This window comes from Macaca mulatta, chromosome 4 (assembly GCF_049350105.2).
Source record: "Macaca mulatta isolate MMU2019108-1 chromosome 4, T2T-MMU8v2.0, whole genome shotgun sequence".
Taxonomy (NCBI): domain Eukaryota; kingdom Metazoa; phylum Chordata; class Mammalia; order Primates; family Cercopithecidae; genus Macaca; species Macaca mulatta.
This window is the reverse complement of record NC_133409.1, coordinates 129812052-129956230: the sequence shown is the minus strand read 5'-3', so window position 1 is coordinate 129956230 and position 144179 is coordinate 129812052. Positions and strand designations below refer to the sequence as shown.

The following is a 144179-nucleotide window of genomic DNA, read 5'->3' as shown; positions in this document are numbered from 1 at the left end:
TGTATCTATCAGGCAGCGTGCTTTGTCCTGGGAGCTTAGCTGTGAACAGGATTCACATGGTTTTAGCTGTCATGGAGAAGACTTTAATAAGAAATTCCAACATAGATGAAAAACTACAATATGGAAAATATGGAAAGCTATATGAATGCACAGCATAGAATCCAGCTTCCTACCTATAATTAGCCACCAAATGCTACTGACTTTGCCTTTAATTATAAATACCTCTTGGATCTGGTGTTTCCTCTTCAGCCACAATAACCTTGCCTTTCTTCAAGCTCTTAGCATCTCGCACCTACAGCTGCTTTCTAACCAGTGTCCTTGTCCCAGTTTCTCATGCCTGGAGCCTTGCTAAGTCTCAGATCCTTCTCCCACACTGCTGCCAGCAAGATTTTTCAAAAACAAAATATCTCTTCATGTGAATTCCGTGCTTATAATTTTTTTTTTTTTGAGACGGAGTCTCGCTCTGTCGCCCAGGCTGGAGTGCAGTGGCGCGATCTCAGCTCACTGCAAGCTCCGCCTCCCGGGTTCATGCCATTCTCCTGCCTCAGCCTCCTGAGTAGCTGGGAGTGCAGGCGCCCGCCACTGCGCCTGGCTTATTTTTTGTATTTTTAGTAGAGACAGGGTTTTTACCGTGTTAGCCAGGGTGGTTTCGATGTCCTGACCTCATGATCCACCCGCCTCAGCCTCCCAAAGTGCTGGGATTACAGGCGTGAACCACCGTTTCTGGCCCCCTGCTCATAATTTTTTATCTCCTATAGCAAGCAACCCAGCACCTTGGGCTATAATTTGCTGCCATCAGAGCAGAGGTCCACATCAATAGAGCTTGAGGACATGAAGGGGGTTTACCCTTCTTCCCCCGCTCTGGTGGAGAATCATTGTGTAGTTCAAGTTCCTTCTCAGGATATGCAAAGCCCTTCAAAATGTGATCCCTGCTTACTTCTCCAGTCTCATACCTTGCGATGGTTCCTCCCATTCGGTAGGATAGATTTTCTTTGTCTTTAACCTTTCCCAGGATCCATGGTTTGCACATCACCAAGCTGAGAATGCTCTCTAAGGCAGAGAAGTTTATGGATTTTCTAATATCGTAAGTTATCAGGTGGCTAACCTAGACCACATGAAAGTCCTGATGATCTTTTTCAGATATTTGAGCCTAAGGCCAGTTCATGGGCTCTATCTCCCCACCTACTTGATTTGAAACTCCTGACCCAGTCCAGTAGCAGCAGCGGATGAAATTGAGTGACTTAAAATGTACCTAAGACTGAACATAAGAAGAGGCCAGGTGCAGTGGTTCACACTTATAATCCCAGCACTTTAGGAGGCTTGTTTGAGGCCAGGAGTTTTAGCCCAGCCTGGGCAACATATGGTGACTCCATTTGTACAAAAAGTTAACCAGATGTGCTAGTATGTGCCTGTAGTCCTAGCTACTTGGGAGACTGAGGCAGGAGGACTGCTTGAGCCCAGGAGTTCAAGGCTGTAGTGAGCTATGATCGTACCACTGCACCCCAGCCTGGGCAACAGAAAGAGACCCTATCTCTAAACAAAACAAAACAAAACAAAACAAAAAAGAGAGAGAAGAGAAGAGAAGGAAGGGGAAAGGGAAGGACAAGAGGACGAAGAGGAAGAAAGAAGGAGGAGGAGGAGGAGGAGGAGGGGGAGGACAGCGACAACACTGGGCAGAGCAGGGAGTGGAGGGAACAAAGAAATGGGGAAGGAGAGAGGAAGCAGAGAGCCCAGAGGAGAGATGACTCTCCTGCCCTTGCTTACACAAGGTGCTGACCACATAGCCACTGCGAAAGTTGATACTAAATCTTGGTGCTAGTTAGAGGAACTGGTAGGGTGAGTGAACTAGGAAGAGGAGCTGCTCCTGAATATCTATTCCCCTGAGGATTTTATATGAGTCAAAGCATGCCATGGGAACCCAAAGTAAAGAACTGTGTTTACTTTCTTTTATACTCCATGTGTGTGATGAAGTGACTAACAGTCAAACTGTTTGGTCACGGACTATATATCTCTCTCTTCCATGCTGAGGGGTATAAGCGGGGGTTGCACCCATATTTTTTTTTCCTGCAAGTGTCATGCTGCTGTATGCCTCCGTGCATTTGCACCTGCTATTCCTTAGCCTGGAATGCTTTCCTTCCCTCCTGTCTGCTTATTAGTCTCAGCCTTCATGACTCATCCTAACTTTTGCTGACCCTCCCAACACTAAAAAGCTTAGTAACTAGAGAGCTAGGTACCACTCTTCTGGTTTTTTTTTTTTTTTTTCATAGCATCTAGTGTACCTTTCTTGTAGCCCTTGTAACACTGCATTGTCATCAGTTCTTTAAATATGTCTTCTCGGCCGGGTGCGGTGGCTCAAGCCTGTAATCCCAGCATTTTGGGAGGCCGAGACGGGCGGATCACGAGGTCAGGAGATCGAGACCATCCTGGTTAACATGGTGAAACCCCGTCTCTACTAAAAAAAAAATACAAAAAACTAGCCGGGCGAGGTGGCGGACGCCTGTAGTCCCAGCTACTTGGGAGGCTGAGGCAGGAGAATGGCGTGAACCTGGGAGGCGGAGCTTGCAGTGAGCTGAGATCCGGCCACTGCACTCCAGCCTGGGTGACAGCGCGAGACTCCTTCTCAAAAATAAATAAATAAATAAATAAATAATAAATAAATAAATAAATATGTCTTCTCCACTAGATCAGAAAGTGAAGATTGCATCATGTTCATTTCTTTGTCCTGAGATCTTAGCAAAGTGCTTTTAGCACCTAGGTGGTTTTCAATAAATATATTCTGAATAGATGAAATAATTAATAACAGAACATTGCATATCGAGCGATAGCCATGTGTCCCCTTTGTCCCCAGACTCAATTTTATTTAGTGTCTTCATGGCATTGTAATAAGGTGCTTCCCTTCTGACCTAAACAATTTTTTGACCCCTTGTCAGAAATGTGGAGTGATCAGGGCTAATTGGATTTGTCCAAAGAGAAAGAGAGAGAGATTTAAAGCAGCCAGGTCTCATCCTGCTGCAGCATTGGCTGGACTCAATCTCAATAGAATTGGATCTGTGGGCACAATTCTTTTCCAGTCCTGATTTAATAGAGGGGACAAGAGATGTCAAATGCACCATTAAAGAGACGCATAGGTGGAAGGCAGACTGCTCAGATCCAACGTTGCTAGTCAAAGGACCAGATGTGTCCATTAGTGGCTGTTAAAAGGGGGCTTATTGCCTATTACATTTAGTGTCCCCTCCAAGAATCTCAGGTTCCTGGAAGTCTGAGCACGCCAAGACTGACCTCCCTGCCACCCATGCCTGCTGTACCACAGATGATGAACTGACTCTGACAGTTTTTGGTTGCCTGTAGCAGGTTACCTCTTTTAACATCTAATTTAAAAGAGAATAAATATTATATCTGTTGTTGTTATGAGCTTAGAAGCACAGGGTGCTCACAAAGCACCCCACACATCACCATCACAATTGCTATAATTAACTTTGCTGTATTTTTGTTCTATAATAATCTACAACTAATTATAGCCCATTAGAATTGTATGTACATACAGAGCAATTAGTGACAGCCATTTATGTATGTATTTATTTTATAAAGAATATTTGGAAAATATTGAAAAAATTTTTAAATGTTCTCCTGGAAATATTATAAATGTAGCTTCTTTCTCTTTTCTTTATTTTTTTCTTTTTTTGCAGTGCATGTACAGTGTATCTTCTTAAAAAAAAAAAAAAAGGATCACTTGGCTGGGCATGGTGGCTCACACCTCTAATCCCAGCACTATGGGAGGCCAAGGCAGGTGGATCACCTGAGGTCAGGAGTTCAAGAACAGCCTGGCTAACATGGTGAAACTCCGTCTCTACTAAAAATACAAAAATTAGCCAGGCATAGTGGCACACTCCTGTAATTCTAGCTACTTAGGAGGCTGGGGCAGGTGAATCGCTTGAACCCAAGAGGTGGAGACTGCAGTGAACTGAGATCGTGCCACTGCACTCCAGCCTGTGCGACAGAGTGAGACTGTCTCAAAGGAAAAAAAAAAATAGGATCACACTGCACTATAATCTGCTCTGTTTTCCTAAACCAAAGAACCACAGACTGCGTATTTCTTTGTGCCATACAGTCTATGTTAGTTTTGAAGACTGCACAGTATTCCACATCATGCATAGACCCTAGTTAATTTAGTCAGTCCTCAGTCATCATTCCTTATTGCAGGGAATACTTGCTTTGTAAGCCTCCTGCTGGAACTTCCCGTTGACATTGCCAGGATTTGAAGTCTCTGGTCAAAATCCCCAGGCTATCAGATGATTTTTGGAGGCTACAAGGAACGTTGAGGGAGAAAGACCCAATAAACCTGGCTTTCACACTCAGAGTAGCTTCCAGGGTTCTTCCCAGATGTCCTCAGGGCTGGAGGATCCCAGGCTAGTGGGAAGGATAATCAGATTAATTTAATTGAGAGAGAGAACAAAGGAGAATTTTACTTTAGTTTGAACTATTCAGGATACTTCTTCAGTATGTCAAATTCTTGCAACTCAGTTTACTTCAGTTTTTTGTTTGTTTTTTGAGACAGAGTCTCACTCTGTTGCCCAGGCTGGAGTGCAGTGGTGCGGTCTCGGCTTGCTTCAACCTCCGCCTCCTGGGTTCAAGTGATTCTCCTGCCTCAGCCTCCTGAGGAGCTGGAATTACAGGTGTGCCCCACCACACCAGGCTAATTTTTTGTGTTTTTAGTAGAGACGAGGTTTCACCATGTTGGTCAGGCTGGTCTCGAACTCCTGACCTTGTGCTCCACCCGCCTTGGCCTCTCAAAGTGCTGGGATTACAGGCGTGAGCCACCATGCCTGGCCAGTTTACTTCAGTTTAATTCAATTTGACAATTTAAAAAACTGAGCAGTCCATTACTGTAGCACCGCCTGCTGGGACAAGAATTAACTCCTGCTCATTCATTTCCTTTCTCTCTCCCTTCCTTTCAAATTGGAATACAAGCTTCTTAACTGCTTCTTCTTGTCCTCCTTGTTTCCACCCCCGGGGCATGTTTTCCTCTTCTGGTACATTTGTAGGTCATTCTAGCCTTCTCTAAGGGTTCTACAGTAAATGATGATAGACTCCTGGACTAAGTGGATTCTCAATGTGCCAACAATTTACATTATTTGGTTCATACACTTAACAAATATATGTTGAACACATACTGTTTGCTATGTCATATGGGTAGGACAATGATTATCATGTATACAAACCTCTCTCCGTAGGAGCTTACAGTCTAGCAGAGGAGCCAAAGAAGTAAAAAGAGATTTGCAAAATGAAAGTATCACAAGAGAGGTCAGCTCAAGATGCTATTTCCATCAGACCAGAAGTCACCCTTGACTCAAATCACAACTTTAAACTTGGCCCAACATCCAGTGGCCTGTCCCCAGGGGTACAAATATGGACTGGAAAGGACCCCAATTTATCTGCCCTGCCCTGCAGTCTGGGCTGAGATATAGCCCAGGTCTCATCTATCCTGAGGCCTTCCAGATGGACACATGGACAGCGAGTTCTGGCCCCCTGACTTACTCCTCTGTAGTGAAAACAGACTCAGTAAACACAAGCTGAATTAAACTGGTTAATTGTTGCATTGATTTTTTTTTTTCTTTTTAGATCATTAAACCCTGAAACCAAGCCAGATTCAAGCGTGAATAATGCAGTTGCTACTCATCTTGTCCAATACTGCCATTTTCACCGTGCCATCCTATTTAAAGAGAGAGCCAAGATAAGTATCCCTGAGAAAGGCTTCAGCTAAAGAGCTGTGGACAGGCCGGGCGCGGTGGCTCACGCCTGTAATCCCAGCACTTTGGGAGGCCGAGGCGGGCGGATCACAAGGTCAGGAGATTGAGACCACGGTGAAACCCCGTCTCTACTAAAAATACAAAAAATTAGCCGGGCGCGGTTGTGGGCGCCTGTAGTCCCAGCTACTTGGGAGGCTGAGGCAGGAGAATGGCGTGAATCCGGGAGGCGGAGCTTGCAGTGAGCCGAGATCGCGCCACTGCACTCCAGCCTGGGCGACAGAGCGAGACTCCGTCCCCAAAAAAAAAAAAAAAAAAAAAAAAGAGCTGTGGACAGGACACTCTGTCACTTCCTGGGATTTTGACCCCCAGCTGTCCAACAGAGGAGGGTCTGTGCCTTTGCTCATTAGCCTAACTTAGATGATAGGTGAGAGACTGAAATGAGCTATAGGGAGTTGTCCACTTCCAGGCTGCTATGAGTATACCAACTGGGGTGTGGCAAAGTCCAGAGGTTCAAGCCTCAGTTTTTCATCCTGGGTGAGTTCACATGGCTTTCCTTTTCTAGTCCTAAGCCTGAGAAATTTCTCTCCAAAATCTTTTAGAACACAGTCCAAACTGAATTGAAGTTGGGCAGAGTGAAAGGTGTTTACTTCTGGCTGGGCACAGTGGCTCACGCCTGTAATCCCAGCACTATGAGAGGCCGAGGTGGGTGGATCATTTGAGGTCAGGAGTTCAAGACCAGCCTGGCCAACATGGTGAAACCTCGTCTCTACTAAAAATACAAAAATTAGCTGGGTATGGTGGCGGGTGCCTGTAATCCCAGCTGCTTGGGAGGCCGAGGCAGGAGAATTACTTGAGCCTGGGAGGCAGAGGTTGTAGTGAGCTGAGATTGCACCACTGCACATCAGCCTGGTGACAGAGTGAAACCCTGTCTCAAAAAAAAAAAAAAAAAAAAAAGAAAAAAAAGAAAAGAAAAGAAAAGAAAAAATGTTTACTTCTCGAAACTTTTGGTATCAGTCTGAAATTCAATCTTTCTGATTTTCCCAGTGCTCAGGAATTGCCCATCTCCCTCTCTGCCCCAGGATAAAATGACTGAGAATCAGAAGCAAAGCGGATGGAAGAAACAAAATTGTCAGACCTTTTAAAGAGGAGGGAAACCAAGTCCATTTACCCTAAGGCTTTTTAGTTGCAAATTTCTGCTGGAGAATAAGGAAAGGCCTCATGCTTTGATATCCAAACTTTTATTTGCTGTTAAATTACCACAATCCAATTATACACTGTATTTCCTAAATCAGGGTTTTATTTAGGAACAGGTGTTAAAACAAACATTTACACACATCAAATGTTGTTGGACTTTAGGAATTCATATTATTTTATTAATACTATTCAGCCATAAAAAATGAAATCCTTTGTACCAACATAGATGGAACTAGAGGTCATTATGTTAAGTATAATAAACCAGGCACAGAAAGACAAATACCATATGATCTCACTCATGTGTGGGAACTTAAAAAGTTGATTTCATGGAGGTACAGAGTAGAATAATGGTTACCAGGGGCTGGAAAGGGAAGGGGAATTGAAGAGAGGTTGGTTAATAAGCACAAACATACAGTTAGGTAGAAGGAGTGAGTTCCAGTGTTCAATAGTACAGTAGAGTGACTATAATTAACAACAATTTATTATATATTTCAAAACAGCTGTAAGAGAATATTTGAAGTGTTCCCAACACCAATAAGTGATAATGGTGGCTCACACCTATAATCCCAGCATTGTGGGAGGCCACAGCAGGAGGATCGCTTGAGCCTGAGAGTTTGAGACCAGCCTGGGCAACATCATGAAACCCGGTCTCTACAAAAATATACAAAAAATTAGTCAGGCGTGGTGGTGTGCACCTGTAGTCCCAGCTACTTGAGAGGCTGAGGTGGGGGGATCACCTGAGCCCAGGAGGTTGAGGCTGCAGTGAGCTATGATCGTGCCACTGCACTCCAGCCCTGGAGACAGCGTGAGACCCTGTCTCAAAAAAATAAAAACAAAAAGTAAATTGAAATTAAAAATTAATTTAAAAATATTTTTAAAAAAATAGATGTTTGAGGTGATGGGTACCCTAAATACCCTGATTTGATCATTACATTACATATTGTATGCATATGTCAAAATTTACATGTACCTCATAAATACCTACAATTATTAGTATCGATTAAAAATTTAAAAATAAATATATTAGATAAGACTTTTAAAATAATAATAATATTAAAGCTTCCTGCTCAGTCCTTTTATCATTTATTGTTATAGTTTGCCATCTGAAACTCTTCAACTAGGAACTAGTTACCTTAGAGAATGAGAGATCATATAAGGCCTCAAAATCTCACATGTACCCAGGGCTTACTGAAGGCCCAGGAGCAATTTCTACATCTTCTTCTTTTTGTCTGCATGGGTTAATTTATTTGCTCCCTGAATTGTTATTATTATAAACAAACAAAAGGAAAAAATGACATGAGCAATTCCTAATGAAAATCAAATTAGCTTTAGTGAGCCCCTACCATTCCACCATTAAATGAGATAAAATAGACAGACAGTACAAGAAAATCACGATTTTTATTTTTAATCTGACTCAATCGCAGTTCTTTAGCATCCTGTGTGTGAAATTAGTATCGTGGTTACTTTTCCCAGTTGGCCATTTGGCAGGGGATCTAAATAGAAACACTAAGTATGGATGGCTATCTGATCATGGAATGTCAAGGAATGATGGATTTGACTTTAGGGTAAAAAAATACAGATATTCAAGTTTTCCCAAATTCTTCCTGTGTAGTCCACTGGGATAGTATATCTTTGCTGCAAGTAGAAAATATTGAAACAAAGATTCCATAAACAACCACTTAAGCTGGGCACGGTGGCTCACGCCTGTAATCCCAGCACTTTGGGAGGCTGAAGAGGGCGGATCACCTGAGGTCAGGAGTTCAAGACCAGCCTGCCCAACATGGTGAAACCCCGTCTCTACTAAAAATCCAAAAAAAAAAAAACCAAAAAACAGTGAGGCATGGTGGCGGGCGCCTGTAATCCCAGCTACTCAGGAGGTTAAGGCAGGAGAATTGCTTGAACCCGGGAGGTGGAGGTTGTAGTGAGTCGAGATCGTGCCATTGTACTCCAGCCTGGGCAACAAGAGCAAAACTCCATCTCAAAAAAACCCCCACTTAAATGAAGTCATTGTCTTTTCACCCATTTAATCAGGCCTTCATTGTATGATATGTGGGTACAATTATTATTTTTGTGTTAGAGATAAGGATCCTGAAGCATAGAAAAGTTAAGTTACCAGTCAGGCATGGTGGCTCATGCCTGTAATCCCAGCACTTTGGGACCAACACGGCAAAACCGCATCTCTACCAAAAATACAAAAAATTAGCCGGGCGTGGTGGTGTGTGCCTGTAATTCCAGATACTCGGGAGGCTGAGGTACCTAGAGGCCAAGGCTGCAGTGAGCCGAGATCATGCCACTGCACTCCAGCCTGGGGCACAGAGTGAGACTGTCTCAAAAAAAAAAAAAAAAAAGAAGGAAGAAGAAAAGTTAAGTTACCTACTGAAGAAGGCTCTCACTCCCAAGGCCACACTTTTAACCACTGTGCAAAGTGCCTCTTCTTTTCTCTGCCAAGATAGTGAAGAAATTAATAGTCCTCAGTCCTTTCATAAGATGTAAAAAGAAAACAAAAATAGTAGAGCTTTTAAATAATTCTCCACTGTAGCAGTTTTCACAAATAGGTCTACTTTTAATATAAACTGGTATGTATACCAGAATGTTCCAGGCAAGTGGTTTTAACTATTTCATGCTTCCATTTCTCCGTGTTACAATAAGACTACCAGTTTTTACCCCTTTCCTACTTCATATAAATGTATGAAGTTGAGTAATATGATGTCATCAAACGTACTTTGAGCTCCTTGGAAAAGTGATACTATGTAAACACAAAGTGGAAGGTTTATAAAAACAGTGTCAGTGTGGTATGTATCCAATGTAAAATAGATCAAATTATTTTATAGAGATTGGGACAAAAATAGCTCTTTAATCTTATCTATTTCTTTCATCATTTTGCATATTGCCTGTCTCTGCGGCTTTCAAGGGCAATCTGAAAGGGAATTAGGTCTGATACATGTTGACTGGATTAGCAGTTTAGCATTCTCCTTGTTAAGGAAATACTGCAATATCCAAGATCTTGGCTGTTTCCAGGTTTTGGAAAAATCTCAGGTCAAAATTTTGTTGCCAGATGGGATTATTACATAGAGGACAGTTGGCTGTGAATTTCCATATACCACAGGGCATCCTAACTGTCTTTTATGAGGGACCCAACAGACTTTTATTATAATTCAAAAATAGCCAGGTCACCCTAGGACTTTTTTCAGTGTTACCAAAACATCACTTTTACTGCCCAAATGGAAGTAGGCCATTACCTCACAGTAGAAAATAAAAGAAGCTAGCTAGCATGAGACCAAGGTAGTTTTAAAAGGCATGAAGGATGAGAACCACCATTCTTTTTTTTTTTTTTTTTTTGAGACGGAGTCTTGCTCTGTAGCCCGGGCTGGAGTACAGTGGCCGGATCTCAGCTCACTGCAAGCTCCGCCTCCCGGGTTTATGCCATTCTCCTGCCTCAGCCTCCGGAGTAGCTGGGACTACAGGCGCCCGCCACCTCGCCCGGCTAGTTTTTTGTATTTTTAGTAGAGACGGGGTTTCACGGTGTTAGCCAGGATGGTCTCGATCTCCTGACCTCGTGATCCACCCATCTCGGCCTCCCAAAGTGCTGGGATTACAGGCTTGAGCCACCGCGCCCGGCTGAGAACCACCATTCTTATCTAGTGACTCTGGACAGCGTCACTTGCAAACAGAACTGCCTCATGCACAGATAACAATGACTGACACCCATTACACTTTACATGCACGTTCACATCTGCCTTTTGGATAAAGGGCAAGAAAGCAACATTTACCACTGAGAAAGAATTAGAAGACTTGTTAGTCTTCTTTTAAAACTTCTTCACATTCCACATGGAGTAACTCTTAGGGAGAAAAACACTGCCAAAACAATCAGCAAAGCATTTTGGAGGCTCATCAGCTCCTGGCTGACAGCTCACATTAGTTGGATGAAGGCTGTGGATAGGCTTTTAGATTTGCTAACCTGTAATTTTGTTTCTAGAGTGGCCCAAAGTGGAAGGAGTTTTCACCCCCTCTCAATAAGCCCTGTTATACAGCTGTGACCTCTGGCCTATTATAGGTTTTTGAGGATAAGGAGAGTTCCCTGACATCTTTGGGGTGAAGAAGAGATGGAGGGAGCAAAGCTGCCAAAGACCTCTTGTGACATTTCCACTAGTATCCACCTATAAGTAAGGGCTGGACTATGATTCCCTCGGGAGAGCAGTGGCTCTGAAGACAGGCCCCTAGGCTCTTTCCTGGCTCTGACTCAGCTTCCAACCTGCCATGTAACTGCTCACAGTCTAAATGTCTTCATTTATGGAACTGAAATAATCCTGCTGAGATTACCTACTTTCTTTGCTTCATAATGTTTGCCTAAGAATAAGAAGCTGGGACTACAGGCGTGTGCCACCACACCCATCTGATTTTTGTATTTTTTGCAAAGAAAGGGTCTCACCTTTTTGCCCAGGCTGGTCTCGAACTCCTGGACTTAAGCAATCTGCCCACTTTGGCTTCCCAAAGTGCTGGGATTACAGGTGTGAACCATCACACGGCTAAAATGTTTTGAAAAAGAGAAACATTGTACAAATGCGAGATGTTGTGCGACATGTCACTGAAACACGGTGGTATAAGAGAAGTTTTGGGAACCAGCAGACCAGAGTTAGGCCTGAGAAAATCTTACAGTAAGCAGACCAGAATTAGGCCATCTGAGAAAATCTTACAGTAAGCAGACCAGAGAATCTTACAGTAAGCAGGCCATCTTCCCAGGCCTTTTCTCCAGATAGTGAAGAAGGCTTTTTAAAAGCAAAGCCAACTTGATTTGTTAATTGATCATCCAACTTCTTAACTATCTTTTTCTCATGGTAAAATACAGAGAAGGTTGTGGGTGAGGAGCAAGTCGGGAGGTGGAATCCACGACCCCCCCATTCCACCCCCAATAGATTGCGTGTGTGGGTCGCTATTGCTAGGACTCATGAGGGCTGGGGATTGAGGGCACAGGGTAGAAGACGGATCCTCTGCAGGGCAGTGTCAGATGTGTCTGTGTGATGTAGTCATGGGAGAGGCACGAGTCTTGGGCGGGTGTATCTTAGGGGTGTGGAAGTGTCTGCAAGGGCCTCCGTAGTATGTCATCACATTATTTATATCATGGGCATGACCCTGAACGTTCACCCGAGAGTGGTGAGAGAGAAGGCCAGGATTTAAATCAGTCTTGACAGCGCAGATGAAGTTTGTTATTGTTTTCCGCCCTTCCCGAGGGACTTTGGAAATGGCCCCCTGGGAGGTGAATTCTTGGAAAGAATACGAGGGCGGTTAAGGCGTCCCTGTCTCAAAGTCCGCTTTTTTTGCAGCTACCAGGGACTGCGAGGGTCTGCGTCCTGGGTGGAAGGAAGCGGCGTCAGTCAACTTCCTCGCAGCGGCGGCAGCGGCGCGGGCAGCGGCGGAGCGCGCGGGTCTGCGCATCCCGCCCCCGGGTTGGGAAGGGGCGGAGCCGGGCGTCACCCGCCCCCGGCGGTCTCCTCCTCCCGGCCGCTCCCCCAAGTCGAGCCCGCCGCGGTCGCAGCCGCCTGCGGGAAGCTAGTGGCCGGGAACCCGAGGCGGGAGTGCGGGCTGGGCCGGGCTGGGCTGCGCGCACGGTCTCGGCCGCCGCCCCTGCCGGTGAGTCCCGCCGCGGGAGGCGCGGAGCGGGTTCAGTTGGGTATCGGGACCGCGAGGTCGGGGAGCCCCGGGGCCCGAGCTCGGGAGGCGGGGACGTCAGGATCGCGGCTTTGGGGAGTCCTCGCACCCCGAGCTCGGAGGGGAGGTCCAGAGCCGCAGCGTTGGGAACCTGAGGCCAGGGGCCGGAGTTTAGGGCCCCTATGTTGAGTCTCAGAATCCAAGCCCGGAAGAGGGGGGACGACGGGTTAGGATGTTGGGGAGCCCTGGAGCTCTGAACGGCTGTAGGGGGGTGGCCAGGACTACGATGCTGGGGAGTCATGGAGCCCGAGCCTGGAGAGCTGGCGGGGGTGTGGGGACCGCGATGTTGGGAAGCCTGAGCCCATAGGGCGGGAGATTCAGGACCGCGACATGGGGGAGTCCGACAGGGCGGAACGAGGGGCGCCCTGTCCGCATTTTTGGGGCGCCCTCCGCAGGGCGGAGGGGAACGGAACCTGGGAGGGGAGTGCGAAGGGGAGGAAGCTCGGGGTGGGAGGGGGAGCCCGAGGATGGGGAGCCCGAGGTAGGGGAACCCCGGAAAGAGTAGGGTGGGGCTAGGCATGTGCTTTCGCCCGGGAAAGATGGAGGGGGCTTCTCTGAGAGGGTGAGAGGGTTGGCGCGAGGAGCGGAGTTGTGATGAGAACCGCCGGCAGCTGGCTAATGGGCAGATGCTGGGGCTTGGCGGGATGGGAACGCCGCGGTGGGGTGTCGGAGGTGGCTGGTGGGGCTGGAACGCTGGAAGCGTCTGTCTCGGCTATGGGAACGAAGCGCCCTCGGTGGAACAGGGTCGTAGACAGCTCGAAAGGGAATCTACTCTAGGCAGCAACACCGGGCATATCGGGGCGGGTGGGGACCTCGCACTCAACGCGCTTGGGTCATATTCGGAGCCTGGGTTTGGGGGGCTGCTGCACCTCGCCGACCCGGTGCGGGGACCTGGAGGCAGCCGGGCACCGCAGCTTCCTGTGCAGCTGTAGGTGCGCCCGGCACTGGCAGACTAGCGGGAGGTACAGGGGCCTTGGCAGACTCATTGTCTTGACCTAAGTTGCATCCCATATTTCTTAGCTGGGTTAGAAATGATTTTGTCCACAAACCCGATGAGAAGAGCCTAGGCTAAAAAGAATAGTTATGGAGTGAGATTTCAAATGTACAGGTAATATCTACCTGTGTGTGTGTGCGCCTTAGGGATAACTCATATAACACACCGTATATGTGATTTTTAGACCCACGTGTGTACTACTTGTTCCAGTACTCTGTGAGAAGCTGTTTCTGCTTCTCACAAAACGAGGAAAATCCACAACCCATACACACACCAAACAATGCCCACAAACGCACTGCATTCCAGTCGAGTTAAACATGAGAGTATTGTGCAGTTTGGGAGTATTTGCTTGTCAGTGAAGACTCCTGTTAGTGAAGTTAATAGGTGTTTCCTGCATGGAAGGTGGACTGCCCTTGACTGCCCTGTTAAGATCATCCACAGCGTGTACCCAGCCCTGAGCTGCTGCACCCTTGACCAGGTCAACTGGAAGGGAGCCAGACTGCTTAGGACCTCAGTGGATGAGTATCCAAGTGTGTATCTAAAAACAAAGGACCAAAGCATAGCTTTTTTTTTTTTTTTTTTTTTTTTTTTTTTTTTTTTTTTGAGACGGAGTCTCGCTCTGTCGCCCAAGCTGGAGTGCAGTGGCCGGATCTCAGCTCACTGCAAGCTCCGCCGCCCGAGTTTACACCATTCTCCTGCCTCAGCCTCCCGAGTAGCTGGGACTACAGGTGCCTGCCACCTCGCCCGGCTAGTTTTTTGTATTTTTTAGTAGAGAAGGGGTTTCACCGTGTTAGCCAGGATGGTCTTGATCTCCTGACCTCGTGATCCGCCCGTCTCGGCCTCCCAAAGTGCTGGGATTACAGGCTTGAGCCACCGCGCCCGGCCTGTTTTTTGTTTCTGTTTTTTATTTCTGTTGTTTGTCCTTGGGTGCATGTCCTTCAATTATTAGTTAAATGTTGACTATCTTACATTAACCCATCTTGTATTAATTATGTATGGTAATTAGTTCAGTTATTTGGCGTAACAACCAATTCTAGAAGACCCAGGGTAGAGGAATCTTATTAAGTGGATATATCCATTGAAAGATACCTGGGTTTTTCTTTTCTTTGCGGGTGTGTGTGCACCAGATTTCCTTCTGGTGCATATAGGTCCATCTTCTGACACACACTGAGATTTGAGCTTCATTGGAGAAACAAGGATTATTTTGGCAACTAGCATTTGTTGGGTCTGTTTTTCAATTCATGAAAAGGAAATATTTAATAGTTATGCAAGTTAACAGGATAGAAAGCGATTTATTCATTTTACAAGAATCATTTCAGGACAAGCATGTTTCCATTAAGGGTGTGTGTATACCTTACTGAGTGGTCAGGACCTTGCATCAAAATCTGCATTATCATTCCTGCAGCAGTGTACTTATTCACTTGGACGTAACACTTGCTGATGCTTCCAGTTCTTTATCCAAATGTTAAAATAAATATGCCAGTATTTATACATTCAAATCAGTATTTCTCCCCTTCAAAAGCCTGCTCTTGGCAAGCTGTGTACTAATTCTAGTGATGCTGTCACTACTGAGAATAATTTTGGAGCTCCTGCTTTGGAGTTGCCTTCAGAGTTTGCAACACATTTCCTGATTGCCTCAGCGATGGCAAACCTTCTTCAGCTGGGAAACAGCCAGGCACTGTGCAGGGCCAACTTGGGCTTCCGAGGTGGGGAATCGAGGTTGTCAATAAGAAGTATGCTCATTAAAATAATGAAAATTCTCTTGAAGGACCAGCAGTTCTAAAAGGGGCATTCAGTAATGGCATGGAGTGTGTATTTAGGATTGGAAGGAATTACAGTCGGTCCCTGAACAACACCGGGGTTAGGGGCTCCCATCATCTCCACAGTGGAAATTTTGAGTATAACATTTAACTCCTCAAAAACTTAACTACTTTGAAGCACAACCTTCATTTTGGTGTTTATGCTCTGGTATGTGTGTAAAGTAATTGGTCCTGTCACTTTATTGTTATAGCTTATGGCATATTGGGCTAGAAAAAGTAAGCCTTTCTTTTCCCCTCCTGATATTTGTTACTAGGCAGTCTCCGTCATTGTGGATTTTTACAGAAAGCAAAACAGAAATACAAAAGACTTGTTGTCTCACCAAAAGAAGAGGTACCCAGAAAGCCATTTGCCCCAGCTGTAGGTAATGCCTGGTGCTTGATTTTTGATGTGAAAGGATCTACAGAAGTAAAGGGAAGAGAATGATTTCTGAAAATTAATTTCAACTTTGAGATTTCATGGCACACTGTATAAAAAATGAACTGAACATATCCCTTTTTAAAATCCGCATTTTTTTTTTCAGGTTGTATAGCATAAAGCTTCACACAACCACAGCTTGAATCTTGATCTAGCTGTGGTTTGGGGGCAAGTTTTATCTCTTTTGGCCTCAGTTTTCTTACCTTAAAATGAAGATATCAATGAGCATGTACCTCATGGGGCTGTGATGAAGATGAAATAGCATTGATGCATGTAGAACACTTGAGTTCGGTGCCCAACACATGAGTACTCAATAGAGTCTAGCTATTCTTGTTAGGAATATTATTTATTGATAGTCTTATGTTAAAATTCCTTTGAAGCCATGTGGAAATTTATCATTTCCCAGGTAATGATATTCCCTTCAGTTAGGTTTTGCAACTAACTACAAATAGAACATTTTGGTTTTTGCCCTCCTGTTCTTTTAAGAGTTTTTAAAGGGTGGTCTTTTAAGAATTTTTAAAGGGTGGTCTTTTAAGAATTTTTAAAGGGTAACCTTTAAAAGCAACCACAACTACTTACTTTTTATTTATTCAGAAATGAGGAAATACAGACTCCAAATAAATGGGGTCAGTGCTCCCAGTTACTTTCTTTTGAATTCAGATTTTTTAAAATGAGCATTCCTGTTATGATTGTATATTAGGTATAACAGTTTGGCGTGGTAAGGCAAATCTCAAAAAAGTTTAAAAGCCTCTCCTCTAATTTTTTTTCCTTCATCCAATGAAAATATTATTCTAACAAAACAGCTACAGTTCTCTTGGCATGTATTGAAAGAGATGATTCTGGTAAACATTCCCTTCATTCCAAATGTGAGTTTTGCTCTGCTGTGTTTTTTAAACAATAGGAAAGAATAGCCTGGCACTGAAATCTCAGCTCTTCTGTAAATGTCAACACTAGTTTTTTTTTTTCAAGTTTATAAGTGTTATTTAATATACATACATCCATATATTAGAAAGATGGGAAAGTTTCATCTTAATTTTAATCAGACGATTAGGGGCTGCTATGAAATAGTTAATGTTTCATGAAATGTTGACCATTTAGTAAGAATTCTCTGTTTTAGGCAAGCAAGTGCTGGAGATGGAGAGGCTTGAGACACAGGCTTTGCCCTTCAGAAGTTCTTTCACATCATGTGCTCTCTTACAATGATGCATGAACAAAAGTTTCTTCTCCTAATGGCCTGTGGAGCTAAGAATTAATATGGATTTTACTACATGATCTTTTCCCTCCATTTCTCAAAGACAGGTAAATAGGTGGATCTCTCAATAGTGTTCATATTTTTGAGGTGGATTAACTCTTTCAAAATTAGATCCTGATATGCACTCAGAGGCCATAAAAGGAGATAATAGCTATAATTAGTGAATTACAAAGTTATATATCTGTAGGATAGGGTGGTATTATTGCTTTACCACACTTTCCTGGAATGTTGTGTTTGGTTCTTGCTCTGTCTTCTGAGTAGCGGTTTATGTACTTGTAAAGGACAAGGAAACAACATACATTGTGGCTTAGACTGGAGCTGTGATGATGATGATTATTTTGAGACAGAGTCTTGCTGCGTCACCCAGGCTGGAGTGCAATGGCGCGATCTCGGCTCACTGCAACCTCCATCTCCCGGGTTCAAGCAATTCTCCTGCCTCAGCCTCCTGAGTAGCTGGGATTGCAGGCACGTACCACCAGCCCAGCTAATTTTTGTATTTTTGGTAGAGATGGGGTTTCACCATGTTGGTCAGGCTAGTCTTGAGCTCCTGACCTTGTGATCTGCCCGTCTTGGCCTCCCAAAGTGCTGGGATTACAGGCGTAAGCCACCGCGCCCGGCCTGGAGCTGTGATTCTTAATGGGGAGAAGGGGGTGGTGAATTTGCCCCTCTTTCCCCCAGAGGATGAAATTTGGTGATGTCTGGAGACATTTTTGATTGTCATAACTGGAGGGGGAGGGATGTTACTGGCATCTAATGAGTGGAGTCCAGAGATGCTGCTAACCATACTATAATGCACAGGACAGCTCCTCACAACAAATAATTATCTGGTTCAAAATATCAGTAGTGCTGAGAAGTCCTTGGCTAGAGCATGGGATTTGGAGTAAAAATAAACCTGCATTAGCACCCTGACATCACCATTTCTTAACTGTGCCACCCTGGGTGTGTTACTTAATCTGAGTATCCATCGAATGCATATCTGAAGAGATGTGAATTAGAGTGTGTATGAAATGCTTAGCATATGGCCAGGCACGGTGGCTCAAGCCTGTAATCCCAGCACTTTGGGAGGCCGAGACGGGCGGATCACGAGGTCAGGAGATCGAGACCATCTTGGCTAACACGGTGAAACCCCGTCTCTACTAAAAAAACGTACAAAAAACTAGCTGGGCAAGGTGGCGGGCGCCTGTAGTCCCAGCTACTCAGGAGGCTGAGGCAGGAGAATGGCGTAAACCCGGAAGGCGGAGCTTGGAGTGAGCTGAGATCCGGCCACTGCACTCCAGCCTGGGCGACAGAGCCAGACTCCGTCTCAAAAAAAAAAAAAAAAAAAGAAATGCTTAGCACACAGAAGGATCGCAATAAGTGTCAACTCTTAGTATCATGACTGGTTAGTAGATCTAGGTCAAAATCCAAAGACTGTGCTTTTTTTTTTTTTTTTTTTTTTTTTTGAGAAGGAGTCTCACTCTGTCGCCCAGGCTGGAGTGCAGTGGCCGGATCTCAGCTCACTGCAAGCTCCGCCTCCCGGGTTTACACCATTCTCCTGCCTCAGCCTCCCGAGTAGCTGGGACTACAGGCGCCCGCCACCGCGCCCGGCTAGTTTTTTGTATTTTTTAGTAGAGACGGGGGTTTCACCGGGTTAGCCAGGATGGTCTCGATCTCCTGACCTCGTGATCCGCCCGTCTCGGCCTCCCAAAGTGCTGGGATTACAGGCTTGAGCCACCGCGCCCGGCCAAGACTGTGCTTTAAACAGACACAGATTTTGTTTCTTAACCTATTATGTACAGAAAGAATTCAGGTTTCTTGTTTCCATTTGTGTGCCCAAGGATAGGGCAGGGGCACAGATGTAGGGCCTCCAGCGTCCCTGGTACCTTCTGCATTCTGGCCTAGGTTCTGCCAGACAGCTAAGTGTAGTCTGCAGATCAACCAAGCAAACAGGACAGTCCCCCAGACTTGTGTAGAGGAAAGATGAGGATGGAGGAGCTTTCTCTTCCCTCTGGGCTACACTTGGAAGGAGGAGATAGCCAGGCCAGGAAGCTCCTTCTGATTGAACTTATCTCCCAGGCTTCTGAAGGCTCTTCTCAGACTCTTGTCTAGGCATGATCAGAGAGTTACCTTTGCTGTGTGAGCAGGTGAGGAGTTCTGGCCATTTCCCCTTCCCTTTGCTTTTCTTTAGCTGCGTATGGTGGTTTATGCCTGTAATCCCAGCACTTTGGGAAGCTGTGACAGGAAGATCGCTTGAGCCCCAGGAGTTCAAGACCAGCCTGGGCAATATAGCAAGACCCCATCTCTACAAAAAATACAAAAATTAGCCAGGCGTGGTGGCACGTGCCTGTAGTCCCAGCTACTTGGGACGTGCACACACACACACACCCGAGCCACATGAGTAATCAACTCAGTAACAAGCAGATCTTCAGCAAAATGGGTTGGGGGATGGGCATGGTGGAGCAAACTCTGGGCACAGAGAATGTTTAGCAGACAAGGATGTAAATAAGTAACAGTGTTTTTTTAGCTGTGATCTAGAAACCATTGGTACTGTGGTTCTCAGTCCTGGCTGTAGAATAGAATCACCTGGGGCTGTCTAAGAATATTGTTGCCCGAGCCCCACCCCAGGCCATTGTTTGTGAGTCAAGGTGAGTAGCTCCTGGGTATCAAATTTTTTTAATTCTCAGATGATTCTGATGCCCATTGTGAGTTGAGGGTCAAGGACTACTGCCTTGTGAAATGCATGACTTGCATTTAAAAAAAAAAAAAAAAAAGAAGAAGAAAAGGGAATAAAAATATCTAAGTAACGTAAGTATTGTTTTCTAAACTTTTGTTTAGTCTTGGGTGTATGCTGACTTCTAATTGGTTGTGTCAAAGTTTGAAAAACATTGTTTTTGAACCTTAGGGGTGTTTAATTAATATTGATAAATTTACATCATTCAGTATTTCTGCATGCACATCTGCTGGACAGTTTTCAAATGCTTTTATATATCTTCTCAAATATGACTTTTGCTACCATCCCATGAGGCATAAAGAGCAAATATACCGATTTTTTTTTTTTAACAGATGAAGAGTGATGTGGTTTAGCTCTGTGTCCCCCCACCCAAATCTCATCTTGAATTGTAATAATGCCCACGTGTCAAGGGCAGGACCAGGTGGAAATAATTGAATCATGGGAGCAGTTTTCCTCTTGCTATTATGGTGATAGTGAGTTAGTTCTCTCCAGATCTGATGGTTTTATAAGGGGCTTCTCCCATTGCTCAGCACTCATTCTCTCTCCTGAGGGATAGATTTTTCTTTTCTCAATATCTTGGAGGGTATAGGCTTCCAAACCATCTAGGTGGCAAATAAACTTCATATTTTCTTATGTGAAGGATATGCAATGCCATATCAGAGCAATATTTGTTGAATGAGTAAATTAATAATTATGATGAATGTTAATATACAATGGAGGTAATAGGGGACTTCAAAATTTCAAGACAAGTACACCTAGGGAAGACCCAAGGCTGGTTCACCTCTCTTTCCAGGGTGACCTGGTTCCTGACCTCAGTTCCTAGGGCTGTAAGAATTTGAGAAAGACCAGAGCTAAGGTTATTGATTTAAGAGCTTTTTGTTGATTTTGAGACACAGCTAACAGTAGAGGTGGTGACATTTATCCTTTTAGGGTCCAAGATTAAAAGGAGCAAAGAAGAATAAAAAAATCTCTATTCTCAAAGAATGGAGAATTGGGTACTTTCCGACAATATTGTGAAACTCTGTATTTGCCCTGTCCTTAACACCTACTCTTTTGAGTCCAAGAAAATACCAAAAGATTCAAAATAAATCCATAATCAGGAAACTGGGGGTGAGCTACACTTACCCAAACCAGGTGAAGATGGAAATAAAATATACATACTCTGCTGAATAATGTCTGTGGATCATAATTTTGGGAGAAATGACTTTTTTGTTGGTGAAAACTATAAAGAGAATTTGGTAAATCTGTATAAAATATGGACGAAAAGAGCAGATAGTATATAGTCAGTGGTGGAGTTTAATGGCTCTCACATTAGAACATTTATATTTTCCATAGTGAATTCATTCCAGAAATCCCATCTTAGCTTTTTGATTCCTGCACTTAAGCAAGATAAAGGCATTACTATTATTCCCTTGAGTTGTCAGAGACCCTGAGCACTTTAGAAAGTGGAATTAGTTTCATGCGCTAATACTCAATTGCCTGCAGTACTAAAATGTTACCCAGATAGGTTCAAGAATGTCATTGAAACTGGGTGGCATTTCAAGAAAGTAGAAACTGATTCCTCAAATCTTGGTTTGATGAAAAGGTTCAGGTTAATTCATGAAGTGCTATAGGTGTTTCTTGGATTGCATGGCTTTTTTTTTTTTTCCTCTTTAAAACATACTGAATAATGACTTGTTTATGACTTACATCTCTGGAACTATTGCCACCTTCTGAGAAACTTCTGGTCTGAGGGTCTCAGACAATGTCTTTGTCTCATCTGGGATGTCAATATTTCAGATATTTGTAGCTCTCAAGAATCAGTCTAACTCAGAGGGACACTAGGGAAGGAGGGGGAGAAAAAGGCAATAGATGTTGTTGGGACATAAATGAAATAAGGCTGGAGCAGCAGAGGTGGGGTTCAAATAGGAAATTTGTCAGTTCATTTATAGGGATATTTTTGGCCACTTAGTAAGTACCCAACACTGTTAGATTCCTTGAGAGATGTAAGAGAAGTGTAAAGCATGTCTTTCTGCGCTTAAGGAGCCTAATACATTTGAAGGGTCTGCTATTTTTTTTTTTCCATGAAGGAGAAAACTTTAGAATGTTTATAATTGTGTGTAGGACTCTGAGGCACTGGTAGTATGTGCAGTACCGCTCAGTGTGAGACAGGGTAAAGTCAATGGGAGCTCTTGTAGTTTGAGTGTAATTCAGGAGAAACAACCTGAGTGAGATCTTGAAAGAAGAATAATATCCAGAGAGGGAGGCATTTATGATGGGAGACATACCTTCTGCAATGGCACAGAGGCAAAAATCAGAATAGTATACAGTATGTAAGGCCCTGAGGAAATCACTTTATTTGGCTTCATTTTTCTTCATATCACTTGGCACCACTTCACTCTGTGTGTGTGTGTGTGTGTGTGTGTGTGTGTTCCCTATCTTCTGCACTGGATTGTAGTGGTCAGCTACATAAGGAATACATAGAGCAGGACCTCAGATATAGATACCCTTTTGCAATTGGGTGTTTGCAGAAAGGAAAAAAATTAAATCATTCATTAAAAAACATTTTTCAAGGGTCTACTTTACTATGTGCTTGGTTGGCACAGTTCTAGGTACAGGAGATACAGAAATGAACAAAGTCCCTGCCTTCATGCAACATATATTCTCTTGGGGGAGGCAGACAATAAACAAGTAAATCAGGAAATGTATGATTTTAGGTAGTGAAAAATGCTATGAAGAAGAATAAATCAGGATAAGGGGAAAGAGAGTGCCTGTTTTAGCTAAGGGTAAGGTAAGGGTAAAATTTTAGATTAGCTCGCTCTTAGCTTCCCTAGAGAAGCCAAAGACCGCTAAAGTCTTTGCTAATGGAGTTCCAGCTTTATTATATGCTCATCTTGTCCATTGACCCTCTCAACAATATATATACAGTGGACATTCAGCAAGTATTTCATAATAGTAATAACAGTGGTCTTGCTAGACTTGAATTGGAGCACTTTTTTCTCCTTTTTACTTTCTATAAAATGTTTTTAAGTTTAAAATGTATTGTCACAAGACATTTACAGAAGCAGCATGAATTGCATAGGAGAGGTCACATAGGTACTGTTGACAATAACACAGTGATCCATACATCATCTCTGTGGAAGAGAAGATTGAATGCAGTTGCAACAAAATTCCGTTACATGAAAAAGAAAGAAAATATTAAACTGTTTATAATTATGTGGCTGATACATCTCATGGCCTGGAGAACCACTGGTTAACCAAATTTCAAAGGAGGTAATAATATATCCATACATACATAAAAGCATACAAAGACATAAAATAGCTACCATGTATTGAGCAATCACTGTGTGCTGGGCATTGTGCAATGTACTTTACTTGCATTACCTTTGGTCCCTGCAACAACCTTAGGAGGGAGATATCCCAGTACAAATGAGGAAACAGAGATGAAGTGGCTAGTGCAAGGCTATTACAGTTAGTGTCAGAGCAAGGATGGCAGATTCCTTGTTTGTGTGGGGGCATGGAATCGAGTTTGGAAATGCTAGTTTGATTAAGGGATTCCTTGGAGTGCATATCTAGCCTGGCATTACTCCAGGGTGGAGTTCCCTGTCTGTGCAGCTCAGCACCCTATCTTAGAAATCCTAGAAGCTGGGAATTTCTGGGGCTGGCTCTTCTGAATTGATGTTAGTGGTTCCCTGAACCCATTGGAGGCATGGAGTGCATTGAACATTTTTTCACTATTTCGTATGTCTGTGAAACCACATACATGTCTGTCAAGCAGCTGCATGTGCCATTAAAACTTGGAAGTGCTTAGCTTTTGGCTGAGGATGACAGCAGCTCAGTTTGGAGCCACCAACAGCTCAACTAAAGCTGACTTGGAAGTCTAACTTGGGATTCTGTGTATCTGTAAAAGATCTAGGTAATAAATATTGGAAGGATGTGAGATTTAGTAAACTTCCAAAGCATAGAGAACCAACAGTAATCAACTTATTATTGTTACTGATAGTGAAAAGTTTGGGCAGTAGTGGATGATCTAGAGTGACAGTGAAGTTCTCTATGTGTTTAACTCCCTCATGTTGGCCCCAGAGCTCACCCACATTTCTAGAGAGGCAGGCTGGTCTCTTGGCATCTCTAACCTGGAAACAATGCCCTGAAAACCTCTGATCTACAACAGATTACATTTAATGAGCACATGTTGTGTGCTAAGAGTTTTACATGTATTTCTCTCTCTGTTTCTCTCTCTCTCTTAAACTTTCTATTATTGAAATTTCAAACAGGCAGAGGTAGACAATATGGTATAATAAATCCCCATGTGCCCATCAACCAATTTCAGTAAATATTAACTCATGGCCAACTCCATATATATCTTCAGATTATTTTGAAGCAAATCCCAGGCGTCATATTATTTGTGAACATTCCAAAATGTGTTTCCAAAAGATAAGGACCCTTTTATTATAATTCTTTAAACTTCACAATAACCCTGTTAGATATCACTATATCCCTATTTGACAGATGAAGGCTCTGAGACACAAGGAGTTTAAATTACTTGCCCCTGGTCACCCAACTTGTAACTGACTGAGTCAGGATTCAAATCGAAGTTGCCTAACTCCAAAGCCCATCTTGTTTACCACCATGCTATATGGTTGCTGCCAGACCTCACTGTTGTAGCTAATCCTTGCATTACAGAATTGGATCCTGGGATTAACAAACTCCCGCAGACATGACTATTGATTTCTATGAATTCAACCATTTTCCCATTGCTGCAAATTGGGTTCATTTAGGTACACAGGGACAGAATAGCTGTGAAAGGCCTGCCTGAAAGAAAGAAAGGACCAGCCTGAAATATTAATGGATTCTATTAGGGCAACAAAACTGATAAAGCAGTCAAACCCTTCTTGTGATAGTGTTTTAAATCTTGGAGAAATCCACAATGAAAAAGGACTTAGTAGAAAATATGACTGTCATTGGGCCATAGCTGCCAAGGGAACTAAAAGGTTTCTTTTAAATGAATTATCCTTTGGTTTTCTCTTGGCGGAAGGAATCAGCCATCCCACTGAGTCTTTTCAGTTTGTTTCTAGCACAGCTAATTGTGTTTATTTGTCTCTGGAATCACATGCCTCTCTCCTCTCCCTTGCCCTTTCTTAGGGTCTTTTGCCTGCTGTGTACTGCTTTTACTGCCAGAAATGTTCTCACCTGGGAGCCAGTTGGCTGCCAACACTGAATGGATGCTGGGAGGCTGATTCTGCCTCTCTAGAGATCTGACCTGGCCTGGGTGTCCAAGGTTGCCTTAGGGTAGAGGGAGAGATTGGATAAGCTGGCTACAAAAGGATCTGTTTTTTTGCCTCAGATGTGTCCACATGGTCCATAACAGCATTAAGAACAGAGCAGACAGCAAGAAATAGTATTGATTAATTGATCAAGATAGCTTTGCTAGTTGATAGGGTTTAGATCTGTGTCCCCACCCAAATCTCATGTTCAGTTATAATCCCCAGTGTCGGAGGTGGGGCCTGGCGACTGGATCATGGGGGCAGTTTCTCATGGCTTCACATCATCCTCATTGAAGCTGTCATCCTGATAGTTCTCATGAGATCTGGTTGTCTAAAAGTATGTGGCACCTCCCCCTTCCCTCTCTTACTCCTGTTCCAGTGTTGTGAAGTACTTGCTCCCCCTTTGCCTTCTGCCATGATTGTAAGCTTCCTGAGGCCTCCCCAAGAGCTGCGCAGATGCCAGCATCATGCTTCCTGTACAGGCTGCAGAACCATGGCCAATTAAACCTCTTTGCTCTGTAAATTACCCAGTGTCCAGTATTTCTTTATAGAAGTCCGAGAATGGGCTAATACACTAGTCAAGTTCAAGAAATTGGTTCTCCATTTTTCCTATCAAAACATCACATCGACTGCTTAATAGTTTCCTTTGTCATTGGGATCACTGCACCGATATTTACTTGATTCTTTCCTTCTTTCCTCCTTTCTTCCTTTCCCCTTCCCTCCCTCCCTCCCTGCCTCTCCTTTTCTTTTCTTTTCTTCTTTCGACAGGGTCTTACTCTGTTGCCCAGGCTGTAGTACATAGCTCATTGTCGCCTTGAGCACCTGGGCCCAAGTGATCCTCTTGTTTCAGCCTTCTCATTAGGTGGGATTACTGTCACATACAACCATGCCCAGCTAATTTTTTGTAGGGTCTTGCTGTATGGGTGCCCAGGTTGATCTTGAACTTCTGGACTCAAGCAGTTCTCCTGCCTTGGCTTCCTAAAGTGCTGGGATTATAGGTATGAACCTGTAGGTATTTTCTTGATTCCTAAACTTCTCTTTCTTTTCCTTCCCCCTTACCTGTCCTGTCCCATCACAGAAGCCATATAACTGCTGGAGAACTTCTTAGCTCTTTTTTAACCATCTTACTCATGGAGTTCTAGAAGATGGTAGTTGTCAGGATGCAATTGAAGAAAAGCCTACAAATTCCACCTTTGGCTCCCTATTGCACATGCCAAAGAGGACCTCATTATTATTAGAGATAATAATTATAATATTTAATTATAATAATTATATTGTTTATATATATAATATATAATGTAATGTAATATATATAATATAATAATTCTATTAGAGATAATGAGGGGAATACATTTTCAGGGAAAATATTTAAATATGTTATTGCAAATATTTTGAAATAGTTTTTTATTATTGATATGATCACTACTTTTTAAAAAAGTTTTAGAGGGAAAACAGTAGACCACAAGTCACTTAGCTGTCTATAGTAGAGTCAGCTCAGGGGTGGCAAATATATGGGTCTGTGCCACTTCTCCCTCCTGAGCCCCACCTCCCTCAAGAGCTTGTGACAAACATTGTAAATCCATAACACCTTGCCTTCTAAGCTCCAGTCCAGGCCTGGAATGCCACTCAACACATGACTCCAGGAAGCCATTACCAAGCAGTAGAGGTTGGCATGATGAGTGAAATCTATTTGCCGTCTCCTAAATAAGTAGTCTATAAAGCCCTTCCCACACTAAAATTCAGTGAGCTTTTTAGCCTGTGGTCATATTAGGTCCCTAACAGCTAGGGAGCACATCTCCTCATTCATTGATTTTACCACATAGATGCCAAACCCTCTCTGGAAAACAGATGAGAAAGGAAAATTTTTTTAATTAATTTTTTTTGTTTGTTTTTAAGATGCAGGGTCTTGCTCTGTCACCTAGGTTGAAGTGCAATGGTGTGATCATAGCTTACTACAGCCTCCTTTCCTGGGCTCAAATGATCCTCCCTCCTCAGCCTCCCAAGTACTTGGGACTATAGGTGCATGGCACCACTCCTGGCTAATTTTTATTTATTTATTTATTCTTTTGTAGAGACAGGGTCTGTGTTGCCCAAGCTGGTCTTGAACTCCTGAGCTCAAGTGATCCTACTGCCTTGGCCTTCCAAAGCACTAGGATTACAGGTGTCAGCCACCATGCCTGGTTGGGATGCTTTAAACACTGATGATTCATGGAAGATTTGGAAGTCACAACTCTCCCTTTGCAACTGATAGTAGGTCCTTCAGTGGTTTGTCAGTAAGACTAAATCAAATCATTCCTATGGAAGAAACAGAATGCTAATGCATTGCTGAAGGGGAAGAAGAGGAATTGAAACCCAGAGCCTGTCCTGCAGGAGTTCCTACTCTGGTATAGCAGTTGTGTTAAACTGAATCTAGATTATGTGTAGTTTAATGAGATGGGAAAGCAAAAAACTCAGTGCCTGGTTACAACTAACTTGCTATCACCTAATAATTCTCTTTACTTTTGAAGAAATTTGGACAGTATTAAGATAATACCTATGAAGCATCAAGACTTCCTTGATGAGGTTTTAAGTGTTCATGACCATATTATAGACAATGTGTTGGACAGCAGTAATGGCTTAGGCCAGTCAGTAGTCACCAAAATTACGAGCTGGTAGGCTGTGCAGGCAGAAGCTGTGTGGGCTGCTCCAGGCCTGCCTGTCTCTAGGAGGCTTGACAGAGGATGCCAGGCTGCTTTCTGGGTGGTTAAGATCAGGCTGTGTATGCACTGGTGTGGTCTTCTCTTGTTTTAATCAACAGTACATTCTTTTGCAAGGAAAAGTCAAACTGAGGCTCATTTTGGAATGCTTTGGATTTCAGAGCAAGGACAGGCAGAGATACTTTTCCACTTTGGAAGTCTCAACTGAATACTGGGTATGGGGTGAGGAAAAGCAGGAAGGAAAACCCATATAGGTTAGATAAAACATTAGATTAGCCAAATATTTTAAAAGTATTTTCTAAAAATTCTAAGATTTAGAGCTTATCCCCACCCCATTAATTGGATACTTTTATCTAGTAATGCGTATGTAACAATCATACTTAAGCTGAAATCACTTCTGGCTTACTGTTGTTCTTTATTTTCTGCATCTTTTTGGATGTCATATAAAAAGAGGTCCCCCCCAAACATCATTTGCTTGTTATTTGGGAATGCAAAAGTAATTGAATTCTCTGGAGGGGTGAGTGGTGGGTGACGCGGAAATAGCGAGTTGGGAATGAATGCAACTTTTCAGTAGATACTAAAATCCTTTGTCAAAGGGAGTACTGGGGTGATGGAAATGAAGCTACAAGTGCTGACCTTGAATTTCTGGTAACATTGAGTGCTTGTCTCTTCCTAGCCTATATGATCTATGGACTTGCCCAAATAGCTTCTTGCTGGTACTGTATCCTCTGTTTTCTAAAGGCATCTTAGGGACTTCAAAATGCATATTTTTGCTTTAAAGTGCATTGTATTTGAATGTTAACTCAATGGCAAACTTATATAATATGGGGTGTTAGACACTGAATAAGCTTAAAATGCAAAAGTGACACTTTCTTGACCTGCATTCATCTTACTGCTTGTAATTGCATTCCTTTTTTTTTTTTTTTAACTTTAATTCAGAAATCTTAAGTTGTTGGCCTTTATTATTCTTTTCAGTTTACAGATGGCATTACTGGTACCAGAAGGATTGTGGTTTATTTTAAGTATGTGATTCATTTAATCTGATGGGACTCAGGCTTGGGCTGTCTGCTTTCCAGCCCACTTTGCCTCCAAGATCAATGCAGCCTCAAAGAAGGAAAGTTGTCAGTTTTTTTTAATGGTGTTTATGATTGATGTACCTTGTTGATATTAATAACTGTATCTGCTACATTATAACTTTGATTAATCACAGTCTTCAAGTAAACTGACTTGCTGACATACTCCACTTTGGAGAAAAAAATACCGAAACACAGGAAAATCAAATGCTATTAGAACTTTTGTTTAAGAGCAATTTCCCAGGGAGAACATCCTTGGGAATTGTTTAAGAAGCAACTTCCCAAAACCCTAGGAAGTTTTGTTTAAGAACAAAACTTAAAAGGGAAACTTAGTTTTGGTTAAGAGCAAAACTTAAAGGGGAAACTTAACTTCCCCTTTAAGTTTAGCGCTGAAATGAAACTTCCTAGGCTTACCGCAGACACAGTCCTGTCTTCTTCGCATTGGTATCTCCATTAGCCAGACTGCATGTGGAAAGAAATAAAGGACCTGGACAAAATTATGTTCACTTACACATTTAGGAAAGTGGACTAATACATTGATAGAATGATTTCCAATAAATGAGGTTGAAACAGAAAGCATTTCCTGAATAGCATAAAAGTTTAGGGCATGGACTCTGGAGCCAGACTACCTGGGCACGGATGCTGGCTCTACCACTTCCTGTCTGGATTTTGGGCAAGGGACTTCACCTGTTTCCTCATCTGTACAATAGCTAAAAATAGTAGATTCCATTTCATAGAATTAAGAGGAATAAATGTTTTATTTAAGTCACATGCAGTGAACTTAGAACCATATGTAGCAAAGAGTAAGTGCTCAATATATGTGAGTCATCTTAGTAATTATCACTGGCAACTGGGTAAAGAACGGTAACAGTGAAGAAGGAATGCTATATATCTGGTTTCTGGCTTGAGCACCTGGGTGCAGCTATTTACTGAGATAGGAACAAGAAGCACAGGACAGAAGTAGGGTTACTGGGAGAAGCTTGATTCTCATTTGAGGTATCTTTGTTACAGCTGAGTAGAGCTATCAAGTGGGCATCAAATATACCCCATTCCAGATACAACAACATTTTGTGGAATATTATTCAACCTTAAAAAGGAAGAAAATTGGCCAGGCATGGTGGCTCACACCTGTAATCCCAGCACTTTGGGAGGCTGAGGTGGGTGGATCACCTGAGGTCAGGAGTTCAAGACCAGCCTGACCCATATGGTGAAACCCCCTTTCTACTAAAAATACAATGTGGTGGTGGGTGCCTATAGTCCCAGCTACTCAGGAAACTGAGACAGGAGAATTGCTTGTACCCGGGAGGCAAAGGTTGCAGTGAGCTGAGATTGCGCCATTGCACTCCAGTCTGTGTGACAGAGCAAGACTCTTTCTCCAAAAAAAAAAGGTAAGCCAGCCACAAAAGGAAAGCACTGTATGATTCCACTTATATGAGGGACCTAAAGTAGTGTTCTCTAAATTCATAGAGACCGAAAGTAGGATGGTGGTTGCCAGGGGATTGGGAAGAGGGAGCAATGGGGAGTTGTTTAATGGGTACAGAGTTTCAGTTTTGCAAGATGAAAAGAGTTCTGGAGATTGGTTGCACAACACTGTGAATGGATTCAACACTACTGAACTGTACACTTAAAATGGTAAGATGGTAAATTTTATGTTATGTGTATTTTACTTGTATTTTTTTTTTTTCAGACAGAGTATCACTCTGTTGCCCAGGCTGGAGTGCAGTGGCGCAATCTTGGCTCACTGCAACCTCCGCCTCCTGGGTTCAAGCGATTCTCATGCCTCAACCTCCCGAGTAACTGGGATTACAGGCATGCACCGCCATGCCCAGCTATTTTGTATTTTTAGTAGAGATGGGGTTTCACCATGTTGGCCAGGCTGGTCTTGAACTCCTGATCTCTTGAGATCTACCTGCCTTGGCCTCCCAAAGTGCTGGGATTACAAGCATGAGGCACCCTGCCTGGCCCGGATTTTTTTAAAAAGTGTGAGCAAGAAAATAACATGTTAAGTCACAAGGTGATAAGTAGTGCTATGGAAAACAAAGAAAAAGTAGAGCAGAGTTGGGTGTTATGGAGTGCCAGGGAGAGTAGAAATGCAGTATTAAATCAATAGGGTGGTTGGGAAGCCTCCTTGAAGAGGTGAGATTTGAGCAAAGACTGGAAGAAGTTGTTTGTCTCTTGGCTGCTGTTAAAATCTGTGTCTAAATCTGCCAGGGTCCACTTGTGATATGGCAATGCTAAGTCAATAATCTAGCGGTATATATCTGTTCAAGTACATATTGGTGGGCAGCTGTGGACGTGGACATTTCAACTCATTTGGAAAAACAGTCCAGGCACTCAGGTAGCACTTCACAGATTGTAATCAGATGTCATCTGAGACTTGAGGTTATGTTACAGTAAAGACAAATGGTTATTCTTATATGTGACCTTTTCTAAAATCAACCTATAACCTAGAAACAAACACCAAGGGTTTGATTTCTTTAGTTATTCCAAAATTTGCATGTTGTTGTTTGCCCTGAGAAGTGGTGCCTTGGGAACTGAGAAAACATACATTTTTCAATATGAGTGTTAAACGCCTTCATAAGACTAGGATTTTCCAGGCTTCAACTGACCTTCCTGTCTAAGACAGCAGCTTAAAAATCCTTATTTCATGTATTCTTTATTTGATGGATCATATGGCATGGAATGGTGAGCTGCTTATAAAAATCCTGTGACCCGGACATGTTTTATTATAAATTTATAAGGCTGGTACAAACAGGTATCAACTTGCTATCATTTAAGCCAATACTTTATACTCACAAACAAACTGAAAGAGGTTTGCATCCTTGGATACTTGGACTGATTTTTCCACATATAATTTCTTAATCTCATTTTTCTAGATCTAATAAAAAGACGTATACTGAGCATAAATCTCGACTTTGGAATCAGCAAGAAATCTCCCCCACCCTCCTCCTCCCACTGAACTTTGTGGGTAAATTAATATCTATGGATGGACAGGCCCCTTTGCTTCTCCCCAATCCTGCTTCTCCCCAATCCTGTCTTCTGGTCAAGAATTCTAAAGCCACACACTAGCAGCCATTCAGAACACACATGGCTGTTTGTAACTCTCTTGCCAGGCCACATTTATAGAATAATTGCTAAGGTGACAGGTAGGTGGGGGGAAAGGAAACGGATTCTCTCTATAGATCCTTTCTACACTAATGGCAACAAGCATTGGTGGATTTAAAAAGCACAGCAACGACTGGGTGTGGTGGCTTAGGCCTGTAGGCCCTATACTTTGGGAGGCCAGGGTGGGTGGAATGATTGAGCCCAGGAGTTCAAGATCAGCCTGGTCAACATGGTGAAACCCAGCTCTACAAAAAGTAAAAATATTAGTCAGGTGTGGTGGTATGTGCCTGTAGTCTGCACTACTCAGGAGGCTGAGGTGGGAGAATAGCTTGAGCCCAGAGGTTGAGGCTGCAGTGAGCTGTGACTGCACCACTGCACTCCAGCCTGGGTGACAGAGAGAGATCTTACCTCAAAAGAAAAGAAAAAAAAACTCAGCACCAATCTTAGAAATTGCCCCCTTCTCCAAATTTTGGTAACATTCTTATCCCCCAATGTTTGATTTCTTTTAGTTCTGAACACAATTCTTATAAAATTACTGGCATAAAAATGTAGTATTTTGGGTGATTTAACAATAAAGGAGGAGAAATATTTTTTCTTTATCTTTATGCATACACAGCTCTATATGGGCATTTAGCCCCAGCTGGTCGATGAGCTCAGGGTATACCCTAAATATTTAGTTTCTCCCAACATACAGTGTTGATGGAGACCCCCATGAGAGTACAGAAACAATAACACATGAGAATGTAGCAGCCATTAGGTGTATATTATTGTCGTGATATATATATCATTAGATAATGACAGCAGTACTTAGTAGCAAAAGGAGAGTTTAGTGGATTCAACAGATGTTCACTGAGGGGCCACTCTGCTAAACATCTGTGCTAGGGTCTAAGCAGGGAGGTGAGGGAAGTTAGTACCATACAACATAGTACTTGCCCATAAGAAACTTATGGCCTACTTGCAAATACCCAGATAACTACAGAACAAGGTTGTATATGGTGGCATCATTTAAGTGATACAAACTGGAGGATGCAGGAGAACGGATGGAAGAAGATACTACTTTGACGGGGTGAGTTGGAAGGCATGGAAGAATTGGCATGTGAGAATTGGCATGTCTTCAGGGACAGATAAGGTTTTCTGAGATAGGAAGCCATTCCAGGTAAAGGGAACAGCTTGGGCAAAAGTCTGTAAAGGAATTCCCTTCTAGTCACATACATATCCAAGAAGACATGGGCAAACTAGACCGCAGCCTAGTGTGTCAGAGCAAATCACTAGAAACAACCTCCATGTCCATCCACAGGAGGATGAACTAAAGAATTGTGGTATATTCACACAGTGGAAGTAGTCAGCAAAGAAAACGACTCAACTAGAGAATCATGTAGCAACTAATGTGGAAAAACACAAAACATAGATTAAATGAAAGGCAGAAGAATGTTAGGTACAAACTTTGAGGTTTTATTATATCGTTATATGTAGATATAACTTTAATTTCATAATGTTTTCATGTAGGAAGATGTAGGGAATGAGTAGATGTACGAAGCTACATTTCAGTTGAATCCACTTTTTTTTAAGACAGGGTCTCACTCTGTCACCCAGGCTAGAATGCAGTGTCACTATCACGGCTCACTGCAGCCTCAATCCCCCAGGAGCAAGCAGTCCTCCCCCTTAGCTGGGGCCACAGGCACATACTACCATGCTCAGCTAATTTTCTTTTTTCTTTTCTTTTCTTTTTTTTTTTTTTTTTTTATGAGATGGTGTCTGGCTGTGTCGCCCAGGCTGGAGTGCAGTGGCGTGATCTCAGCTCACTGCCAGCTCCGCCTCCCGGGTTCACGCCATTCTCCTGCCTCAGCCTCCGGAGTAGCTGGGACTACAGGTGCCCGCAACCACGCCCGGCTAATATTTTGTATTTTTAGTAGAGACGGGGTTTCACCGTGCTAGCCAGGATGGTCTGGATCTCCTGACCTCGTGCTCCGCCCGCCTCGGCCTCCCAAAGTGCTGGGATTACAGGCTTGAGCCACAGTGCCTGGCCATGCTCAGCTAATTTTCTAAAAGTCTTTTGTAGAAACAGAATCTCCCTATGTTGCCCAGACTGGTCTCAAACTCCTGGGTTCAAGTGATCAGCCTCCCAAAGTGTTGGGATTACTGGTGGGAGCCACTATGCCCAGGTAATTGTATCTATTTTAGAGGGAAGAGGATAAACAGATAGATACACTAATATATTTTATACACATATAAACACATATACTATGTACATATATATTTTAAGATCTAAAGTAAACATCACATGTTAACGTGATAAATATTACATTATCCTCTCTTCTTTACACTTGAAATATTTCATAATACAAAAATGAAGGAGTAAGTCACAGTTCAGGTTTAGGAACAGTAAACGCTATAGAACAGTGATTCTCAAACTTTAACCTGACCCTTGGCAAGAAATACATTTTATTTTAGAAACCAGAAATTCCATGACAGGACTTACCCTTAACACACTGGATGTACTCTAACATGTTCTATTTGCTCTTTTATTCTGCGTGATATCAAGCAGTGGGTGATGCCTACAGATACAGATAAAGGCTAGGTCCTGGAAGGCTTTGACGGTCAGGCTCAAGAATGTAAGCTTTAGTTGGCAAAGAGGGAAGGCCCACTGGTGGCTTTGGGGCATGTTATGTGAGCTAAACTTTAGCTAAATCAAAAAAAGATGGAACAGGCCAGAGCTTGGAAGATCCAAAATCATTCAGGAGGTTGTCACCATTAATGTAACTGGAACAGGATATGGGTCTGCAGGGGAAGTGAAAAAAAGGGACAGGTTTAGCATTTGCTATGATTAAAAATAATACGGATAATAGGGATTTGATGACTGGGGTTTCAGGGGAGCCAGAGGGAAATGAGATAAATTTCACTCTTGATTTCAAGGCTTGATGCCTGGGAGATTGGTTACATCAATAACAACTATGTATATCAGGAGAAATTTGGTTTTAAACACAATATTTAAGGTGCTGATGGGGGACATCTACACATATGTAGTGAAGCCATGGCTGAGGTTAAAAGGAATGCATAATGGTTTCACAATGTATTATGGCTTTCTATAGCAGTACATAGTACCTGGTGAGGGAAAAAATGAAAGGTGTAATCAAGGTGGGGCAAGGCAGGCAGACCTAGCAAAGGTGTGGCGGGTGGAGGGTGAGGAGTGCTGGCTAGGGCAGAGTGAAATGGCTAGCACTGGGTTGGGTTTGTGTTGGGATGGCAGTGAGTCCAAATGCAATGGGTGCACTGAGAGAAGAAGGGTTGGAAGACTGGAGGTTATGAGACACCCAAAAAGTATCTTTTGCAGGTGTGATGAAATATTACAGGTGGAATTTAGGAGTGTTTTAATCAAGGAGGAGGAATTTCAAACCTGAAATCTTGGAGCTAAAATAATTCTGAGTTAGAAAAAAAATATTCTGAAATTCATATGGAAACAAAGAGCCTAAATAGTGAAAGCAATCCTAAGCACAAGGAACAAAGCCAGAGGCATCACATTACCCAACTTCGAAATACTACAAGGCTATAGTAACCTAAAGGCTACAGTAGCATGGTACTGGTACAAAAAAAGACACACAGACCACTGGAATAGAGAACCCAGAAATAAAGCTGCACACCTACAATCAACTGATCTTCGATAAAGTTGACAAAAATAATGGGGAAAGGATATCCTATTCAATAAATGGTGCTGGGAAAACTGGCCAACCATATGTAGAAGAATGAAACTGGTCTCCTACCTATCACCATATACAAAAATTAACTCACAATGGATTAAAGACTTAAATGTATGATGTGGTTTGGCTGTGTCCCCACCCAAATCTCATCTTGAATTGCAGCTCCTATAATGCCTAGGTGTTGGGGGAGGGAGCCAGTGGGAGATAATTGGATCATGGGGGCAGTTTCCCCCATACTATTCTCGTGATAGTGAATAAGTCTCACAAGATCTGATGGTTTAATAGGGGAAATCCCTTTCACTTGGTTCTCATTCTGTCTCTGCTGGCTGCCATTTAGGACATCCCTTTGCTCTTCCATCGTCTTCTGCCATGATTGTGAGGCCTCCCCAGCCATGTGGAACTGTGAGTCAGTTAAACCTCTTTACTTTATAAATTATCTAGTCTCGGGTATGTCTTTGTCAGCAACATAAAAACGGACTAATACAATGTAAGACCTCAAACTATAAACATCCTTCAAGAAAATCTAGGAAGTACCCTTCTCGACATAGGCTTTGGGGAAGATTTATAACTAAGTCCTTAAAAGCATCTGCAACAAAAACAAAAAATTGACAACTGAGACCTAATTAAACTAAAGAACTTCTGCACAGCAAAAGAAAACTATTGGCCATGCACCATGGCGTATGCCTGGAATTCTAGCACTTTGGGGGCCAAGGTGGGTAGATTGCCTGAGCCCAGGAGTTTGAGGCCAGCCTGGGCAACATGGTGAAACCCCCTCTCTACAAAAACATACAAAAATTAGCTGGGCATGTGGCGTGCACCGGTAGTCCCAGCTACTCGAGAGGCTAAAGTGGGAGGATCACGTGAGCCCAGAAAGGTTGAAGCTACAGTGAGCCATGATTACACCACTGCACTCCAGTCTAGGTGACAGAGTGAGACCCTGTCTCAAAGAAAACAAAAAAGAAAATTTCAACAGAGGAAACAGACAACCTACAGAATGGGAGAAAATATTCATACATTATGCAAAAGTCTAATATCCAGCATCTATAAGGAACTTTAAATCAACAAGCAAAAAACAGCTCAATTAAAAAGTGGGCAAAGGAAATGAGCAGACACGTCTCAAAAGAAGACAGACAAGTGGCCAACAACATATGAAAAAATGCTTAACATCACTAATCATTAGAGAAATGCAAATCAAAACTACAATGAGATACCATCTCACACCAGTCAGAATGGCTATTATTTAAAGTCAAAAAGTAACAGGTGTTGGTGAGGCTTCACAGAAAAGGGAACATTTATACACTGTTGGTGGGAATGTAAATTAATTTCAGTCACTGTAGAAAGCAGTTTGGAGATTTCTCAGAGAACCAAACACAACTGCCGTTTGACCTAGCAACCACATTACTGGGTATGTACTCAAAGGAAAACAAATTGTTCTACCAAAAAGACACATGGATGCATATGTTCATCACAGCACTATTCACAATAGCAAAGATCAACCTAGGAATCAACTTCAGTGCCCATCAACAGTGAGTTGGATAAAGAAAATGTGGTATATATACATAATGGAATACTATGGAGCTATAAAACGGAATTTGCAGCAATATTAGTGAATTAGTGCAGAAACAGAAAACCAAATACCACATGTTTTTACTTATAAGTAAGAGCTAAACCTTGGATATACATGGACATAGAGACGGGAAAAATAGACACGGGACTACAAGAAGGGAGGAGGGACTGGGGCAAGGTTGAAAAACTACCTGTTGGGTACTATGCTCACTACCTGGATGATGGACTCAGTCGTACCCCAAACCTCAGCATCATGCAATATACTCTTGTAACAAACCTGCACATATATCTACTGAATAGAAAATAAAAGTTGAAATTTTTTAAAAATGAAGTAATTCTGAGTGATAAATAATCACTACCTTCATAGATACTACAGGTTAGGCGGGTAGGTAATTGTAATATGGAGCTGAAAGCTGTAGCTGTGTGATAGTTTACAATTACTGATCTGAACTGAGTAGACTGACTTTTCAAATGAAACTCTTCTATGGAATAATTAATGATTTTTAACCAGATCTGCTACTGATTATGAGTTACTACTTCTAATTACAGAAAAGCCCACACTGGGAAGTGGAGCAAGGTCTTCAGGGGTGCCCTTAGAGAAGAGTCCTGATGGGATGTCTTGGGAGAGGAGGCTCTGGATAGTGCTCCTGGGTCACTACAGTGAGCCGGGGTTCCGAGTGCATCAGCGGCTCAGAGATGGACAAACACTATCTTCTCATCTAATACTTCCTTTTCATTCACAGCTGATAGACCTTCTTCTCCAAAGACACAGTCAGTTGGCTGGACTCTTGGGACACGGGTCAGAATTATTGGGGTCTGCCCATACATTATTGCTGCTTTGGTTTAGGGCTTTGAATAGGGTCACTTAAATTCACTGTACCTCAGTTATTCTCACAATCAAATAACACAAGCTAAAATCTTTGAAAAAATATTTTGAATAACTTATGCAACCCAACGAATTTCACAATTTAAAGGAAGACATATGTACAGCCAGTTATAGCATAATGCTAAGAGGATGCTATAGACTGAAGTGTCTCCCCAAATTAATATGTTGAAATCCTAACCCCTAATGTAAGGATATTAGAATGTATGGCCGTCAGGAGGTAATCACCTAGATCAGGGATCCCCCAAACCCCAGTACCCGTCTGTGGCCTGTTAGGAACTGAGCTGCACAGCAGGAGGTGATCAGCGGGCAAGCAAGCAAAGCTTCATCAGTATTTACAGCTGCTCTGCTTTGCTGGCTTTACTGCCTCCTGTCAGATCAGCAGCAGCATTAGATTTTCTTTTCTTTTTTTTTTTTTTTTTGAGACAGAGTCTCGCTCTGTCGCCCAGGCTGGAGTGCAGTGGCCGGATCTCAGCTCACTGCAAGCTCCGCCTCCCAGGTTTACGCCATTCTCCTGCCTCAGCCTCCCGAGTAGCTGGGACTACAGGCGCCCGCCACCTCGCCCGGCTAGTTTTTTGTATTTTTTAGCAAAGACGGAGTTTCACTGGGTTAGCCAGGATGGTCTCGATCTGCTGACCTCGTGATCCGCCTGTCTCGGCCTCCCAAAGTGCTGGGATTACAGGCTTGAGCCACCGCGCCCGGCCTAGCAGCATTAGATTTTCATAGGAGTACCAATCCTATTGTGAACTGCACATGCAAAGGATCTAGGTTGTACTCTCCTTATGAGAATCTAATGCCTGATGATCTGTTACTGTCTGCCATCACCCCAGATGGGACCATCTAGTTGCAGGAAAACAAGCTGAGGGCTCCCACTGATTCTACATTATGGTGAGTTGTATAATTATTTCTTTATATATTATAATGTAAAAATAATAGAAATAGGCTGGATCCAGTGGCTCATGCCTGTAATCCCAGCACTTTGGGAAGCCAAGGTGGATGGATCACTTGAGGTCAGGAGTTTGAGACCAGCCTGGCCAACATGGCGAAACCCCATCTCTACTAACAATACAAAAATCAGCCAGGCATGGTGGCGCATGCCTATAATCCCAGCTACTTTGGTGGCTGAGGCATGAGAATGGCTTGAGCCTGGGAGATGGAGGTTGTAGTGAGCTGAGATGGCATCACTGCACTCCAGCCTGGGCAACAGAGCGAGATCCTGTGTCAGGAAAAAAAAAAAAAGCAATAAATGTAATGGACTTGAATCATCCTAAAACCATACTCCTCAACGCCCAGCCCTCGTACATGGAAAAATTGTCTTCCATGAAATTGGTCCCTGGTGCAGAAAAGGTTGGGGACCACTGACCTAGATGAAGGGCATTACTGCCTTTATAAAAGAAACTCAGGAGAGCTCCCTTGGCTCTTCTGCCATGTAAGGACATAGCAAGAAGACAGTTGTGTTTGAACCAGAAGGGGGCCCTCACTGGACACCGAAACTGCTGGTGCCTTGATCTTGGACTTTTGCAGCCTCTAGAAACTGAAAAATAGATTTCTGTTGTTTATAAGCCCACCTAGTCTGATACTTCCTTACAGCACCAGTGAATGGACAAAGACAGAGGGTTTAATAAGACATGATGAATTCTACTTCAGGCTGTCGCTAAGCTTCACAGGGGAGGGGTTATATCTGAGCCTGAATTTGAGAGAGAAGTGGGTTTTGCCAGGCACAGCAGGCTACAATAACATTGGTGATGTCAAGTGTGTGGCTTGTTCAGGCAATCAGGACAGTCTGTTCTGCCCTTTTGTATGCAACAAGAATAAAAACGAGTTCTAACAGTGCTCCAGTGTTATTTTACATTATGTTTCTCTGCCTGACCCCTCCTTTTCCTAAATCTTTGCTTAGGCATTCTTGGTCATAAAAGTGACAAATGGTAGGAGATCATAGACCAAAAACAAGCTGATGGTTAGAAATTCGGCCAGCAATTTAAATATTGGTGTGGATACCTCTCAAGTGGATGAACCACATACATAAATAAGATCCAATTCAAATGGTGTTTTCTTTTGAAAACTCACATTTTCGTTATCTTAGATCTCACTGGTTTTTACCTTTAGAAGCAGGCAAAGGATAGTCATTTCACTTTTATTTTGAACAATGATCTATTGACACATTCTGGGGCATCTTTCCTCTGACTGTTTGCTGATAGAAATAAAGCATAGGTAAGCCAGTGTTCCTGTCTCCAGAGGCTTGCAATTCAATAAGCAGAAGAGAGAAGGCTCTGTACACACACAGTAGTGAAGTAATGGGCAAGCCCGATGTTCTACTTACGAAAATATGTGGAATAGATAGATAAGCGTTGGGGGTGGGGGGGGAATCAAGATGGCCTGGAGAAGGCTTTGTGGTGATTTGGAATTGAACTAAGGCCTTGGGGATATCTAAGGAGAAATGGAGAATAAAGTGACTTGCTTGACTCTTTATAGCAAATAAAAATGCTGGGTCTTAGAACCACCAGGAGTGTACTGTTGTCACTGCAGAAGAGTTAATGTTTAATTGCTAGGGAACACAGCTTTCTTTATATGGTGCTCCAAACCCTAGCTCGACTTGTTATCTGATTTTTCTGCTATGGAAAGGACATTTCCAAGATTGATTTCCTGCCAGTGGAAATGAGCAGCTCTCTTCATGTTCACCCGGGCTGGCCTAGGTCCCAGCTGGTTTGCAGATCATGATGAAGCTTCCTGCCGGTGAGAAGCTAGATCTAGTTGAGAGGTTGCCTGACTGAAGCCAAACCACACCTAACGAAGCCGATGGTTACACTCATGTAGAAAGTCCAGGGAGACACCTGTCCCTAGGCTTTAATTAGTGGGAGTTTCAGACAGCAGAGTTTACCTTTACTCAAACAAGAAGTCTCAGAGGAACATGATCCTCACACCTGAACTGTTGATTGGCCGGAGACTGCTTAGTGTGTTCTAGTAAATTGTTCCCAGCTCCTCTGACTTCTCCCACTTGACAGATTAAACACAGATACTATTTATTCCATGTGGCAGGTGCATTCTGTGTCTGTAATGATGCATTTTGAAACCAGCACTTTCTCAAGTGAGATTAGCTGAGATGTGGAAAGTATAGGAAGTGATAGAACAGCGAGAAATTCTAGCTTAGAGGGTTCTAGTTGGACCAAGAGAAAAAGGCGCTCAGAGGAAATATGCTCTGCTCATCTTCCCCAGGCCACAGCAACAAATTAAGGCTGTCTTTTCTTTCTCCTCTTAGGAATAGTATAGGACACCACAGAGGAAAAGATTCATAAGTGGAGAGGTCACTGAGCCCAGAAGGACATATCTTGCTGCCACATCTGTGGCAAAAAGGTGTACCTTACTTGTTTTTTATAGGCATGGTTCAGCCGTACCACAAACCTACATGGTCAGGAAGTGACTCATTTACTAATGCCGTTTGAGCTTGTGTGTTGTGGGAAAAGTCTTTTGACAATATCGTGTATACTGGCTTTTCCAATCTAAGAGAATATCTTTGCTGCATTAACAGTAGATGTTACATATTTTTTTCCCTTTAAACCCCCCATGACCAATGGCTTACACTATGGCAAGTATAGTTAGGTTACTCCTAATAATTAATATGGTATGCTAACTAGTTGAACTCACAGAATAATGCAAGTATGTATGTATTCCTTTATAATGCTGGGGTGTTTATTGGGGAGGGTCTTAATATTTTACCAACTTATGTTTTGCCAATTTTTGCATATTTATGTCAAATATTCCTGTTTGCAGAGTAGTACTAACATTTGCTTTCCAATTACAAAAGTCGTAAAATGTTTGTTAAAAAGTACTATAATGATAGTATTTCCAGAAGAAAAGTAAAATTCCCCACAATCCTCTCATGTTAATAGCTGTATTGTTTTGATTATATGCACTTCCATACTTCATCTGTACCATGTTTGTATATTTACAAAAATAGGGCTGGGTGGGACACATACTTTAAGTCTGTTTTTTCCTTTACATGTCTTTGACTCATTTATTCATTCAAGAAATCTTTTTTGAGAATGTACAATGTGCTAGTCCATCACTTTTCTAAGTGCAGTGGAGACTACAGTGAAAAACCAATGGAGCACACATATCATGTATCTTTGTATAACAATGAATGTCAATATGCTAGTTATTTTAATAAGTGTAGAGTATTGTATAGATTTATCTTAATTTACTCAATCAAATACTCCATTTTTGGATGTCGAGATTCTGTTTGTTAGGTTTTGTTAAATATAGGGGGGAAATATGCACTGACCATTGGTGAATCTGAACCAATGTTCCAATGATCTCTGCTAATAATAGGATTGCACTGGTAGTGCCCCTCTTTCAAATGTGACTTTACAAATAGTGATATGCTCCTTGGAAGATGTGGCTGTAAAGATCAGTATGAGCCCAGAGGTCTCTCACTTAATGACTGTGGAGATCCTGAGGCATGTGAGGCTGTTTCCAACTCTACCTCTGGCTCAAAGGCTGCTTAAAGCACAGTTCCAGTCCTTATAAATGGACACCAGGTTGTCATTTTGGCTGCTATTCCTTTGCAGCCATTTATAGTTATGCAGTGATGTGTGAAGCTGGGCTTCTGTGAATTCTGGAAGCATTTCTTCTGCCTTTGATAGGAACTGCTGCTTGTTTGTCCTCTATCCAACAACCAGCAGGTCACTTTCCTGCCATCTGTGTGAGTCCCACACACAGTGACATGAAGTGATGTCACAGGATCTGTTTGTTGGTGATTTCAGCATGCTGCTTGATGTTCAATACAAAGCAAAACATAGCCCAGGTGAATTGTGAAATTTTACATTATTAGAGGTTATATAGATTACACCCCCATCTTATGGACAAGGGCACCAAGACATAGAGAGGTTGAGTAATTTGCTTAAAAGTCACTTAGAGCACTTTGGGAGGCCTAGGCGGGCAGATTGCCTGAGCTCAGGAGTTCGAGACCAACCTGGGCAACACGGTGAAACCTCGTCTCTACTAAAATACAAAAATAATGTAGCTGGGTGTGGTGGTGTGCACCTGTAGTCCCAACTACTCGGGAGGCTGAGGCGGGAGAATTGTTTGAACCCAGGAGGTGGAGGTTGCAGTGAAGCGAGATCGCGCCACCGTACTCCAGCCTGGGTGACAGAGCGAGACTCTGTCTCAAAAAAAAAAAAAAAAAAAAAAAAAAAGTCACATAGTGGTAGAGCTAGAACTGAACATTGGGACTTCTAATTTCTTGCCCAGTGTTCTTTTCAGGGAATCAGCTATTCCAAGTTTGTGGTAGATTCACATAGCATCCTTGTAATAGGTCAGGAAACACTATTGCTTTGGAGTGCTTCTATTTGGCATCCAGATAAAATGTCTTCAGTACCAGACAATGCCAGGTTCCCAAATATGGAGCTTTTCTTTAATTCCCCCACTTTGTTAATTTGGGAGAGGCTTTTTAGGTAGCTTGCTGTATGCATAGCAGATTTAGTGATCTCATTGCCATTGTGCGTTCCACCAGTAGGCTGATAAATGACCTCAGGTTTATGATTGGAATGTCTCACCCCACCAGTTCTGTAAAGCTAGCCACAATGAACCATGTGTCTCTTTAATATGAAAGAGGCCCATCAGATTTATGATCATATTTATCTGGGCTAACAGACCTATTTGGATTATTTGATAGATTCCACTCAGATTTTGTGGAAGTCACATTTTATTCTCTTAGGGAGCATTGGAATCTGATTTACAAGTAAACTCTATCAAAGCACTGAGAAACTTTGCAATACTGACTGTTTTTGTAAGGCCAACTGCAAGTTATCTTTGTTAATGAAGCAAAGCAGTATTGCAGCAGCATATTTGAAGTTGTATTTCAAAAAATATTGGGGTTTAGTCATAGAGTGCATTTTTTGAGGCATAGTGGTTAAGAACCCAGACTTTAGAGTCCACTGCTTAGTTACCTCCTGGATCTATCACATACTGTGTAGCCTCGGACAAGTTACACAATCTCTCTGTAACTCTGTTTCCTTATCTGTGAAATGGGAATGATAATAGTACCGGTGTCAGGTAGTTGATGGGAAGTTTAAATAAGTTAATATTTTCAAAGCACCCAAAACACTGTCTGGTATGTGCGAGACATAATGTAAGTGTTTCATACTATTATTCTGACACTTTCTCTCTCTCTCTTTTTTTGTTTTTGACACGGGGTCTTGCTCTGTTGTCCAGGTTATGCAGTGGCATAACCATGGCTCACTGTAGCCTCAACCTCCTGGGCTCAAGTGATCCTCCCACCTCAGCATCCTGAGTAACTGGGACTACAGGTGTGTACCACCATGCCTGGCTAATTTTTAAATTTGTTGTAGAGATAGAGTCTTGCTGTGTTGCCAAGGCTGGTCTTGAACTCCTGGGCTCAAGCTATACTCGCTACTCAGCTTCCCAAAGTGCTGGGATTACAGGTGTGAGCCACTGTACCTGGTCGATTTGGACACTTTCATTCCATCCATTCTTCATTCATTCATTCATTCAACAGTGATTTCTTGGAATATCGATGTGCTAGGCACAATGCTAATGATAAAAATATTCTCAGCCCTCAAAGGATCTTGCAGTTTAGTGGTCACAGAGACATATGCAAACCATGTAGGCATACAGTAAGGAAAGTCCTATAATGAAGGACTATAAGTGCAGTGGCAGTTAGGTGAAGGAGCACCTGAGGGGAAGGCTTCACAGGGGCCATTTGAGATGGGACATGAAGCATGAGTAGGAGTTGGCCGGTGGACATCAGTGGTGTGTGCATTCCTGGCATGCACAGAAGGACAGAGTCCTGAGAGGATGGCAGAATAACTGGAACACAAAGTGGCAGAGTGGGAGATGCTTTGGGGACAGTTAAAGAGACACACAGGTAGGGACCAGGAAGGCCTCCTGTATCTTACAGAGGTTCCTGTGAGAGACAGTAAGGACTCAAATTCAGACAGGGGCCAATGAGAGGGAATCCAGCAGATGGAGGAGATGGCCAGAAGCAGTGAGTGCAGTGGGCATACCTGTTAGACACGGTTACACCTGTTTCTCAGGTGATAGGAGATGTGCCCAGGTGCTGTTCTGCTTATTCATAAAGTTCCTCTCTGGAAGTTAAATGGTCTCTTATGGGTACTTGACATATTTTGCTGTGTTTTCAGGGGATAACAACTATCACCAAAAACGTGTCATTTCATTGTTTTATTGAAAGTTACTGAAAAGGAAATGCATTTTAGGTAGTTTCCATCAGTCAGAACTAGGAAAACAAAACCAAACCTTAAGAATACAGATGATCCCCAACTTCGGATGGTGTGAAAGTGATACGCATTCAATAGAAACCATACTTTGCGTTTGGGGTTTTGATTTTTTCCAAGGCTAGTGATAGGCAGTGAAATACTCTAGCAATTCTGGGGAGCAGCAGTAACCTGCAGCTCCCAGTCAGCCATGTGATCTCAAAACAACCAATACCCTACAGTGTCCTCTTGCCAGATGACTTTCCCCACCTGTAGGCTAATGTGTGTGTTCTGAGCACATTTAAGGTAGGCTAGGCTGAGTGGTTAGGTTCAGTAGATTAGGCGCATTAAATGCATTTTCAACTTAACAATGAGTTTACTGGGTTATATAACCCATCATATGTCAATGAACATCTGTATTTAGCTTAGTTCTGTGATTTTCTTTTAAAAAGAACACCTAAATGCACAATTTTTGGTTAAAATGTCAAATTATTACCATGAACTTGGGATTTTTACCCCATTTTTTTCTTTCCATTAAAAAAAAAAAAATTTGCAAGGCTCTTCTAAGATAAATCTTTAAGATTAGATCCTGGCCAGGCACAGTGACTCACACCTATAATCCCAACACTTTGGGAGGCTGAGGTGGGTGGATCACCTGAGGTCAGGAGTTTGAGACCAGCCTGACCAATATGGTGAAACCCTGTCTCTACTAAAAATTCAAAAAATTAGCTGGGCATAGTGGCATGTGCCTGTAGTTTAGTCCCAGCTACTCGGGAGGCTGAGACAGGAGAATTGCTTGAACCCGGGAGGCGGAGGTTGCAGTGAGCCAAGATCGTGCCATTGCACTCCAGCCTGGGCAACAGATTGAGACTTTGTCTCAAAAAAGAAAAAAAAAAAAAAAAAAGATTAGATCCCTACATAACGCAAGGCATTATTCAACATTTTCTAACACTTTCTTATAAACATTAAGTGAATTCATGGTACATATACTCAGTAAATAGAACTTTTAATTCCAATTCCATTGTAATCTGAATCTAATTAAAAATCCTTAAAGGAGATAGGGCAGTTCAAATGTCCCACTGCTCCAGATGTGTCCAAATGAATGTCCCCCATGGGCACTTCACACTCAACATTTTTTCAAACATGTCATTCAGCCCTGACTTGACCCAGGGAGGCAGTATTATGACGATTCCCAGAAGTGTTACAAAAAAAAAAAATACTCCTTTTTGATTTAAAAAAATTACATTAAAATCAATTATAAGGTAGAAAATATGTGTGGATAGATTTATTTTTACTAAGTTATATCCTTCAGTGGGCTCTTTATTTGAAATATTACTAGGACTTTATGTGCATGTTTTGCCTCTTGAAAGTACTATTCCATGACTGACCATTTTGTTATTATTCATTCTGTTTTCTTCCTTAAAAGTGGATAGACAGGAAATCACCTCCTCCCACCCACCCTTTTTTATGAGGACAATGACTCTGAGTAATTGATTGTCTTAGGCATAGTCACACACCTGAGTAGAGCAAATACTAATAGCCAGACTTCCTGACTCCCAATCCATTACTTCTTTTTTTCTTCACCTTTGCAGAAGTATAGGAAATTGGTGCCATGAGCCTGGGCCTAAAGAACTGTTCATTCAGTAAATAATTGTAAGGTGTCTTCTATATGCCAGATATTATTTTCAACATGGGGACTTCTGCACCTAACAGTTCCTGCCTTTAAGGAGCTTATGGCTAATGGGAAAGTAAGTGGAGTAAATGAATGAACCCAGCTCCATGAATGAAGCAAACTGGGAGTCTAATGAGGGCTGGAGAGAACCCTAAGCCAGTCTGGGAGTTAAGAAAAACTTCCTGGTGAAGCCGACTTCCAGGTAGAGTGTTGAAAATGAGCCAGAGTTGCTGGGCTAGAGCGTACTGAGTTTGCATGCATGGGAGATACAGTGTCAAGAACTCCCAGTATTCAGATTATTAAGATCTGGGCCAACAAAGTGGCCTTAGAGGTATGGGCTCTGGGAGAGGAGGCTGGAATAGGAAGGTCAACAGAGAAAGGATCTGTTTGAATAATTAGGGCTTAGAATTTGTATTGTAAACAAACAATGGTGAGCTGTTGAAGAATTTTGAGGAGGGAATGATAATCAGATTTCCATTTTTAAACTGTTGCCCTGAATGAAATGAGGGTTGGGGATGTGAGTTAGGAGAGCCATTGTTGATGAAGAAAGGTCAGTTATGAGACTGCTATTGTCATCATTAACATAAGTTAATTTTGAAGGCCTAAATTAAGGGAAAGTAGTAGAAATGGAAAAGGCAAATGGATTCCAGAAATGTTGAGATAAAATCAGCAAACCTTGATTCTGATTAGATGTAGGGAATGAGTCAAGTCTGGGTTGAAGGAAATGTCTGAAGATGAGTTTGAAGTGCCCATGGGAGACATTCTTTTGAACACATCTAGAGCAGTTGGATATTTGAATTCAAACCTCAGGAAAGATCTGGCTGGAGGCAAATTTGGAAATCAGCGGATACAGATGCTGGCTGAAGCTAAGGGCCTGGCAGAAGTGCCCATCTGAGAGACACTGTGGATGGTGAAAAGGGGGCAGATACCACAATTGACAGGGATGGTGGGAGAAGAAAGCCAAGGTGGGGCCAGAGAAGGTGGTGTCATTGTCACTTAAGCCAAGAGAGGAGGCATTGGTTAGCATTGGGAATCCTTGCAGAGCTCAGGGGAGATCAGCATTGAAACAGGGTAATAGTTTCAGGGGAGAGAAATGACTCCCATTTCCTCTGTAACATCAAACCTAAACTTTCACTAATTCCACTGCACCTAGCCCACTCCCTTGCTCATTACTCCCCAATAGCCCCTCTGCTCATAGACCTACCAGGAAGTCATACCATTCCTATGCTCTTATTTTGCCTCTTTGCCAGAATGCCCCAATTCTCACTTGTCTGAGCTCTATCCAGCCTTCTAGGGCTAACACAAGCCCACTTTCCCCCAAGGCTGCCCCAGCATACTCTGAGTGTGTTCTCTTCTATAGATCTATTTGTATTTCGCTCTACTTTACACTTGATTATGTGTGTCATCTGGTGTTGGCTATTGATTCATGAAGTTTGACTCTTCCAAGCTTCTTGAGGTAAAGGGTCTTATTGTATTCTTCTTCTGCGGCCTTTGTAGCCTGGAATAGTGTTGAACAGATAATCCTTGCTCTGAAAAAGATTTCTGGTTGATCAAAATTACAAGATTTGAAATTATCCATTTCATAAAAATTCTTGAGGAAGATTTAAATTTCAGCTGTCCAGGAGTTGGAGTGAACCCTGTACAAAGGAGATTGTTCTAAGGTAGAATCTTGGTCAGCTGATAGTCACATCAGGTTAGGGAGGAGGGCGTGGGAACAGAGGTCAGAAGTGAGGGAGGGGCTCTTTACTCAGTGCAGCCACATGGAAGGCTGGGATGATTCAACATCATGATGACAGTATGTGGTTTCCTCCAAAATGGGCTCAAACTTTACAGCTGGTCCTTTGAATCATGGAAACATTGCCCATTCCTGCTTGGTGAAAGTGAGGCCTAAGAGGGAGGGGGCCAGACCACACTTCACAGTGGTTTCTGAAGTTAATGAGGATAAAAGAATTATAACTCATGGTACCATTTTTGTAGCTGTGTTAGCTGCTCTCAAAGGGAGAATTTCATGGCAGGGGAAGAGGTGGTTGCTAAGGAAATGACAAAGAGAGGGAAAAAAGAAAACCCAAACCCTCTTTCTGACCACAAGTTTAGAATTTTTCTTTCCTTTTTTTTTTTTTTTTTTTGAGGCCGAGTTTCGCTTTTGTTGCCCAGGCTGGCGTGCAATGGCGTGATCTTGGCTCACTGCAACCTCCACCTCCTGGGTTCAAGTGATTCTCCTGAGTAGTTGGGATTACAGGAGCCTGCCAACACACCCAGCTAATTTTTTGTATTTTTAGCAGAGACAGGGTTTCATTATATTGGCCAGGCTGGTCTCAAACTCCTGACCTCAGGTGATCCGCCCACCTCGGCCTCCCAAAGTGCTGGGATTACAGGTGTGAGCCACCGTGCCCGACCTTAGAATTTTTCACGACCTTGCACTACCAAAGGGAAATTTAAGTCCTTTGTTGCTGTTCTTGTTTTTGAGACGAAGTCTCACTTTGTCACCTAGGCTGCAGTGCAGTGGCACGATCTCGGCTCACTGCAACCTCCTCCTCCTCAGTTCAAGTGATTCTCTTGCCTCAGCCTTCCTAGTAGCTGGGATTACACACACCGGCCACCATGCCCAGCTAATTTTTGTATTTTTAGTAGAGATGGTGTTTCAACATGTTGGTCAGGCTGGTCCCGAACTCCTGACCTCAAGCAGTCCACCCACCTCAGCCTCCCAAAGGGCTGGGATTACAGGCGTGAGCCACTGCCCTTGGCTGGGAAATTTAAGTCCTTTTTACCCTCAGATGACAGATCTTTGCGACCCTCTCATTCCTGAGAGAGGTAAGGAATCATATTCTGAGTTAGAGGCCACGGTGTTTGTATACCTGGACTCAGATTCCTTTGTGGGTATTGGGTTACACACTCCAGGGGGTGGAGCTGTTAAGAAGACCCTGAGATCTCGGTGGCTGCATTTTAAATATCTCATTTGTAAGGGAAATGATGATTCTGCCAATTTATTTCCCCTTGTACACATTTTCTTTTGAAGTTAAAGTTAATATCCTTTTGGACTTGTACCTCTCTGCTTCTTAGTTCTACAAATCTCTTCCTAGTTTTATTTTCTGTAAGAGTGAAGTAGAAATAATTTCCAGAAAAGAACTTGTCAACATCAAGTCATGAGGGAGGCTGGTGATATGAGAACTAGAAGGAACTGTCAGAGCTCTGCAGTCATGGCCTTCTGCAGACCAACAATAAGGCAGTATCATGTTCTGTCCTTTCTCCCTCAGAACAGACAGATATGCCAGTTAGTTCTCCAATCTGAATTGTGCTCTCTTCCAATCACTAAACTACTAAAACCCTAAGTTTTAGTCTTTAGAAATTCAGTTGAGTCGTCAGTTTATAAGAACCTGCTATGTGATGGATATGCTATTTTAAGGATATGAAAATAAGTAGGAATTGTGTGGTTATATATTATTTAACTCTGGATGCAGGAATCGTCTGATTGGTTTGGGTTCCCAAAGATGAGAGAAATAGCCTTGACTTTAGACAGCATGCAGACAGGGCCACTGGGAGCATCTTTGGGGATTCCTTCTTCTACAGCTTTATAACCCCAGTGACTCACCTTGATTTCTCCCAGCCATAAAATCAGACTGGTGATTTCATCTGGTTTGCTCTCTACTTCACAAGAGGGTAGTAGAAGATTGTATCTAAACAATAGAGCACTTTAATTCCCCAGAACTCCAACAAGCCCAGCACCTCCAGATTATATGTTGCTAACAGCAACAGGACAACTTGAGAAGTTATCCCACGTCCTGGGCCCATTCCTGTAGTTCGTCCACCAAGGTCAGTTGGAGAAACCTCCATCCAGAACTGAACTCTCAGGCACTCGGATCCCTCTGCTGGCTGATAGCAGAAGCACTGCTTAGCTTTTTCTTTTCTTTTTGTTTTTAAATGAATTCAGGTATTCTAATTAGCATTTTCTTTCTCTCTCCCACACTCCGTCTTTCTGTGTTTCTCTTTCTGGCCGACTCTGTAATCCTTAATACGTTTCTCTTGGTGTCTTTAATTCCTACACTGAGCATGAGTTCATAGCCCATTCCTGGTAGAAGACCACTGTCTGATGGGTGCTGGCTAAATGAATGCCTCAATACAGGGTTATAGGGGCTACCATAGAAATAGGTTCAAGGTATGGAGGGGACATTAGGCCCTGACCTCATGCATGATTCCTGCATCTCATATCAGTGATGGTCATAATAATGGCAAGTACTTATGCAGACTTGGAACCAAGCACTTTGTTAAACACTTTACAGGCATTATGTCATATAGTTCTTTTTCAGCCCTGTAAGGTAGCTTCTCTGTTGTTTACTCCACAGATAACAAAGCTCAGGCTGGATTCACGCAGCTTGTTGATGGTGGGGCTCAGGATGTGCGCTCAGGTCTCTCTGGCAACAATGTCATAACTGCAAACTACAGTGACCTCAGATGCTCCAGGCTTTCCAAGCCCGTATCTTGGCAGAAGTTCTTTGACCTTGCTCTCTGCCTACAAGTCTCTTCCGCCTTTATCTTTTCTCAGGAATTCTGATTTTTCTTCAAGATTCAGTTCAGGGTCACTTCGAGAGGGCTATACCCCCATCCTTTCCCTGTTTTGGTTGTTTGCTGAGACCCCTGTGAACCAGTACTTGTCTCTAATGGAGCACTTATTGCACATTTTTGTGTTGATTCCCCTACATGTCTGTTTCCCCAGTAAACTTTGATCTCTTTGAAGGCAGGAAGTGTATCTTACCAGTCTTTGTATCCCTAGTACCTAGTACAGAGCCCAGCTCATAGCAATAAAAATGACAGCAATACTTCACATTTACTACGTACTTATCTTGGGCTGGGCAGAGTGCTAAGCACTTCATTTTTTAGACCCTCTCATTTAACTATCATACAACCCATATAATATATAGAATTATGAAGAAACTGAGGCTGACAGAATTCTATAACTTGCCCAAGGTCACCCCAGTAAGTGGCAAAACTGGAGCTTGACTGCAGGTCTCCCTGAACTTCTTTACATTTTATTAATTTTCACGCCCTACACTTTTTTACCTGATTAGGTATTTTTTCTTTTTCAATATTGATTGAGATGTATGGTAGGAATTACATTTTCTTTGCTAAAATTAGTAAGCACCTTGAACAGTACTTGCTGTATGTGCTCCAGTTGAGAGTCTTTGAAAGAAGGGGTGCATTTAGATAAATCAGATATTGAATTTTTCTGAAGAAAAAAGCTTGGGAAACATAATTACATAAGGTAACTAGAAATGCTTAAAATCTATTTCTTTACCTAGCAACTTCACATGAAATTTTGCAGCAGTTTTATGAAATATTTTATGAAATAATTGCTGTATTCATCTGTCACCGAGAAATACAAGTGTAAGTTAAGCATTTCTGAAGCCTGAAATCACCGAGTACAGTTTTAATTACCCAAGAGAGGCAAATCTAAAACTACTTGCTTTTCAGATATAATTTTAAAAAATGAACAACAGTCTTTGCAATTAGATTTTATGTTAAATTTAGGTCACATGTTAATTTTAACTGTTAGGATATCCTAGAATGTGCATTGTTCTTTACCAACCTAACTGATAAGTCAATTTGCCTGTCTTAAATATGAGGCTTAGTCAGTTGCTCACCTCATATTTTCAAAGTACCAGTGAAATTAGCGGATAGTTTAAGATTAGGTAGGTGCTAAAGAAATAGTCTATCATTAGCGATATCAAGATTTGTAATTCTTATATTTCAATACGATATTTCATGCTATTAAAGCCTATTACATTTTAATATTGAGAAAATCCCATATCCTTTAAAGGCTACCTTACTTATAGATATAATTAAATCTTGATAATCATTAAGTCATTGATATCACTAAATTATGTTAGGGTAGCTAACATTTCCATTTTACAAGATGTAACTTTGCCTCACACTAAGTGTAGTAAACATAGAATATTGGGACAGGCCAGGCATGGTGGCTTACGTCTGTAATTCCAGCACTTTTAGAGGCTGAGGCGGGCAGATAATTTGAGGTGAGAAGTTCGAGACCAGCCTGGCCAACATGGTGAAACCCCATCTCTACTAAAAATACAAAAATTAGCTGGGCATGGTGGTGTACACCTGTAATACCAGCTACTTGGGAGGCTGAGGCAGGAGAATTGCTTGAAGCCCGGGAGACGGAAGTTGCAGTGAACCAAGATTGCGCCACTGCATTCCAGCTGGGCGACAGAGCCAGACTCTGTTTCAAAAAAAAAAAAAAAAAAGCTTTGGGAGGCCGAGGTGGGCAGATCACCTGAGGTCGGAAGTTTGAGACCAGCCTGACCAACATGGAGAAACCCCATCCCTACTACAAATACAAAATTAGCAAGCGTGGTGGCACATGCCTGTAATCCCAGCTACTTGGGAGGCTGAGGCAGGAGAATCGCTTGAACTCGGAAGGCGGAGGTTGTGGTGAGCCGAGATGGCGCCATTGCATTCCAGCCTGGGCAACAAGAGTGAAAACTCCATCTCAAAAAAAAAAAAAAAAAAAAGAAAGAAAGAAAGAAAAAATATATATTGGGACAGTAAGAGATCTTGGTCCAACTCCATTATTCTACAGATGAAGAAAAGGAGGCTCAAAGAAACTGTCTGCAGCTCCTTGCTTCCTCTACTGTACCAGAAAGCCACGTTCCATTAAAATAACCACAGATCCTAGCCGGCCTGGTGGCTCACGCCTGTACTAACACTTGGGGAGGCTGAGGAGGGAGGACTGCTTGAGCCCAGGAGTTTGGACCCAGTCCAAACGCTGTACATAGCGACACCCCCGTCTCTACAACAACAGCAGCAACAAAAAATTATCCGGGCGTGTTGGCGAGCATCTGTGGTCCTAGCTACTCTGGAGGATTACTTGAGCCCAAGAATTAGAGGTTGCAGTGAGCTGTGATCGTGTCACTGCACTCTAGCCTGGGCGATAGAATGAGATCCCGTCTCAAAAGAAAAGAAAATAGCCATAGTACCTTGTCTATCTTAGCTGCATTCGTGTCTCACTGCCGCTTTGCCAATTTTCCTTTCTTTTCTGCAGGTTGCATCCCCTGTCCTGAGTGCGTGGCACGGAGCGCAAGCGGGCCACGGCCATGACGACCGCCATCTTGGAGCGCCTGAGCACCCTGTCGGTCAGCGGGCAGCAGCTGCGCCGCCTGCCCAAGATCCTGGAGGATGGGCTTCCCAAGATGCCTTGCACTGTCCTGGAAACAGATGTGCCCCAGCTCTTCCGGGAGCCTTACATCCGCACCGGCTACCGCCCCACGGGTCACGAGTGGCGCTACTACTTCTTCAGCCTCTTTCAGAAACACAATGAGGTGGTCAACGTCTGGACCCATTTACTGGCAGCCCTGGCGGTCCTCTTGCGATTCTGGGCCTTTGCCGAGGCTGAGGCCTTGCCATGGGCGTCTACCCACTCCCTGCCCCTGCTCCTTTTCATCCTGTCGTCAATCACTTACCTCACCTGCAGCCTTCTGGCCCACCTGCTGCAGTCCAAGTCAGAGCTCTCCCACTACACCTTCTACTTTGTGGACTATGTTGGCGTGAGCGTTTACCAATATGGCAGTGCTTTGGCTCATTTCTTCTACAGCTCTGACCAGGCCTGGTATGAGCGGTTCTGGCTTTTCTTCTTGCCAGCAGCTGCCTTCTGTGGCTGGTTATCTTGTGCTGGCTGTTGCTATGCCAAATATCGTTACCGGAGGCCTTACCCAGTCATGAGGAAGATCTGTCAAGTGGTGCCGGCAGGGCTGGCCTTCATCCTAGACATCAGCCCTGTGGCACACCGTGTGGCGCTCTGCCACCTGGCTGGCTGCCAGGAGCAAGCAGCCTGGTACCACACCCTCCAGATCCTCTTCTTCCTGGTTAGCGCTTATTTCTTCTCCTGCCCGGTGCCTGAGAAGTACTTCCCGGGTTCCTGTGACATCGTAGGCCATGGGCATCAGATCTTCCATGCCTTTCTGTCCATCTGCACACTCTCTCAGCTGGAGGCCATCCTCCTGGACTACCAGGGGCGGCAGGAGATCTTCCTGCAGCGCCATGGACCCCTGTCTGTCCACATGGCCTGCCTCTCCTTCTTCTTTCTGGCTGCCTGCAGTGCTGCCACCGCAGCCCTTCTGAGGCACAAAGTCAAGGCCAGACTGACCAAGAAAGATTCCTGAGGCTGGCAAGTGGGGCAACGTGTGGAGGAAGCCCCTCATAATTTGGAGAAAACTTGATACAATAGAAGTTGACTTTGAAAGGATTGCCTTTTAAATTAATACATATATCCAAGGGTATGTTATAGCTGCAGTGTTTGAAAGCCAAAGGATTTAAGAGTTTTGTTGTTAATGAAAGGAATACTCCTTTTCCTTTTGGATCATAGCTTAACAAGGCACAGGAAGGGAAGGGATCTCTCATAAGATTCATGAGACATTGAAAATAAGGAGAATCGTCTTCATGCCTGAAAATTTAGCAAAATTCTGACTATGGCCTCCAGGGGCAATTCCTAAAAGCTGAATGGATAATAAAATCGGACTGGAAAGTAAGTAGGTGGCTGGTCCTCACCCTGTTGGAATGGCTATCCTACTATGCTGTTCTTTGGTAATGGAATAAATTGACCCAAGGACCCAATTTCATTTGGATTTCAAATTGTCCAGAGTGGAAAAGCCTTCAAGATGACATAATGAATTACTCAGTTCATCTGATTTCTGGTCTCTCCTTTCTCGACAACTATAATACTAACCCTTTTCTCAGGATAACTGTCTAACTGGCAGTTTTCTCTGAAGTGCTGTTCACTCCCATCCCTACCTTGCATGGTGATATAAAGGACTAGGAAGCAGTCATACTTCCAGGAAATGCTTGGATTCATGTGGACATTCAGAAAGCTTATTCTCATATAGTTCTAATGTAAACAGTACTAGAAATTACAGTGCCAAGAGCCACCAGGAGGCCCAGCCAATAAGCGTAGATACTACATGGTGTCATGGGACCCGTTCTATTTTACACCGGTGGACAACAGGATTACTTGAGAGTTATCAGGGCTGCCTAACAGACCAGGAGATCTGGGAGTTGCACCAGGGAATCTCCATATTTGACCAGCATGTTTTAAAAGCTCTTGGTAGGATTAGTTGGTTCTAAGGATCCCTCTAGGGACCTCATTATTTCAAGAGGAACCCAAGGTCCAGTCTCCTACATAGATGCTGTCCCACAAAGGACCCACATAACTAACCCAGTTCAGGGTTCTCAGGCAGGCAGTTCTGCATCAGCTTAGAGCAGAGCCCTTAAAATACTCAAGTACTGGGATAGGCAAGCATGTGTGTTTACTGTGGGTTTGTCTTTGGGTGAGAACATGTGAACCAGGCACCCTGGTTTGTTTGGAGCATTGCTGCCCAGAAGCTTCTATGGGATAGGTGGTGCTTGGGATTGATGTGTTCTGGCCCTGCAGCCCTCCCTGAGGATTGACTTCTGCACTAATCCAGTGAAGGAGGCTGTGTCAAAAGAAGGGCTCAGAAGCCCTCTTTTCAGAGGCAATGATTTCTGTCAGTATGAGGTCCCTTATTTACTAAAAAGGGACATGATTTAACTCCAGTTTGATGAACCTCCTCTGAGTTTACTTTGTTGTCTTCAAATCTTTTGTTTTCTTCCTTTCTCTGAGATTTGTGGGTTTTGTGCCTTATAAATGGAAATGTATGAACACTTAATATATGCCCATGTAGAATTTTCTGTTTTGGGTTATTGGGATAAGAAAAAATATATATTGCTCTTCAACTAGTGAATGAAAGAAACTTCAGAAAGCTAGAATTGCTTATCAATCAAAAGACTTTCTCAACCTGTATTTCGGCCACAAACAAAAAAAGATATTCAACTGAAGCTTTCCAATAATCTTTATATCAAGAAAGCATGCTTCTTATCAGCTACGTTGTTTTCTTAGATGGATTTCTCCTGTTAATCCTCAAATATCTGAACTTCTGTGTTACCCAAGTGTCTTATACAAGCTTCTGGTGTCTAGGACAAATTTATGGCAAATAAAATTAGCAAAACTGAACTGGGTTGAACTGAACAAGAGGATGGGGGAATTGTGCAAATACGTTGTTAGTAGAGGGTCAATTTAAAATAGGGACTAGAAATTGTTTGAAGTTTTCTTTATTACAGATTCAAAGACTGTATTATTTTGAAAGTTGGAAGGAGAAGGGAGGGAAGAGAGCAGAAGGGAAGAGGGTGTAAGTCAAACTCTTTAATATAACTGGTGGTATTGTGGGCAGAGATCTTTAGTTCAAATCCACATATTTTTAAAAAGAGAGAACCGGATGTAGAGCAGTGATCAGATGGGTGCACAGACCAGTGCCAATCTGAACATTGTTAATGGCCTATGACATGAAGAGCACAGGAAGAGGCATTAAGATATTGCCATACAGTTTTAATTTATACAAGTATTGGCCCCTCAACTGGTTGGAAATTTTTTTTTTAAATCTCTTTTTCTGAGACAGGGTCTTACTCTGTCGCCCAGGCTAGAGTGCAGTGGTGCAATCACGGCTCACTGCAGTCTCGACCTCCCCAGCTCAAGCAATCCTCCCACCTCAGCCTCCTAAGTACCTGGTACTACAGGTGCATGCCACCACACCTGGCTAATTTTTGCATTTTTTATAGAGACAGGGTTTTGTCATGTTGCTTAGGCTGGTCTTGAACTCCTGAACTCAAGTGATCTGCCCACCTCAGCCTCCCAAAGTGTTGGGATTACAGACATTAGCCATCACGCCCGCCCTAGAAACAGTTTTTTAATAGGAGATATTTGAGAGGCATTGAGGTAGGAGACTTTATGACATGCCCTCAGAATATCAGAATCTTCTAAGAAATAAACTAGGAAATGCAGATGTTTCTAACTACTCAGACTTTTGAGGAATTACTCCTTTTAAAACATTTTTGTTAAAGTTTAGCGTATCAGTAAGAAAACAGACCTAGTTTAAAAGGAATAATTAACAATTTTATAAAGGAGATGGCTATCTTATTCCACCATAGCCCCTCCAACATATCTACTGGAAATTCTGCTAGTTAACTTTCTCTCTCTCTGTTAATTTAGACTTTCAACCTATGAAAATGTAAATACCTTTGAAAAAACTAAACTATCAGTCATATACATCTTCTCATGAATGAAATACAGTATAGGGAGAGGAGATGGCAGGACACACTAAACTGGGGACACATTTGCCTGCTTCTCTTTTGCCTAATTCTTCCTGACCTGTATTTACTGATGAGCTAATAATATTTGTAAGACTCTAGGGGTTCATTTCCCATTTCAGCGGAAAGTACTTCACTCAATAACAATATTCTCAAGAGTCTTCTACTGGAAGCTAGAAAGAAATAGGAGTTTAAGTCCATAGAATGAAGGTAGTTATTCCTGCCTCTGTTGCCCACCTGTTCACAAAAAGTACCTTTATGCTTGAAAACATTAGGTTCTTTGGTTACTGCACTGTAGTTTCAAATGGATCCTCCAGATGGCATTCATGTCTTAGAAAGGGCACAGCCATTGTCCACAAGGCTTCTGCCTACTAATTCTAGTGGTCTTGTGTTTTTCTTGATTGCTTGGCAAAGTAAAAATGGAGCTATTTTCTGTCTATATAAATCTTCTTATATGAATAACCATTAAAGTGATTTTGTATATGCATTGTTGTAGTGTCAGCAGTTTAAAGCAACAGCCACCTTGTTTCTTTGACAAGGTCTTAACAAGGACTACCTTGAAGAGGCCCCCTCTAAAAGGTTCTGTTTATACAAACATTGCCAGGAAAAGGAGGTCAGGACACTTTACCTCCACCAAGAAGCAGGAAAGTATAAAAACTTAAAAAAAACTCTATATCCCATCCCCCATACACATATACACACACACCCTAATACCTACTCGTGAGTAGAACAAATTGCTTCCCCACAAAATGCTATGAAGTTGATTTCTCTGAAGATTTCAGTGTAATTAAATAAATACTCCTAGTTTCATAGATAATAGTGTAAAAGATTTCAAAATTTTTAAGTGATTGGCTACAATTTTATAAATGTAAAAACGATGAATTATACTATGATTCAACTATAGCAGGTACTACAATGTACGAGTTGTGAAATGTGGCATTAACTAATTTTGTAGCCTTCACAGATTGAAAGAGCTGTGTAAAAGGTGATTCTCTAAGCAACTGCAGCTTCAGGCTATAGTACCATCACAATCACAAAGAAAACAGCATTTCTATGGCTGGAGGCTCCACTGGTTGAATTATGGTTGTCATTCTTGCCCAAACCCTTTTTTGTCACCAGCAGGGGCCCTAGGCAGTTTGAAAATGCTTCTGTTGTTACTGTTACTAGTTTAACCACTCTTCAGTTATTAATTTAGCAAGAATTTATTGAGCACCTATTGGTGAAAGGTACCACATTGGCTCTGGAGACACCACAGTGTGGAAAAGACCCTGTGGGCAGAGAGTCTGCCGTCTGCTAAATGAGTGCTGGCATCTTTTCCTTGGGCCATGAGGGTCCCTCTCTCCAGATCATGGTTCCAATCACAGCCTGAGGGCCAAGAAGCTGGGACCTGTTTTGGGCTAGAACCTCTTCATGAGGATTAAGCTCTCTCTCCCCTTTACCTCCAGAGGTTGGAAACCTCTTCCCCTGTAGCAAGACAGTCACCTTATAGCTGCCTCTACTTCCCGTTACTCCTGCTACTTCTCCAACCCTTCTCACTGCCCTCTACTTGTTTTAACTCAGTCCTGGGGATCCTTGACACATCCAGACAGAGAGAGGAGCCCTAAATTTCCACAAGCAGTAGAGACTTCCCAGGTACATAGTCCCATCCTTCAAGGAAGGGGATGTGTGGTTCCAACCTGAGTACAGGTTCCTGACTTGGTAAGTTGAAAGCAGCATGCTGCACTCTGGCTACCTCCTTTAAAAAGTAACAACCATATCCTTTGTGGAATTATTATAGAAGTAATTTAATATGGAAGGAAAATCATTGCATTAAAAAGATAATTCATTTAAATATTAACTTTGGGAGCATATCTATCTATGGTAAGGGCTTTTGTTACATAACAGGATTCTCACTGGAAAAGGTATTCACTATATTTTAAGATTGCAGGAGGTCCAGACCATATGGAAGGCTACAGAATAACAGCTCAAATTTTATTATGATTTCTAAAATATTTCCACATCTATATGAGCTGCTAAACTACGAGGTAAGTAAGGCCAAACAGGTCTCCATTGAACTAGGAAACACTAGAAAGGTAGAGTGACTGGTTTGAAGCCACACAACTAGTTATAACGTTTAAACTCATTTTTCCTTCAGATAAATTCACGGTCCAGCCAATCAGAAACATCAGCACCAAATACTTGCAGAGCTTTTTACGGCAAATGAAGCACTTTTATGCATTATGTACACTTTGACATAATCTTTTAACTTTTGATCCTAATATCTCATGCATAGCCAGGGTTGCATCATTTCTTTTTGAGTTAAAGCGATTTCACTCCACTCACATCCTTGGATGCAAAATAAAGCATTCATTGCATCACAGAGGCTTCTCAGAACCCCAAAGTTCATTGTCCATGGACCCTTGGTGGCTGGATTATAAAGTTAAGTCCTACTCTCCAGTCAGTTTCCTGAAAATATGTTTGGATCCTTGGATGAGAAAGTCCTGCCAAATCTCAAATCCTCCCTTTTATCTTTTGATGGGATTGTCAGTGCTTTAAACAGTCAGCTTTCCCAGGGATTTTGACAAGAGATATGAACTTGAACATGGGATTTTAAAAATGTTTCTCTGCCATATGAAAGAGTTTTGCAGACTTAATAGAAAGCACAAAAAAATCGTTAATTATTTCTTAAAGCAATATATGCTTGCTTATTAAAGAAACTAGAAAAGTAGGAAGAAAAGATAATCCTCGGACCCATCAGTAAACTAAAATCCCTGTTAGGGAAAAATAAGACTTATGTCAAAATATTGTCAATGGTAAAAGGTATAGCAGTGTCATGCAAAGATTCCTGAAAAAAACAGATACTGTAAATTAGAATTTTTTTTTTTTTTTTTTTTTTTTTTTTTTTTTTGAGAGGGTGTCTTGCTCTGTAGCCCAGGCTGGAGTGCAGTGGCACGATCTCGGCTCACTGCAAGCTCCGTCTCCCGGGTTCACGCCATTCTCCTGCCTCTGCCTCCTGAGTAGCTGGGACTACAGGTGCCTGCCACCACGCCCGGCTGATTTTTTGTATTTTTAGTAGAGACGGGGTTTCACCGTGTTAGCTAGGATGGTCTCGATATCCTGACCTCGTGATTCGCCTGCCGCAGCCTCCCAAAGTGCTGGGAATACAGGCGTGAGCCACTGCGCCCTGCCGTAAACTAGAAATTTTAAGCAGCCTAGTTAGTACTTTATTCTCTAAGTTACAAAATCAACCGTCTGGCTCAGTTTACAGGAGTACCGAGACAGTGACATTACACTCCCTTCTGACATTACATTATATAGGTAATTTGATGTTGTTGTGGCTGATACTGTCTCATTAATCCAAGCCAATGATACATTATCTCTCATGTTGAAAGAATTGTGTGAAATGTTTCTCCTGAATCAAGCTCTCAGAGAGGACTGTGCTAGAAATACCTTAACTGGAGGTAAGGACTGGCCTGTTGAACCAATGAGTATTCACTGACAGCCCTTCCACAGTGAGCACTACTAGGTATCAGCCTCTGTTCTAGGCACCCGGGATACAGGAATGAACAAAACACTAATTCCTGCCCTTGTGGAGAAACAGTGAACCAAATCAATAAATTATATATTAGAAGGTGATGGTGCCAAGGAGAAACAGCAAGGAAGAGAGAGAGACTGGAGGAGTGGGTAAGTGCGCCATTTTAAACAGGATCGGGGAAGAATACCAAGAAAGGTGATGGAGCCAGCTGTTTCTCACCCAGGCAAAGGGAAGAAGTACAAGGGCTCTGAGCCCAGGGCATGCCAGGAATGGCCAGGAGGCCATTGTGAACAGAGAGGGAGAGTACAGCAGAAGAAGAGAACAGGTTGTAGAGGTCTTGTGAAGACTTTTGCTTTTACTGTGACTTTGGGAATGGGGTATGTGGGGAAGAATTCTGTCCAAGGAAATTCAGGGTAGCTATCTATCTATATGTATTAGTTACTAATTGCACATTACTTTGCCTTTAGAAAACAGAGTAAATTCTATTTCCTGCAATATGCACAAAACCAGATTGGCATCAAGTTATTCCATGTGTAGGCCTGCCCCAGCAAATTGTTCCTGTGGCCACACTCTCATGCTTGCAGAATTCTTCCCAGATTCCTCCCAGAGCCTTTTTAAAGTGCCCAGAATGTTGACCTCTGCTTCCAACATAGTCTTTGAATGTTTTCTCATTCTTTGGACACTAGTTTGTACTCTGGATAATCCTCTGGGCAGAAATGGAATGACATGTCTAGGGCAGAGCCTGTAAATTGGGGATAATAACAGTTTACATTATCTAGTACTCACCACTTGCCAAGAACTGAGCCGAGCTGTTTTCCTAGATTCTTTCATTTAACCTTCACAGTAGCCCTGTGAGGTAGGCACTAATATTGCCTCCATTTTGTAAATGAGGAAACTGAGGCATAAAGTAAATTTGCCCACAACTACCTGGCTCTTAAGTAATGGAATCATCTCACAGACACTCAGGCCTTTGAATCCAGAGTCTATATTCTTAGCCACCAAAATTAAGTGAGTGTAGAAGATTCTTTTGTCTAACTTCTCACATTTTCACTTGTGCGAACCAGACAAAGTTTAAGAGGGAAGTGTAACGTAGATTTCCATCTCCCCACCCCTGATAAATGAAGTAAACCTAAGGATGCAGTTCTCATTTTATTTTTAGACACTTTAGCCAAGCAAAAGTCCTTATACTGTTATTGTTGAATGGTAGCAAGGCTGAGATTCCTAAGTGTATTTTGTGCTAGAATACAACATGGAGCTACTCACGTTACGAACAGTCTCAGAAGCCCTCTGTAATGACCTGAAGGATCTGAAGGACAGAAACTCACTTTGAGAACCACTGACTTCAAATTATTTTCACATGCTTCTCTAATGTTTATAAAATGACTCTAGTGAATACTTTCTCATCTTTAGGACCTTTTAATGTATCTTATTCCTCATTAAAATAAATTTGAGCATGATTCCAGGCTAAACCAATTTCTTAAAGACAACAATGGCAACATGCAAAATATCTCCATCTAGTGTTTTTTCTTTTCTAAACAAGGACAAATTATCTTAGAATCTGACTGATTTTACTCCAGGAAAAATACCTTTGCACACAGGACCCGGCACAAAATTTGTATTCAGAAAGTGCTAGTGGTAATCACACAGTCATTATTTCTTTTTCTTTTCTTTTCTTTCTTTTCTTTTCTTTTTTTTTTTTGAGACGGAGTTTTGCTCTTGTTGCCCAGGGTAGAGTCCAACGGCGCAACCTCAGCTCACCACAACCTCCACCTGCCAGATTCAGGCAATTCTCCTGCCTCAGCCTCCCCGAGTAGCTGGGATTACAGGCATGTGCCACCATGCCCGGCTAATTTCGTATTTTTAGTAGAGACCAGGTTTCTCCATGTTGGTCAGGCTAGCCTCGAACTCCTGACCTCAGGTGATCCACCCGCCTCAGCCTCCCAAAGTGGTGGGATTACAGGCATGAGCCACTGCACCCAGCCCACAGTCATTATTTCTATCACTTCACGCTGAGCAGGGTGTTGTGAGTCCTGCACAAATTCATCCACACTCTCCACGGGCTCCCAGACTTCTCACCAGATCAGGAGCTCTATATCCTTGAGAGGGATTTTTCTCCACCCACAACAGAATAAGAGGTAATTCATCTTCCCCCGGGAAATGGGGGATTTCTTGCTTTCCTCCACATTCCTTCCCTGACATTCAGTCTCCATGATCACAGACTCTCCCAGGCATTAGGAAGAACCTTGCATTGGTACACACACATACCACCCAGACATTCTGGCAGCACCGCCCTTTCTCACTATGGCCCCAAGTGTTCTCAGACTACAGAAGAAACCCTACTGGTCCACGTACTCATTTTTTCTACCTCTTGATTCCCATCTATTATGTGTTTGTGTCCCTTCGATATATTGAAATCCTAAACCCTGCTACCTCAATTAGTGCCCTTATTTGGAGACAGGGTAGTTGTACATGTAAGCAGTTAAGATGAGGTCATACTGGACTATCTCTTAATTCAATATGATTGGTGTCCTTATAAGAAGAGGAGAAGACACAGAGGAAAGACAGCCATGTGAAGACACAGAGACACATACAGGGGAGAGCACCATGTGACAATGGAGGCAGAAATGGGAGTTATGTATCTGCAAGCTAAAGAGTGCCAAGGATTGTTGGTAATAAGCAGAAGCTGTGGGATGGGGTGTGTGGGTTAGGGTGGTGGGGCAGGCAGAGAGAGAGAATGGCCTTGCCAGCACCCTGATTTCAGACTTCTAGCCTTTGGAACTGTGACAGAAAAAAATTCTGTTTTAAGCCACCCAGCTTTTGGTACCTTGTCATGATGACCCTAGAAAACTTAATACAGCATCCAGGGCCAACCTCAGTTTTTACCTCCCTGTGAAATTGACACAGCTTTTCCTAACGAGTGGCTCTTGGTCTCTCAACTCCTTCCCCCCCATCTATACCCTATTAAAGGGAGAAATGGGATTTGCAGATCTCGGAAGAGATACAGATGGGAAGCTTATCACATGTAGGAATACAATAGAACCTCTGTGGTAGGGAATTAAGTACAGAGAAAACGTTGTGAACAGCCAGTTTCAGTGTGGCTATGTTTCCCATCTGAGTCTACCCTGTGTAAGCAGGTGCTCCTGGGTTGCACCTTGGCAACTTCCCACCTGGGTCTTTGCCTCTACTCTTGGTACTCACAACCAACTCATCTACCTGCAAGCACCTTCATCTTTGGGTGCAAAGGTTTTATATTCACCGTCTGCCTCGCATTCTAGTGGTGATTTTTTAAAAAATAGTAAACCAAACAAATAGGGAAAAGACCATGGCTCCGCGGAAAGCTGCAGCCGTCTAGCCTCCTCTGTGGCCCACCAGAAAGCCGTTGTGCTCTTTTCATAAACTCTGTCTTGAAAAGAGATTACATGCCCTCCTACCCTCTAAAAGGATCTGGGGGGTGTGTGTGTGTATGTGAGAGATGTTTATTCAGAGTTGGTGGGTAGGGGGCGTGCATAAAAAGGAAAGAAAGACTTAAGTCACACAAACCAAACCCTTCTACATGTTGCATTCTCTAAAGTACCCAACATATTTCCCCCCTTTATCCTTTCTTTTTACCTTAATCTGTCTAATTTTCCATGATTTTTCCAATTCCCAGTCACTGACCAAACTGTCCATTTATCATGCTCCACCAGACAACGGTAATAGCAAACAGTCAGTGAGCGCTTACTACATGCCAGGCACTGCAGTAAGTGCTAACATATATGAACTAATTTAATGCTCACAACAACCTTTTGAATTGGGAATAACAATTATTATTCGTGTTTGTGGCTATTAAAATGTTAAGAAACTTCTGCAGGGTCACAGAGCTGGTAAGTGATAGGATTTGTACCTCTGCAGTCTGACTCTGCAGTCCATACTTTTTTAAAAATATTTTTTATTATGAAAAACCTTGAACATATACAAAAGTAGATAGAATTGTATGATGAATTCCCATGTAATCACATACACAATTATCAAATCATGGGGAATCTAGTTTCATCTATATCCCTACTCACTTGCTTCTGTCCATATTATTTTGAAGCAAATCCCAGATATAATTTTTTCTACAACACATGCTTTTTATGTATCCTTAAAAGATGAAGAGTCTTTAAACAAGAATATGATATCATTATCATGTCTAAAAAACTGAAGAACAATTCCTTACCATCAAATATCCTGTGTTTGAATTCCCAATGGTCTCATGTCATAATTATTTTAAAGTATTTAGTTTAAATGAGGATCCCAGTAGGACCCACACATTGCAATTGGTTGACTTTTTACTTACATCTCTTTTTAATCTATAGGTTTCCCTTCTACCTCAGTCTTTTTACTCCTTTCCAATTCAGTTGTTGGCAAAACAGAATCATTTGTCCTGAAGAGTTTCCTACAGTCCACACACTTTACCACTATATCATTCTGCCTTTGGGGTACTATATTGTAGACTTTTCATTCCATAGATTTTAGAGAGGGGAAAACTCAATGGAGTGATTTCTAGTCTCACTGGAGCTTTCATGAACTACATGAAATTATAAGTACATGTGAATATGTGCATTTTAGGGAACCATAGTCTAAAACTTTTACAAGATTTTAAAAATGATCCCATGACCCTCAATCAATCAATGATCATTAGCTCTGGTCCTGGCTTTTCATTTTAGAGATGAAAAGCAGGAGACTTGGGTAAGTAAATTGTCCAAACTCACACAAATATTCTTAACAGGACAGGAATGTGGCTCTCAGGACCTAACCTGCTCCACTTTCTGTTTCATGCTGCATATGTGAAAGGGGAAAAGGAAAAGTGGTTTGAGGTGCTCAATAGAAGGTGTCAGTTTCACCACTGATTCAAAGTTGTCATTTACCTGAATTAATGAATTCACTTCTTGTCCACATTTGGAATCTAAAACTGTAGTCAATATTACTACCACAACATTCTCACACTTCTCTTTCTCCCTATTATTGAGAGTTTTATTATGCCAGAGATGTCTCACAACCAGGATGCCAAGATCAATGATCTGTCTTGAGCTAAATGAGGACTATCTTTCCTAGATGTGAGAGGATTGAGGTGGAGTGTAAGAATACTCAATTGGGAACCAGTCATTGATTGATAGTTCCTTGATCTCTTTTGGTCTGGAGATTTCTCATTAGTAAAATGAGCTAACTGGATTGTATCAATTACTTTTCAAGCATTTTGGCTGTGACCACAATATACTCTCACTATGAATGTATACGTATGTATATATCTTGAAAAAACTTTCACTGAATTATTCTTACAAACAAAATGGAATGCATCCGGATAATTTCTATTCTATTCTTTTTTAAAAATAATTCTGGTTGTGGTCACAACCTATTAAGTTGATTGTAAGAACTGCTAAAGGAAATCTGCAGCAGTTTGAAAAATACTTTCCCAGGTGACCTCTGAGTCATTCATTCATTAACTGTAGTAGGTCAGTCATTTTACAGCTATTTAATGGGCATCTATGTAGTGCTAAGCACTGTGATGAGAGTTAGGAAAATGGCAATGAAAAAACGAAGACCCTCTTATGACGGTTATATGCTGTGAAGTATGTTTGATCAACTTTGACAAGGAAAGAGAATTCCAACGGAATCAGCTAAAGTTATTGAATAGGTTGGACTTAAGGGAGGAAAAAGCAGAAATACAGGTTTTTCCAAACCCCAAGCAGGAGCCCACATCAAGACTAAAATAGTCTAAACCCAAATGATGTAATTTTTGTGTCAAATGAAGATCTCCTGTGGATCCTAAATCTAATTACTGGATGTGTCTCCTTTTCCCATACTTTGCAAAGATCGAAGTGGTTGACGGGGCCCTCTTTTTAGATAAACTATTTCAGAGGCCATGGAGTGTTGGAAAAGAATGCTAGAGAGCACTCTGACTGAGGGACACCCCCTGGCCATCTTATCCCCATATTCACGTGCTCACCACACCCACACCCCCAGTACCTGCAAAACCTGCTGGTATGTAATTGGTTGTTTTCTTTTCCAGAAATTTTGCTGTACCATTTTTATCCAGCAGAGGGAAGCAGAACACCAAAATCACTGCAGAAATAGTCCAGGACACACGCACACACAGCCCTTTGGTATTTTTTGTCCTGTGAATTTAGGTACTATAAAAATAAGAATGTCACAGTTTTGAAAACAAATTCTGGGTAAATCCAGCTATGGGCAAAATGCTGAAAGAGGAGAGGTTTATTTTAGCTGACTACTTATGGCCTATCCCATCAGGATTGCCTGGAAGACATCACCCAGCTCACAAGGCCCTCTTTCAGGCTTGGCTCCTGGCAGTCTGACCTTTCAATTTTTTTCCATTCCCCAAGTTTTGGAACACCTGCTAAAATCATGCAATATTTCTGTGGTCTTCTGAGTCAGGCTTTATGCAATGGCCTTTCAATCACGGCATTTCCTACTTTAACTGCCAGGAATGGTCAGTTTCTTGTCCTCTTTTATATATTCCACAAACTGGGAAATGGCGGGTACAAACTGAAATGCAATGTATGGTAAGTGGTCATGTAGACTGGAGTGCAGTGGCACGATCTCTGTTCACTGCAACCTCTGCCTCCCCAGTTCAAGCGATTCTCCTGCCTCAGCCTCTTGAGTAGCTGGGACTACAGGCATGCGCCACCACGCCCAGCTAATTTTTTTATTTTGAGTAGAGACAGGTTTTCGCCAGGCTGGTCTCAAAATCCTGACCTCATGTGATTGGCCCACCTCGGCCTCCCAAAATGCTGGGGTTGCAGGCATGAGCCACTGCAGCCGACTGGGATACAAACTCTTAATCATAGCAGACCTTCTGAAGATCCAGGTACCTTTCTGAATCCCTACCTTTCCTCCCACCCCACTTCTTTACAGACTTGTCCCTGTGCCTTTTAACACTGATGCAGTACTGTCTGACTTCCCCTCCTCAGAGATGATAGCATTTTTAGGAGGCCATAGACCAACAGAAGTTGTTTTCATGCATTTCTGGGGTCCGAAAGTAGTTAAAACAAACCCCTTAGCCATTTAACTGGTGTGCTTTTCTGGAGAGAAAGGCATGAGCAGAGAGCACTCCTCAAATAGAAACAGATGCGATAATGGACAATAGGCTTGGGCATGACTCAGCCTTTCCAGTTCCACACGCTCTTTCCCTACCCAACCCAGGAATATAGATCCAAGTGCAACCATGCACTTAGTCAAGAAGGGCTCTTCAAAGTGTGTCCTAATGCCATGAAATTTACTTTTATTAAGAGAGTGGGTAGGGAGGGATCATGGAACTTGTAACAGTTTAAGGTTATCATGAAGAGTCAGCAAGAATTACAGTAACGCGTGATTCTGGGTAATCAGCACCAATGAGGTGGAGAGAAGTGGGAGAGGTGCCTTATCTTTGAAAGTTTAAACTTGCCATCTTTTTTTTTTTTTCTTCTTTTTTTGAGATGGAGTTTCACTCTTGTTGCCCAGGCTGGAGTGCAATAGCGCAACCTTGGCTCACTGCAACCTCTGCCTCCTGGGTTCAAGCGATTCTCATGCCTCAGCCTCCCAAGTAGCTGGGATTACAGGCGCCCACCACCACGCCCGGCTAATTTTGTATTTTTAGTAGAGGTGGGGTTTCACTATGTTGTTCAGGCTGGTCTTGAACCCCTGACCTGAAGTTATCCACCCGCCTTGGCCTCCCAAAGTGCTGGGATTACAGGCGTGAGCCACTGCACCCAGCAAACTTGCCATCTTGACATATTCCTCCAGTGACTGGCATCCATCCTCGGTTGGTGTCTAAGGTATAATACAACAGACAGGTACTTTAAACGTTTTCAGTAACTTCCACAATGCTAACCAATGTTTTAGGGAAAGGATTACATTTCTTTTTAAAAAAATAATTTAAGCAAGTTTTGTAAAAAGCACCAAAGGCAAAAAAACTTCATTGAAGTTTTTTAAAAATGTATTCAACTGCTGCATTAAGGTACTGTACTTACAGAAAAAGAAAAAAAGGTTTAAAAAAGGACAAGAACAGGAAACAGATGCAGTAAGGGGAGAAGAGTTAGAAAAGAAACTCTGTGGGCAGGGTATGGTAAGCAGCCATCAATAACTGCCTCAGGTGCCACTTAATGCATTAATGTCCTGGGCCTCCTGAGCATCATGCAAATTAGTGAAACCCAACAGGGGGATTTGCTCTGACAAGCAGCAATAAAAGTAAAGCTGCTGTCTGTATTGGCAGTAAACTACCTGTGACACTGAGATATGCCTTCTGTGTCTGGCTTATTACTCCATCATGTCCCTACAATGGCTTGTCACAAACACCTGTTACAAAAATCAGATTCCTGGCCTCCACGTCAGACCTAATGAATCCAAATCTCTTGGCACCTGGGTTTGGATTACTTTTTAAGTTCCTCAGCAATGATGGATAGCTTTCTTTTTTCCCCCCTAAAAATGTTTCAGGAATAGGATTACGTTTGAGAAAAAATAATTTAAGCAAGTTTTGTAAAAAGCTATACCTATGATGCTGACAATATTTCACCTCACTTATCTGCTTCTTTCCCAAGACTTAGTCTTTCTCTTTGAAGGAGCTGTGTTTCTCCTAGTGGTTCTGATCTTTCCATTGAAGCTGCAGGTACAAACGATGGATTGAAGTGACCACCCTTCAATCTCCAGTTCTTCAGTCAACAAATATCAAATACCTATCAGAGTGCACCCTGTCCTGCAGCAGATATTCAAGGCTCTCCCTACAAGAATGAAGAAGGTGTTTAACTGAAGGGATTGGTGGTAGAATAAAGAGAGCTGGGCGCGGTGGCTCACGCCTCTAATCCCAGAATTTTGGGAGGCGAGTTGGGAGGATTGCTTTAGCCCAGGAATTCGAGACCAGCTCGGGCAACATAGTGGGACATCATCTCTAAGGAAAGAGGGAGAGAAGGAGCGAACGAGGGAGGGAGGGAGGAAGGAAGGAAAGGAGGAAACAAGGAAACAGAGAAAGATTTTAAAAAAGAGTTAAAAGGGGAAAAATACAATGTGGCAGTGGGAGAATTAAGGATGAGATGATTGCATTAGTTCATTGACCATCCCTAAGCAACAGAAACACAATCATGAGTAATCCTCGGCCCCTGCCTACAAGAAGCACGAGTCTAGGTTAGTAGCACTGCCAACCGGACCAACCATTTACACTTCTGTGTGAAATGGGGCAGAGCGGGGAGAAAAGAGCGCCTGAGCTCACAGCGTTGGCGGGGCGCAGTGAGGTCCGCCGGGACTTGGTGGAAGGAGAGAAGGAACGTCCCTCTCTGCAATTCATCTAAGGGCCTGCTCGGACCCCGGATCTCACAGCGAGAACTACCGCCTCACTACACTCGCCTTTCCCCGCGCCACCCAACAGCTCTCACGTCTCATTCTCAGGGAGCGGGGCGGGTCGAAGCGGAAGGGGAGGGACCGACACAACCACGCCCACTAGCCGCGCTCCAAGGCCGCGGCCCCCTTGCCGCGAGAACGCGGAATCTCGCGGGCAGCGCACGCGCAAACCTCCTGTGTCGCCTGCGCCTCCTGGCTCCGCCCTCCGCTCGTGGGAGTTCCGGATGTTTAGCGTTACCATGGAGCCTGCAGGTGCCCGCGAACGCTGCTTGTCGCCTGGGCAACTGGAGAGGACGAAGCAGGACCTAGGTGGCGGCGGTGGTACCGGCTGCAATGGTGTCCAATCCCGTGCATGGCCTGCCCTTTCTTCCAGGCACGTCCTTTAAGGACTCTACGGTGAGAAGTTATCTGCCAGACTCCAACCTGTCCCCACCTTCCAGCAGCCCAGGAGGGTTCCCCGCTCAGTGCACCTCCATTCCCCTCCACTCAAGTCTGCTCTCCAATCACGTCTTCTGTCCTGACTTTGTTCTTTCTTCTCGGCCGAACTTCTGCCGTTCTTCCCTAGCCAGCTTCATCCTTCCTCTCCAGTCCTTTGCCCTCCGCCACATCCCTTTCTAGTTTTTTCCCCACTCCATCTTGGCAGTGTGTTGGCGCCTTCATTCTCATCCCGTTAGCCGCGTTCTTTCTTACAGCTCTGTTCCTCCAACCCGCTGCCTCTTTTCCCTTTAGATCACTGTTTCCCCCACCCTACTCCTAAGCTATCTGGGCCCTCTCCCTAGCTCATTCTCTCACATCATAACCTGTCTCCGTCTGCCTCCACCTTTAAAACCCTCCGCCACTATGCACCTTCATCCTCATTCCCACAGGTCCATCATTCCCGCCCCACCTGCTTCCTCTTCTGAATCCTGTACCCGATAGTCTCTCCCACTCCCAGCTCCATTTCCTGTTTTGTATGTATATCGATTCCGCTCCTCTTCTTTCCGCCAGGTCTTTTTCCTTTCTTCTTTATGCTTGCTTCCAACCCCATTCTTTTCTCTCCATCTTCTACCTTTTTCATAATTTAGTCCCACCCTCTCCCCATTCTTTTCTTTCTCCATTCGGTTTTTCCCCCAAAGCTTGCTCACCTTCCTCCCAAACCATCTTTCCCTGCTTTGTAAGAGATATTCCTTTCCAGTTCCCTCAAGAATTGATTAATTGCTGTTTATTCTTCCCCGGCTCTATTCTTTTTATTCTAACGTTTTTGTAAAAAGATTCCTGTTTAGATTTTGTTTTGCTCATCCCCCCAACCTTGTGTTTTTATTTGCATTTTCTAGACAAAATTTTTTAAAAAGCAGCAGCAGCTTGGATTCTTTTTTTTTTTTTTTTTTTTTTAACTCTTGCCACAGTTTAGCTCTTAAAATTATTTAGTATTTGTTTTAATCCTAACAGGGCTACTGAAATATGTGCTGAAAAATCAATAATGAGATTCAGTAGACTGATCATCACAGATGACCTAACAGTAGTTTATGTTTATATAGTTTAATACTTTAAACTCTTACCTTCCTCTCCAGCTTCACAAAGTTAAGATAAAATATTTTGTCAATTTATTTTCTTTGGAAGAATAAATTTAGAATGAAATCGAAAGTTTGGTGAGAGAATTTGTATTCTGAATCTCTTTGTAATTATCCCTGCATTAAGACAAAATATCATAGATTTTTAGTTTCAGTGGATTTTTCAGTTTTATGTCATTTAGAAAATGTTGTAGGCACTTGCCTGCCCTATACAGGATGAGCTTAAGCTTTTGGTGTTGGTGAGTATAGACAGGGCTGAGTTGATACAGGGAATTACGGAGGCGTGGATGGAAGTGCAAAGCTCTAAAAACATATTGCTGTATTACAAGTAAGATGAACTGTGCATTGGACATATTTCAGATTTTAAATACACTGACCAAGTGTCAACCAATTTGCCCTGTTTGAAATTTGAAAAGCATCATCAGTATATCTTCAACAGTGAAGGACTGAATATATATGAATGTAATTCTAAAGACATGCAGATAAGAAGTTAAAAACTTTTTAAAGGGGAATGGGAAAATGATTAAAAAAAAAAAGAGACACACAGAAGGTGAACCATAATGGACAAGTGGGGTGGAAAGGGCCGAGGTTGCCTTTCCTGGTGTGTCTGTGAGTTATGGCTGAATGATGGTAGAGACATTTATCTAAAACAAATAAATAAACTGAAGTTATTGATGTTGCTTCTGTCTTTGGTGGTGGAAGAAGAGCTTGAAGTTCCATAAATTACCCAATGAGGATGTCAACTCAGCGCATTTTGTTCTGTATCATGTTTACTATGTACCTGGAGCAGTCCCTGTCAACTGACTTGTGACTCTGAATACATGACCTTTAAAAACAAATGTCCGAGTTTATAACCCTTTTAGCAAAAGAAGTTTATTCTGTTGTACCTTTCATGTTAGTACAGTTCTTGAAAGATGGTAGGCTGGGCTCTAAAGCAATTAGGATGTAGAAAGTTTTTTTTCATAAAAATATATTTTATGATTAATCCTACATTGTATCTATGTAACTTTATATATTTGAATGTTATATATAAAATTTTGAAAGCATCCTCACAACAGAAAAAGGAAAACCATTAACATAACCTCTAATTTGCCTTTCTACTCTTTTTTATGTAATCTTTTAAATAAAAATGTGTTCATTGTAAAAAATCAACATAATTTAGAAATGTATAATACAGAGGACCAAACCAGTCTCTTCATGCACATATTTCTATGCTTATAACTGTAGTATACATATAATTTTATATGTTGCTTTTTCAGGCTTATTAAATCATAAATATTTTCACTAGGTTGCCACATAATCTTTAAAATCAATATTTTAATGACAGCACCATAATCCATTGAGTGAGTTTTCGATCATTTACTCATGTCTTCATGTGATTGTGTTTTAGATTGTCTTCAACATTTACCATTGTAATAGGCAGCTTCAGGCATATAGCTCTTTCTCATAATTCTGGATCATATTCTTAAATAAATGGTCAGGGGTAGAATTGAGTTCAAGACTTTAAATATATACCATCCAGTTGCTTTCCAAAGAGTTGTAAGAATGTATCCCTGTCATTGTGACAAGGGGAACATGTAAAAATAAATTTATTGCATGTAAAAATAAAATTCACAGAACCATATCTTCTAGGTTCTACAGTTTTTATGGCCACCAGATATCAGATGAAAAACATGAGAAGACTAGTGAAAAACTTAAGAGTATAGATGAGATACTCTTTTAATTTCTCGTGCAAGATGAATTGATAGTTAAATTGGGCATTACAGAGCAGGGCTTTAAATTTTACTTTAAGCTCAGGCGGCTAGTTTGCTCCTTGTTCTTGTTCAAGTGTTATAACTTAAAATACAGAATCTTTTAAGGTAGGTAAGCTTTTTTTTTTTTTTTTTTTTTGAGACAGAGTCTCACTGTTGCCCAGGCTGGAGTGCAGTGGTTCAATCATAGCTTATTGCAGCTTGGACCTCCCCGGCTCAAGTGATCCTTCCGCCTCAGCCTCCCAAGTAGCTGGGACTATAATAGGCACAAGCCACCACACCCAGCTAATTTATTTATTTTTTTTAGTTTTAGTAAAGACAGGGTCTTGTTGCCCAGGCTGGTCTTGAACTCCTGGGCTGAAGTGATTCTCCCTCTTCAGCCTCCTAGAGTGCTGGGATTATAGGCATGAGCCAGCATGCCCAGCCTTAATATTGGTAAGCTTCTTGGTGTAAGTTTCATGATGCTTATAAGCAAATATTTAAGTTATATTTTTAAAAGTTAATTTTTTTAACCTAAAAAATATTTGTCTAATGTTATTAATGACACACTTCTTTTCTTCAGAAAACAGCCTTCCATAGAAGCCAGACGCTGGGCTACAGGAACGGCTATGCAATTGTTCGACGTCCAACAGTTGGGATAGGCGGAGACCGGCTCCAGTTCAACCAGCTGTCCCAGGCTGAGCTGGATGAGTTGGCCAGTAAGGCACCAGTCTTAACTTATGGCCAGCCTAAACAAGCCCCACCTGCGGATTTTATTCCTGCACATGTGGCTTTTGACAAAAAGGTATCATCTGGAATTTTAGGGTACCCCTTGAATTAGGGTCTGAGAGCCAACTGCTTGCAGAAAAGTTAAAACAGTAAACCACAGAATTTCCAAAGTGCTCTGAGGAGAAAATTGTTCAAATGCCTTAACCCTTAGTCATGGACAGCTGAACTCAGGCTAAAAAGAGGCTTTCTTTAGTCAGGAAGCCGATTATAGGGAGTAAAGTAATTCCCTGTAGACTTCACCGGACTATTTTCCAAATGCAGTTAAAGAAGAGTTGGCTATAATTTTGAATTCCTGAATTTATATTCTACGTTTATCAGCCATGTGTTTTCCACTTTTTAAAGGTACTGTATTCTGTAATGGGGACATATCTAATCTCCACGAGATGCAGAATATCATAATGAAAACAATGACTCCATCTATTGTCAGTTTTTTGCAGGCAGTCTCCATAAGTTGTTTTTCAGGGAACATTTCATGTTTGATATTACATAACCAATGGGTGGTATAACATTTTTGTTTGTTTCTCATTTATCTTTATGTTTTTGCAATGTGAGTTTCCTCATTTCCATCTGTTGACATTACCACATCATTCTTGTTTTTCCTTATCAATGAGCCTCCTCTTTTCACTAAAGTGACCTAGCCCTGACCATGTAGCAGAATCACTGGCGAGATTTTTAAGAAAATTACATGTTATTCCAACCCTCATCAATTCTAATTTCCAGATGAGCTTTATGTGTAACTGGTTCTGAGAACTACTGATCAGTTTTGATAAGTTAGCTTTCCTAATTTACTCTTAGTCTGTTTCTTTTCTTGTCTTAATTGTTATGCTATCATTCCTGTTAAATGCCAGTAACATTTTCATCCAGCTAACCAACTTTTATTGAGTACCTGTTGTAAGCTAGAGGCTGGGGAGGAGCTATGCCATTTACATTGATAATCACTTATTTTTAAACAATTTTAATCTCTCAACTAGAATCCATATCATTTCCTCTTTCCCACTTAACTCATTTATAGGGACATATTCACATATGCATTCATAGGCCGAACCTAAACATCCATGAAACAGTATGATTTATATAATTGGATATATCTTTTCCTTTTGCTTGTTTCTTTTGTTTATTTGTGGCTCTGACAGGCACTGCAAAATCAGCAGAGAAGGGAGAGGGCTGAAAATATAAGAGAGAAGTGGGATAGGCACTAAATAATTACCAAGATATGAATCCTGGTATGTTTAATTTTTACCGAAAAGAATAGTAAGTAACTGTAATAAAGTAGAAGGTGATAAAGTGATACCTGTCGTAAGAAAGTATTAGTAAAATTCAGCGGAGAAATTGTGCTTGAGTAGGAAATAGGCTTCCTATGTTTTGTTTTTCTATGTTATTTTACACTAATTGTTGTTACTTACTTTGTACTTATTTAATATTCATAATTCATTTCTTTAAGGATAGTGCACATAAAATACTATTTTTATTTTCCAATTCATTTTACTTGGATTATCACAATTTCTAGATAAATGAGCCTTAGCGTAGATAATGGGGTAGAGAGAAGCTAAATGCATGACTTTAAAACTAAGTGTGTTTGTTTATAATAAGGGAATTATGGTTTCTCTGAATTAAATGAAGGTTCTAATTTTTTTAGGAATACCTGGAGGTCCACATAATAGCCAACATATTTGTTTATATTTTGGAAATTCTTAGGACTGTTCCTCATAAACAGAATATAACTTCATTTCTTACTTAGGTAATAAAGACCAGGACATCTATTCCAAGTGCCCTCATCTTTTCCCCTTGCTCCCATATAATTCCGGCATCACCCACTATATTCTGTTTCCCAGACTGACCTCTAGCTCTTTATTTCTGATGTTCTTCTTTCATCTTTTTCATCTTGAAGTTTCATATTATTTCTATTTCAGACGCTCTAGTGACTACTTCTCTAGCAAGAGTCATATCATCCTGTCCTCTTTCTATAGTATCTTGTGACTCCTTTAAGCAAGAGAACTTTGTTTCTCACTTGACTGCCAAATCACTTACAATCTGACTTCTCCCTACCCACAGCCCCAACATACTTTTTCCTAGGCAGCCAGTGCTTTTACCAGATCTGGAGAGGTTTACTTTGCCAGCATTCTCTTTGGCCTGTTTGTGCCACCTGACACTGTTGACCCTCCCTCCCTTCTTGAAACTGCTCTTCTGTTGCCTCCATGACTCTCGTTTTCCTCCTCCTTTCTATGTGATTGCTTATTCTTTAGCCTCCCTTCCTTTTTTCAATTCTTAACTTACAAGTATTTTCAAGGTTCTGTCTCATTCTTTATATAATTTTCTTGAGATCTCACCCACTTTCATGTTTTCAGCCATCACCTCGCTGTAGACAATGTCACTATTTAGTTCCAACTCTGACATCATTGAGACTCAAGACCTATATCCCCCTGGCCCATGGGATATCTTCACCTGGATTAACTGTTGGTACCTCAAGTTCTGTATGTCTCTAACTTATCTCTATCCCTCACCTTTTCCCATAGATCTACTTTCCCTTTGTGATTCCACTAGGTAATCCAAGCTTGAAACCTGAGCCATCTTTGGCTTTTTTTGTCCTCTATTCTCCACACTTAATGAGTTGCCAAGTCAAATGTCTCTCACTTTCATTTCCTTTGCCACTATAGTAGTTCAAACAAGCCAAATGACTACCTAACTGTTGTTTTAGTCTCATTCCTAGTCCTTATGCTTATAACAGGTATGCTGCCTGGTTTATTCTCTAGAGTTCAGCTCTGATTATGTCATTTTTCTGGGAAAATGCCATCAGGCTTTCTTAACCAATACAGTAAACATTACCACTATTCACCTTGCTGTTCTAGCCCCCAACTTGAAAGTCATCTTTCATTCTTCTTTCCCCTCACAATCCACATCTAATCTACTAGCAAGCTCTATTGTTTCTGTTTCTAAAATGTGTAACTAATTCATTTACTTATTTTCATCTTCACTATTACCATAAATTTATTTTCCACAGAGCCGCCAAGCTTATTTTTTGAAAATCCGATTATGTCAAATACTGACTGAAACACTTCCATGGCTTCCCCATCATCTATAAAGATCCAACCCTACAGGTTCCTCACAGCCCTACTGGAGCTGACCCTCCCTGCTATCTCCCCAACCTCATCTTGGGTCCTTTTTCTCACCTACCATGTTTCAATACATTGGGTTTATTTTTGCTGATTTCCTTGAAATGGCAGCATTTGAAAATTCCAACTCGGGACCTTTTTGTACATGGCGTTTCTCCTATCTGAAATAGCTTCCCCACCATCCTTAAGTGGCTGACTCCATCTTTCCTTTCAGTGAGGCTTTTCCTGACCACTCTACTATGGCGGTTCCTCCTCATTTTTCTATATCACTTCCCTCTCTTTTTTTTTCCTTCGCAGCACTGTAATTTGTGTTGCTGATTTGTTTAGTGTTTGTCTGTCCCACCTGAGTGTATACTTCATGAAGGTAAGGACTTATCTAGTTTACTATATATTTAGTGCTCAATAAATGTTAGTTCTAAAATGACATGAATAATTAACAAATAAAATTTATTTCTTGTCTGTGTCACTGCTGAAAATTGGCAAGCCGAACACGTAACATATATGCATATAATAATGTAAAATTAAAAATGTGACTTGGCTTTTTATAGTTGTGTGTGATATGAAAATATTTATGCAGCATTTCCCCCCTTCATCTTGAAGTAAATAGAAATATTTTTATGTTTATTGTGGCAGTCTGAGAACTTCCTGGGAGTTAGGAGACCTGTATTATAATTCTGGGTCTCCTACCAGCTAGCATTGTGACTTTGTAGAGTCACAATCTCTAATTTCCTCATCTGTAAACTCAGAAGGTTAGACTACATGATAACCAGGAGCCCATCCTGCTATAAAATTCCATGAAAAGTATATATTTTAAACACAGTATTTAAATATAATTTTTCTTTTCTTTCTACATAATAATCAAGTTCTTATTCTACCTGGGAAAGGTGATATTATCCCACTACTTAAAAAAATGTTTTTTTTATTTCCATAGGTTATTGGGGAACAGGTGGTGTTTGGTTACATGAGTAAGTTCTTTAGTGGTGATTTGTGAGATTTTGGTGTACCCATCACCCAAGCAGTATAGAGTGCCCCCAATTTGTAATCTTTTATCCCTTACCCCCTTCCCACCCTTTACCCGGGTCCCCAATGTTCATTGTGTCATTCTCATACCTTTGCATCCTCATACCTTAGCTACCACTTATGAGTGAGAACATACAATGTTTGGTTTTCCGTTCCTGAGTTACTTCACTTAGAATAATAGTCTCCAATCTCATCCAAGTCACTGTGAATGCAATTAATTCATTCCTTTTTATGGCTGAATAGTATTCCATCATATATATCACACTTTCTTTATCCACTCATTGATTGATGAGTATTTAGATTGGTTCCACATTTTTGCAGTTGCAAATTGTGCTGCTATAAACATGCATGTGCAAGTATCTTTTTTGTATGATGACTTCTTTTCCTCTGGGTAGATACCCAGGAGTGGGATTGCTGGATCGAATGGTAGTTCTACTTTTAGTTCTTTAAGGAATCTCCACACTGTTTTCTGTAGTGGTTGTACTAGTTTACATTCCCACCAGCAGTACAGAAGTGTTCCCAGTTCGCTGCATCCATACCAACATCTAATAATTTATTATGTTTTGATTATGGCCATTCTTGCAGGAGTAAGATGATAGCACATTGTGGTTTTGATTTGCATTTCTCTGATCATTAGTGATGCTGAAGATTTTTTTCATATGTTTGTTGGCCATTTGTATATCTTCTTTTGAGAATTGTCTGTTCGTGTCCTTAGCCCACTTTTTGATGGGCTTGTTTTCCTTGCTAATTTGTTTGAGTTCATTGTAGATTCTGGATGTTAATCTTTTGTCAGCTGTATAGATTGTAAACATTTTTTCCCACTCCGTGTATTTACTCCGTCTGTTTACTCTGCTGACTGTTCCTTTTGCCGTGCAAAAGCTCTTTAGGTTAATTAAGTCCCACCTATTTATCTTTGTTTTTATTGCATTTGCTTTTGGGTTCTTGGTCATGAAATCCTTGCCTAAGCCAATGTCTAGAAGGGGTTTTCCAATGTTATTTTCTAGAATTTTAATAGTTTCAGGTCTTAGATTTAAGTCCTTGATCCATCTCGAGTTGATTTTTGTATAAAATGAGAGATGAGGATCCAGTTTTATTCTCCTACGTGTGGCTTGCCAATTATCCCAGCACAATTTGTTGAATAGGGTGTCCTTTCCTCACTTTATGTTTTTGTTTGCTTTGTCGAAGATCAGTTGGCTGTAAGTATTTGGCTTTATTTCTGGGCTCTCTGTTCTGTTCCATTGGTCTATGTGCCTATTTTCATACCACTACCTTGCTGTTTTGGTAACTATGGCCTTATAAGTATAGTTTGAAATCAGGTAGTGTGATGCCTCCAGCTTTATTCTTTTTGCTTAGTCTTGCTTCGGCTATGCGGGCTCTTTTTTGGTTCCATATGAAGTTTAGGATTGTTTTTTCTAATTCTCTGAAGAATGATAGTGGTACTTTGACGGGAATTGCATTGAATTTGTAGATTGCTTTTGGCAGTGTGGTCATTTTCACAACATTGATTCCCATCCCATCGGCATGGAATGTATTTCCATTATTTGTGTCATTTATGACTTCTTTCAGCAGTGTTTTGTAGTTTTCCTTGTAGAGGTCTTTCATCTCCTTGGCTAGGTATATTTCTAAGTTTTTGTTTGTTTGTTTGTTTTTCAGCTATTGTAAAAGGGGTTGAGTTCTTGATTTGATTCTCAGCTTGGTCGCTTTTGGTGTAAAGAAGAGCTACTGATTGTGTATATTAATTTTTATCCAGAAACTTTGCTGAATTCTTTTATCAGTTCCAGGAACTTTCTGGAAGAGTCTTTAGGATTTTCCATGTAAACAATCATATCATTAGTGAACAGTGACAGTTTGACTTCTTTACCTATTTGGATGACCTTTATTTCTTTCTGTTGTCTGATTGCTCTGCCTGGGACTTCTAGTACTGTGCTGAAGAGAGTGTGCTGTGAGTGGACAGAGTGGGCATCCTTGTCTTGTCCCAGTTCTCAGAGGGAATGCTTTCAACTTTTCCCCATTCAGCATTATGTTGGCTGTGGGTTTGTCATAGATGGCTTTTATTAGGTTGAGGTATGTCCCTTGTATCGATTTTGCTGAGAGTTTTAAACAGAAAGGGGTCCTAGATTTTGTCGAATGCTTTTTCTGCATCTATTGAGATGATCACGTGATTTTTGGTTTTAATTGTGTTTATGTAGTGTATCACATTTATTGACTTGCATATGTTAAACCATCCCTGCATCTCTGGTATGAAACCCACTTAATCATGGTGGATTATCTTTTCGATATGTTGTTGAATTCGGTTAGCTAGTATTTTGTTAAGGATTTTAGCATCTATGTTCATCAGGGATATCAGTCTACAGTTTTATTTTTTGGTTATGTCCTTTCCTGGTTTTGGTATTAGGGCGATACTACCTCCATAGAATGATTTAGGGAGAATTCCCTCTTTCTTTATCTTGTAGAATAGTGCCAATAGGATTGGTACCAGTTTTTCTTCAAATGTCTGGTAGAATTCTTCTGTGAATCTGTCTGGTCCTGGACTTTTTTTTGCTGGTAATTTTTAAATTATTTCAATCTCGCTGCTTGTTATTGGTCTGTTAAGGGTATCTAATTCTACCTGAATTAAGCTAGCAGGGTTTTCTCTTTCAGGAATTTATCTGTCTACTATAGGTTTTCTGGTTTATGTGCATAAAGGTGTTCATAGTAGCCTTTTGTATTTCTGTGGTGTCAGTTGTAATATCTTCCATTTTGTTTCTAATTGAGCTTATTTGGATTTTCTCTCTTCTTTTCTTGGTTAATCTTGCTAATGGTCCATGAATTTTATTTATCTTTTCAAAGAACCAGCTTTTTGTTTCATTTATCTTTTGTATTTTGTTTGTTTGTTTGTTTCAATTTCATTTGTTTCTGCTTTGGTCTTGGTTATTTTCTTTCTTCTGCTAGGTTTTGGTTTCGTTTGTTCTTGTTTTTCTAGTTCCTTGAGGGAGGTGTGACCTTAGATTGTCTCTTAGTGCTCTTTCAGACTTTTTGATGTATGCGTTAAGGGTTTGAACTTTTCTCTTAGCACTGCTTTTGCTGTATCCCAGAGGTTTTGATAGATTGTATCATTATTATCATTCAGTTCGAATAATTGTTTAATTTCCATCTTGATTTTTTTTTTACCCAAAACTCATTTAGGAGCAGGTAATTTCCATGTATTTGGATGGTTTTGAAGGTTCCTTCTGGAATTGACTTCCAATTTTATTCCACTGTGGTCTGAGAGACTGCTTGATATAATTTCAATTTTCTTAAATTTATTGAGGCTAATTTTGTGGCCTATCATATGGTATATCTTGGAGAAAGTTCCATGCGCTGTTGAATAGAATGTATATTCTGTGGTTGTTGGGTAGAATGTTCTATAAATATATTAAGTCCATTTGTTCCAGGGTATAGTTTAAATCCATTGTTTCTTTGTTGACTTTCTGTCTTGATGGCCTGTCTAGTGCTGTCAGTGCAGTATTGAAGTCCTCCCCTCCTCATTATTGTGTTGCTGTCTATCTCATTTCTTAGGTCTATTTGTAATTGTTTTTTCAGTTGGGTGGTCCAGTGTTATGTGCATATATATTTAGGATTATGATGTTTTCCTATTGGACAGGCTTTTATTATTTAATGTCCCTCTTTGTCTTTTTCAATTGCTGTTGCTTTAAAGTTTGTTTTGTCTGATATAAGAATAGCTATCCTGCTCGCTTTTGGTGTCCATTTGCATGGAGTTTCTTTATCCACCCCTTTACCTTAAGTTTGTATGAGTCCTTATGTATTAGGTGAGTATCTTGAAGGCAGCAGATGGTTGGTGAATTCTTATCCATTCTGCGGTTCTGTATCTTTTAAGTGGAGCATTTAGACTATTTACATTCAACATTAGTATTGAGATGTGAGATATCATTCCATTCATCGTAGTATTTGTTGCTTGTATACCTGGATTTTTTGGTTTTTGTTTTTAATTGTATTTTTGTTTTATAGGTCCTGTGAGATTTATGCTTTACAGAGGTTCTGTTTTGATGTGTTTTGATTTGTTTCAAGATTTTAGAGCTCTTTTTAGCAGTTCTTGTAGTGGTAGCTTGGTAGTGGCAAATTCTCTCAGAATTTGTTTTTCTGAAAAAGACTGTATCTTTCCTTCATTTATGAAGCTTAGTTTCACTGAATACAAAATTCTTGGCGATAATTCTTTTCTTTTAAGAGGCTGAAGATAGGGCCCCAATCCCTTCTAGCTTGTAGGGTTTTTGCTGAGAAACTGCTGTTAATCTGATAGGTTTTCCTTTATAGGTTACCTGGTGCATTTGCTTCACAGCTCTTAAGATTCTTTCCTTCATCTTAACTTTAAATAACCTGAGGAAAGTGTGCCTAGGTGATGATCGTTTTGTAGTGAATTTCCCAGGTATTCTTTGAGCTTCTTGTATTTGGTTGTCTACGTCTCTAGCAAGGCTGGGGACATTTTCCTTGATTATTCCCCCAAATATGTTTTCCAAACTTTTAGATTTTTCTTCTTCAGGAATGCTGATTATTTTTAGGTTTGGTTATTTAACGTAATCCCAAACTTTTTAGAGGCTTTGTTCATATTTTCCTATTCTGTTTTCTTTGTTTTTGTTGGATTGGGTTAATTAGAAAACCTTGTCTTTGAGCTCTGAAGTTCTTCCTTCTGCTTGTTTGATTCTATTACTGAGACTTTCCAGAGCAGTTTGCATTTCTATAAGCACATCCATTGTTTTGTCCTGAAGTTTTGATTGTTTTTTATTTATGCCATTTCATTGAAAATTTTTCCCTTTACTTCTTGTATCATCTTTTTGATTTCCTTAAATTGGGCTTTGCCTTTCTCTGGTGCCTCCCTGATTAGCTTAATAACTAACTTTCTAAATTATTAGGTAAATTAGGGATTTCTTCTTGGTTTCAATCTATTGTTGATGAGCTAGTGTGATTTTTGGGAAGCATTAAAGAACCTTATTTTGTCATGTTACCAGAGTTGGTTTTCTGGTTTCTTCTCATTTGGGTAGACTCTGTCAGAGGGAAGGTCTAGGGCTCAAGGCTGTTGTTCAGCTTCTTTTGTTCCATGGGATGTTCCCTTGATGTAGCACTCTCTCCCTTTTCCTATGGGGATGTGGCTTTCTGGGAGCTGAGCTGTAGTGATTATTATCTCTCTTCTGGATCTAGCCATCCAGCAAGTCTACCAGGCTCCAGGTTGGTACTGGGGGTTGTCTGCAGAGTCCTGTGCTGTGAGCCATCTGTGAATCTCTCAGCCATGGATACCAGCACCTGCTCCAGTGGAGGTGGCAGGGGGGTGAAGCGGACTCTGTGAGGGTCCTTAGCCTTGGTTGTTTAACGTACTATTTTTGTTTTGGTTGATCTCCTGCCAGGAGGTGGTGTTTTCAATATAGCATTAGCTGTGGTAGTATGCGGGGGAACAGGCAGTGGGTGGGCCCCTAGAACTCCCAAGAGTGTATGCCCTTTGTCTTCAGTTACCAGGGTGGGTAGGGAAGGACCATTAAGTTGGGGCAGGGCAAGATGTGTTTGAGTTCAGACTCTCCTTGGGCAGGTCTTGCTGCGGCTGCTGTGGGGGCTAGGGGTGAGGGTCTGAGGTCAGTGGAGTTGTGTTCCTAGGAAGATTATGGCTGCCTCTACTGTGTACTTAAGGTTGTCAGGGAAGGGGGCGAAAGCCAGCAGTCACAGACCTCACCCAGCCCCCATGCAATTCAAAGGTCCAGTCTCACTCCCACTGTCCCGCCCCTCTCCAACAGCACCAAGTCTGTTTCCAGGCAGTGGGTGAGCAGGGCTGAGAACTTGCCCCAGGCTACCTGCCTCCCGGCTTTGAAAGCAAGTGGGGCTTTCCTTCTTCCCCAACCTGTGGAATCTACACACTGGATTCACACCCTCTCCCGAGTTCTGGCCAGGAGACTTCTTGATTGGTTCAAATTGTTACAGAGTTCAGCTTGAGGTTCCCTTCTTCCTGTGGCCTTTTCCCAGTGCCTCTGGCTGCCCTCCCCAAGTATCCCTATGAAGCAAGGCAGAAATGGCTTGGTAGGGGACCCCAGCAAGACCACAAGACTTTTCCCGCTGCTTCCTCTACCCCTGTATTTCACTCGGCTCTCTGAATTGACCCAGCTCCAGGTAAGGTCAGAATCTTCTCCTGTAATCTAGACCTTCAGGTTCCTCAGTGGGGGTGTGTGTTTGGGGTCAGTTGATCTCCCTTTCCCACTTCCATGGTTTGGGCACTCACAGTATTTGGGGTGTCTCCTGGGTTCTGCAGGAGCAATCTGCTTCTTTCAGAGGGCCTATGGATTCTCTCCGCTTTCCTAATTTACTCCTGCAGTCATCCTGGAGCAAAAGTTCACAATGTGAGCCTTCACACGCTGCTCTGCCTGTCTGAGTGGGAGCTGCAATCTAGTCCTTCCTTCCATCTGCCATGATTCCAGGGAAACTTTCCAAAGAGCTTTTCTTCGTTAACTCTTCTCCCCAAGTCATTCTTTGTGGGAGGAGCACAGAACTCTTAATTCTGTTCTTAATAAATAGATAAGTGCCTTTTAAAAATTAACAATCAATTAAGTAATTCTTTTCGGTTAGCATATTCTTTACCTGAGACCTTACACACGCACACAAACACACATATACATATATATATATCAAGGAGATATATAGATATATATATCAAGGAGATATAGATATAGATATCAAGGAGATATTGCCTCCCATTCTGAGGCCAACTTCCTGTGGCCATAGGCATTTTCATGCCCACCAGTCTTAGAAAACAGATGGTTTGACAACATGGCTGTGGCCACAGACTTGATCTTTGGTTATCTTCTCTGTGATTCTCTTCTCACTCCTTTGGTGAGTTGCCCAGGTTCATGGCTTGAAATGTCCTCTTTATGATGATAAGTTGTCCTCTAAACATATGTATACATAAATGCCTATTTGACATCTCCTCTTGAATGTCTAATAAATATCTCAAATTAAGCATATCTAAAACTGAACTCCCAATTTTGTCTTCTTACCCCCAAAATCTGTTCTGCAGCCATCTTCTTCATATCAATTTGATAGTAATTCTATTCTTTCAGTTGCTTGGCCAAAAATGTTTGTATTATCCTTGAATGTTCTGTAATATTTACTTCTTCCCCTAAACCCAGTCCTGCAGTATAAATTACCCCCTGCAGTATACAACTTGTGCTGTCATTTAAATTCGGTAAGTCTAAAATCAAACTCACCATCTGCCATACCCAAATTATCTTCTCCTTATGTTTACATATCTATGGGATCACCACTATATCGCCAGCACTGGGTTTTCCTTAATACCTCATCTGCTTCCATCTTCCCACTTCCTTACTATCAATCCAGTCAGACTTCTGCTTTTCCATTGCTGCTAATTAATTACTGCAGACCTGGACTATTCAAGGGGCTTTCAATCTGATTGCCATGCCTAGTACTTCCTCCTCCATCATAGCCTGCATACTGCTGCTGGGTTTCCTTCCTCTGCTTCTGTTATTGCCACTGCTTACAACCCCCCCCTTGTATCCTCTGCTGATCTAAAATCTTCCCACTCTTCAAGTCTAATACGTCTCCTGTTTCCTCCTAGTTAAGCTTTCTCTGACTACTTTAGCTCACACGGATTCCTTCTTGGAACCACTATAGCATCTGTTATCTGAGAAGTAGCAAGATATGTGGAGAGAATATTGGGTTGTGAGTTAATAGTCTGAATTTTAGTTCCAGCTCTGACCCTAACGCCTTACATGGCCTCAGGCAAGCCACCTTACTACCCTGGGTCTCAGTTTCCTCCTTATATAAAATAAGTGGGGTTCGACTAGCTGATCGGTTCAGCTTAAACATTTTATGTATTTATAAATATATGGCTCAGATACAGGCCATTTTATATATGAATTACTATGATTATGTCCCCACTTTCAGTTCTTTGCAGTTGATCTAAAATATTACTCCAACATTATCTGTCCTTTGTTTTTACCATGTTATTTTTCTCCTTCAAACATTCCACTGCACTTATCCATTTTATCTTTTTATTATGAGTTTTAAGGCCTTCATTGTATTCATATTTCTTCTATGCAATTGCCAGTTCTCTTTTGACTTTTATCTTGTTTTTCCACAGTAGTTATTCTACCTTTTTTTTTTTTTTTAGTAACAGTGCCTATGTATAGAATTATTTCATCTTTCCATTTATCAAGCCATATTTGTGTTTCATTTAGGATCTTCTTGATTTGTTCCTCTTATTCTAGTAGAGGCTTGGGTAAACTATCTTGCCTGCTTAGAATCCCATTCTAATACTTTCTCTCCTTGAAAAGGCACATTAAAAACAGAGACAAAATAACAGAAATTTAAAAATCCCAAAGCATGTCAATATATGCTTTTTATAATATTGTTTTATGTTTTTATTTTTTATTTTTTTGAGATGGAGTCTCACTCTGTCACCCACGCTGGAGTGCGGTGGCGCTAACTCAGCTCACTGCAACCTCCACCTCCTGGGTTCAAGTGATTCTCCTACCATAGCCTCCTGAGTAGCTGGAATTACAGGCGCCCACAACCATGCCTGGCTAATTTTTGTATTTTTAGTGCAGACGGGGTTTCATCATGTTGATCAGGCTGGTTTCGAACTCTTTAACTCAGGTGATCTGCCTGCCTCAGCCTCCCAGAGTGCTGGGATTACAGGTGTAAGCCACTGCGCCTGGCATGTTTTATGTTTTTTAAATGTATAATCTATATGTTGATACCATTTTGACTTCACATTGATGATGATGCTCCCCAGAGGACCAATGGTTTGCTTGATGTAATATATGGGTTCCTGAGCACAATGAGGGTATTTACACACACCTTTTAGAGATTCTGTAGTGGATTGATGATGAGGGTATATACAAACCCTGCAAAGATTCTATAGTGGATTGATGATATGAAAGTCATTCATATAAAGTCTATAATAATGAGTGTAATTCATATATATTTACAAAGGACTACACTTCTAAAGAAGTGCAATTAACCCTCATTTTCAGTTTGAAACCAAAAATCACAATCTTGTCCAAGACTTTTTACTCTTCCCAGAAGTTCTGGGAGGGACTTCTGACATGGAGGTGAAGCCAGTAGAGTTAAGATGTATTTGAGATGTATTCTCACCAAGGAACGTATGCAATAAATAGTTTATACACATTGTGAGTATTTAAAGCAGATGTCAGCAAACTTTTTCTGTAAAGGGGCAGATAGCATGTATTTTGGCCGTTGCAGTAGTTTTAGTCTGCATAGTCTGCCACAACAAAATACCACAGATTGAGTGGCTTAAATAATAGAATTTATTTTCTCACAGTTCTGGAGGTTGGAGGTCCAAGATCAAGGTGCCAGCTGGTTTGAATTCTGGTGAGGGCTGTCTTCCTGGCTTGCATACAGCGGTCTTCTTGCTATGTCTTCATGAGGCCTTACCTTGGTGTGTACATGTGGGAGTTAGGGGAGGGAAGTAACTCTGTTTCTTTTTTCCTTCTCTTCTAAGGCCACCAGTTCTATGGGATTAAAGGTGGCATACCCCTATCCTTAAGATCTCGTTTAACCTTAATTACCTCCTAAGGATCCTGTCTCCAAATATAGTCACATTGAGGGTTAGGGGTTCAACATATGAATTTTGGGGATGAGGGAGACACAATTTAGTCTGTGTATCTCTGTCACAACTGTTCAACTCTTCCCTTGTAATGGGAGAGCAGCTGTTAACAAAAAGGCATAAATTATTTACATAGTTATTTGTGTATTGAAAATTTAAATTTGTATAATTTCCATGTGTTATGAAATTTTTAAAAAATGTTTTAAACCATTTAAATATGTAAAACCCATTCTTAGCTTGCAGGTCATAAAAAAACAGGTGGCAGGTTAGATTTGTCCCATGGACTATAGTTTGCAGTGTTTGTAGTTTTAGAGTATCAAGATTTACAGGATAGGAGTGATAAGTGTTAAAATCTCCTTGTGTGGTTCTGTTTTGAGGAGGGTACTTGATATTTTTCAGATGACTATGACAAGCTGATAGTATACCATTTCTCCTTTCCTTGCATGTTACAGGTACTGAAATTCGATGCCTATTTCCAAGAAGATGTTCCTATGTCAACTGAGGAACAGTATAGGATCCGTCAAGTGAACATTTACTATTATCTAGAAGATGACAGCATGTCTGTCATAGAGCCTGTTGTAGAAAATTCTGGAATCCCTCAAGGCAAGTTAATAAAACGGCAGCGGCTAGCCAAGAATGACCGGGGTGACCATTACCATTGGAAAGACCTAAATCGAGGAATAAACATCACAATTTATGGCAAAACTTTCCGCGTTGTTGACTGTGACCAATTCACACAGGTATAGCATATATTTTTGACAGTTGTGGGGTCTGAGGCATCATTCTAATTTATAGAAGGATACATTTCATTTATTAGGGTAAGGGGAGGACATTGGTAATCTGTTCTGCGTGAATTATTATGGTTGGCTAGGTATTTGCATGTGTGTATGTGCTAGTATGTGCCAACACTAGTAGTAACATAATTTTTTCAGAATGATATTGATACTTATTCACTCAAAATCAAACTCTCATCATAGATGAATCGTTTGGTAAGAAACCAGGTTAAAATGGCAGTTCAAATAGAGAGTAGGGGAATAGCACCCCTGCTGGGATGGAAGTATGGAAGAGGGATTAAACGTTTTATCTTAAGTGTTAGCTTACGAAAATAGCACTACTTCTATTAGCAGATATGAGCCTAAAACTTTTTGTGTAGCTCATATATTTTTGGTAAATGATACTTGCTATATTCCAGGAAAGCTTACCATCTAAAGAATTTCTGAAATAAAACCATTTTTAAATGAAAAAAACTCTTCTATATGTAAAAAGTCCTCTACTTTCTTTATTTCATAAGTTTGGATTTTTTAATACAAAGGAAACCCTTCTTAAAGTTACACGCATAGAGGCTATAGATGGCCTTTCTTTACTACAAAGTGTAGGAATTAGGAAGTCAATTCCAGTTTGTCTTAGTTAAAAAAATATTTCTAGCAGCAAAGATATAGTTTCTGAAGTATATTATGTCCTTATTCCAGGATACCTAGTGCCATATTTGACTAATTTTTACGTGCAGTGAGCTTCTATGAATCCATTATTGTTCTCATTTAGTTTATTTAACAAATATTTATTTGCATGCCTGCTTTGTTCCAGGCAGTGTTCTAGGTGCCAAATGTAAGGACTTGCCTCTATAGAGGTTCTAATCTTGTTGGAGGAGATAAACAATAGCAAATAAATAGATTGATTATATGTCAGATGATGATAAGAGCAATGGAGAAAAGTAAAGCTGAGTAAAGGGAATGGAAGTTGAGGGGCTCTTTATAAAGGCGGATCAGAGAATGCCTCAGTGATAAGATGCCACATGAATAGAGGCCTGAAAGAAGTAAAGAAAGGAGCGATGGCATCAGTGCCATTCCAAAACATTAGAGAAAAATAGCTTCAAAAGTGGAGGTGCTAGACCATCTTTGAGATATTCTCCCGTTCCAACATATTTTTATCTCTTTGTTTTTTAGGTGTCTGAGGTCTTATATATCATAGGCAGTTTCACAATTGTACCAACAGTGAGAAATTATAAAATGTTATCTAAACATAAAGGTATTAACAATTATTTTTACTGTTGTGTTTTCATAACAATTATTTTTACAGTTGTGTTTTTATGGGCAATTTGAACATTTGCAAATTAATCACTCAACAGTTGATCTATTTATAGTCAGTTCTCATTATTCACAGTAATTATGACTATAAAGTCACCACAAACACTGAATTAGTGAATACTGAACCACTGGTCTTAGAGGAAATACAGGGTTGGGTTCCCACCAATGTCTGGCCACATTTTTGTCGACTGATCAATACGTAAGTTTGATTTATATGTGTTTCTGTTTAAAGACACCTTATTTAATATATACAGTTGATTCATTAACATCAAACTCACACCCAACAGCACTATAACTCATGTCTGAACAAAGCTTATCTAAGGCATGCATTTTCTCTATGAGGTGTGTTACAGCCTTCTTGTGCTTAGGAACACTAAATAGCACTTCAGTGCTAGGCATTGGGACCCTTTAAATAGTAAAATCACCAACAAAAAACAAAAATGCAAGAAGTGTGGCACCTTCATGTATATATATGTGTATGTGTATGTGTATATGTATATGTATATGCATATGTATATGTATACGTATGCATATGTGGATCACATTTTCTTTTTCCAGTTTACCACTGATGGGCATTCAGGTTGATTCCATGTCTTCGCTATTGTGAATAGTGCTGCAGTGAACATACTTGTGGATATGTCTTTATGGCAGAATGATTTATGTTCCTTTGGGTATATACTCAATAATGAGATTCCTAGGTCAAATGGTAGTTCTGTTTTCAGGTCTTTTAGGAATCACCACACTGCTTTCTACAATGGTTGAACTAATTTATACTCTCATCAACAGTGTATAAACATTTCTTTTTCTCCATGACCTTGACAGCACCTGTTATTTTTTGACTTTTTAATAATGACCATTCTGACTGGTGTGAGATGGTATTTCATTGTGGTTTTGATTTGCATTTCTCTAATGATCAGTGATGCTGAGCTTTTTTTTTTTTATATGTTTATTGGCCGTGTGTATGTCTTCTTTTGAGAAGTGTCTGTTTATGTCCTTTGCCCACTTTTTAATGGGGTTCTTTGCTTTTTTTCTTGTAAATTAAAGTTTCTTATAGATGGTGCATATTGGACCTTTGTCAGATGCATAGTTTGCAAATATTTATTTCCCATTCTTTAGACTGTTCTTTTACTCTGTTGATGCTTTCTTTTGCTCTGCAGAAACTCTTACATTTAATTAGATGCCATTTGTCAATTTTTGCTTTTGTTGTGATTGCTTTTGGTTATGAAATCTTTACCCATTCCTATATTTAGAATGGTGTTGCCTTAGTTGTTTTCCAGGATGTTTATAGTCTTGGGTTTTACATTTAAGTCTTTAATCTATATTGAGTTGATTTTCATATCTGGCGTAAGAAAGGAGTCTGGTTTCAATCTTCTGCATATGGCTAGCAGATTATCCCAGCACTTTTCCCCATTGCTTGTTTTTGTCAACTTTGTTGAAGATCAGATAATTATAGGTGTGCGGCCTTATTTCTGAGCTCCCTGTTCTGTTCTATTGGTCTGTGTGTCTGTTTTTGTACCAGTACCATACTGTTTTGGTTACTGTAGCCCTGTAGTGTAGTTTGAAGGCAGGTAACGTGATGCCTCCAGATTTGTTCTTTTGCTTAGAATTGCCTTGACTATTCAGGCTCTTTTTGGATACCACTGCATTTTGAAGTATTTTTTTCTAGTTCTGTGAAGAGTGTCATTGGCAATTTGAAAGGAATAGCATTGAATCTGTACATTGCTTTGGGCAGTATGGTGACTTTAAAGATATTGATTCTTCGTATCCATGAGCATGTAATGTGTTTTCATTTGCTCATGTCATCTGATTTCCTTAAGCAGTGTTTTGTAATTCTCATTGTAGAGATCTTTCACCTCCATGGTTAGCTGTATTCCTAGGTATTTTATTCTTTTTGTGACAGCTGTAAATGGGATTGTGTTCCTGATTTTGCTCTCCGCTTGGCTGTTGTTGGTGTATAGGAATGCTAGTGATTTTTGTATGTTGATTTTGTATCCTAAAATTTTGCTGAAATTGTTTATTACCTTAAGGAGTTTTTGGGACGAGGCTATGGAGTTTTCTAGATATAGGATCATGTTGTCTCCAAACAGGGATAGTTTGACTTTCTCTCTTCCTACTTGGATGTCCTTCATTTCTTTCTCTTGCCTGATTGTTCTGGGCAAGACTTCCAATACTGTGTTGGATAGAAGTTGTGAGAGAGGGCATCCTTTTCTTGCGTCAGTTTTCAAGAGGAATGCTTCCAGCTTTTCCCTGTTCAATATAATGTTGGCTGTGGGTTTTTCATAGATGGCTCTTTTTATTTTGAGGTGTGTTCCTTTAATACCTATGTATGTATGTATGTATGTATGTATTTATTTATTTATTTATTATACTTTAAGTTCTAGGGTACATGTGCACAACGTGCAGGTTTGTTACATATGTATACATGTGCCATGTTGGTGTGCTGCACCCATTAACTCGTCATTTACATTAGGAATATCTCCTAATGCTCTCCCTCCCCTCTCCCCTCACCCCACAACAGGCACTGGTGTGTGATGTTCCCAACCCTGTGTCCAAGTGTTCTCATTGTTCAGTTCCCACCTGTGAGTGAGAACATGCAGTGTTTGGTTTTCTGTCCTTGCGATAGTTTGAGAATGATGGTTTCCAGCTTCATCCATGTCCCTTCAAAGGACATGAACTCATCCTTTCTAATGGCTGCATAGTATTCCATGGTGTATATGTGCCACATTTTCTTAATCCAGTCTGTCACTGATGGACATTTGGGTTGATTCCAAGTCTTTGCTATTGTGAATAGTGCCACAAGAAGCATATGTGTGCATGTGACTTTATAGCAGCATGATTTATAATCTTTTGGGTATATGCCCAGTAATGGGATGGGTGGGTCAAATGGTATTTCTAGTTCTAGATCCTTGAGTAATCACCACACTGTCTTCCACAATGGTTGAATTAGTTTAGAGTCTCACCAACAGTGTAAAAGCGTTCCTGTTTCTCCACATCCTCTCCAGCACCTGTTGTTACCTGACTTTTTAATGATCACCATTCTAACTGGTGTGAGATGGTATCTCATTATGGTTTTGATTTGCATTTTGCATTTCTCTGATGACCAGTGATGATGAGCATTTTTTCTTTCTTTTTTTTTTTTTTTAATTATACTTTAAGTTCTAGGTACATGTGCACAACGTGCAGGTTTGTTACATATTTATACTTGTGCCATGTTGGTGTGCTGTACCCATCAACTCATCAGCACCCATCAACTCGTCATTTACATCAGGTATAACTCCCAATGCCATCCCTCCCCCCTCCCCCTCCCCATAATAGGTCCCGGTGTGTGATGTTCCCCTTCCAGAGTCCGAGTGATCTCATTGTTCAGTTCCCACCTATGAGTGAGAACATGCAGTGTTTGGTTTTCTGTTCTTGCGATAGTTTGCTGAGAATGATGGTTTCCACCTGCATCCATGTCCCTACAAAGGACACAAACTCATCCTTTTTTATGACTGCATAGTATTCCATGGTGTATATGTGCCACATTTTCTTAATCCAGTCTGTCACTGATGGACATTTGGGTTGATTCCAAGTCTTTGCTATTGTGAATAGTGCCGCAATAAACATACGTGTTCATGTGCCTTTATAGCAGCATGATTTATAATCCTTTGGGTATATACCCACTAATGGGCTGGCTGGGTCATATGGTATTTCTAGTTCTAGATCTCTGAGGAATCACCATACTGTTTTCCACAGTGGTTGAACCAGTTTACAATCCCACCAACAGTGTAAAAGTGTTCCTATTTCTCCACATCCTCTCCAGCACCTGTTGTTTCCTGACTTTTTAATGATTGCCATTCTAACTGGTGTGAGATGGTGTCTCATTGTGGTTTTGATTTGCATTTCTCTGATGGCCAGTGATGACAAGAATTTTTTTCATGTGCCTGTTGGCTGTATGAATGTCTTCTTTTGAGAAATGTCTATTCATATCCTTTGCCCACTTTTTGATGGAGTTGTTTGTTTTTTTCTTGTAAATTTGTTTGAGTTCTTTGTAGGTTCTGGATATTAGCCCTTTGTCAGATGAGTAGATTGCAAAAATTTTCTCCCATTCTGTAGGTTGCCTTTTCACTCTGATGGTAGTTTCGTTTGCTGTGCAGAAGCTCTTTAGTTTAATGAGATCCCATTTGTCAATTTTGGCTTTTGTTGCCGTTGCTTTTGGTGTTTTAGACATGAAGTCCTTGCCCATGCCTATGTCCTGAATGGTATTACCTAGGTTTTCTTCTAGGGTTTTTATGATTTTAGGTCTAACATTTAAGTCTCTAATCCATCTTGAATTAATTTTCGTATAAGGAGTAAGGAAAGGATCCAGTTTCAGCTTTCTACTTGTGGCTAGCCACTTTTCCCAGCACCATTTATTAAATAGGGAATCCTTTCCCCATTTCTTGTTTTTCCTCAGGTTTGTCAAAGATCAGATGGCTGTAGATGTGTGGTATTATTTCTGAGGGCTCTGTTCTGTTCCATTGGTCTATATCTCTGTTTTGGTACCAGTACCATGCTGTTTTGGTTACTGTAGCCTTGTAGTACAGTTTGAGGTCAGGTAGCGTGATGCCTCCAGCTTTGTTCTTTTGACTTAGGATTGTCTTGGCAATGCGGGGTCTTTTTTGGTTCCATATGAACTTTAAAGCAGTTTTTTTTTCGATTCTGTGAAGAAAGTCATTGGTAGCTTAATGGGGGTGGCATTGAATCTATAGATTACCTTGGGCAGTATGGCCATTTTCATGATATTGATTCTTCCTATCCATGAGCATGGTATGTTCTTCCATTTGTTTGTATCCTCTTTTATTTCACTGAGCAGTGGTTTGTAGTTCTCCTTGAAGAGGTCCTTTACATCCCTTGTAAGTTGGATTCCTAGGTATTTTATTCTCTTTGAAGCAATTGTGAATGGAAGTTCATTCATGATTTGGCTCTCTGTTTGTTTGTTACTGGTGTATAAGAATGCTTGTGATTTTTGTACATTGATTTTGTATCCTGAGACTTTGCTGAAGTTGCTTATCAGCTTAAGGAGATTTTGGGCTGAGATGATGGGGTTTTCTAAATACACAATCATGTCATCTGCAAACAGGGACAATTTGACTTCTTCTTTTCCTAACTGAATACCCTTGTTTTCTTTCTCTTGCTTGATTGCCCTAGCCAGAACTTCCAACACTATGTTGAACAGGAGTGGTGAGAGAGGGCATCCCTGTCTTGTGCCAGTTTTCAAAGGGAATGCTTCCAGTTTTTGCCCATTCAGTATGATATTGGCTGTGGGTTTGTCATAAATAGCTCTTATTATTTTGAGATACATTCCATCAATACCGAATTTATTGAGAGTTTTTAGCATGAAGGACTGCTGAATTTTGTCAAAGGCCTTTTCTGCATCTATTGAGATAATCATGTGGTTTTTGTCTTTGGTTCTGTTTATATTCTGGATTACGTTTATTGATTTGCTGCGTATGTTGAACCAGCCTTGCATCCCAGGGATGAAGCCCACTTGATCATGGTGGATAAGCTTTTTGATGTGCTGCTGGATTCGGTTTGCCAGTATTTTATTGAGGATTTTTGCATCGATGTTCATCAGGGATATTGGTCTAAAATTCTCTTTTTTTGTTGTGTCTCTGCCAGGCTTTGGTAGCAGGATGATGTTGGCCTCATAAAATGAGTTAGGGAGGATTCCTTCTTTTTCTATTGATTGGAATAGTTTTCATGTGTCTGTTGGCTGCATTAATGTCTTCTTTTGAGACGTGTCTGTTCATATCCTTTGCCCACTTTTTGATGTGGTTGTTTGATTTTTTCCTTGTAAATTTGTTTAAGTTCTTTGTAGATTCTGGATATTTGCCCTTTGTCAGATGGGTAGATTGTAAAAATTTTCTCCCATTCTGTAAGTTACCTGTTCACTCTGATGGTAGTTTCTTTTGCTGTGCAGAAGCGCTTTAGTTTAAAATTAGATCCCACTTGTCAATTTTGGCTTTTATTGCCATTGCTTTTGGTGTTTTAGTCATGAAGTCCTTACCCATGTCTATGTCCTGAATGGTATTGCCTAGATTTTCTTCTAGGGTTTTTAAGATTTTAGGTCTAACATTTAAGTCTTTAATCCATCTTGAACTAATTTTTGTATAAGGTATAAAGTAGGGATCCAGTTTCAGCTTTCTACTTATGGCTAGCCAGTTTTCCCAGCACCATTTATTAAATAGGGAATCATTTCCCCATTTCTTGTTTTTGTCAGGTTTGTCAAAGATCAGATGGTTGTAGATGTGTGATGTTATTTCCGAGGGCTCTGTTCTGTTCCATTGGTCTATATGTCTGTTTTGGTACCAGTACCATGCTGTTTTGGTTACTGTAGCCTTGTAGTATAGTTTGAAGTCAGGTAGCATGATGCCTCCAGCTTTGTTCTTTTGGCTTAGGATTGTCTTGGCAATGCGGGCTTTTTTTTGGTTCCATATGAACTTTAAAGTAGTTTTTTCCAATTCTGTGAAGAAAGTCATTGGTAGCTTGATGGGGATGGCATTGAATCCACTTGGTGCAGAGCTGAGTTCAATTCCTGGATATCCTTGTTAACTTTCTGTCTCGTTGATCTGTCTAATGTTGACAGTGGGGTGTTAAAGTTTCCCATTATTATTGTGTGGGAGTCTTAAGTTTCTTTGTAGGTCTCTAAAGACTTGCTTTATGAATCTGGGTGCTCCTATATTGGGTGCATATATATTTAGGATAGTTAGCTCTTTTTGTTGAATTGATCGCTTTACCATTATGTAATGGCCTTCTTTGTCTCTTTTGATCTTTGATGGTTTAAAGTCTGTTTTATCAGAGACTAGGGTTGCAACCCCTGCTTTTTTTTGTTTTCCATTTTCTTGGTAGATCTTCCTCCATCCCTTTATTTTGAGCCTGTGTGTGTCTCTGCACATGAGATGGGTCTCCTGAATACAACACACTGATGGGTCTTGAGTCTTTATCCAATTTGCCAGTCTGTGTCTTTTAATTGGAGGATTTAGTCCATTTACATTTAAGGTTAATATTGTTATGTGTGAATTTGATCCTGTCATTATGATGTTAGCTGGTTATTTTACTTGCTGGTTGATGCAGTTTCTTCCTAGCATTGAGGGTTTTTGCAATTTGGCATGTTTTTGCAGTAGCTGGTACTGGTTTTTCCTTTCCACGTTTAGTGCTTCCTTCAGGAGCTCTTGTAGGGCAGGCCTGGTGGTGACAAAATCTCTCAGTATTTGTTTGCATGTAAAGGATTTTATTTCTCCCTCACTTATGAAGCTTAGTTTGGCTGGATATGAAATTCTGGGTTGAAAATTATTTTCTTTAAGAATCTTGAATATTGGCCCCCACTGTCTTCTGGCTTGTAGAGTTTCTGCTGAGAGATCCGCTGTTGGTCTGATGGGCTTCCCTTTGTGGGTAACCCGACCTTTCTCTGTGGCTGCCCTTAACATTTTTTCTTTCATTTCAACTTTGGTGAATCTGACAATTATGTGTCTTGGAGTTGCTCTCTTCAAGGAGTATCTTTGTGGCATTCTTTGTATTTCCTGAATTTGAATGTTGGCCTGCCTCACTAGGTTGGGGAAGTTCTCCTGGATAATATCCTGAGGAGTGTTTTTCAACTTGGTTCCATTCTCCCTGTCACTTTCAGGTACACCAATCAGACGTAGATTTGGTCTTTTCACCTAATTCCATATTTCTTGGAGGGTTTGTTTCTTTTTACTCTTTTTTTCTCTAAACTTCTCTTCTCGCTTCATTTCATTCATTTGATCTTCAGTCACTGATACCCTTTCTTCCACTTGCTCAAATCAGCTACTGAAGCTTGTGTATACATCACATAGTTCTCGTGCCATGGTTTTCAGCTCTATCAGGTCACTTAAGGACTTCTCTGCACTGTTTATTCTAGTTAGCCATTCATCTAATCTTTTTTCAAGGTTTTTAGCTTCTTTGCGATGGGTTCAAACATCCTTCTATAGCTCAGAGAAGTTTGTTATTACTGATAGCCTGAAGCCTTCTTCTCTCAACTTGTCAAAATAATTCTCTGTCCAGTTTTGTTCTGTTGCTGGCAAGGAGCTGTGTTCCTTTGGAGGAAAGAGGCGCTCTGATTTTTAGAATTTTCAGCTTTTCTGCTCTGGTTTCTCCCCGTCTTTGTGGTTTTATGTACCTTTGGTCTTTGATGATGGTGACGTACAGATGGGGTTTTGGTGTAGATGTCCTTTCTGTTTGTTAGTTTTCCTTCTAACAGTCAGGACCCTCAGCTGCAGGTCTGTTAGAGTTTGCTGGAGGTCCACTCCAGACCCTGTTTGCCTGCATATCAGCAGCGGAGGGCTGCAGAACAGCAAATATTGCAGAATGGCAGATATTGCTGCCTGATCCTTCCTCTGGAAGCTTTGTCTCGGAGGGGCACCTGGCTGTATGAGGTGTCGGTTGGCCCCTACTGGGAGGTGTCTCCCAGTTAGGCTACTCAGGGGTCAGGGACCCACTTGAGGAGGCAGTCTGTCCGTTCTCAGATCTCAAACTCCATGCTGGGAGAACCACTACTCTCTTCAAAGCTGTCAGACAGGGATGTTTAAGTCTGCAGAAGTTTCTGCTGTCTTTTGTTCAGCTATGCCCTGCCCCCAGAGGTGGAGTCAGAGGCAGGCAGGCCTCCTTGAGCTGCAGTAGGTTCCACTCAGTTCGAGCTTCCTGGCTGCTTTGTTTACCTATTCAAGCCTCAGCAATGGCGGACGCCCCTCCCCCAGCCTCACTGCCATCTTGCAGTTTGATCTCAGACTGCTTTGCTAACAGTGAGAGAGGCTCCGTGGACGTGGGACCCTCCGAGCCAGGCACGGGATATAATTTCCTGGTGTACCGTTTGCTAAGGCCATTGGAAAAGCACAGTATTAGGGTGGGAGTGTCTGATTTTCCAGATACCATCTGTCACAGCTTCCCTTTGCTGGGAAAGGGAATTCCCTGACCCCTTACACTTCCCAGGTGAGGCGATGCCCTGCCCTGCTCCATGGGCTGCACCCACTGTCTGACAAGCCCCAGTGAGATGAACCCAGTACCTCAGTTGGAAATGCAGAAATCACCCGTCTTCTGCGTTACTCACACTGGGAGCTTCACACTGGAGCTGTTCCTATTCGGCCATCTTGGAACCTCTCCTACTTAGTTTATTGAGAATTTTTCTCATTAAGGGATACTGAATTTTATCCAAAATCTTTTCTATAGCAATTGAGATAATCATGTGGTTTTTGTCTCTAGTTTTGTTTATGTGATGAATCACATTTATTGATTTGTGTATGTTGAACCAACTTTGCATCCTGGGAATGAAGCCTACTTCATTGTGGTGGATTACCTTTTTGATGTGCTTCTGGATTCAGTTTGCAAATATTTTGTTGAGTATATTTGCATCGATTTTCATCAAATATATTGGCCTGAAGTTTTCTTTTTCTGTTGTGTTTCTGCCAGGTTTTGGTATCAGAATGATGCTGGCCTCATAGAATGAGTTAGAGAGGAATACTTCCTCCTCAACTTTTTGGAATATTTTCTGTAAGAATAGTACCAGCTTTTGGCCAGGCGCGGTGGCTCATGCCTATGATCCCAGCACTTTGGGAGGCCGAGGTGGGTGGATCATGAGGTTAGGAGATTGAGACCATCCTGGCTAACATAGTGAAACCCCATCTCTACTAAAATTACGAAAAATTAGCCAGGCGTGGTGGCAGGCACCTGTAGTCCCAGCTACTCAGGGGGCTGAGGCAGGAGAATGGCATGAACCTGGGAGGTGGAACTTGCAGTGAGCTGAGATAGTGTGACTGCACTCCAGTCTGGGCGACAGAGCAAGACTCCATCTCAAAAAAAAAAAAAAAAATAGTACCAGCTGTTCTTTGTATATCTGGTAGAATTCAACTGTGAATCCATCTGGCTCTGGGTCTTTTTTGATTTATAGGCTATTGATTACTGATTAAATTTCAGAGCTTGTTATTGGTCTGTTCAGGGAATCAGTTTCTTCCTAGTTCAGTCTTGGGAGGGTGTATGTGTCCAGGAATTTATCCATCTCTTCTAGGTTTTCTAGTGTGTGTGCATACAGGTGTTCCTTATATTCTCTGATGGTTGCTTATGTTTCTGTGAGGTCAGTGGTAACATCCCCTTTGTTACTTCTAATTGTGTTTATTTAGATCTTCTCTCTTCTACATTGGTCTAGCTACTGGCCTATCTTTTCAATAAAAACCAACTCTTGGATTCATTGATCTTTTGAATGGTTTTTTGTGTCTTGATTTCCTTCAGTTCAGTTCTCATTTTGGTTATTCCTTGTCTTCTGCTAGCTTTGAGGTTGATTTGCTCTTGCTTCTGTAGTTTTTTCAGTTGTGATATTAGGTTGTTAATTTGACATGTAACTTTTTGACATGGGCATGTAGTGCTATAAATTTCCGTCTTAATATTGCCTTAGCTGTGTCACAGAGATTCTGGTATGTTGTATCTTTGTTCTCATTACTTTCAAAGAAGTTCTTGATTTCTGCCTTAATTTCATTATTTACCCAAAAGTCATTCAGGAGCAGATTGTTTAATGTCCATGTAATTGCATGGTTTTGAGTGTTTTTTGTTTTTTTTTTAGTTTTGACTTCTATTTTTATTATGCTGTCATCTGGGAATGTGTTTGTTATGATTTTGATTCTTTTGCATTTCCTGAGAATTGTTTTCTGTTTGATTATGTGGTCGATTTTAGAATATGTGCCATGTGCTGATGAGAATAATGTATACTCTGTTGTTTTTGGGTGGAAAGTTCTGTAGAGGTTGGTCAGATTCATTTGGTCCGATGTTGAGTTAGGTCCTGAATATCTTTGTTAATTTTCTGCCTCAATGATGTGTTTGATACTGTCAGGAAAGTGTTAAAGTCTCCCACTGCTGTTGTGTTGGAGTTTAAGTCTCGTTTTAGATCTCTAAGAACTTGTTTTTTGAATCTGGGTGTTCCTATGTTGGGTGCATATGTATTTAGCATAGTTAGGGTTTTTTTTTTGGTTGAGTTGGATCCTTTAGCATTATACAATGCCCTTCTTTGTCTTTTTTGATCTTTGTTGGTTTAAAGTCTATTTTGTCTGAAATTAGGACCACAACCCCTGCTTTTTTCTATTTTCCATCTACTTGGTAGATTTTCCTCTATCCCTTTACTTTGAGCCTTTGGGTGTGAGATAGGGCTCTTGAAGACAGCATACCATTGGGTCTTCCTCTTTTTATCCAGCTTGTTATTCTGTGTTTTGTTTTCAGTTTTTTGTTTTGTTTAGTTTTATTTTTCTTTTCTTTTCTTTTTTTTTTGAGACAGAATCTCACTTTGTCACCCAGGCTGGCATGCAGTGGCGTGATCTCAGCTTACTGCAAACTCTGCCTCATGGGTTCAAGTGATTCTCCTGCCTCAGCCTCCCTAGTAGTTGGGATTACAGGTGTGTACCACCATGCCTGGCTAATTTTTGTATTTTTTAGCAGAGACGGGGTTTCACCATGTTGGCCAGGCTGGTCCTAAACTCCTGACCTCAAGTGATCCACCCACCTCTGCCTTCCAAAGTACTGGGATTACAGGCATAAGCCACCATACCTGTCCTCTGTGCCTTTTAAATGGGGCCTTTACCCCATTTATATTTAAGTTTAGTATTGATATGTGTGGATTTGATCCTGTCATTGTGTTGTTCGCTGGTTATTATGCTGGCGTGTTTATGTGGTTGCTTTATAGTGTCACTGGTCTGTGTACTTAAGTGTGTTTTGTATTGGCTGGTAATGGCCTTTTCTTTCCATATTTAGTGTTCCTTTTAAGATCTCTTGTAAGGCGGGTCTGGTGGTAATGAACTCTCTCAGCATTTGCTTATTTGAAAAGGATCTTATTTCTCCTTTGCTAAGAAACTTAGTTTGGTTAGATATGAAATTCTTGGTTGAAGATTTTTCTTCTTTAAGAATGTTGAATATAGGCCCCCAATCTCTTCTGGCTTGTAGGGTTTCAGCTGAGAAGTTTCCAGTGTTAGCCTGACGGGGTTCCCTTTGTACGTGACCTGCCCTTTCTCTGTAGCTGCTTTTAACATTCTTTCTTTCATTTTGACCTTTGAAAATCTGATGATTCTGTGGCTTGGGGATGATCTCCTTGTGTAGAATCTTGCAGGGATTCTTTGTATTTCCTTAATTTGATTGTTGGCTTCTCTGGTGAGGTTGAGGAGGTTTTTGTGGACGATATCCTGAAGTATGTTTTCCAAGTTGTTTGCTTTCTCACTTCCCTTTCGGGAATGTCTGGTGAAATCTGAGCACTTGGTTTGTCTTTCCTATTTTGCTAAAATGTTTTCTGGTCTAATATAACCAGTGGGTATGCTTTTGTTTTTTTCTTTTTTGGTGAGGGGAAGGGACTTAATCATATACAGTATTTGTTTTAAGTGAATTAGAAAATTGGGAATATGATTTCAGCCTAACTTGGCCATTGTGCAGCTTGCCTTCAGACCTAATAGGAATTACATATTGTTTGAAACCATGGTTAGGTTCCAGATATATGGAAGTAAGCAATCCTAAGACTTACTCTGTTACAGGCACCTAACTAAATTTGATTTAAATTCATATTTGAAAACAGTTATTTTGCCATTGTGCATCCCAACTAGCTTAGCAAATACCTAGCAATATAACAATATAAAATACTTCAGGTAACTCCCGATTATTATCTGCATTATGGAGTTGGCTCAGTTGGAAACTTAATACAGCTTACATGCGCTCAAGCAGCAAACTAATGTTTAACTTGAGCAATGGCATAGAAATCATGATTACGCTTTTTCTTTCTTTTTTTGTTTCTTTTTTGAGGCAGGGTCTTGCTGTCATGCAGACTGGAGTGCAATGTCATGATCATGGCTCACTGCAGGCTCGACCTCCTGAGCTCAAGTGGTACACTCACTTCAGCCTCCTGAGTAGCCTGGACTGCAGGCAAATGCCATCAAACCAGTCTAACTTTTAAATTTTTTTGTAGAAACAGGGTCTCACTATGTTGCTCAGGCTGGTTGTGAACTCCTGCGTTTCAGGAGTCCTCCTACCTCAGCCTCCCAAAGTGCTGAGATTGTAGGCCTGAGCCACAGTGCCTGGCCCATACACTTATTTTTATATCATCAGTTTATAACTTACTCTAAAAAGCTCTAAGAAAGATGATCATTGTTAACTTTCAATTATTTAGGTATTTTTAGAAAGCCAAGGAATTGAATTAAATCCGCCAGAGAAGATGGCTCTTGATCCTTACACCGAACTCCGAAAACAGCCTCTTCGTAAGTATGTCACCCCATCAGACTTTGATCAACTCAAGCAATTTCTCACCTTTGACAAACAGGTAAGTGACAGAGGAACTGCAGTAGGCTTATTTATTTCCAAATGTGACCTATACTTATTGGCAAAAGGTTTGGGTAGCTGTATTGGTAACTATTTTGAAACATTACAGCTATAATTGAACTGTTGGGACACAGTACTGTCTTTCTGCTTTCATCAAGGGTTACAGGTACAGGAATGCCTGCATTTCATATGGAGATCCAAAGAAGATTGTGGAGTTGCGGAGTCGTTTTGTGAATCCCACCAAACATTTAAATCTCAAAACAATTCCTGAGCTACGTCTGCTTCCCACCTTACGTTTCCAATTGACAATTTCTTTCCCTTAAAATGAGCTAATTTCATAGACTCCTTTGGGAAACCATAAATCGATTATTGGGAAATTTCAAAAATATGCATATATGTAGGTTCTAATGTTAAAATGTTTAATTTCACAGAAACCCCACTACAGATGCTTCGTTGTTATATGTTATATTAATATTGGAGTCCAGAATGTTCTGAGCATTTTCCAACTCCGTTCCAACCTTCCTAATCCTCTCCCTTGTGAGCTGATGTGTATAAGCAGATTTAAATCCTTTCCTTTCTGTACTAAAGGGAGAGAGAAAAGGAAGAGATCACCCTCAGTGCTTCTTTGCTGTTCCTTTTCTTTAGACATTTAACCCCTTTTAGTTCAGAAAATGTAAACTAGCACTAGCATGGTCTTTTAAGGATTTTGTTCATATCAGTCATATATCTGTTATTATTTTGTATTTAAAGATTGTGTTTATTCCCATGATTTGAAGAAGCCTAGCAAAAAAAAAAAAAAAAGATTGTGTTTATATTATTGCTAGAAGATATGTGTTGATGGGACCAAAAAAAGACTGGTTAATAAATAAAAATTTTTTCTATACTAATTATATATATACTATATTCACATATACCTTTATTAATATTTATAAACCACTATGTAAAGAACTTCATTGCTCTTTTAATTTAGCTTCTCTTTCACTGACTAATATTTTGGATCAAAGTGAGCTCTTCTTTTCTGGCACAAACTTATAATCCTATTATTTAATTATTTCCGGCTGCTGACATATGGTACATAATTTCAGATGTTTTAGTATCTTTGATGAATATTTCTTTTTTTTTTTTTCAATTTACCCCATCTGAAATTACTTCATAGTCTTTCCAGCTAATCTTTTCATCATTAATACATAATTGCCAAAGTAGTCAAGTTGAACTCCCTACTTTTAAGATTCTTGAGTCACTACTTTGGATTCTTCAAAGGTCCTTCGATTTTATGCGATCTGGGATGATACAGACAGCATGTATGGTGAATGTCGGACCTACATTATTCATTACTATCTTATGGATGATACGGTGGAAATTCGAGAGGTCCACGAACGGAATGATGGAAGAGATCCTTTCCCACTCCTGATGAACCGCCAGCGTATGCCCAAAGTTTTGGTGGAAAATGCAAGTATGTTTGATTCAATTTATTCTCTGTTACTTGGGATATTTTTAGGTTCTTAAAGGAGTTAATCAGTATCCATAATTCGTTTATACTTGGAAGCCTCTAGCTATTTTTGCTTAGATGCTCAGAAAATGGCTTCCCACAGCTTTCCTCCTTTACTTGCCCCTTGGTCCAGGCATGTCCCCAAGACAGTCTGGTACCCAGGTCAAGGAAACAAAACCAAAACAACAGTGGGGGGTTTATTTAAAGTGCAGTAGAGCAAGGTTTCTGAACTGAAACGATTTAATATTAGATTTTTAATGCATTTTTCAAACAGACTTGTTTTCATTCAAGGATATGAATGAAAGCTTAGCCTTTCTTTATATGCTTTCCTGACTTTGCTTCTCACTTCAACTACCTCCTAAACAGGAAGTTTCTATGTGGTTTAACTTGAGATTGGAAAATGCATGTCTGTGACTCATAGAGGTGAGGTCCATTGTGTCAAACCCAGCTCATTCTTTGCTGGTTTAAAATTACCTAGCATGGGCTGGGCACAATGGCACACTCCTGTAATCCCAGCACTTTGGGAGACTGAGGTGGGTGGATTGCTCGAGCCCAAGAGTTTGAGACCAGCCTGAGCAATGTGATGAAACCCCATCTCTACAAAAAATACAAAAATTAGCCGTGCTTGGTGCCACACACCTGTATTCCCAGCTACTTGGGAGGCTGAGGTGGTAGGATCATCTGAGCCTGGGAGGTCGAGGCTGCGGTGAGCTGTGATTGTGCTGCTGCACTTCAGCCTGGGCAACAGAGTGGGACCCTATCTCAAGAAAAAGAAAAAAAATTACCTACCATGTTTGAGAGTGGCAGTGCAACAAAATGGCAGCAGATATCTGCTGTTCACTAGTTCCTGGGATGAGTAGGCTTGCTTTAGTTATTGTTCTAGTAGTTTTTACATTTCTCTTAGAATAAAGTCATCTTGGTCACATGTAATGACTGACAACTCTCATGTTTGGGTGGCTGACAGAATTCTGTAAATGTATTCATTGATTTTTTTTCTTTTTACTATATTTTTTGGGAATTAGGATATAAGAAATTTCAGGTATTGGGGCTGGGCACGGTGGCTCACTCCTGTAATCCCAGCACTTTGGGAGGCCGAGGTGGGTGGATCATGAGGTCAGGAGATCGAGACCATTCTAGCTAACATGGTGAAACTCCGTCTCTACTAAAAATACAAAAAATTAGCTGGGCGTGGTGGTGGGCACCTGTAGTCCCAGCTACTCAGGAGGCTGAGGCAGGAGAATTGTTTGAACCTGGGAAGTGGAGGTTGCAGTGAGCCACGATCGCGCCACTGCACTCCAGCCTGGGCAACAGAGCGAGACTCCGTCTCAAAAAAAAAAAAAACAAAAAAAAAACAGAAAAAGAAATTTCAGGTATTGAGCAAGAAGTTTGTCTACATTAGAGGTTATAAATAAATGTGTAGTCTGAGGCTAAATTCAACCTGTCCACATGTATTGCTTCTCTTGCACAGTGCTTTTTTATTAAAAAATGCATTATTATTTGTGGGTAAGGAGTTGGAGGTTCCCATCATTGAAAGAATGGATAAGCAAAATGTAGTGAAGGTACATTTTGATTAATATACAGTAGTTAGAAGCAGTAAACAAGATGTTCCCAGAAAGCAAGTGGATGGATCTCAAAACATAGTGCTGTGTAGGAAAAATACATAAAATTAGATATATAATGCTATAACACATGCAAAACACAGTACACATAGAACACATTCAGTCACATAGCTGCATTAGAATGATTGCATGTGAGGGGAGGAGAATGAGATTGGGGAAAAGGATAAAAGGGAGTGAAAATTGTCATCATTTTAGAATTAGGAAAGTTTATATTATATATATATTAAATGAAAATAACTGCTAATTCAACTTGTATGCTCAAGTAGAAACAACTGGATCTGTGCCCTAGTTCAACACAGTTTGGCTTCTACCTACTGTACATATTCTTATAATCAGTTCTCTATAGAACTGTTTTAGAATTCAGTGGCAATGGGACTAATATACTAATTTTGGCCTTTCAGAATAATTAAACAAGCCTGAAATCCATGCAGTTCGGAGCTAACAAACATTAGATTTACAATAGATAAAGAAATAGGAGTATATTCAAGGTGGCATGAAAAGTCTCACTGAAACTAAATCCTTTTAAATGACAGATTCCAGGTTTGTCTCTGCCTTATCAATGTGACCTATATTGAAAACTTAATATGTAATTATCCTCTTCTATAATTTCCCAATTAAAAATTTTTATCAAAGTTGCGTGGAGAGGCAACCTGGTGACATATATAGGGTTCTTTTCAAAAGTAGGAAACAGGCTGGGCACCGTGGCTCATGCCTATAATCCCATCACTTTGGGAGGCCAAGGCAGGAGGATCACCTGAGGTCAGGAGTTCGAGACCAGTCTGGCCAACATGATTAAACCCCATCTCTACTAAAAAATATAAAAATTACCTGGGCATGGTGGCAGGTGCCTGTAGTCCCAGATACTTGGGAGGCTGAGGCAGGAGAATTGCTTGAACCCAGGAGACAGAGGCTGCAGTGAGCGGAGACTGTGCCACTTCACTCCAGCCTGGGCAACAGAGCAAGACTCCATCTCAAAAAAAGAAAAAAAAGGCATCAGTCATGAGGTACAGAAAAGGCTATGTTTCCATCAGCTACATAATTCCTTTAACTAGAATGGTAGTGTTAAAAGAATGATGTCTAACTGACTCTCAAAGGCATTTATCCAATGGGTGATTTTTATTAAATTCAATTAAACAAGAGGTAAATAACTTCTATGGGAACCATTTCACGTGCTAAGTATTATGGAGGACAAAATGTAACTCCCATTCCTAGAATCCTATCTTTCAGTCATTTCTAGTATCATTAAGAAGACAAGGCATATAAAATACATAAAGCTGTTAAGTAATAACATGAGTAGACCAGATTATCTGATTATGTAATTAGTTAAATCATGCAGACAGAGGTCAGAAGGAGAAAGGTGTGGGCCTGAAAAACTAAAGAAGTCTTTGTCAAAGTGCTGGGATTGGACCCAGATTTAGAATGGCAGAGAACAAAGGGCACACTGGAAAGAAGAACAAGAACAAAGGTTGGGAATTAGGAACAAGTATGGCATGTTTGGGGGCGTCCAAGAGATGGTGGCTAGGCAGAGTTTGTGTTAGACAGTAATAGGAAATTGTGGGAGTAACTTTCAAAAGTCCTCTCAACCAGGGCCTCCTGTTAAGTAGCTAAGATGAATCAAAATCATATATTTATAATGGATGGAGTTAAAATATCAGAAATTCTGGAAGTTATTTCTTTGTCAAGGACAATTGCAGATTACCAATAGGTGGCAGGTAATGTCAAAATGGGACATTTTTTGGCTTACCAAAAGCTTTCTACTCAGCTCTTGAACTCAAGGAACCAGGTTCTGAAAGTCTAAATATGTCAGTTATCCTTCAGAGTGGCTTTCATAGTTTGATCTTGCCCTTGCCTGTTAGGTGACTCTTGAACACCCCTTGGACCTTTAGTGTTCCAGAAAGTTGAATGTTTTTCCTCACTTTCTGTGCGTCTTTATTGGCTCACTCAGTCATTCAAATAATATTAATCGAACATCCATATAGATGAAGGAAACACCATGCTAGGCAATGGAGATCTGAAACTACTATAAGCCCCATATCTCAAAGACTTTACAATCTGATGAGATCAACATACAGATCAATGAAATAGAACACATTGTCCAGAAATAGATGCACACATATGAGGTCATTTGATTTTTGACAAAGGTAAAAAAGCAAGTAGGTGGAGAAATGATTGTCTTTTTAACAAAATGTGCTAGAACAATTCAATAGCCATATGCAAAAGTAAATAAATGAATAAACTTCAACCCTTACCTCACCATACATAAAAGTTAACCCCAAATGGATCATAGACCTGGGCGACAGAATGAGACCCTGTCTCAGAACAGGGGGAAAAAAAAGCAAATGTAATCAAAACAAAAATTGACAATTGGGACCTAATTAAACTAAAGAGCTTCTGCATAGCAAAAGAAGCTATCAACAGAGGAAACAGACAGCCTACGGAATGGGAAAAATACTTGAAACAGTGCATTTGACAAATGTCTAATATCCAGAATCTATAAGGAACTTAACAAGAAAAAAAAATAATAACCCCATTGAAAAGTAGGCAAAGGACATGAACAGACACTTCTCAAAAGAAAACATACAAATGGACAGCAAACATTTTTAAAATGCCCAACATCATTAATCATCATGGGATGCAATCATACCAGTCAGAATGGCTATTATTAATAAGTCAAAAAATAACAGATGTTGGCAGGGTTGCAGAGAAAAGGGAATGCTTATACGTTGTTGATGGGAATGTAAACTAGTTCCGCCCCTGAGGAAAGCAGTTTGGAGATTTCTCCAAAAATAGAACTACACCAATCCCATTATTAGGTATATACCCAAAAGAAAATAAATTGTTCTATCCAAAAGATATTTGCACTATGGCCGGGCGTGGTGGCTCAAGCCTGTAATCCCAGCACGTTGGGAGGCTGAGACGGGCGGATCATGAGGTCAGGAGATCGAGACCATCCTGGCTAACATGGTGAAACCCCGTCTCTACTAAAAAAAAAATACAAAAAACTAGCCGGGCGAGGTAGCGGGCACCTGTAGTCCCAGCTACTCGGGAGGCTGAGGCAGGAGAATGGCGTAAACCCGGGAGGTGGAGCTTGCAGTGAGCTGAGATCCAGCCACTGCACTCCAGCCTGGGCAACAGAGTGAGACTCCATCTCAAAAAAAAAAAAAAAAAAAAGATATTTGCACTCATGTTTATTGCAAGCACTATTCACAATAGCAAAGACATGGAATCAATGCAGGTGCCCATCACTGGTGGATTGGATAAAGAAAATGTGTTAATGGTACATATACACCATGGAATACTACATGGCCATAAAAAATAAAATCATGTTCTTTGCAGCAATGTAGATGCAGGTAGAGGCCATTATACTAAGTGAATTAACACAGAAACAGAACATTGGGTACACATGGACACAAAGATAGGAGCAATAGACACGGGGGACTCCAAAAGGAAGAAGTAAGGGAGAGGGGCAAGGGTTGAAGAACTACCTATCAGGTACTCTGTTCACTATTTGGGTGACAAGATCAATAGAAGCTCAAACTTCAGCATCATACAATATACCTGTGTAACCAACCTGCACATGTACCCCCTGAGTCTAAAATTTAAAAATAAATAAATAAATAAATAACAAAAGTTTTGCTTTCCAAAAGACACTGTTAGGAAAGTGAAAGGAGAAGCTAAAGATTGGGGAAAATATTTGTAAAACATATTTTACAAGGTACTTGTCATAGGATATATAAAGTGGCTCTTAAAACTTAGTAAAACAACCCAAATAAAAAAATAGGTAAAGGATTAGAATAGATACCTCACCAAAAGCATGCAGGTATGACAAGTTAGCACACAAAAAGACGTTTAGCATAGTTACTTATTAGAGAAATGAAAATTAAAACCATGTAAGATACTACTGTATACCTACTAGAAGGTCCAAAATTAAAAAGACTGACCATACCAAGTATTGACTACGATGTAAAGCAGCTGAAAATTTCATACACTGCTAGTGGAAGATAAACTGAAATAACCACTTTGAAAAATAGTTTGTTTTTTCAAATTGCACATATATCTACCACACAAACCAGCCATTCTTTTCTTGGGTATTTGCCAAGAGAAAGGAAAACATATGTCCACACAGAAACTTATGTGAATGTTTATGACAGCTTTTTTTGTAATAGCCAAAAGTTGGAAAGAATGCAAATGTCTATCAACAGTTAGTGAATAAACAATTATTGTATATCAGTACTTTGGAATACTACTGAAAACAATTATTGATGTATGAAACAACATGAATGAATCTCAAAGTAACTATGCTAAGAGAAAGAATTCAGACAAAAATACATGCCTTATAATTCCATTGTTGTAAAAGTATTGAAAACACAATATAAATAAGCAAAATAGATCAATGATTGCATGAGGATGGTGAGGAGAGTTAGATTATAAAAGGGCATGAGGAGATTTTTGGATGTGATAGGTATGTTTATTATTTTGATTGTAATGATGGTTTCATGGGTAAATACATATGTCAAGCAACATCAAAATTGTATACTCTAAAAATGTGCAGCTTATTGTAGTCAATTACACCTCAGTGAAGTAGTAAAAATATAAATTCATATCTAGATATGTCATAGTCAAATGTAAGAACACTAGATTCAAAAAGATCATGAAAGCAGCTCCAAAGAAAAAGGGAACCCATACAGGATGGCAGTTAGAATGACAACTGACTTCCATAGCAACAGTGATTACCAAAAGACAGTGAAATAATATCTTCAGAATGCTGAGAAAAAATGGAATTTAATGCCTAGAGAAACTGTCTTTCAGGAAGAAGGTGAAATACATTTCCAGGCAAACAGATGTTACTAACAACAGACCCTTACTGGGAAAATTCTAGAGTATACTTCAAATGGAAAGAAAACGATTGCAGAAGTAAGGTCTAAGATACAAGAAGTCATAAATAAAGAAAATAGCAAAGTGTGGATAAATCTAAATAATTATTAACTATACAAATTAAAAGAACAATATTGAATTTGTGAGAGTTAAAAATATCAAACTAGAACCAAAATGTATTACAGTAATAGCATAGGAAAGGGTGATAGGATTAAATATATAACAAGTTTTGAAAAATGTTGTTTTTTTAACTTTTATTTGAAGTTCAGGGATACATGTGCAGGTTTGTTTTATAGGTGAGCTTGTGTCGTGGGGGTTTGTTGTACAGATTATTTTGTCTCCCAGGTGTTAAGCCTAGTACCCATCAATTATTTTTCCTGATCTTCTCCCTCCTCCCACGCTTCACCCTCCAATAGACCCCAGTGTATATTGTTCCCTCCCTTGTGTCCATGTGCTCTCATCATTTAGCTTTCACTTATGAGTGAGAACATGTGGTACTTGATTTTCTGTTCCTGCATTAGTTTGCTAAAGATAATGGCCTTCAGCTGCATCCATGTTCCTGCACAGGACATGATCTCATTCTTTTTTATGGCTGCATAGCATTCCATGGTGTATATATACCACATTGTCTTTATCCAATCTGTCACTGATGGGCATTTAGGTTGATTCTATGTCTTTGCTATGTGAATAGTGCTGCAGTGAACATACACTTGCATTTCTTTATGATAGAATGATTTATCTTCCTTTGGGGATATACCCAGTAATGCGATTGCTGGGTCGAATGGGTAGTTCTGTTTTTAGGTCTTTGAGGAATCACCACACTGCTTTCCATGGTGGTTGAACTCATTTACACTCCCACCAACAATATATAAAAGCGTTTTAAAAAACATACTTAAGGTATAGGCACGTATCTTTAAAAAGATAGACAAATAAGTATCAAAAGAAACGGATGAAGTATAAAAACTGATGAAGCTATATTAGTATAATACAAATAGACATTTGGGCAAAAAGCTTTGATTGACATGAAGAGGATCATTACCTATTGCAAGAATATTTTATTTACTAGGAAAATATAATGATTCTAAACTTAAATGCAGTTAATAACATGGATTCAAAATATAGGAAAAATTCATAGCACCATTATTCAATGAGACTGGAAAAATACACCACAATAGTTTGAGCCATTAAAACATTTCTTTCAATAGTTATTAGATGAAAAAGACAAACCAATAAACATATATAAGACTTGAATAACATAATTATTATTCATTTAATAAGTATGTATATACTTACCCAACACCTAGAAGATTATCATTCTTTTCAAACACAAATATCTGTAAAAATCAGTCTTAAGAATTTTTAAGGCTAGCTATTGTATACCATACTTTCTGATTTCAACAAAATTAAGTTAGAAGTCAGTTTTGGAAATATAACGTGAAAAAAACCATGTATTTGGAAATTGAAAAGCATATTTTCAAATAACCCATGAGTTAAAAAAAATATTGTCAGAAAATACCTAGAACTGAATGGTAGCAAAGACTCTTAAAACTCTAAAAAAAGAGGTACTTGGAGGAAAATATATAGCTTTAAATGCTTACTAAGAAAGAAGAAAGATGGCAATAAGTTAGGCATATTTCTTAAAAAGTTAGAAATCTAAAGAATTTAAAAATTAAAATATTAAGAAATTAAAAGGAAGGATATCATAAAATAAGAGTCTGAAAATAATGAAATTGAAAACAAAGGTAACAGAGAAGATTTGTCAAGTCAAAAGTCGTTTCCTTGAAAGGACTAATAAAATGACAAACTATAGACAAGATTTATGAAGGGATAAACAAAAGAAGACACATATACACAATATTAAAAATAAAAGAAGAGGCCAGGCACAGTGGCTCACACCTGTAATCCCAGCACTTTGGGAGGCCAAGGCAGGCGGATCACTTGAGGTCAGGAGTTGAGACCAGCCTGGCTAATATGGTGAAACTCCATTTCTACTAAAAATGCAAAAATTAGCCCAGCATGGTGGCACGCACCTGTAGTCCTAGCTACTTGGGAGGCTGAGGCAGGAGAATCGTTTGAACCTGGAAGGCAGAGGTTACAGTGAGCCAAGATTGCGCCACTGCACTCCAGGCTGGGCAACAGAGCAAGACTCTGTCTCAAAAAAAAAAAAAAAAAAAAAAAAAGCATTCTTTAAAATGCCATAGCTATTAAACATAAAAGAATAATACAACTTTATGCCAATAAATTTAAAAACCTAGGTAAAATGAGCAGTTTTTTGTTTGTTTTTGTTTTTGAGACAGAGGCTCGATCTGTCGGACAGGCTGGAGTGCAGTGGCGTGATCTCGGCTTACTGCAAGCTCCGCCTCCTGGGTTCATGCCATTCTCCTGCCTCAGCCTCCCGAGTAGCTGGAACTACAGGCGCCCGCCACCACACCCAGCTAATTTATTTTTTTCTTTTGTATTTTTAGTAGAGACGGTGTTTCACTGTGTTATCCAGGATGGTTTTGATCTCTTGACCTCGTGATCCGCCCACCTCAGCCTCCCAAAGTGCTGGGATTACAGGCATGAGCCACCGCGCCCAGCCAAAATGAGCAGTTTTTAAAAAGTATAACTTTTTTATGAAGAAATAGAAAACCAAATATCTTCAACATTAAAGAAGTAGATTTAGTTTACACATTTCCCACAAAAAAAGCCAGCAGATCCAGATAATTTTACAGAAGATTTTTGACAAATATTTAAAGAACAGATAATTCTAAGCTTAACACAAATGCTTTTAGAGAGAAGGAGAACTTCTTAATTCTTTCATTTAAAACGGCCAGTGAAACCAAAGTCACCATGAGAAAGAAAAACTATAGTCATTCTCACTTAAGAAGATATATGCAAAAATCCTAAACAACATATCAGTAAACCAGATCCAGCATTATATGAAAAAATAATTTGTTGAGCAAACAAAGGCAGATGACTGGACAGCACACACACATATACCAGATCTGCTGGAATATTGTATACTAAGGGAAGTTCATATAGTCAGAAGCTGTGTCACCCATTGCCCATCACTTCCTGGGGAAGCTCAAAGGGAGGTAGTACGGTTGGGAGCAGACATAGGGAGAAGGATCCCTTGGACTGTAGAGCTTTTATTAATAAGATGCATTATTAGGGAAATAGCAGGCCCTCCTTTGCCATGATCAAGGGGGGGAGTTCAAATTTTATGCCTGTTATAGTAGAAAGTTAGCCTTATTCCTGTTTTTCAATCTTAGTAATTACCAGTTAGGAGAACATCAGCGTACTTTTCATCCCCGTTGTGATCAGGGTTCTGTGCCAAAGCTTTGTGGTTACAACTATAGGACGTGGCACTCTACTAGAACTGATTGACTCTTAAGATTTTCTTGGATGCCAAGCTGCAGGTAATCAATCTTTTTTTTTTTTTTTTTGGAGACGGAGTGTCACTCTGTCGCCAGACTGGAGGACAATCTTGGCTCACTGCAACCTCTGCCTCCCGGGTTCAAGCGATTCTCCTGCCTCAGCCTCCCAAGTAGCTGGGACTACAGGTGCCCGCCACCATGCCCGGCTAATTTTTTATATCTTTAGTAGAGACGGGGTTTCACCATGTTGGCCAGGATGGTCTCAATCTCTTGACCTCGTGATCCACCCACCTCGGCCTCCCAAAGTGCTGGGATTACAGGCGTGAGCCACCGTGCTCGGCCCAGGGAATCAATGTTAAACAAGTTAATTCTTAGTTCTCATGAAACAGTAAGACAAGACTGGAATTATTTCACAAATGCAAGATTGATTCTACATTTGGAAATTATTTATTACCACATGAATGGATTATTGTCATCATCTCATTGACTGTCCCTGCCTCCTATCTCCAGGACTAGCTTACAGTGTCCTAATAGCAGTGATTACAACTGAAATGAAACCATTATTTATATAATTTTTTAGTATCTGTCTCCCTAAACAGAATATTTTCTCCATGAAGTCAGGAATTGTATCTACAGTGTTAATTATTATAATCCCAGTATTTAGCAGTGCACCTAGTACATGATGGTCACCAGTAATTGTTGGATGAATGGATAAACGGGTGGGAAGTTGAGGTAAATGACTTCGATCTTTCCTAGACCTAAGACTTTATCTTTATAGAAGGACATTTGTTCTTTCCTCCTGTAGTGATTTCTTCTAAGCATTAATTTGCTAAAATTAGTGATTTGTAGTGATAGTTTGAGCTGAATATGGGAGAGAGACTTTACAAAAACTTTATTATGTATGTGTCCTATCAACAGATGGAAATACACAGCCATGTGTTCTAGTGGGCATGTAGGGGAGACCCTGACTCTTGACCAGGGCAAAAGACTGCACTCCCTCAGGTTCTCAAGTCTTTCTTGACCCACTCATTCCTTCTTCTTTTCTCTCTAACACCATCTTATATTAGAGAACTTCCCTCAGTGTGTGCTGGAAATCTCTGACCAAGAAGTGTTGGAATGGTATACTGCTAAAGACTTCATTGTTGGGAAGTCACTCACTGTCCTTGGAAGAACTTTCTTCATTTATGATTGTGATCCATTTACTCGACGGTATTACAAAGAGAAGTTTGGAATCACTGATTTACCACGTATTGATGTGAACAAGCAGGAACCACCTCCGGTAAAACAGGTAATCAGATAGTACTTCTTAGGGTGGTGAGAAAACTAATTTTTTGAGGTAGAAATTTAAGAAAAAGAAAAAAGACTTCTATGCAAATATTCGATAAATAATGGACAAAGTATATGTAATACAGTAGTTTACAAAAGAAGAAATACAAATGGCACAAAAATTATGAAAAGATCCTTAATGTAACTGATAATCAATGAAATAGAATGAAAATAATGATGTTTTTGGATCTGTTCAATTTTAAAAGATTCACGATATTCAGTGTTTACCCTATATGAAGAAATGGGAATTTTCATATACTATTTGTGGGAAAGCCAGTCAGAGTAAACTTTCTGAAGGGCAATTTGTTGTCTATTTTATTTTTATAAATAAATAACATATATATTTTCTGGCCGGGCACAGTGGCTCACGACTGTAATCCAGCACTTTGGGAGGCCAGGGCAGGCGGATTACTTGAAGTCAGGAGTTAGAGACCAGCCTAGCTAACATGGTGAAACCTTGTCTCTACTAAAAATACAAAAATTAGCCAGGTGTGGTGGTACGCACCTGTAATCCCAGCTACTGGGGAGGCTGAGGCATGAGGATTGCTTGAACCTGGGAGATGGAGGTTGCAGTGAGCTGAGATCACGTCATTGCACTCCAGCCTGGGCAACAGAATGAGTGAGAGTCTGTCTCAAAAAATACATAGCTATATCTGTTTCGATATATATATTATAAATCATTATAGTTTATAATATATATGATATTGGATATATATGATGATAGGACACATACATAATATGGTTTATATTATGATATATAGATATAGATGTGTCTCATATCTTTTACCTAGAAATATACTTTGGGAACTCTAAAAACATGTGGAAGAATGTGTATTGTAGCATTATTTATTAAGAAAAGTGTGAGGAGTTGACAAAATAAATGATATCCATTCATGAAATGGATGTATGAAAATACATCTATTCATACAATTAAAAGATAATTAAAATACACCCATTCATAAATTAAAAGACTACTGTGTGTGTAAAATATCACTGGGCCCTTTCTCCTCAAAAGAAAGGCATGAATAAAATGATGAAATGATTGAGTGCTTCCAGCCAGGGCCCTGCCTTCCCCTCCAACAGCTGCTTCTCTTGCTTGCACTTGGCCTCCAGTCGTACTGAGTTCTGTGGTTCTGCCAGTACAGCATCTTGTTTTACTCCCAGGAACTTTTGCTTATGCTCTTCCTCCTTGAACCACTTTTCTGTTGTTCTTACATGCAGCTCTTTTTTATCCTCCAATACCCAATGTAGGCTTCCTCTCCAAGAAGTCTTTTCTAAAGCTCCAGGTAGGGCTAAAAGCCTTTTGTCTCTATTCCTGGGGTATTCTCTGCCTCCTTCCACTAGCACTTCTCTATTATATTAAATTATCTGCTAGTGAATCTTTTGTACTAGATTGTAACTCCCTTGAGGTCGGAGACTATGTCCTACTCATCTTTCTCTCCTAGTACCTAATACAGTGCCTAAAAAATAGGAGGTATATGTTTCTTGAACTGGACTGAAGAAAATTGGCTATGAAGGTGTTCTGCAAAAAAGAAGTGGTGTCTTAGGCAAAACTTTTAGAAACAATGTTTTATAGAAACGATTACAAAGAAGGATTTGGATTTTGGTATGCTGTGAGTTCCCAGAGGCAATACAATTTCTGGAAGGAAGTGTGGGTGATAATACCTCTTGCTGTCAGTTTTTTCTCTGGTAGATTTCTTTATCAATGATGTGTTAATTGATTAAGAATGATGATAAACCCTCTCCTTGTGTATATGGATTGTGAAAAGAAAAATAATTATGATAAACCCTCTGCCCCCAAGTTTTTTGGCAGCGGTTGATGCAGTATACAGGGGAAAATAGCATGGGATCAGATTTAGATTTTGATCAAGGGAACTATTTTACCTCTTCAGTTTATAGATAAGGATGGTTGTCTAACCAGGAGGTAGAGTAGTGAGAGATTGCAACATAGTGATGCCCTTTGCTTAGTGAAAGGACTTCGACCTTTTTTTTTTTTTTTTTTTTTTTTAAAAGACTGGGTCTTGCTTTATCTCCCAGGCAGGAGTGAGTGGTGCAATCTTGGCTCACTGCAACCTCCACCTCCCAGGTTCAAGCTATTCTCATGCCTTAGCCTCCCCAGTAGCTGGGACTACAGGTCGTGCTACCACACCCAGCTAATTGTTGTATTTTTAGTAGAGACAGGGTTTCACCATGTTGGCCAGGCTGGTCTGGAACTCCCTACTTCAGGTGATACACCCGCCTTGGCCTCCCAAAGTGCCAGGATTACAGGCATGCGTCACTGCACTGGCCTGATCTATTTTTGAGCCAATGAAAGCTTTTGAGTCTTAGAATACCTCTGTTCCCCACCTTTATTACTATCATCTTTTTTTTTCTCCTAACCTATCTTGAAGTAAAGAGAAGAGAGGGAAGCCCTGTATAAAGAGCAGAAGGAACTGAAGATCTACTGTAGATTTTAGTTGGTTACTTTGCTGTATCCCAGCCCCTATGTATAATAAAACTAATTTTATATAATAAAACATCTATACATTTGGCACATTAATTACAGTATTTGGTCAGTTTCTTTCCCGTACTTTCTCTATAATAAATAGCTCTATAGTAAACAAATTCCATCTGTCCATGAAATTTGTTGGAGATAAATAGAATGCCAGTTACTAATCAGCAAACACTTTTTAGTCATTACACCTCAGTCGTTTTAACCCTAAATAACATAAATGGAAACCAGGCATAGGAATTTGTAGCAGAGTCCAGAGGGATAAAGCTAGAGCCAAGCCAGTGGAGGGATAGAAGTAGGTATGAAATGGATATATTCAATTCGAGAGGCATGGCACTTGTAAGTCAAGCTTCTCTGCTAGATCAGGAATTAGTAAACATAAATGCAATAGCCAGATGTGTTTTCTCTCAGGCTGGCTCCATCTGGAGGCATACTGGTAGGGAAAAGAAAGAAATCAGAATTAGGAAAGCTAATCTGCTGTGGAGACGGCCCCTGAAAGCAGTATCTGAAGGTTGTGGTACTCTTGGGTTCTATGTATACTACTAGCTCAGTTGAAGATGTCCAGACAGAAACTGTGGTAAGTGGATCGTATGAGCGGGAGTATCTAGGAGTGATGATATCCATAGTCAGATGAGTGTTCATCTAGTTTACAACAGGACCCACCCAAGCAGTAGCTTGAAGTATGAGAAGCAAGATGCCAGGATACCATGCATACGGACTGATATTTAGGGAAGGTCTTTATTCCAGGCAGGGAAAGTGAGGTATATTCAGGAAAAACAGGTAGTCTGTTAAAATACAATAGGAATTTGAGAAGAAGGCCCAGAGGCTTTATAGCTACCTTCTTATTGCAAAATCCTCAACCCTCAGTGACCTCCCTACTGGCACCCGCAGCCCGGATGCTCTCATTGTGTGTTGTTGGTATAAGTGCAAAGCAAGTTCAGATACCACCACTTTGCAGTTTGTGCCTAGCCTCCAGAGAAAACTCAACTGCTTAGCACGTAGGCCATCAGCTCAGGGTTCCTCTGCCCATAGTAACCTGTAAATTCACTGAGTAGTGGTTTTGCAATTGAAGCAAATTAGGTCATTTTCCATCTGCTAAATCTACTAGTCATATTCTAGCCATGACTACCACATTAACTACAGTCCCAACAAGTGATTTTGGGGTCAGTGTTCCAAGTAGTACGCCGTGGACAAATTTAATAGTCCTTTGTGGTTGAAGAAATACTCTGTTATGGATGGTACTAGGGACTATATGGACTTACTTATTAAAGTGCCTGAAAATAATATATAAAAAGATTTTGTGGAGGTATATACAAGAGAAAATGTGTGCTACAAGCTGAATTTCCTGAGAAAGAATAGCAAAGAGGAGTCAGGAATAAATAACCCTGCTGATGTTTGCCTATCATTAGATGAGGAGGAGGAAGACTTAGTCTTTGACCTAAAGTTCTTAGGGAAATAAATCTTAGCATCCTACAGTGATGCTTCAGGCTCTTCATGGAGCCTAAATGAAACATACAAGCTCAACCTATATCTTCACGCAAACTCATTAAATAACCTTTGTATCTGAAAAATAATTTCCTAAATTGAACTTTTTCATGAAGAAAGGGGGTCCTGTGTGGAAAAGGGATCTGAGTTCTCAGAAAACTATAGCTGTCATCCTGTTCTGTGAGGCAGAAATTAAGAAATAAAAAGATTAGAAATATGGATGTAAGTAGGAGAAAAAGTAGCTTGAATCAAGTTCTTACCACCGTTCCCCTATCACACATACACTCACTCACTCTCTCTCTCTCTCACCCTCTCCCCCTCCCTCCCTCCCTTACTTCCTCCCTTCCCCCCATCCCTCTCTCTCTCTCTTACTTTGGGTGAACTGAGGAAACAGTTTCCAGGTCTGCTAGGGTGAGGTCCACATCCTAGAGCAAAGAAGTCATAGACAGAACCATGCTAGGATGACTACAGGGTCATTTGCATTGGGACTGGGGTGGGACTAGGTCCTGCTTTTGTAGTAAGGGGTCAGTTTACATCAGCAATAGTTTCTCTCTAGCCCTGAGAGTTACTTTAGAGCCTCATCACTTACTTCTGTGATCACTGAACATGATGCAAAATCCACAAAGAGGAAGGGGATAAGTTGTTTTTTCTGACTGTATTTGTTTATATAGAAAATATATTTGAATAAGTATTTTCTAGAGTTTTTTTCATTAAACTTATAGTTACCTTTAATGTAATTTTAACACAAGTAGCATTTGCCTTACGTCTTGCTTCCTATATATCTCCAGGAGTTGCCTCCTTATAATGGTTTTGGGCTAGTGGAAGATTCTGCTCAGAATTGCTTTGCTCTCATTCCAAAAGCTCCAAAAAAAGATGTTATTAAAATGCTGGTGAATGATAACAAGGTGCTTCGTTATTTGGCTGCACTGGTGAGGCTAATTTTTATATACTAAAGATTCTCTTCTATCTCAGTACTGTGTATGATTATTTTGTCTGTAAGCTATAGGTTAACAGCTGTCAGAGTTATGTGTTGACTCAACCAACCATTGTATCTAGTACCCAGCCTTCAGGGAGGTTGGATAGTATTAAGTATGGTGCCCCTGAGCTAAGACCTAGATCAAGTCCTATCTCTCCCAATAATCTTTCTTAGATCATTAATCTCTCACTCTTAACACCTCAAATGTTAACAGACCTTTTGCCTCTTTTATTAAGTAACTATGAAATTGCTTAATATTCAAACCATGTGTGTATCTATGTGGCTTTTTAGTATACTGTGATTTCCTTGAGGTTAGGGACCATGTCTTAGTAAGTTCTGCATTTACCTGTGATATCTTGCCTGATATCTTGAGAGGTTATGTGACTAATAGTTAAGAGCATGCAGTTGGAAATAGACATACACTCAAGTTCTGCATATCTCATTAATTAGCTGAATTGTATGAGATAAATTATTGATAGAAATTCAAAGTATAAAGTCTTTAAAATGGAAAAAAAATGTAGACTAGGAACCTAACCATTTTATTAGAAATATGGACATAAATAGCAGAAGTTGAAATAAGTTATATCTGGGAATAGGAATTAGGAGCTGGGGGTAGGAGGTGTCAGGTGACTTTTCAAACTACATACATGTATTTGAAAAGATACAAACTAAGGTAAAGACAACTGAATAATAGATTTTAGAAAATGATTGTACAAAGCTTTAAATAAAAAGGGAGTCCTGGCTAAAAACAAAAATTTTTAAGAAAACAACAAAACAGCAAAATGTAGGCCAACTAGAGCACTCTCCATAAGAATTCTGACCAACAAAGGTTTTGTAGTACTAGATTCTTTCAGTTACTGTTAAAATTCAAGCGCCTTGTCGAATTATGATATGGTAACTGTAACTCCTTAAGGGCAGGAATCATGTCTTTCTAGACTTTGTAGGTACTCATTAACTGCCCGTTCAGTAGGCAAAACAATTTATTTCTGCACACATTATCCATGAGTAAGGCAATACAATATTTTACCCATTTTATGTTTCAAAACTTAAGAAACAGAAAGGCTAGTTATCTTGTCCCAGATCCGGTGCTGCTTAGACGGGGGTAGGACTAGAACTCAGCCTTCTGGCTTTCAACCCAGTATTCTTTTGATGAAGAACTAGTTTAATACTTAGGATTAGAAAAGGGAAAGGAACTCATATGGGTTTGTAAACTGCAAAATTGTAAGCTTACCTTTGATACATGAAAAACCTGGAAAAATTAATACAAAGTTGATTACAAAAATGGCTCTGAATAGTGTTAGATATTGCTAACTAAGGAGAAAGGATAAATTTCTTTTGATTGCAGCCTTCTGTACTCACAAACAACCTGGTCAAACATGATATATCACAAAAAGTTAAAGTGTTTGCAAAGGACTTCTATTCCTAGCCATGATAGACCAGATAATTTGGATCAGCCCTCTTGCTGAGGGGGTGTGTGTGTGTGTGTGCGCGCGTGCACGCGCGTATGTGTATATGTATGTGTATGTGTATGTGTGTTACCACTTGAAGGTGCTGAACAAGTAGCAAGATGTGAAGAATCACAGAACAAGAACCAGGGAAACAATGAGAACCACAGAAGTGAACCTGACATTTGGGGCCATTTTTCCGCTAGGCACATTTGCTGATTTCAGAAGACCCACCTGTGAGGACAAACATTGGAATCTATTTAGGGCCTGTCAAAGGCAGAAGCTCCTGGTAAACCCTCTGTGCTTCAGTCTGTCTGTAGCTAATCTTTGAAGGGACTATTGTCTGTCTTTGAATTATAGTCCCTGATTGTCTCAGTTTTACAAATCAGATTAAGGTGATCCTGGATTCTAATAACCCCAGGTGACTGTCAGAAGCAAACAAATTCTCTGCAGATGACATCATTTTCGGCTTCAATTTATTTCTAGAATTTTAAAAATACAATGTAACAATATTAATAATACAGTGTTCAGAAACAAGACAAGATAATATAAAGTGACCAGAAATAAGAGACTATAGAATATACCTATAGGGACTTCAGATACTGGCATTATGAAACTTAAACTTAAGCCAGGAGCAGTGGCTCACGCCTGTAATCCCAACACTTTGGGAGTCCAAGGAGGGTGGATCACTTGAGATCAGGAGTTTGAGACCAGTCTGGCCAACATGCTGAAACCCCATCTCTACTAAAAAAATACAAAAATTAGCCAGGCATGGTGGCACGCGCCTGTAATCCCAGGTACTCAGGAGGCTGAGACATGAGAATCACTTGAACCCGGGAGGCGGAAGTTTCAGTGAGCCTAGACTGCATCACTATACTCCAGCCTGGGTGACAGAGCAAGACTCCGTCTAAAAAAAAAACGAAATGAAATGAAATAAACAATTAAAAAAATTTAAAAAGCCTTTGTTTACCATGTTAAAGAATAAGATTGAGATTTTCAGCAAAAAATGAGAAATAAGCCAAAAAAGTCTGTTTCAGTTTTGAAAAATCATCACATTAACAGAATAAAAGAGAAAAATTAGATTTTGAAAAGCATTTGCTAAAATCAATCTGATTTAAAAATAAAACTCACATATACCCCTGAACCTAAAATAAAAGTTTAAAAAAGTAAAAAATAAAAGAAAACAAAACTCTTAATAATAAAAAAAGGAATAAAAAGGAGTTTCCTTAATCTGTTAGAGGGTATGTTGAAAAGTCTACTGCAAACAGCTTACTTAGTGATGAAATGTTGAAAGGGTACTTTCTGAGATTAGGAACAAGGCAAGACTGCTATCACCCCTTCTGGTCAACATTGTTCTGGAAGTCCTAGCTGGAACAGTGAAACAGGAAGTGAATAAACAGGCATACTGATTGAGGAGGAAAAAATAAAATTGTCATTATCCAAAATGAACAATTGTATAGTACAGAAAATAAAGAATCTGCCTTCTGCATTAGGGAAGTCAATATACAAATAGCAACGAAGAAAACATAAAGTTAAAAAATACCATTTACCATAGCATCAAAAATATTAAATTCCTAGGTATAAATTAAATTCCTTGGTATAATATTTTAGGTGCTATATACAAAAGATATGTTACATACAAAAGATATGTGTTACATATCTTTTAGGTGTTACACACAAAAGATATGTTACATACAAAAGATATGTAACACCTAAAAGATATATCTTTATCATACAAAAGATATGTGGTATCTTTTACATACAAAAGATATGTAACACCTAGATGTTACATACAAAAACACTTTAGGTGTTACGTATCTTTTAGGTGTTATATACAAAAGATATGTAACACCTAAAATATTATTGAGAGAAAATTAAGAAGACCTAAATAAATGAAGGGATATACCATGTTCATTGGTTAGAAAATTCAGTATTACAAAAATATTTTCCCCAAATTGATCTATGGTTTGAAAGTAATTACAGTCAAAAAATCTAAAAATGTTTTTATTTTTACAGACAAATTGATTCTGTAATTTAAGTGGAGAGGCAAAGCACCAGGAATAGCCAAGATATTCTTGGAGAAGAGCAAGATCAGTGGATTTTGCTCACCAAAATATCACTCCGTATTAAAAGTTACAGTAATTAAAACAACATGTTTTTGGTGCAAGGATAGACAAACCAATGGAATAGAATAGACACCCCAGGAAAAGACATATGATAAATACAGCACTGCAGAGGGGCTGGGAAAGGAAGATGTTTCTAATCAATGATATCAGAACAATTAGATATTCAAAAGAGAAGAAAATTTCACCTCCATCTCACACCAAAAGTGGCAATCAAGTCTAGGTAGATTGAAAATCTAAATGTGAAAAGCAAAACAATAAAACTTCTTAGCAATAAATAATCTTAACATTATAGTGGGGAAAGATTTATTTAGTGGGATACAAAAAAGCAGTCATGTTTTTAAAATGGATAAATGGCCAGGTACAGTGGTTCATGCCTGTAATCCCAGCACTTTGGGAGACCAAGGCGGGCACATTGCCCCAGCTCAGAAATTTGAGACCAGCATGGCCAACATGGCGAAACCCTGTCCCTACTAAAAATACAAAAAATTAGCTGGGCATGGTGGTACATGCCTGTAGTCCTAGCTACTTGAGAGACTGAGGCAGGAGAATCACTTGCGTCTGGGGGGCAGCGGTTGCAGTGAGCTGAGATTGTGCCTCTTCACTTCAGCCTGGGTGACAGAGCGAGGCTCTAAATAAATTAAAATAAAATAAAATGGATAAATTTGACTACATTAAGATGAAAACTTTCTGTTCTTCCAAAAAACAGCATTAAGAGTGTAAAAAAAGGCAAGCTTCAAGTGGGAGCAGATGTTTAATACAGAAATCAACCAAGATCTTATATTCAGAATATGTAAAGAACATTCTGAAATCACTTAGAAAAATGAGCAAGAAACTTGAACAGGCATTTCACAAAGGAGGATATCCAAGAGGCAACTAAACATATAAGGAGGGCCAGGTGCAGTGACTCACACCTGTTTTCCCAGCACTTTGGGAGGTCGAGGCAGGAAGATCGCTTGAAGGCAGCCTGGGTAACATAATGAGACCCTACTGCTACAAAGATAAAAAAATAAATTAATTGGGCATGGTGGCATGTGCCTATAGTCCCAGCTACCTGGGACACTAAGGCGGTAGGATCACTTGAACCCAGGAGCTCGAAGGTGCAGTGAGCTATGATCCTGCCACTGCACTCCAGCCCAGGCAACAGAAACTCTGTCTTTAAAAATATGTACATATGAGAAGTTGCTTTGCTTCGTTAGTAACTAAAGAAGTGCAGATTACAATCATAGTGAGTTGCCTCTACCCACCCATCAGAATCATTAATATGTTGATGAGAATATGGAACCATAGGAACTCTCATACTCTTTACTAAGAGAGTATACCCACTTTGTAAAACACTTTGGCATAATCAAATATACTAGATTGTGCTAAGGGTGCAATATATGTGTACCAAAAGTTAAGAATGTTTATAATAGCATAATTCATAATAGCAAAAATAGACCTAAATGTCTACTACAAGAGACTGGATAAGTTATGGCATATTTGTGTCATAATTTGATTTCTGTTCAATGAAAATTAATGAACTACAGCTACTAATAACAACATGGCTGAATCACATCAACATAATTTTGAATGTAAGAATCCAGACACAAAAGAATGCATGCATATTATGTAATTTCATTTATATGAAGATTAAAAAGCAGACAAAACAAAACTTTATGGATGTCTGCTTTATAGCAAAACTAAAGAAAACCATACAATTCAAGGCAGTGGCCTGTTCGGTGGGGGAAGGATAGAATATTGATTGGGAGGTTCGGTCAGCGTTCTGTTTCTCAACCTGGATGGTGGTTATATGGTTGCTCACTTCATTAAAATTCTTTCGGCCATACATTTTGGTATTTTTATTGTTGTTTTGGGTTTTTTTGTAGTTTTCTCTCTGTGTTACTGTTCACAGTAAAAAAATTTAAAAGAAAGCCAACAGAACTATTAGTAAAGAAATAGTGGATATCTTCATGTGGGCAGGAAAAAAGAAGCGATATTCTGGTCATGGTAATTTTCAGATGTTTTCCCCTGACCTATTTGACGAAATAGAGAATGTATTCATTAGACTCATCACAAAAGTTCTTGAGGAAGAAAGGGTGCTTGACAATAAGGGGAAAAGGTTTATGAGTGAGGTGGGGACTTCAAAAGAAAATATATGGAAATTCAAAAAGAAGGGAGTATACTAGAGAAATGATCAGAGACAATTAAGTCCCATGGAGGTCAGACAAAGACACGGGATGTGTTCTGAGAAAACAATGTATACTAAGTTCTGATAGGCAATTGGTGCCTAAGTAAAAGTATGCTGGTAAACTCTCTGGGACTGAGAGTGGAGTGCTGGCTGAGAAACTTGGCAAAGCTTTGGAAGAGCATAAGAAACATGATCTGAACCGTGATCTTCAAAGCAGCTGAATGTCTTCCAAGAGATGCAAGACAGTACCATCTGTGGTGTTTGTCAAGAAAATATTACAGCCTCTGTTTATTTTATTTACTATGAGTGCATTTATTGTATAGCCTCTGATATTTTTATATGTGCCTTTTAATGCACAAACTATATTTATATAGAAGAACATATGTTTAATTATTAATTCATTCAATAAATATTAAAGGACTACTCTGGGCTAGATATGGTTCTAGATACCAAAGGTACAGTAGAGAACAAGATAGACAAATATTTGCTCTCATGGAGCTTACATTCTAGTCAAATAAATACATTGTATAAGGGTAGGTAGTAATGTGCTGTAAAAAATAAAGCGAGACAGAGAATGATGGGAAAGGGGCTCATTTATATCAGCAGAATGGGGAAAGCCTCTCTGAAGAGGTCATAGAAGAGCAGAAACCAAAGGAATAGCTGAGGGAGCCAGCCAGGGGAATATCTGAGAGAGCTGCATGTAAGACCGAGACTGTGTGCAGTGAATGGAGGGCAAAAAGGTGGAAATGACAGGTCGGCAGCCAGCCAGGACTCTGCAACCAGTGGTTACAAGGCCAGAGGAATGGGCTGATGGGAGCAGTCCAGGTAACAAGAAAGTATAGATAACAAGCTGCAGAGAATTTAAAAATAAAACCAACTAAAAGTTGGTCTGTTTCTTCTTCTTATCATTTGCCTGTAATTCTAAACAACATCAGTGATACTCATCCCCAAAGGGATGGCTCTTCCGTACAGTAGAATTTCAGCTAATAAATGTAAAAGAAAAGTGGGAAGTAGAAAAATTATCATTATGCACACACTGCTGTAATCACGGTTGCAGATAAGATCCAGCAATGGCTGCTAAAATTAGTGGGAAAACCTTTGAGGAGAAACGGGATTCCCATAATCTCAAAACATCTCCCTCAAGGTGTTTTGTAATTGCAAAGGGAAATACAGTAACTTTAAGGGAAGAAATCCAGCAGAAATCTTAACCAAGTGATCAAGGTTAGTGTCATCCATAATAAGATATATTGACTTCATAAACTCTCTGGTATACACTAAAGACATGACATCTTTTCTGGGATACTTTTGCCAAAAATGCAAAAATGAGATGCATGAGGAACATTCAAGAAAATAATTGATCAGTAGTCTTCAAAAGTGTCAAAGTCATGAAAGAGAAGGGCAGATTGAGGAACTATCTATCACATATTGGAGGAGACTCAAGAGAAATAATAACTAAATGCAATGTGGGATCCTGGATGGGATCCTGAAACAAAAAGACCATTTGTCAGAAACAGGTGAAATTTGAATAAGGACTGTAGTTTATTTATTAATGTCATACTATTGTTATTTTGCTGGTTCAGATAATTGCACTAATGGCTATATAGGATGTTAACATTAGGAGAACCTTGGTGAGGGGAGTGAGAATTCTCTGTAATATTTATGCAGGTTTTCTATAAATGTAAACCTCATTCCCAATAAAGACAATAATTTTTTTTAAGTTTTATGGTACTCTTTCCTGCCATGGTAAACCATTACCATTGTCACCCCCAATGGCCCTGGTATGCCCCTGCTTAGAACTTTGTATTTTATTCTAAGTATGACAAGAATTCTTTGAAGGTTTGAGAGCAGAGGAGTGATATGATTTGATTTTTATTAACTATATTGTGATTGTTTAACATTTATATTTTTATTACATGGGTGTATAATCCAAATGATTTGGAAACTATTAGATGAGGGAATGATATGAGAAAATTATTTCACTAAGAGAAAAATCTAATGACTTCTTTAATAGATGAAGAACTATTATACAAACAATCCCATGGTCTTAATGAGAAGATGTGCTACAGTTACAGTATGAGTGGATTTTAGGAATAAGCAGAGCTGTATTAAGGTTTGTTGGAGCTGGAATTTCTTCCTTAGGGGTTGTGTGATCACTCTGCAATTTGATTTAGAAAAAGTCTTGTCTACAAGGTAGTTTCTCAGAATCACTTTCAATTCTTTGATTTTATATTACTCTTATCCCCTCTTTTTAAATTTTTTTTTTTTACATTATGTATATACATTTGCTTAAGAAACAAAACCTTACTTAATCATCTTAGTGTTCATGAAGTTGAACATAATATCAGCCAACAGGTCTCAGCTAGCAGCCTGTGGTCAGAATGTAGCCCACATATATGTTCTAGTATACTGTGTTTGGGCTTCATGGTGCTTTAAAAGAGTTGGAGTCAGTACTTTAAAATCAGAGGTTTAAAATAGTAATCTACATTTTTATCTTTTGAAAAACTGAAAGATCTAGCAACATTGGGCCTACATTCTCACAAGGCAACAACTGAGTTGCGTTGGTGCAGCCTCCCTTGGGAAGCCTCCCTTAGATGAGGCATTTTCTACCCAGAGATACCAGAGTTCCCCCATAGATGGTTTGTTTATATTGTAAGAACCCAGACTGCTTCATATATATCCTATACCTGGCCCCTGTAGGCATTTAAGTTTGCACATCTGCATAGACCATGAACCTTCATAATATCCTCTTTTCTTTACCTTTATAGGAATCCCCCATCCCAGAAGACAAAGACCGGAGATTTGTCTTCTCTTACTTTCTAGCTACTGACATGATCAGTATCTTTGAGCCTCCTGTTCGCAATTCTGGTATCATTGGTGGCAAGTACCTTGGCAGGACTAAAGTTGTTAAACCATACTCTACAGTGGACAACCCTATCTACTATGGCCCCAGTGACTTCTTCATTGGTGCTGTGATTGAGGGTAGGTCTAAATACAGTCCAGAATTTCCTACTGGCTGCCTGAATGAGTTCTTAGTTGGAATTTAATTCATTTTACCGTTGTAAGAAGCAATTAGATTATATTACAACTGAGATAAAGCTACTATCCTTGTATATATGGTATAATGTGTTAATTGCCTTCCTAATCAATTAAACTCTAAGTTGATTGCATTTGTTGGCTACAGATGTCGACAGTAAGTTTTGTAAATACTGAGCAAATGACTGCATATTAGTATGTCATTTAAAGAAAGCTCATTAGTTTCTGTCATAAATGCATAACTGTGAATTTATCATAGGAGGGTTAATACTATTTTACTTCTGATTGCGTGAGAGAACATCACCAAGCTAAGTGTACTGCTACCTTCTCTCCAGTATTTGGTCACCGGTTCATCATCCTTGATACAGACGAGTATGTTTTGAAATACATGGAGAGCAATGCTGCCCAGTATTCACCAGAAGCACTCGCGTCAGTTCAGAAACATGTCCGAAAGCTAGAAGCGCCTGCTTCAGAATCAGAAAGGTATGTGTTTGATTGCTAGGGTTTGGCACACTCAAGATATTCAGGAAGTAATTCTGACTTTGAGTAATCACATTTTAGATTTTCCGATTTCTCTCACCAGGTGAGAATTATTAGACACCAGGTGGGAATTATTAGAAGGTTCCCTGTGTCAGTGTAATAACTAGTAATTTAGAACTTTTTCAACTTTATCTAGCAAATACAGTTGACCCTTGAACAGTGTGGGAGTTAGGGGTACCAGCCTTTCTGCACAGTTGAAAATTCATGTATAACTTTGACACCCCAAAACTTAACTACTAATAGCCTACTCTTGACTGTAAGCCTTACTGATAAACAGTTGATTAACACGTATTTTCTATGTCGTTTGTATTGCATCCTGTATTCTTACAATACAGTAAGCTAGAGAAAATGAAATTAAGAAAATCATAAGAATGAGAAAATTATTTACTATTCATTAAGTGGAAGTGGGTCATCTTAAAGGTCTTCATCCTCATCTTCATGTTGAGTAGGTTGAGGAGGATGGGTTGGTTTTGCTGTCTCAAGGGTGGCAAAGCAGAAGAAAATTCAGGTATCAGTGGGCCTGTGCAATGCAAATTCTTGTTGTAAGAGGGTCAGCTATAATTATTAAATGCCTACTATGTGTCAGAGACTATCACCAGACCCTTGGACTTTTATTGGTAAACAAAGTAGACAAGAAGTTGCCTCCCACATTGAGTTGACCTTCCAAGCAGCAGGAAATAGACAATAGCACAAATAAATTATACAGTATATTGGGTGATGAATGCTGTAAAAAATGGAGCAAATTAAGAGTAATAAGTGTTTCTGGAGAGTAGCAGTAGGTTGTGAAGGTAGGTCAGGGTATGTGGTTGTACCTTGAGGTGACATTGAACAACCACTTGAGGGGAGTTAGCTAGGTGGATTTCTGGAGGAAGTGCTTTTCAGGAAGAGGAAATGGTGCATGCAAAGGCCCTAAATGCTAGCATATCTTACTTAAAGTACTCAACGAACATTGGGAAGAAGTAGGCCAGTGAGGGTAGCTGAAATGGAGTGAGTGAGACGAAGAGGAGTAGGAGATGGAATTAGAAAATTAACAATGGGCTAGATTGTGTAGGACTTACTAGGTCTTTGGAAAGGTGCTGGCTTTTTTCTCTGAATGAAATGAGCCTTTGGGAGCAGGGGCATCTGAATAGAGGAGTGGCAAGATTTGACATATATTTTAAAAGAACTATTCCAGCTGTTGTGTTGAAAATAGATTAGGAGAGAGATTAGTTAAGAGACTATTGCAGTATTCCAGGCAAGAGATGGTGATGTCTGGGCCCAGGATGGTGGTATCAGTGGAGGTGGGGAGAAGTGGTCTGATTTGGATATATTTTGAAGGTAGCACCAATTGGACTTCAGACAGATTTTCTAGGGGATGTGAGGGGAAAAGAATAGTTAAAGAGGACTCCAAGATGTTTGGTCTGAGCAACTGGAAGGAAGAAATTGTGATCACCTGAGATGGGGAAGATGCGGGCTGTGGGTAGAACAGTTGCCTTCTTTGTTGGTGGGGTGGTGATTTCAGTTCTGGATATATTGTATGTTAGGTTTAAGACAGCCAAGTCGAGAACATATAGTCTGTTGGATATGTAAATCTGGAGTTTGAGTGAGAGGTCTGGGCTGGTGATATAAATGTGGGAGTTGTTGGCATATAGTGATATTTTAGGCTGTGAGACTGGATGACATCTCTTTCTGTCTCTCTCTTGAGACAGGATCTCGCTCTGTCACCCAGGCTGGCATGCAGTGCTGGTAGTGGAATAATAGCTCACTGCAGCCTCAAATTCCTGAGATCCTTCCACTTCAGCTTCCCAAGTAGCTGGAACTACAGGTGCATGCCACCATGCCCAGCTAATTTTTAAATTTTTAGTAGAGACAGGGGTCTCAGTTTATTGCCCAGAATTCCTGGACTCAAGTGATTCTCCCTCCTTGGCCTCCCAAAGTGCTAGGATTACAGGCATGAGCCACTGTTCCTGGCCTGGATGAAGTCTCTAAAGGAGTTAGTGTAGATAAAGAAAAGAATGGCTCCAAGAACTAAGCTCTGGGGTCCACCAACACTTAGAGTCAAGGAAACTGAAAAGGAAAACCAATGAAGCAGGAAGAAAACCAAGTGAATGTGTTGTCCTGGATGCCAAATGAAGAAATTACAGGTAGTTCCTTGTTTACATGGTAGCGTAAGACTGTAAAAAAATAACATGCAAAACAATTTTAATAATCAAAGGGAAAATGTACAATTGTTCTGTGCCCTTTAAAAATTTTTGTCACTGCCAGGCACAGTGGCTCATGCCTGTAATCCCAGCACTTTGGAAGGCCGAGGTAGGCGGAGCATGAGGTCAGGAGTTCGAGACCAGCCTGACCAACATGGTGAAACCCCATCTCTGCTAAAAATACAAACAAATTAGCCAGGCATGGTGGTGCGCACTTGTAATCCCAGCTACTCGGGAGGCTGAGGCAGGAGAATCACTTGAACCCAGGAGGCGGAGGTTGCAGTGAGCCAAGATTGCGCCACTGCATTTCAGCCTGGGCAACAGAGCAAGGCTCCGTCTCAAAAAAAAAAAAAAAAAATTTGTCACAACATTAAAAACTTTGATGGTTATAAACATATAAGAATATGAAAAAATAGTAAAACTAATTTTTACTTAGCACACTGAAATTTGAAACATTGATGACATTAAGAATTAAAGTGTTTTATTGCTTTATAAAAACTTTATCAAAAGTGGTTTGAGCGCACTTGCCTACTTCTCATTGTATAACTTATAACTTATGATACAGAGTGAACATCTGTTCTATGCCTTGGTGAATTGTCATACTCCTGTTTAAGATGGATCAACTTCCAACATTTTATGATTTTTGCTTTCAATGTTATAAAATATCTCTTAGACTTCCTTTAATGAGAATGAAATATCTCTGAGAGTTCTTTTAATGTGAAGCATTTTACAGGCATCTGGGATATCTTCATTCTTTTCATTACAACCACTTTTCTCATTTGTGTTGATAGGTTTGCCTTCACCAGTTTCCACTGGCTGCACATCTAGAGTCTCTTGAAAGGCAGCTGTGTCGACATTCCTACAGTCAGCTTTCTCTTCTGTAACTCCATTTATATTTGACTTGAATTCACTTCTTGCATCTTTGCTGTACTTTCATCCTTATTGGCCAATTCTCTCTTTTGATTATCCATTTTTGTCAAATACAGTTTGTGTATCACTGAGAGACGAGGAGGCAACATAGCTACACACTTTACTGTCTGCGCGAACTATAAAACAAATATACAGTGACCAGTCACAAACAGACTTTGAAAGAAGTGATGTAATTGTCACTGATGGTGATATGCATCTGTTTAATTACATTGTGGTTAGTGGACTAAAGTCCTGACAGATAAGTTTGTACTTTATGCAGTTACTCATAGTTAGTAACTGTGTTGACTGAAATTTGAACCATGTTGTTGGGGGAATGGATTATTTTACTAAATGGTGGTAGTTGAAATTCATGCATCTTGGAACTGTGCAAACTGAGAAATGCCTTCATATCGAGGAAGACAGACTTGATGGAGGACAGGTGAGCTTCAAAATTAGGGCTCAGCCAGGGAGAGTTACTGGCTTTTCCCAAGAAAGAATTCCAGGGAGAGCTGGTGCTGTTAAACAGCAACTGTTTTTAAGCAACAGTGTACAGCAGCAGCTGAGGTTCTGCTCCTTGTAGAGTAGGGATACCCCCTAGGCATTGTGCCCAGAATAGTAGCTCAAAGGCAGTTCTGCACTCATATGTATACCCACTTTTTATTATATGCACATTAAGGTGCAGTGTATACAGAAATTTCTAGGAAAAGGGTGGTATCTTCCAGGTGTTCGTGTCGTTGCTATGGAAAGGGGTGGTTACTCCCAGATGTTGTCATGGCAATGGTAAACTGATATGGAGCACTGGTGGGCATGTCTTACGGAAAGCTGCTTCTGCCCCAGACCTATTTTAGCTAGTCCTCAATTTGGTCCTGTGTCCGAGCCGAGCCTCCAGAGTCGAGTCCCACTTCCAACCTCAGAATGATTCATTATATCAAATGGGGATTTAGCAATATTAAGGGAATTGGGGACCTTGGAGACCTTGATGAGGAGTTTCAGTGGAATGGGAAGACAGGGAATACCTGATGGCAGTAGATTTAAGAGAGTGGGAGAGAGGAATTCTGGATCAGAGTGGAGACTACTCTTTTGGAGAGGTTTGATGCAAAGGACAACAGAGCAATGGGGCAGCAGCTGGCAGAGAAAGTGAAGTCAGGAGAAGGTCTTGTTTTATTTTGTTTTTGCTTTTGTTTTAACATAGAAGAAATCGCATGTTTGTATGTTAATGGGAATGATTCCATAGAGAAGAAAACATTGATAAGTGTGTGAGAGAGCAGGGAGAATTTCTGGAGTTTGTGAGAGGATGGGGTTTAAGTGGAGGAATTGGCTTCAGATAGAAGCACCAACCATTCACCTAGGGCAGTATTTCTCAAACTTTTGGGTCTCGAGACACCTTTATACCCTTAAAAATTATTGAGGGCCCCAAAGAGTTTTTATATGTTTGTATCTATTGCTATTTAGCATATTAGAAATTGTATCTGAAAAATTTTCAAATATTAATTTATTTTGAAAACAATAAACCCATTTCATGTTAACACAAATAACATAATTTTGTGGGGGAAAAAACCCTATATTTTTACAAACAAAAATTGAGTGAGAAGAGTGATAGTGCTTTACATTTTTGCAAACCTCTTAATGTCTGACTTTAGTAATAGATGATGACTGGATTTTCATGCGCTTTTGTATTCTGCCTGCTGTGATAGCCTGTGTTGTGTGACCTTTGGAAAACTCCATTGTGTACTTGTGGGAAAACAAGAGTAAAAAGATAAATAAATGACTAAGTATTATCACAAGCATAATTTTGACTTCACAGACCCCCAAAGGGTCTTGGGAACCTCCACAGGTCCTGGGATTACTCTTTAAAACCTTGATCTAGGGCAACAGGCAAAAGGCAGGCAGGATATGTGGGTTCAGATGCTGGTAGCTGTGTAGATATTGGAAGGCCCTTGTGATTGTTTTCTGATAGTAGTGCAGTAGAAAGAGTGAGGATAGAGGGAGATGTTGGAGGTTTCAGGAGAGAGGAGAAGTTATGAAATGGTCTTTTTATTGAATATATAAATATCAACAAAATGAATATAAAATAAAATTTAAAACAGCATATATTAGCTACTACTAAGAAAGAAAAAATATCCAAATATTATCCATATTCACCATGAATTGAAAAATGCATGTTAATTCCAGAGATGTTAAAATGTAAAAAAACCAAAAAATTGTCTCATTTCATGGACACATCTTTAATTAAAAAAAAAAATTGCCTCAGGACTTAAACAAATATGATAGCTGTCCAGGAGAGTGGGAAGCTGAATGGACTGGAGAAGCATAGTTTGGTGGTCGACCAGCATTAAAGACCCACTTCATATTCATAGTCATATATTTAATTCTAATACTTCCCAAAAGTTTTTTTCTGTAATTATCCCTTGTTTATGCAAATACCAGCAGACACTGGAAAGCTTCTTGCTTCAGCATACCACTAATTAAATCATCTTTCACATTTTTTTAAAATTTAGTAATTTAAGTTTTTTAAAATGCAGTAATAAGGAAAAGATACCACTGTGACTCTTAGAATATGATATCAATAAAAATAAGGAGAAATTCAAATTTTAGGTTGCCATATGGATATGGTTTGTTTGGCCCCACCAAGCCTCATGTTGAAATTTGATCCCCAGTGTTGGAGATGGGCCTCATGGAAGGTGTCTGGATCCTGAGGGCAGATCCATCATAAATGGCTTGGTGCCATTCTCATAGGAATGAGTTCTCACTTGTAGTTCCCATGAGAACTGTTGTTGAAAAGAGCCTGGCACCACCTACTCTCTCTCTCTCTCTCTCGCCTCTTCTCTTATCATGTGATCTCTGCACATGTCTGCTCTCCTTCCCCTTCCACCATGAAAGGAAGCAGCCTGACATTTTTACCAGAAGCAAATGTTGGTACCATGTTCCTTATATAGTCTTCAGACCTCTGAGCCAAATAAGCCTCTTTTTTTTTTTTTAAATAAATTACCAGCCTCAGTTATTTCATAGCAACATAAATGGACTACGACATGGGTTAAGAGATCCATTGCCATCCTCATTTTGATCCTCACCCTCCCTTTCTTCTCTTGTGATGGGTCAGAGAGATGAGTTAGGGAAAATGCATGGAGATGATAAGAATCCACGGTCACATCTTCTGTGTTTCCTAGCTATTCTGCATTTAGCTCTTGACTCACCCATCTGATAAAGAATCCTGCTCTAAGGAAATGCAGTTACAAATATATTTTGCCACTCATTGCAGAGAGTCATGAAAGGGGATCATGAGTACTTGTCAGACCAGTACTGTTTATGTCAATTGTTAGTTCCAAGATGATGAAATTTGGAGTTGGCCATTTGCTTTCTCTGAGCCAGAAAATTAGAATAATGCACAGGTAACTGAGTATTAACTTCATCTCCAAGGTCTTAAATTCTCTTTGGGTTTGGGGTCCTCATTGCAGTATTTGAACTCAGACTTAAGGACAGCAAATGCACACACTTATTAACCCACCCTCCACAGGAAATCCACATGTGTGAATAGCATAGATACATACACACACTTATTCATATGTATTATTCTTGTTCCATTAACATGCCCTTTTGTGCGCTTCAGCTTCAAGAGGACCCTACTCTCTTACTCAATGATCTTTTTACTCTTTTTCTTTTTTACTTCCAGCTACTTTTCCCATGAGAATTGTCCAAATATTCTCATTTCCTTTTCCATTTTCTCTAAGGAAATGGAAGTAATTTGGTTTCAAATATGAGATCAAATGATCCAATGTAGGCTTCATCAGTTTTCTCACCCTTCATCTTAGAATGTTTCTCTACTATCACTCTTCTTCTCTTTACCTTCTTTTGTCAGAGATAAGTAACTCCTCCTATTTCTTCAAATCTAATTCTTCTATTTTGTGTCTGTAACCACTTCCCTCCTGACTGCTCCAGAATCTTTATGACTTTTTTAAATGACTGCTTCATAAATTTCTTTCTTGAAGGTCATTGATTGTTTCCAAGTATAATGGACTCTTCTCATTTAGTCATTCATTCAACAGATATTTGAGCTTATACCATATACCAAACCTTATATTAAATGCTTAGGCAACTATATAAGAGAATAGGGAGCTCATAATCTATTCTCTGAGAGCAAGGGTTGACAATTTTTTTTTTCTTTTTTCTTTTTTTTTAGTGAAGGGACAGGTAGTAAATAGTTTAGGCTTTATGGATCATACCTTCTTTGGCATAACTACTCAACTCTACCCTTACAGCATGAAAGTAGCCATAGACAATATGTAAATGAATAGGAGTGGCTGTATTTCAATAAAATGTTATGTATAAAAAATAGGCAGCAGGTTGACTTTGGCCTGGGTGTCATAGTTTGCTGACCCCTTGGTCTAGTGTTCAGTTTTTCTGATCTGCATATAATATTGATTACTCTTTACCACCCCTCTTTTGAAATCCTCTTTTGAGTTCTGGAAACTCATTGGTAGTCCTACCTCTCTTAAAGCCTATTCTGTGTGTCTTTCCTACTTCTGTCTACTAGGTTGGCATTTCTCAAGGTCCTGTTTTTTGTCCTCTTGCTTGCCTTCTCTGAACTTTCTAGACATTGCAGTATCTGAATTGCTCTCCTGACCATTCTGCTGAATCTATTTTCAACATGTCTTTGTTCATCTGAGCCACCAGCATCTCCCACTTTGTACAACTAAAAATGAAGCCATTGTCATTTTCATCTTTCTAACTCTTCCCTATTCCTTCTTTTTGCTTATCTGTCTCATTTTCTAAGTGGAGAACTTTGCCAGGATGCTCATAGCAAAGTATTCGAAGAGCACACAGAAAACTGTGACATCCCTCTTACCTCTGGAAGATTAGCCACTCTATAAAACACGTTCACTTTTATGGAAGTTAAGGAAGGTCATTGGAGGACTTGGCACAGAGTCTTCACCCAGCATGTTAGGACCTCCAGCCACTTCTCAGTTGGCAGTCCCTGTTGGGCATAACCAGCTGGCCCCTGTGTTTTCTTGTTGACCCATGTGAGCAAAGCTTGCCCTGTAACTTGCAGCTCTTTTCCAGAATGTGCCCTGACTTGGGCTTTGGCAATAAAGTAAGCGCTGTAACTTTAACTAGCTCTTCCTTAAACAGTACCACCTGTTGCTATCTATCTGTGAATTTACTCCATCTTACTCAAAGGCAGCAGATGCCATGGGCATTTTTCCTACTGTATAAAGGAGAATGGGAATCTGGCTTCTTCGGGAAAGGGAGAGTTATTGTCTGTTTCCCCAAATGATTGGATGATCACATTTTAACTTTATATGTTTCATGGCTCTAGTTCTTGGAAATACATGGAAGATTGAGGTTTGACTGCTTCCTGCCACTGAAATAGCTCCCTGGTGGTCATTCATAATTTAGTATATATGATTTGAATTACATTAATCAGATAAACATATTCTGCTTCTATAATGAATAATGCTAGAGAGCATTTAGATATTGGGGATTATTACAACAATTTTTATTGTTCTTGGCTTACTACAAAAGTAACACATGACCAGCATTTGAAAATTGAGGGAATAAAAATCTAGGTAATAGAAATGGAAATAAGCAAAAATTTTTGAAAATCTTATAACTCAGAGATAACTACTTCTAATATTTTGTTTTTAAAGACACATATAAAGTGGAAAATTCTGTAATACTATTTTGCTTTTTTCACTTGATAGTCTATCATGAACCCTTGTGAAATGAAATATTTTAAGACATATATATGAAGGGACCAAGGAGAAGCTTTGCTCCTACCCCATCTTTCATGTACCTACTTCTTATCCTCCACTCCCCATAGGTAATTACCTCTTTCATTGATTTTTTTGAATATCTTTTCAGAGTTTCTTTAAATAATATAAACAACTTTAAGTACATACTCTTATTCCCCCACAGCTTTTATAACACAAGGTAACACTCTATACATACATTTATGTCTTGATTTTCTCACTAGAAATACCTTTATACTCTTTCTGCAGCATTTTCAATGGCTACAGTATTATTCCGTTCCTTTATTGTAGTGTAAATTATTTAATTCCCTATTTTTGGACATTTGGGCTATCTCAAAACAATCTTATAGATGTATCTTTGCATACAACCCATGATTATTTCCTTAGGATAAATTATTTGAGATTATTTGCTGGACTGTTGCTTCATGTTTCCAAATTTTTCCTGAAAGGTTATTCCACTTTATACCTTCCCCAGCAAGACTTGCCAACAGGTAAAAGGGGGAAATAAGTTAAAAAGAGGTTATTTGCAACAGTGAACTTTAAAAATATTATACACAAGAAAAATAAATACAGAAAAGCAATGGTAGATTGACAGTTTTCAAGTTATGGAAGGAGAGGAATTCAGTGAGAGGTGACTGGGCACAATTGAGAGAATATATTGGAACTGGAGTAGGATGTGAGTGCTAGTCTTGCCGCTGACATGGGATGTGGGATCAGTCACTCAGGTCTTCAGATGTGTTTTCTCATCACTGAAAGAGGGAAGAATGCTTACTGAGTTTATTTGGCCCATTTTGTTCTAAAAGGATTTATGAAGATGGAATATGAGGGAATCTTTCAGCTCTAAACTTTTTAATTTTATAACTGTACCTTCATTTTCAGAGGAAATAAAAATTGAGCCTCTACTTATTATTGAAGGGTTAGACCTCTCTCTTCCCAATACCCTGTGCTACTATTCTCTCTTAATTTCAGTAAATGCTAAGCCCAAACTTCTCACTCTACCTCACAGAGCAATCTCTTAGCTTCCATAGATAACCTTTCACAAAATTCAGTGTGAATTGGACAGGGAATAATATTAAAAGTATAAAAGGTTGATTCTTGGCTGCAGATCAATATCAATATCTGTATCTATCTATCTATCTATCTATCATCTCTCTTTATATATATCACTCAGGCATTTAGCTGTAGATGAGGAAACATTAATCTGCAACATCAGTAAGAGACAATGATGTGACTTCCACAGATACCAAATTTGGCATGGTGGTGGTATTAGATTTGCCTCCTTGTAGTGCAGTGATTAACAGATGGCAGGAAAGGAGGCTGAGCAAGAAGGGAGGAAATTCAAAAACTGCCCCTAATCACGCCTTCCTGATGTGGAGCTCAGCTATCGGCCTGTGGGCAAGTGTTCAGTCATTGGTCAGCTCAGTCTCAAAGCTGGGATTAGAAGCTTCCCTGATTTCATCAAGTAAGAACTTTGGTCACTGAGATGAGATTGGTCAAGAATAAATACCACGTGCAGTCATTTCCTTCCTTTCTCTACAGCAAGCAAACTGAAAAGGATCCAGGTGTGCAGGAATTGGAAGCATTAATAGACACAATTCAGAAGCAACTGAAAGATCACTCATGCAAAGACAACATCCGTGAGGCATTTCAAATTTACGACAAGGAAGCTTCAGGATATGTGGACAGAGACATGTTCTTTAAAATCTGTGAATCACTTAACGTCCCAGTGGATGACTCCTTGGTTAAGGAGGTCGGTATGAATTACTCTTCTGAGTTGATTGCAGAGGCTAAGCACTGATCATTCTTTCCTAAAGGCAATTGTATATGTATTTCACTACAGCGGACACAGATTTAGGATGTTCAGATCAGATCTACTCTTCTGTCCTGATTAGGTATTGCCCGTTCATTCTAGCATTGGCATTCTTTTATAATTGCTGTTGCAGGGCATCTCTTTAAGTGGGCCTGGGGCTGGACAACACAGAGTGGTTAGTAGACCAACATGTCAGGACTGAATAAGAGCAACAGAGATGATCCAGGAGGGGCAGCTACCAAGGGGAGACTCAAAGATGTTGATTGAGCAGACTGCTTGGCAACCTTTGATATCCTTCACAGCTGATACCTACACTGGCCCATCAGTAGGGTTAGCATGGAAGAGGGCGTGACCACTGTGGGAGGGCTGTGGCATCTGTCAGTAATGGTAGCATGACCAGCAGCAGATGCAGAAAGGGCATGGAAGTTCAGTTGAAGGAGGACTTTCATGCCTTTTCTTCATTATAAACCCTTTAGCCAGGGTTCCCTTGGAAGTCAGAACAAAGTCCCCCTGAGAAATGCCAAGGACTGTGGCTTATTATCATTGAGACATTCTTACTGAATAAGAATATTGAGGTTCTGTAGGCCCTTTTAAAGATCGTTTAGCCAAAACAGGTGTTCATAATTTAAGAGTCATTTAGGAAAGGGTTTGGTTTAGGGCTAGTGACTAGGTTGGAGACAAGGATTTGTCATAGAAACATTAGCAGGGAGTGAGTAGGAGAGCAGATAGAAGAGTATTTGTTTATGTGGACCAAACACACATTTAGCTCCTCAAATTTTAGGTTGACAGCATGCCCAACTTTTGATTTTCAAATTCTTCATACTGTCTGATGTGGGAACTGACATGGGAGAGAGAAATGGCAGTCATTGACAAGTGCAGCAGGGAAGTGGGGGTGGGACAGATTTGCATATGTCTTATAAAAATAACCACAGAAAATCAGTCCGTTACCAGTCACAGTTGAGTTTCAAAGGACACAGGTTGAGCAGTGGCATAACCAGACCCTTCCGTTAGGCTGCGGTAGCAAGAGCCTGCTATTTAAAAAGTCTTACTCCTCATGAGCTGAGTGGACAGTCTTTTATTTGAATATAAAAACAACTAAAAGTGCTTTTATAAATATGGATGTTAGTTCTGAAATCTTGGGAAGTGTGGCAGACTGCCACGGTTACTACTTGAGACCGTCACTACAACAATTACTACTGTTACTACTTGAGACCGTCATTATGAGAGTTAATGAAGGAGGATGAAAGCAGAAATGAAAACTTAAAAGAAAAGTAACTATTTTAAAGGAAAGGAAAGAAGAGAGCTCCCTGCTTCTAGTGAGCAAAGGCAGCTGCCCGAGCCTCTACACCCCTTCATCTTTATTGGATAGAAAGAACAGGGAGAAGGAGGTAACGATTGGTCAGTTGCTTAATTGATCACAGGTTCACATTATTGCTAACAGGCTTCAGATGTGCCTAATCACAAGAAACACTTGTGCCTGGGTCATGACTGCCCTCAGCATTCCTTCTGGGCAGCAGATGCAGTTTGTCAGTTTGCCAACATCCTGCTTTCATGAGAAAGAGTTTGCTGTTTACTCATATAGCCTCCAGTGATATACTGAGTTGATCATGACCCTCAGTCTTTCGACCTTCAACAGGGAAGGTCATTTACTCCATCCATCTTTGGTTTCATTAAGTGTAAGATGGGGATGATATCTGTCCTACCTGCCAGGTTCACAGGATCATTTCAGAATCAACTTGAAGATACAAAAATTCTGAACTGATTCACAAAGGCTGGGGATCATTATGTATAAGCGCACTCTGCAGTTGAGCTGATGGAAGCCCTGCGGATCTGTCTCACCTATTCTCTTTGCTCTCTCTGCAGTTAATCAGGATGTGCTCTCATGGAGAAGGCAAGATTAACTACTATAACTTTGTTCGTGCTTTCTCAAACTGACCTGCTGATGAGAAAATGCAAGACAATTTCTGATACTGGAATTATGCTTTGAAATACACCTTACACTCTTCATAGAGGCATTTACAGAGTGCCTGAAGTTTTATTTCTGTTTTGGTTCTTATTTCACTACTACTGAAATCGAAACTAAATTGGATCTAATAGGATCTAAGATTGGTGCCTTATTTAGGGCAATGGGGTATAGCAATGTCTAATTTTGTGTGTCAAATTGACTTGGCCACAGGGGGCCCAAATATTTCCTTCCTTTCTTTTTTAAAAAATATTTTAAATTTTTTTGGAGATGGGATCTCACTCTGTCATCCAGGCTGGACTGTGGTGGCACTATCCTAGTTCTGTGAAGCCTCAGACTCCTGGGCTCAAGTGATCCTCCCGCTTAACCTCCCCAGTAGTGGGACAACAGTCTCAAGCCGCCATGCCCAGCTAATTTTA

At 40.4% G+C, this 144179-nt stretch overlaps 2 protein-coding genes across 8 annotated transcripts; both read left to right on the top strand.

Moving 5' to 3' along the window:
* Positions 1-12050: 12050 nt before the first annotated feature.
* On the top strand, positions 12051-58655 carry PAQR8 (progestin and adipoQ receptor family member 8). Of its 5 annotated transcripts, none has more exons than XM_077998644.1 (2): positions 12051-12195; positions 54055-58653. In XM_077998644.1, the coding sequence occupies exon 2, from the start codon at positions 54107-54109 to the stop codon at positions 55169-55171; it is 1065 nt and encodes a 354-aa protein (XP_077854770.1). In that variant the 5' UTR covers positions 12051-12195; positions 54055-54106; the 3' UTR covers positions 55172-58653.
* Positions 58656-71241: 12586 nt separating this feature from the next.
* On the top strand, positions 71242-143901 carry EFHC1 (EF-hand domain containing 1). Of its 3 annotated transcripts, XM_015136472.3 has the most exons (12): positions 71249-71424; positions 74892-75113; positions 88541-88657; positions 89278-89565; positions 104072-104221; positions 105481-105673; positions 116630-116850; positions 121653-121793; positions 130344-130557; positions 130947-131094; positions 141527-141737; positions 143661-143901. In XM_015136472.3, the coding sequence occupies exons 4-12, from the start codon at positions 89317-89319 to the stop codon at positions 143730-143732; spliced, it is 1599 nt and encodes a 532-aa protein (XP_014991958.3). In that variant the 5' UTR covers positions 71249-71424; positions 74892-75113; positions 88541-88657; positions 89278-89316; the 3' UTR covers positions 143733-143901. The 3 variants fall into 3 exon arrangements, with proteins under 3 accessions (NP_001252792.1, XP_014991958.3, XP_014991956.1); NM_001265863.1 differs by lacking the exon at positions 88541-88657 and having other exon boundaries at positions 71242-71424; positions 143661-143869; XM_015136470.3 differs by lacking the exons at positions 88541-88657; positions 121653-121793.
* Positions 143902-144179: the final 278 nt, after the last annotated feature.

Coding starts and splice junctions, on each gene's coding strand:
- PAQR8 (XM_077998644.1), top strand. CDS start 54,107: ATGACGACCGCCATCTTGGAGCGCCTGAGCACCCTGTCGGTCAGCGGG.
- EFHC1 (NM_001265863.1), top strand. CDS start 71,362: ATGGTGTCCAATCCCGTGCATGGCCTGCCCTTTCTTCCAGGCACGTCC. Junction 104,222..105,480: donor TTCTCACCTTTGACAAACAG/GTAAGTGACAGA, acceptor GATTCTTCAAAG/GTCCTTCGATTTTATGCGAT. Junction 121,794..130,343: donor TTCGTTATTTGGCTGCACTG/GTGAGGCTAATT, acceptor TTACCTTTATAG/GAATCCCCCATCCCAGAAGA.